This window comes from Adiantum capillus-veneris, chromosome 17, assembly GCF_014529385.1.
Source record: "Adiantum capillus-veneris isolate H3 chromosome 17, ASM1452938v2, whole genome shotgun sequence".
Lineage (NCBI taxonomy): Eukaryota > Viridiplantae > Streptophyta > Polypodiopsida > Polypodiales > Pteridaceae > Adiantum > Adiantum capillus-veneris.
The window spans coordinates 85547259-85691437 of NC_140947.1; the positions used below are offsets into that span (position 1 = coordinate 85547259).

Below are 144179 nucleotides of genomic sequence, written 5' to 3' on the forward strand. Positions count from 1 at the left end.
CACCCTCACAATAATCACCCACTTTGTTGACAAGTACTCGCTCTGTATTTTGCTTAGTATATTTTGTTTTCTTGTTTTCATTTTCCATATTTTGAATGAAAATTTGATTCCCACTTTTTTTCAAGTTTTTGCCCGCTTCAAACCACACGTGCATTGACTTGGAGTAGACAACAACTCTTGCAAACTCCTTGAGTCGATGATTTGTGGCATTGCTTTTCACTGTGATGGTATGATTCTCACTTCTGATCTAACTTTGTGTTTTCGTGTATATCAAGGTAAAGTTTTCAATGTCTGCAGTTTGCTCTCTATGGAAACCACAGATCCAATTTCACCATGTAGTAACTAGAACTCCAAGTTTTGGTGCTCATGCTCTAGGGTTATCTCTGCAATGGGAGAAGATTCAAACGTTGCACTTCCTTCTTTCACAGTCCCAGTTGCTTTCCATAATTCATTTGACCATGGCCCTTCTAGCGTTAGGATAGGTGCCATAAAATGTGATTTTGAATCATCTATGGTGTTAGCAACTCCTCACTCACCTAGTCGAATGTCTGGTCTGAGTCTAGTCTAAGGAGATGTTTCAAAAGTCTTTTGCCTAAGTGATTTAGGAGGCGGGATGGATGATATAGGTTCAATCATCCATCCCACCTCCCAAGTGCTTTAGGAGGCATGATGAATGATATAGGTTCAATCAAACTTACGGTCTATCTCAATTAAATTTGTACACATTTCTAATCTTTGTCATTCTACTTCAAGATGGATGGGTAAACCATCTTTGCTCCCATGTTCGGTTAGATTTTAGCTTGACTTTGTAGGATTTCAATAAAGCATCTAATGATTCTAGGAATTTGTCAATCAACATGGATCCTCATGAAATGATCATAGAGGGTCTGTTTTGCTCCATTATTGAAGCTTTTTTCCTTGTGTTGTTTAAGGTGTGGTTGAGCCCCTGCGACTTGAACCCACCACCTACCCCACCGGAGACCAAGGCTCTTCCATTAAGCTATCGCGCGTTACTTGAAATGGAGGTGAGAACATTCGGTCATATAACAAAAATGACGAGGTGAGGATCACATGGTGTTTACTAAGAGATCACTTTGGGATGCTTGAGGTCACACCATGATCACTTTGAAATAAGTGGGTTCACAAGGTGATCACATCTTGATTGGGATTCACACTGGGATCACTTAGCGGTCACTTGATGTTCACATCAAGATTGCGTAAAGTTTACATGAAGTTCACTTTAATTGTGATCACTTGGGGATTAATCCGACATTAGACGGTGCAAAACCAATCCCGACGCCCACAATCAATAGGGACCGTAGATCCCACCTGACAGAGGGGGTGTCAAATAATCACGAAGGTATCTCACCCTCTGATGTAACATTGCTTTGTCCAATCAAATTTCTAAGTGGTGGTGGTTGATTCATGGGTTATGGATTATATGGTCACTCTCTGACATAGTTACGATCGTTAACATTTATTTGTCTCATGGTTTGTCTATTTTTGTTTGATTGCACATCATTGCAACTTTTGTGACTCATTTACAACTAGTAATTCGAATTGCAATTTCATTGATAGTGGGACATGCATCATTTGTTGAAGCATCTATTTCCTCTGAGATCTCACCGTTGGCTTTGTAATTGTCCACAAGGTACAAAGATTCCTTTTACTCCTTTTAGGGATGTAAAACCCTTCGAATGAAAAACTTCTATAGATTTTTCATTTTGTACATCTTCAATGACAAGCACTATCAATTGGTCTTGCTACAATACTTCTTTGGATGGGAATCTCTCAAGGTATTGTTTGACACTTGTGAAGGTTTCTTCACCTTTTTATTGCCATTTTGTTTGAACATATAAATCTCTAACTAAATGTTATGCTTTATTCTTCGTTTAGAAAATTCTTCTACAAACTTTGTTAAGAGATTTCCAATTTTAGTAAAGTTTCTTGATTTAGTGGTCGAAACCAAGTCAAAGCTACTCCTTCCAAGGTCAAGCCAAATCCTTCATACGAACTATGGAAATCATGCACTTGCTCTGTTTTGAAAACTTGCTTAAATAGATATACATGTGCATGAGGATCTCCAAATCCACCATACTTTTTTCTTACACATTTTGCTATGTATGATTGTTTTATTCGTCGTGATTTAGCAACATATCTTATCATTCTTGGGTCTCTTGCAAAATCTTCTCTTTATATTTTTGGAAGAAATATTGGAGAAAACCTCTTTGGTAAATGTTATGGAATTACATCTGGAATTATCTCCAAAAAATAATTCTCTTGACCCCATTAAGCTTGTAGTGCATGAATAAGAAGCAAACTCAAAAAACAAAATATTACAACAAATTTTTCGACTCATAAAGACGAGGTGTATCCATAAATGTCTGAAGAACCATAAATGTCTGAAGAACCACAATCTTTTTCTAAACCACATACACATTCAAATTGATTAGAAAGAGAGAAAATTATACCAGCCCATGGATATGATAGGGACGAGATAGAAGCCGCTACCATAATCAGAGCTTAGTTACAAATCAAGACCATAAACAAGGAGGAACCACAATCTTTGGATGTATCAGGGTTTGCTTATAGTAATAAATGGTCAGCAATTGAGACAAAAGTTCAATAAATGCACACTTCATAAACAACACAGTATCTAGGCAGTTGCTTGACCTCTCTGCATTAGTCACTCATCAGAGAATAATCTATCCATTTTCAGTTTGGTGCTGCTCCCTGAACTCACATTCCCTAGAAGCAAGGCTAACAAGAGAAGAAAAATTACCACATGAAAACAATAATTATCATGTAGGTCCAATTTGTCCCTTTGTAAACACGAGAGCAGCTGGGAGTCGAACCCGGGTAAATGCACACATCCATGCACTCTTATATGGCACCAAGATGGGACTCCACTAGCTCATTCAGCATGTCTCTGAAAAGTGAGGATGCAGAAATGCTATGTGCACAATTATCTGGGCTTGACTGTTGAAGATTGTGGATTCATCCCCAACTCCTGGGCACTATGAGCATAGTGTGATGATCTATGTATATGCTACGGTGATTGCTGTTTTAGATCCTCACAAAGCACATTACAATCTTGTAACAACCTGCTGCAGCTTCCTTTTCACAAAGAAATCATGACGACCTATCGCATTTGACTCCATGAGCACAGCCTTGCCATATCTGGTCTTGCTCTCATCCCTCTCCTCATGCTCTGCCTCCCTGCACAAATTATCACAAGCTTACTTCACAAAACAGAAGATCATGAGCTTGACAATGAAGTGTGACTCAAACCTTCTATTGACAAGATCCCACCTGCACACCGATATGTGAAGGGGGAGACTTAACATCGCATATTTTCTCTTTCATTCATGTTTTATGAAGTTACCCAGCAACACACCATAACAACCACAAACTCATCGACACAAAGAGTCTCATACAATGTAAAGAATACGAACACACAATGGACGACAGAATCTTTCTGAGCAAACAGCAATTAACGAATATGGAGGATCAAAATTTTTGACTATTGTAGTGATAACGATAGATAACAAAAGCTTCCCAGCCGTGTGCTTCTCAAAAAGTAGAGAGTGATGGTTGTATGCATGCAAGAATTGTAGAGACTCAAGCACACAGTGTAGAACTTGAGTAAATAGCCCGAAAAGCACCCCGCTAAGTAGGGCCCCACGTTGATGCTATTTAAACAAATTGTCAAAAATACCATTCAAATGACTCCCAAAACATCCATAGAATCCCCTGCCGAAACAAGGTCTCTTTTTACAGCCCATGTGCAATGAATGAGTTGCACATGCATGTAGCCAAGTTGGCATATGCTTTTGGATAAAGAGCTTTTGGGAGCAAAACTTTTCAGTTTGTAGCTTTTGGGGGCGCCTGTTTTAGGGGCCCCAATAGTGTGCCAGGGCCTATCTCTTTGGCAGATTAGCTTGGGAGTATTGCAAAGAGAGGACCCTCGGACATTGTACCTTGTGAAGCATCAATAAGAAAGAAATAGCGAAAGAGGCGCCAGGCCAGTGCATCTAGGAACAGACCTCCGCCCTTTCGTGTCGACCCTCTCTCTCTCTCTCAAACAAGAATAAGTCTTTCAAGTTCAAACAAGTTAAAACTCTCTTCTCCTGGGGTGTGTGTGTGCGTGTGTGCGCGCTAATAAAAAGAGGAAAATGGTATAACCTTTCTATCACCCAAGTGTGGTAGATTGGTTATGACATTTCCCTCTTGAATAACAGGTCTTGAGTTCAACTCCTCATCGGCTAGATCTTTAAGGTCTCTTGGGATAGTTTCCTACGACATTAAAACTCTCTTCTTCTCGGGTGTGTGTGTGCGCGCTAATAAAAAGAGGGAAATGGTATAACCTTTCTATCACTGAAGTGTGGTAGATTGGTTATGCCATTTCCCTCTTGAATAACAGGTCTTAGTTCAACTCCTCATCGGCTAGATCTTTAAGATCTCTGGGGATAGTTTCCTACGACCTTAAAACTCTCCTCTCTCTCTCTCTCTCTCTCTCTCTCTCTCTCTCTCTCTCTGTAAAGGGCAGCACGAGCACGCTGAAGTGATTACAGGGCCGGAAGCTCGCGAGCAAGCTGGCAGCGGGTAGGAGCAGCAGGTTTCTCCACATGCAGCCAGACAATACCATCTGGGTCAGATCCCTAACCTTCGCCCCCATAGCCGCTCTCTCTATCGATCTCAGCTCCACGCGATAGAAGACATTTTTGCTAAGTCTTCTATCACAATAATGTTTTATATCGCGTTTACACCCTCTCTTTCAAGTAAGTCTTCTATCCCATAGACTATCTTCTATAGGGGACACAGCATGTTAGTATGGGCAGATAACATCATGGTTTCAGTCACATGGCTTCAGCATGGATAGACTGCCTCCATTCCAGTTCTCCTTGGATGCACCCTCCCTTTCTCTCACACGGACAAAGACCCCTAGACTTATACGTCAAGATTTGATTCAACTAGATACCAAAAGCACATGGATACAGCCTGTCCAAGAGTTGGGCACGAAGATGGCTTTCTATAGAGAGCATCTCCCCCAGTTAACAGAGGATGGATATGTAATCAGACCGGCCTATATGGACATTCATTTATCCTATGGGATACGATGTGCTATTGGTCAGATGCGCACATCATTGCTCAGCTAGAGATTGAGAAAGGGGGGTGTGGAGGCTCACATGTGCAGGGATGGTGCAGACGTGTTGAGTATAGACTCTCTACTGTAGACGACGACGTTGGACTATATATGAAGAAGATGATCAGTATGACCCAACAGCTACTACTCATATGTACAACCATAAAGAGCCACCAATGGCTCATAAATGTCAACCATCTAAGTCTATCTCCAAACTGAGTGGTGGTGGTGACCAGGCCACGATGTCCACTAGACCACCGTCAGTATCCCTGCCACGTGTATCTGCCCAGCCTAGAGAGTTCGTCTAGTGTGAACCAGACCAGACCAACTATACTAACTGTGAGTCCTGTGAAAGTGACACTGTAGCCTGCTACAGGTTGCTCGCCACAAGACCGCTCACCGTCTCGGTGAGAGGAATACTGAAAAACTATGAAGAAAACCACTAAGTACTGCATCTGTACAATGGTGAGCTCTTGATTCTGTCATCCAAGAGATAGAGTTGTGGCCACTGCTGCACCCGAAGTATCAGACTCTGGAGGTGGAGCCATCAGATCGATGGGAAAACTCTAGACTCTATGAGTGCTCTCCACAAACCGACTCTCAACGAAAGGAGCAGCCACCTGTTGCTCCGCGGATGGGAGTACCTGGCCTGAAATGTACTGAGGCCACCAACTCACACACCCATGTCGATGTGCGCCTGCGAAGCCGTCACAAGGAGCCGTCTGTGAGGATGACATGTGTGGTAAGGAGCCAAAGGTGCCAGGCTGTTGAAATCCCTGAGGGTAGTAATCAAACTGCTGCTGTGATGGAGCACTTCCCCAAAACTGTCGATGATTGTGCTCTCCATATCCAATGGGCATCTGTACTGATCTAGTGGGACGAGCCCACCCATATCCCATGGTAGCCTGAGGCTGCTCTGAAACCCCATGTCCACCTGGAGGGTCCTGGACTAGCATGTCCCGAAATCCTTGCATTTGAGCTTTGAGGTCATCAATTATCTGGGATTTTACATGCAAAGCCTGACGCAAGGCGAAAATGGTAGCATCTCTATGAGCAATGGCACTCTCTGCAATTCGCAAGCAGCCTTCCATGGCCGCATATGTGGCCGAGTGCTTTTGGTGGGTAGCTGCTAATTTCTCGGCACCAAGTTCAATCATTGCAATAGCAATTCTTGACTCCTACAGGTTCTCTTCAGAGATTCTGAACAACGAGATAAGAGTCTGTTCCACTGGAAGAAGCAACAGTAGAACCTGTAGGTGTAGAGTGCCCAAGAGGCACTACAATGGATGTCGGGGTGACAGTAGGATTTACTTTTTTACTTTTTACTTTTTACTTTTTTGGGCTAGAGCCGGCAAGCCAGCAAGGAACTGCCTTTGCTTCGCGTGCACACAAACGAGTCATAGACAAATTACCTTGCGGACTTGCCGACAAAGGGAAAAGCGCTTCCATGCCATATCGTGGCATGTCAACGAGGAATGGAAGCAAGTTTCCCCCTCGAGGGAGTAAAAAGTCTTTTCATGCCATGTTAGTCAGTCCATGTTCCCTTGTTAGTCACGCCACCCGAGGGTAACGTCGGGAAATCACCAAACGAATTCAGTGATGCATTTAAGGACCAAGGCTGAGAGAGAGGGACAAACCCTTGTAACTCACAGACCGTACTGAATCTTGCCCAGGTGATAGTAGGAGTAGGGTGCCCAAGAGGCACTATAGTGGATGTCGGGGTGACAGTGGTAGCAGGTTCAGTGGGTGAGCTGGAGATCGGAGAGAATGACGAGGGTACCACAAGTGGTGAGAATGGTGTGGTAACAGTGGCAAGAGTATAGACGTAGAGAGAGGTACCTAGGAGAGAGACCACCTCAGTAACAGGATTGGGCGTACCAAGAACAGCGGAGCTCTCGACAGCCTCTAGCACTGTAGAGACGAGGACGGAGGTAGAAGAAGGAAGTTGTGGAGGATGCGTCGCCCGAGTCTGGCTCTCTGAAAATGGCAGAGGTCGTAGTGTCTCTGCCGTATTTTTTACCACTTTGACTCTTTTCTTTTGTTTCCTCTTTTGATCATCTGTGCCAAGAGACTTTCTTTTTGCTTGCGATGGCAAGACTGCATCCTCATCCAATTCAAGAGGGTTGATGTGGATGTTTATCACCCAAGCCAATAGTGGCGCGGCAAAACATTGGAAGCTAGATTGAGGTGACTGCACTTGTGCTCTAAACCTTTTCACCCTGGTCTGCAATGATGTAAAGAGGACCTGATGAAACCCACAAGGTATATTCTTGATTAAACAGTAAAGACCATCACATTGTGGGAATGTGGTAGGTACTTCGCATTTCCCCTTCGGTCCTTGAGCATCCCTCACTAAAAAATAATATCTGAAAACTACTAAGAGAGCTTTGTGATGCTACAGATTCGGATGATCTGGTTCGAACAATGCCTTGCATGCCTGTATGGTAGCAGCTTTAGAGAGCTTTGAATATTTCCTAGTACTCGGCTGCAAGGAGGGAAAGTTGGTCATCCCCATTGCATGTCCTAGACGCGCCGGTGTCGAAGTGAGTCCTCTGACTTTGGGAAAAAATTTCAGCTTTTCAGGAATCATGCTGATAGGTATGTCATCAGGAAGGACAGCTTCAGCTAGCGATGTTACACCCAAGTTGTCCAATTGGTCATGTGAGAGAACATCTGTAAGAGATGGCTTGGACTGCTGCATGTGAAAATTCAGGGAAAATTTTGTTATGTGTTTTGTTTTATTAGGCCTGGCAATTTTATGACTAATCAGGTGACTCATTACTTTCCTTTTCCCTTTTGGATCCTTCTCCTATGCACTTGAGCTACCACTGTTTGAGCCTGAGCTGGAATATGCATTTGATGCCGAGACCTTGTAACTTTCGTCAGATGGAGCATTGGACGTCATATCCGTGACCCCATGGCTACTAGGATCTGATTCCACTTCAGTTTCATAATTGGCCTGCCTATGTGATTGAGGCCTTTTCCTCAGCGACGGTTTTTTGCCTCCTGCCATAGCCACCTGATTGACGACTATCTGCAAACACTGTAGCAGTATTTTTTCAAAACCCCAAAAGCTTATAGCAGTGAGCTCACTGCACACTAGATGTTGTTAGGCCCACAAGAGCATACATAAAAAACATCCCCAGGATCATACATACATTAGTACATCACTGTATGCCCCATGCAGCAATCGCAATTCTGTATACAGCATAATCCCGATTTCTGTGCTACTGAAAGCTGAAAGCTGGTATCTTGAAAATCTGACTAAGAGCAGGTGAATTTCGATAGCGAGTACGCAGCGCAGTATGGACGGATTGTGTGCAGAGAGGTGGAGAGAGCCGAGTTGATCGTGCCAAGCCTTGCGAGCAAGGCCGAGGATGTAGAGTAATGTGCAGGTAGACTCGTTTAAGGTTTGGTCGAGGGGTGATGGTTGGATAGGACAAGAGGGGAGAGGCGAAGGTGGGTAGGGGCCGAAGGGAGGGGCGAGAGTAGATAGGGGCGAGGGTGAGGCCGAGGGCTGGGTATAGGGGACGAGGGCCAGAGGCAGATAGGGGCGGGCAGGGGGGAGGGCTGGTGAGGGGGGGCAAGGGGTAGATAAGGGGCGAGGGGGAGGGACTAGGGGCGAGGGCTGGTTAGTGGGGGGCGAGGGGTGGGTAGGAGGGAGGGGTAGGTAGGGAGGAGGGGTTTAGCACCTGCTGGCAAGTCTATCTCTTTTAAGGGGGAGAGGAGAGAGCGAATCCCGAGAGGGGGAGTTCAGTTGTGAATCGGATCAAAAGGTTATGAGGGAAAGGGTGGCACCTGCTATCTACCTCATGAGGAGCCTCAACCTAGCTAGGAGGAGGAGGAGGAGAAGGACGAAGGGAAAGGGGGCACAGGGGGATGGCCGCAGAATAGAGCCAGTAGTAGAGTGTAGTGTAGGAGTGTGGCCTGGAAGAAGGATGAATCGAAGAAGGGCCAACAAGTCACTGCTCTGAGCTCTCTCCTCTTCTTGAGTAGGCTAGGGGTGTCTGTCTCCGTGTGTGAGTGAGGCAATAGAGACAGAGACACAGAGATAGAGATACATAGAGATATAGATAGAGACACAGAGACAGAAACAGGAGGATGACAATCCAATCTATGAGTGAATTCAAATAATTAAAAAGAACAAGCTGGATCATAGTAGGATACCAAAAACCAAATTATATCAATGAGATAAGAGCAAAATGGAAGCTGGAGAGAGCTAAGGAGGGGACAGTCATATGGTTGTCGGTGGGAGGGATAACATCACCAGATTTCTAAAGAGTCAAGGCGAGTGATAGCACTTGATTCTGGATCCATTTACCAGCAGCAAGGAAACACCTTCCAAAGTGACTAACGGGACAGCCCCCTGTGGCAAAATCTCTTGTACCATGAATGGCCTTGCAAGCTAGGACCAACTTCTTAGCTTTTTTCAGATATTTAGCTTGATAGAGCAGCACCAGTATCCCTTGCGTTATTTTCGCTTTTTGAGATGGCGATCATGCCACGCGTTGCGACGAAGTTGCTCGGCTTGCAGAGCATGCGAAGCTAACATCCTGCTTTCTTCGAGAGAGACGAAAGAGATTTGGATGCAATCCCCACTGTGACGCAAACGCTTCCCACTCTTGCTGAGCCTGAGTTAAACTCGTATGGTGCAAGTGCTTCTAGACCGAATGCTAGCTGGAATGGGGTGTGGTTAGTGGTTGCTTTGAAGGAGGTGCGATAAGCCCAGACTGTGCCGAGGATAGCTTGAGCCGTAGAAGTTGGATGCAGGTGACAAGCTTTCCTGAGAAGTGTGATTAGCACTTTGTTAGTGCTCTCGGCTTGCCCATTTGCTCTGGGATAGTAAGAACAAGATTTGCGATGAAAAATCTTGTAGTTCGTGAGGAGTGTGGAGATCAGGTCGTTAACGAAATGACTACCTCGATCACTGGTGATTTCCAGAGGGCATCCAAACCTTCCAAAAATATTTTCATACAAAAATTTTGCGACAGTGGCTGCTATACAGTCGATGGTAGCCACTACCTCGGCCCACTTTGTTGCATAACCCGTCGCTACTAGGAGATACTTATAATTGCCGGGTTGAGCAGGTGGAGCCATTGGACCAACAAAGTCCAAGCACCATTGCTTCGCCATAGATACCTGCAGAGGGCGATTGGATTGCTTGCTAGACTTGGGCGCACATCGTTGACAGACATCACAAATCTTGACATGAGCAATAGCATCTCTGAATAGATAGGGCCACCACAAGCCTATCTGTAAGATTTTTTGCGCCGTAATGTGACCAGGGTAATGGCCACCTGTAGGACCACTGTGTACATCTTCCAGAATGTGGTCCACTTCATGAGGGGAGACTGAAACCGGCCCGTGGGGCGATAGGCTACCCGAGACGAGAATTAACACTTATGCACACACGTCTCAAAAGCTAGAATGTTCCGAGCAGACGCCGACAACCTGCAGGCCCCAAAATCGGTGCCCCTTTCGGTATTTCTCTATACTTTTGAGAGGGTAAATTACAAAGTAGAGTCCTGGGAATCCTTTACCTGTATCCCACTAGATACCACTTGTTTTGGCCAAATTTCGACAACATAACCCCAAAACTTGCACGAAACCAATTCCCCTATTGAAACTGTCACGTGACACATCCCAACCCTATGTGTCCGTGGACAAGCTACACCATAGGAGGGTTTCCGTCAAGTCCAGTCAAGTTAGATTAGAAGTGATCTGGCACTTTTGTGAGTCTATTCGTAGACCGTGCATGCCCAGTCACTCAGTGTAGATGCATATCCTCTGGTTGCACCTTGCATAAGCATAAGCATTTTCATCAGATTCAATCAGAGTCAGTTTGGGGATTTTTCAAATGACTTTATCTCATTTTTCCCTATTTTTGACAGTTTTCACTTATTTATTAAGTGACTTTTGTTGGATACTCAGTAGGGCACATTGGGTAAGTTAATTTATAAGCAAACCCAAGTTAGCACAAATTGGCAGATGAGCCAAGGCGCACAGCAGGCTACCAAGCAACAGGTGTTCCCTCCCTCTCTCAGCAAGACCCTCTCCAAGCCGACTTGGTGAGGCCCCTTCCACCCGCAGCCATCAACGTTTTTGCTTCTTGCATACCTGGTGTATCCACCCCCAACCACCATCGCCATCATCCTCATGCTCCTAGCGTTTCCCTAGCACCAACATCAGCAACCTCAGCCCATTACTAACGCTAGCAGGACAGAACATCCAGCCTTTTTGGATCATCATTGGGACAGCTTTTTCAGCATTATATGACTTGCTGGGACAGCGTTTTTCAGCCTGAGACCTCCTGCTGTGGCAGCGTTTTCAGCCAAGTTGTCAACACCAAAAACGCAGCCTAAAGGAGTAGGTTTTTTCACAGCGTTTTTCCCTCAGAATTTCAGCCGACAAAGCAGTCAATTTCAGCCATATACAGCAGAGGAAAACCAGTCAAGTCAGCCCCGAAAGTGGCACAGGTTTTCAGCTTTTGCCCCTTTGCGGACAGCAAATAAAGAAGCATCTATTTCAGCCCTAAAATCTTCATCGTCTTCACCAACATAGTTCCCGTTTGCATCAGTCCATTGCATTTGCATTGTACGCATTTGTGCAATCAAGTAAACCACTCTCGCTGACGAGAGTGGGGCCTTCGGAGGAGGGTTTTACAACCTCTCGGTGTCGTATCTCTTCTCTCTCCTTCTCTCAGTCTCATTCACTTGCACGCACAATATCCACTCACTTTGTTCGTGATCATAGCACTCTCCATAAGATGGAAAGCTTTCTCTTTCCTTAAGAACTAAAAGGAACCTTGAGCAATAAAGATCACTAATCTTGAGAAAATACAACATTCATTCCGCTGCACCTTACAAAAACTCTCTTCCACTGGCATAAACCCTCTGATTCCTGCCCAAAAACAATCAATTCAGCACGCTGTATTTACTGGTTTTTGCCATTGTTTCATCCGCAAACAGTCCCCTAACTGTCCTTTGCCAGTGGGGCACTATTTCCAATGGTTCTGGCATCCGTATGGCTGAAAAAAAGTCAATTTACAGCGCATACACAGCATTGAAAACGCACCTGTACAGTGAGGTTATGACCCTCACCGGTGCCTGCTTTGGAGTAGCAGTTAGCTACCCCTGTTCCTACTCAAGGAGGCTCTTGCCTCAACACAAAAGCATGAACCTACACAGCTGTACATCAGTCAAATGAAGAGCCCGCTTGTGAGGCATCACATAACTGCACGTAAGGGAGAGAGAGAACAGTGTGTAGTGTGTAGGGCATCACTCCTAGCACCACACTATACATGAGAGGGAAAGAAAGCACTCCATAGCTGTCAACCTCTGACAAGTTCTCAATGAAGCATCCCCCCAACATAAATCGAACGCCCCCTCTTCTGCGCTTGACCTGTAATGCATTTGTGAACAAATAGATGCAAAAGGGGAAGATTTCCATGGCTGCCAAAACCTGTGTATCGCTGAAAACGCAGCAAGACAGCCCTGTAAACACGCATCTGATGCCTTCCAATGCTGAAAATGAGCTCCTTGGTCCTAGGTAAAGTCATAGGAAGCTCAAAAATGGAGAGAAATGGCTAAAAATCAGAGTTATCAGCCTCCAAAACTGCTCCAAAAAAGTCAGTTACCAGTTCTGTTCTCCCAGACTTGATAAATTGGCCGAAAAGTGCCACTTGGCACTCATGCATGCAATTTCCCCGCATTGGGCTTCCCGCTTAAAAATCTCTTAACTGGTGCATCAATTAACTTTGCAGCAGAGTAATAAAATGTTCCCCTTGTCATTCTGAAGCTAATGATACGAACAGATTTCATGGCCCAAAATAGCAGTTCCCTAAATTTTAGGGGATGCTTCCGTTGGACTCCCATTGGTCATCTGACCATCAATGCCCACTAGGACCGCATCCAAAACTGCAATCTAGTCAAGCTGTCGGGTACTTTCCTTTGGTGACCCCACCTTGACATTATGCCTTTATTGAGTTCACTTCCTCGTATCCACCAACTTGCTAAGTGCGACGGGGAGACCTACATGACCTTGCACTGAGCCGACAAACTTCCCGTTTGCGGGTGAAACTACCGTTCACATTGGCCATACAATGTCCGACCATTTGCAACTTCAAAAAGAGGGTCTCAAAAATAAAACAAAAATCATTGGAAAAAAACCAACAACTAAGGTTAGCAATTGCCACGTCCTCCTGACAGACGCACCTACGTAGCACACCATCTGGTCCAAATTTGTAGAGTTGTCCGCCAATCAAAGAGAAGAGTCTAGACTTCAGCAAGAATCTTCTATTTTGCAAGGGAGAAGCATTCTCAGGATATAGGCCAGTAGAGAGCAGATGTAACACATCTCCATACAATTCCGGGGTCATGTCGACCTTCAAGAGATGACTATCCAGAAAGTCATCATCAACCCCAGTATCTGGCTCACATGTGTGTATGCGAGAGAGGTGGTCGGCCATGACGTGCCGCTTGCCTGGACGGAGAACTACGTCGAAATCAAATTCCTAGAATATCAATAGCCACCTCCAGACTCTTCCTGCAACTTGGGCTTTATTCAGAAGATAGCACAGCGCATGATGATCCGTGGCAAACCCTAAATCTGCCAAAAACCCTAATTTCCAGAAACCCTAACCCTAACTGCTAGCGCTCATGCCACGTGGCAGCAGGCACAGATTTCCGGAGATTGCAGGCACATGATGACGTGGCACTGTACGGTCATGTCCGCTTTTTGCAGCGTGAAATACGACAGCCATGAATGTTTTTTCTCCTACGCAATTTGAGCTATAGAGATGGAGAGAGCTCCATTGCTTTATTTTAAAAAGCCCTATAGAGGGTTTGAGAGAAAGAAGTTTTTAGCTTTTGATTTAGAAGCTTTTGGGGCTCTGCTTTTGCGCATCCCTTGTAACTTTAAATAAGTGGTTTGGGAATTCACTTCTCAGAGCATCTGGACGCAGAGTCTGAGAGTGAAACACGAACTACTCTCTTGAACTGATTACTACAAAAAGAAATACCGAAAGGGGCGCCAGTCTTTGGGGCCAATATCTCTAGGCACGGAACTCCGCCGGGCCAGTGCAAATCTATTGTGATCTGTGAATTGTTTGAAGTGGTTATTTGGTGCTGTCACGGTTGATTGTTGACTTGGAGTGTCCAAGTCTGTTATAGTCCGAATTGCGCCGGGAGACGTCTACAAGACAGCCTTTCGGACTACTTTTGGGTTATTTGAGTTTTTGGTGATGCCTTTTGGCTTAACCAATGCTCCTGCGACATTTAACCGGATGATGGACAGGATTTTTCGAGAGTACAGACTATTTGTTGGCACTTTCTTTGACGACATCATTGTTTTCTCCAAGAATGAGGTAGAACACAGAGATCATCTGCTTCAGGTCTTTCAGGCATTACGAGATCACAAGTTAGTGATTAATGCAAAGAAAAGTGAATTTTTCCTACCAAAGATACACTTTTTGGGACACATTGTCTCAGCAACTAGAGTGCAAATGGACCCGGCCAAGATAGAGACTATCCGTGATTGGCCCCCGATTTGAAGAATGTCCATGAAGTTAGAAGCTTCTTAGGACTGTGCTCGTACTACACGCAGTTCATACGAAAGTTTGCAGAGGTGCTTCCCCTTTGCATATCTTGACACAGAAAGGAGTCCCTTTCTCGTGGGGATCCACAGAGGTGACTGCCTTTCGGACCTTGAAAGAGAAATTGACTACGGGACCAGTTTTGACTTTGCCGGACTTGCAGAAGTTATTTGAAGTATATTGTGATGCTTGTGGTCGTAGTCTGGGTGCGGTCTTGATGCAAGAAGGCCATGTCATTGCTTACGAGAGCCGATTGTTCTCTAGGCCAGAGATGATAGCACAGATATATGAGAAAGAGCTTTTGGCGGTTATCCATGCTCTTACTCAGTGGCGGCATTACCTACTCGGAGCGGATTTTACTGTCTTTACAGACCATCAGAGTTTGCGCTACTTCTTGTCACAGAAGCAGCTTTCAGAAAAGCAGATGCGGTGGGCGAACATCTTGTCACAGTTCCACTTCCAGATTGTCCATGTTCAGGGACAGAAGAATGTGGTGGCAGATGCTTTGTCTAGGAAGCCGTTGGTTCTGGCTATTTCCGCGATATATCATAGGAGCTTCGAGGATATGGTCGATCAGTATGCCACAAATACAGATTTTGCAGATATTTTCACACGGATACGGGATGGGGAGACAGTAGCTGGATACTCCCTTCGGGAAGGCTACTTGATGAAAAAGACTATGTTGTGCGTTACACAGCCGTTGAGGGAAAAGGTTATGACTGAATGCCACTGTCCACCTTTTAAGGGTCACCGCGGCATTGCTACCACCATGAAGGGGGTAGAGAGATACTTCTTTTGGCCGAGACTCAAAAAGGATGTGGAAGAGTTTGTGCGCAGTTGCCTAGTATGCCAGAAGGTCAATTTTGACAGGCATAAGGCACAAGGATTGTTACAACCTTTACCCATACCCACCCGCCCCTGGGAAAGTATTGTGATGGATTTCATTTTTGATCTCCCGAGAACACAGAGTGGTCACGATGGTATCTGGACTGTTATTGACAGATTTAGCAAACAGGCTCATTTCATTCCAATGAAGAAAACAGTCAAGCCTGATCACTTAGCGAGACTGTTTGTGGCCCAGATCTTCAGATTACATGGCATGCCTGAGACGATTGTCTCCGACAGAGGCCCCAGATTCACGAGTTTGTTTTGGAAGGCAATTTGGGAGAACATTGGCATGCGGTTGCAGTTCTCGTCATCGTTCGACCCGCAAACTGATGGGCAATCTGAGATTGCAAATTCAATGGTTCTAGATTTATTGAAGTCTTATATCTCTGATCAAAAGACTCAATGGGAAAAGTACTCACCTTTGGTGGAATTTGCCTACAATAACACGATACACTCTTCGACGGGGAAGGAGCCATTTGAGATCGTTGAAGGTGCTGCGAAGGTTCCACCCTTCCTAAGCACGAAAGATAAGATCTTTGAAGCGGATGAATATACGCGAGATTTGGATACGGCTTTTGCCAAGGTTCGCGAGACTTTGCAGAAGTCTCAAGAACGACAGAAAAAGGCAGCGGATTGCCATCATCGCGACATGAAATTGAAGGAGGATGATTGGGTGCTCTTACGTTTTGAGAAGGCACGCCCACGAAAGAAAAAGGGAAAGGAGAGGCTTTTTCCAAAGCTTAGTATGCGATACTACGGACCTTTCCAGATCATTGAAAAGATAAATGATGTCTCCTTCCGATTGAAACTGCCAAATACTTGGAGAATTCACAATGCATTCCATGTGAGTCTCTTGAAACCTTTTAAAGGTGATGTGCCTGATGATGGGGAGCCTGATGAGTTACCCGAAGTGGAAGAAAACGAGGAGATCCTTGTTCCTGAACAGATCTTGGCACATAAGGATACGAAGAATTAAGGTAAAGTCCGAAGGCGGTAAGGTAAAGTCCGAAGGCGGTTCTTGGTTAAGTTCAAGAGCTATCCTGCATTGGATGAGAAGTGGATGGAGGAGGAGGACCTAGCAGATACTCCTCAGATTGTGAAACTTTACCTCGATGCTTTTGGTTTAGCATAGTCTACTCCAAATGAAACCCAGAATTCAGCTTGGCCGAAGATCTGGTGCAGTGGGATGCACAAGAGGGGAGTCGCTCCGCTCCTTTGTCAACAGATGCCTTGATTTAGATACTAGAGTCACTGATGTCTCTTTGAGCTTCAAGGATATTGAAATCTGACAGCATTCTGCTGTATGACTTTAATAAAATGGAATTCCTGATTATTATACTGATTTGTTCTTGACTTCTCTTAAGTGCAAGAACTGATAAACGAAATGACTGCAGCATTTTGGTCTAATTGATCTCGAATAGACATGGTTGCAATAGGGGTTAGTCAATCGGACATCGATGAGCTCCCGATTGGACCTAGATGTGATTGCTAGCTACATTGTCGATAAATCATGCTCTAAGATCCGAATGAATGTTGAATGTCATGTGATGTCCTGTGATGTCTAGTGATGTCGTGTGATGTGACTGTCGATTTGGCGTAATCTCGGTCGATTACAATGCTTTCAAGAGGGGGGTATGTCACAAAGTGATGACGTGGCTACGGACAGCAAAAACCCTAATTCCTGCAAACCCTGAAATCTGCCAAAACCCCTAATTTTCAGAAACCCTAACCCTAACTGCTGGCGCTCATGCCACGTGGCAACACATACAGATTTCCAGAGATTGCGGGCACATGATGACATGGCACTGTACGGTCATTTCTGCTTTTTGCGGCGTGAAATACGACAGCCATGAATGTTTTTTCTCCTACGCAATTTGAGCTAGAGAGATAAAGAGAGTTCCATTGCTTTATTTTAAAAAGCCCTATAGAGGGTTTGAGAGAGAGAAGTTTTTAGCTTTTCATTTAGAAGCTTTTGGGGCTCTGCTTTTGGGCATCCCTTGTAACTTCTTTTTTTTTCGACACACCATAGGGCCCACAGGGGGAGGTGCTTATCCCTTCCAAATATTAGCCATGTTACATGGTCGGGCAAGGGCCGCGTACCATCGGGCAAGAGCCACGCGTAGGCATCACCATGGCCACCTAATTGATGCACCACATGCTGGGAACGACGGAGAGAACTCGTAGCAACCAGCTAGGAACCTCCTCCTCGGGTGACCCACCCCAAGAGGAGGATGCACTCGAGTGTCCAAGGGCAAGAGCCCTAGCAACGTGAACACCAGGTGAGCACAAGGTGTCCCTCTAGAGTGTGACCCAATGGGGGATTTGAACCCACAACCCATAGGTTGAGAGGCCAAAGCCTTACAGTTAGACCAACTCTTTGGGGACGCATCCCTTGTAACTTTAAATAAGTGGTTTGGGCATTCACTTCTCAGAGCATCTGGACGCAGAGTCTAAGAGTGAAACCCGAACCACTCTTTTGAACTGATTAATACAAAAAGAAATACCGAAAGGGGCACCAGTCTTTGGGGCAAATATCTCTAGGCACGGAACTCCGCCGGGCCAGTGCAAATCTATTGTGATCTATGAATTGCTTGAAGTGGTTATTTGGTGTTGTCGCGGTTGATTCTTGACTTGGAGTGTCCAAGTCTGTTACAGTTTCTCCACTCTTGATCATATTCTGACACTCAGAGCCATCATTGAGGAGGGCAGGTCACATGGGTGACGGATTTATTGTAGCTTTGTGGATTTCCGCAAAGCATTTGACATGGTACCGACAGCTCGATTGATGCACAGATTGCAAGAGATGGGGGATTATGGCTCTATACAGATCAGGGATGGGACATGTACGCACTTCGGAGGGGATATCTGGTTTAGTTCACTCCACCATTCGGGTGAAACAGGGTTGCCCATTGTCTCCTACTCTATTTGGTATGTATGTTGATGAGGCATCTGATTACATTGACAAAGAGGGTGATAGAGGTGCTTAGCTGGCAGGGACATGGATCCCATTGTTGTTATATGCTGATGATATTGTGTTGATCTCTGACTCACCAGAGGGTATGCAGCAACAATTGGATGTATTACACAAATTTGCAGAGGATAGTGGATTGTCTGTAAACCTTGGTAAAACCAAGGCTATGGTGTTCAACACCACACCACAGTGGATCAGGAGATCAACACCGACTTTCACATAGGGTCAAGAGATTGTAGAGTATACAGATGCATACACTTACCTTGGGGTTGTCTTCCCTGGGCCGAGGTTTTCTTTGGGGAGAGCAACAGAGACTAGACTAACTAGAGCTTTTGCGGCCTTAGGAGGCTTGGAGAGGATGTTTTCGCAGGTTCAGTTCCAGGAACCTCGGACAAAGTTATGGCTCTTTGATACTTTAGTAGCCTCAGATATGTTGTATGGGGTGTAGACATGGGGACCTTCTGTAGGCCAGGATGGTTGGAGACGTATGGAGAGGCCCTTGGTATCTATGATCCCTCGACTGTTCAAAGCCAAGGCCTCCGTACCCCACTCTATGGAGATTGAGGCACTTACCAGATCAGTCTCCTTTGTGCACAGCATGTGGGATACTACTAGAGACAGATATGCTAGACTAGCCCTTGAGTCTTCCAGACAGTTAGCTCTTCAGGGGGACACTTCATGCTAGAATGCACAAATGACATCATGGTTTCAGACGCATGGTTTCACCATGGACGGGCTGCCCCCTTTCCAGTACTCTCTTCAGGCACCCTCGATGTCTCTTACATGGGTGGAGATTACTAGACTCATTCGTCAGGACCTGATCCAGTTGGATACCAGGAGAACATGGATAGAGCCGCCACAAGAGTTGGGCACGAAGATGGCTTTCTATAGAGAGCATCTTCTCCACCTCACTTTGTGATTCGACCCAGCTACATGGACACACATATGTCTCATGGTTTGCGGTGTGCCATTGGTCAGATACGTACATCCTCACATCAGCTGGAGATTGAGACTGGTAGATTTAGAGGGATACCAACAGACAGCAGGATATGCCGCTTATGCCAATTAGAGCCAAAGACAGAGCTACATTACATATGTCATTTGACAGTGTACTATGAGATACGGGTTTCCACTGCTTATTCAAAGAGGGCTTCGGTCCTTTCTCTAGGGTCATGAGTTATGAGGATCAGAGTTGTCTTAGGCTATATCTACTTGAGTTACACAGATATAGAGACACTTTACTGGGGAGAGATAGAGAGAGACAATCCCAGAGACAGATTAAAGATTTCTTTTCACTAGATATGGGACAGCCAGAGGAGCAGTCATCATTGTAGAGCTCGGCCCACACTCATTCGACCACTACCAGCACTCTCATCGGCCGAGCACTGGAGCTACAAAGATATAGACAGCCACGATTGAGGGGAGGGGCTACACAACATCGACGGAGACTACAGCAAAGGATTCGAGCCATACTCTCTCGATATCCAGAGTACAGATGAGGATTGATTCGCCAGATAGTATCTAGTTCTTTTGTATCCAAACAGTATTAGATTCACCATTTTGTAAGATTGGTCTCATAGGTCATTTTGGCCTTTTGAAGACGTTAATATAACATTTCATCTCTCTCTCTCTCTCTCTCTCTCTCTCTCTCTCTCTCTCTCTCTCTCTCTCTCTTCTAGTTCTTTTCTAGTTCTTTTGTACCCAGACATGGTATTAGATTCACTATTTTGTAACTGATTGGTCTCATAGGTCATTTTGGCCTTTTGAAGACGTTAATATAACATTTCATTTCATTTCTCTCTCTCTCTCTCTCTCTCTCTCTCTCTCTCTCTCTCTCTCTCTCTCTCTCTCTCTCTCTCTCTCTCTCTCTCTCTCTCTCTCTCTCTCTCTCTCTCTCTCTCTCTCTCTCTCTCTCAGACTTAGGCTTAGGCTTGTACCTACTGGAAATACATCGGCACAGGGATAATCTAATGAGAAGACAAAGAGCACTACAGCCTCAGAGGCAGATCACAGATTTCTTCGGATCGAGAGAAGCAGGAGGGGAAGGAGAAGCAAGAGACCAACAGCCAGCACAAAGGAGTACCCACATCCATACCAAAGGCACCCTCATTGACAGGGCGATTGAGCTTAGGAAATCGAGACGACCACGTTCGAGATGCAGAAGCACACTTCACCGGAGGAGACTACAACAAAGGATAAGAAGCATTCTAGCCAGACACCCAGAATGCTCCTAAGAAGTTTATTTAATACTTTGTATTTAGTTTTTCACATTTATTTTCACACTTTCACATTTTTTGCACTTAGTACTTCAGTACTAAGGTACCCAGACTTTGTAACAGATTCACCACTTTTGTATCAGTTTGGTCTCATAGGTCATTCTGGCCTTTTTGAAGACGTTAATATAACATTTCATTTCATTTCATTTCTCTCTCTCTCGCGCACGCGCAAGCAGGTCTGCAAGAGGAAAATGGCGGGCTGCTGAGCGTGCAACTCTCTGTCTTAGCGCGAGCAGGCCTATGGAGGGGACGACCTGCTGCTGCTGAGGTGACGAGTTGCACGCTGTGGAGGTGACGACCTGCTGCTGCTGTTGGGGATGAGTTGCGCGCTGTGGAGGTGACGACCTGCAATGGAGAGCAGCGTGCAGGGCCCGTGGGGCAGCAAGGTACAGCAAACCCCCCCCCCCCCCCCCCCCCTCTCTCTCTCTCTCTCTCTCTCTCTCTCTCTCTCTCTCTCTCTCTCTCTCTCTCTCTCTCTCTCTCTCTCTCTATATATATATATATATATATATATATATATATATATAGCGCGAGCAGGTCTGCAAGAGGAAAATGGCGAGCTGTTGAGCGTGCAGCTCTCTCTGTCTTAGCGCGAGCAAGCCTGCAGGAGAAAAATGGCTGGCTGCTGAGCGCGCAGGTGGGCAGAAACGCAAGGGGAGCAAGTCGCGCAGGGCTGGAAACGCAAGGGGAGCAGGTACACAGGGGAAGCAGGGCTAGAAACACAGGTCGCGCACAGGTGCACCCTCTCTCTGTAGCGTGAGTAGGCCTAGATGGCGCAGATGAGCAGCAGCTGCAGCTCTGCGGTGAGCCTACAGTGCCAAAGGGACCAGCAGGTCACGCTCACAATCTGCAGCAAGTGGTGCCCGCCAGTGAACAGAGGGCAGGTTTGCACGGCGCTTGGGAGCAGGTTTGCATGCTGGCAGGTTTACGTTGCAGGCTGAGTTCAGTCCTTTGCAAGAAGTTAATGTGCGTTGGAACAACAGCCTGAACTACAACAAAGCAGCTCTCACCACCAGGTTCAAATAGGGTGCGTCAATCAGCAGCAGACCAGCGACTGTGCAGCACGCCCTCACGGTAAAAGCAAAGGAAGGGGGACTCCCGTAGATTTAAGGCTTGTAGGAATAGAAAACAGGGGCCGTTATGATGGAGGTCATGAGCGCTTCACCAGTCTGCAAGTCCCGTACGAAGGCAACCTTCATGCTTACAAACAAGCAGATAACACAAGTGGAAAGGGAGATGAAGGAGTGGAAAGCAGAGATGGAAGGATGGTGGAAGGAGAAGGCAAACCTTCTTCAAATGTTCCTCAACGAAGACACGCAATGGAAGAAGGAGAAAGAGGACCTACACGTAGAGATACAAGCACTTAAGGTGGATTCACAAGCACTCAAAGAAGAGGTCTCAACCCTCAAGCGAGAACTTGTTGATAGAGCAAGCAATGGACTAGAGGAAGGTGAATTCCAGCCCTCGGTGATAGAGGAAATCAAGGTCAAGGAACAAGTACGGATGATCAAAGAGGAAGAGAAACAGAATGGGGCAAAGACATCCTCGTGGGTGGATGTAATCACGAAGACACAGAAGAAGGCGGATGAGGCCGAGAAATGGATAGAAGTCGCTAAGAAAGGGAAAGGGAAAGAAACCACATCTAATGACTTTAGAAGAAGAGCAACGAAGGAAGACTAGAGCTTTGCACATACGAATAAACCGTCTAAAAGACCGAGATGATTTGGAAACGGAAGCCAAAGAACTTCTCCGCATGATGGGTAGTGAGGCTACTCATACAAAGGCATGGAGGGTAGGGAAGAAGACACAAGGAAATGGGGAGACTTCAAAAGAAAGAGCTCTAATCATGCGCTTCCCATCCATGGAGGCAAAGAACGACTTCATGAAGAAGCGTCCTATACTAAAGAAAACGGGCATATTCCTTGGAGATGACCTCACACTCACACAGCTTGCTCATAAGAAAGAAGTTATGCCCGAGATAATGACAGCTCGAAAGAAGGGGAAAGTGGCCTTCTACAGGGATGGACGAGTGGTTATTCTGGAGAAGCATCCCGCATGACAGTGCGAGACCTATGGGACCACACTCAAAGTGGCTACATGGAATTGTAATGGATCTTTGCGCCTTGATGTAGGGGCCTTTGAGGATAGTTTCACAGGGAGAGACATCATTTTCTACCCTGAGACGCATCAGGCCCCGTGGCAGTCCATGCCCCATGTGAGCGGATACAGATGGGAGAGAACTTGTAGACAGGAGACTCAATCAGAGCACAGAGGACGAGGTTCAGGAGGAGTGGCAGTCTTATTCAGGGAGGAGCTTCAGTCTCTGTAACATATAGCTCGTAGGGATGAACATGCTAGGTACATGTGGGTGAGACTGAAGGCAAAGACAGGCAGATATCTCTACATCGCTATTTGCTATTTCCCTCCCATTACGTCAGTTTATGCATCAACTAGAGGACAATCCCCCTTCTCTATTTTAGATGATAATATATGGGAGTTTTCCAGAGATGGCGAAATTATTATGTTGGGGGATTTCAATGCTAGGACTGCCCATCACCAGATAGTATTCTATGATACCTCAAAGGAGTTGATGCGCGAGCTCGATATTACAGAAATGGGCCTGTCTAGATTATCACAAGATGAGGAGCACACTGAGTATGGCAGATACTGATTGATATGGGGATTGCACATGGATTGGCCATTTTGAATGGCTTACAGAGATTCCCTGCAACTGGTGGTTTTGCATGCTTTCCACAGCGACATGGCACTAGTACAGTGGATTATGTTATGGCTAGGACTCATTCCTTCCTTTCAGGATTTCGTGGTGGAAACTAGGCCGGTTGGGATAGCAGTCGATCATGCTATCTTGTTTTTTTGTTTTGTTTTGTTTTGTTTTAGGAGTCGGGTAGGGCACGCCCGGAAGCTCTCCTCATACACCAGAAAAGTGCACAAGAAGAACGACCAGGACTATGCACCCAGAATCCTAAGGCAGACGCTTTTGTCACTAGTTTCCTATGGACTATGAGAGGCCAAAATTATCCACACTCTTAGGGCCATGACTATTCCCTTGAGAGACCCATTTCGCCAACTTGATTTGGGTGTGACAGCGACCAAGTACCTCTGTTCAGAGGCCCAGGTACTGCGTGACTTGCTTCGGTCTTCCCTTTGGAGTTGCCTCCTCCAAGTAACTTATCGCTCACCTCACTAAACTGCCTTTGTAACCGGACGGTTTTCCCCTAGGAAATGCCATACCCACTTGGAAGGGCATCGACTCACAGGTGGCGTCCACTAAGGTTGGTGGTGTCTCCCTTTTGCACCTCCCAACCCCTTTTAGGTGAAGTTGACCCCTCCGGGGGGGAATGGCACTTGGGCGCTCTTGTAGCTCATCTGGCTTCGCTTGGGGAGAATTACGTCATTTCCCTCGGAAGGGATCGGATTCAAAATAACAGCATAGGAAGGGGAGCGTTATCTCCCCATCCGCCTATGCAGAGCACCCAAGTACCGGGGTACAACTTCATCGAGGAACTTCGCCACAGGCACGTGCCCAGCGGTTCCGTCCCTCGAGTGCGGATCACGACGTACCCAGAAGGGCATCCGCTTCCCGCGAGCCTCCCCACCAAGGAGGATAACGGTCATTTCTTCAGGGTCCAACGAAGGGTCACTATCGTTGAAGGTGGAGTTGAATCGGTTTAGCCAGCACCCCTTAGATTCATCAACCGCGGAACAGTCGTCAACAAATGCGAAAGCGAACGATCCTCTAACTGGGAGCACAGCGTGCAAATGCTGTGTCTGCGCATATAACTATCCGCCAGTTTGAGCCCACCTACTCTCACGAGAGCCAGCATTCTCTCCTCCTTCCTATTCACTATAGTGCTCCTATTGAGCTGCAGCAGGTAGCCACGAGTTTGTTCAAAGCCAGACGCCTTATAGGGCTCCAACGCAAGGCACGAATGCCTCTCGTGCCACTTGTCCCATGCGTGGTAGCGAAATGAGCTAAAGTCAGTCGCTGGGATATACTTATTCATCCAATTCTGGGTTCTTGTCGTCCAAGTCCACATCTTGAACGGTTGGTTCTTAGGCTTCTTGTTTACCAAGGAGCCTATCCAAGTAGATGAAACCGAGTTGTACTTGTCAAAAGCCCTTGCTCGTTGTCCCCCACAAAAGGCAGGTACGGGTGGTATGTTAAACTCGTGATGGAGAGTTGCCGTCCCTATAGAGGTTGACCTTGCTCCCTTTCCGAGTAACATTCGCATACGAGATGGCTCGGTTTGCCAGTAGGTGTTGACATGCAAATAGGCTTTTCCTCCCCTTGTTCTCTCGCTCCTTGACGATGCTTTCAATGGAGAAGGTCGAGTCTACATAGATGCCAAGGTACTTGTACATTTCACCTACTGCAACCATCTCACCACCCAGAATAAAGATTCTCATATAGAGATCCTGCAGGTCTCCGTGGAACACCGTGACCATGCATTTATCAATTCCAAAGGTCATGCCCCAGGTCTTTGCCCATTCACTTACCTTGTCAAGGCTCGTTTGTAGGCTTTCAGGAGAGTCAACAAGTAGAACCAGGTCGTCAGCAAAAAGGATCCTTTAATTCTCTTGAGGAGGTTAGGTACTTCCAGGCCTCATGTTTCCCCATCTGCATCTAAAATATCGTTAATGTATATATTGAATAGACAGGGCGATCCCGGGCATCCTTGGCGGACTCCCCGCTGCACCGGAATCGGATCCGACAGTTGCTCCATGTGTCGGACTTTAACAGAGGTGGACCTGTAGAGCGCTTGGAAAAATCTAAGTGCTCGACCTTGCAGGCCAGCCGCAACGAGCTTTAGGAACAACGCCTCGTGCTGTACTGTGTCGTACGCCTTCTTGAAATCAATGTAGGCCACATAGGTTGGTTTCCCATCCTTATGACGGAGTTTCACGATCTCCTTCAGACATGCAACTTGCCCTATGCATTCCTCATTAGTATGGAATCGTGCTTGGCCGGGACTGAAGAAGTTCCTCTTTTCAAGTATATTAGTGATCCGCCTAATCACGACCGTAGTGAGGATTTTTATGGCAATAGAGATTAACGTGATCCCGCGATAGTTATCAGTGTTGGTCAAATCGCCCTTCTTGGGGATTGACACAATCACTGCGTCGCTAGCGCCGGCCGGGATGTCTCCGGTGTCATAAATACCATCAATCATGTACAAGTATGCCTTGCCCATCTCCGATCGTGGTTTACGCGGATCCGATCTAAGCCCCTTATCCTTCACAAGCAGCTTAAAGAATTCGGGTGGTAAACCATCGCCACCCGTTGCCTTGTGCCTCTTCAATCGTCGACAGGCCTCCCGTACTTCATACCAGTTCAACAGGTCACATATCTCAGGCATACCAGGCCAGATGCGCACGTGTTTGTCATACCAAGCAAGCGGATTCTTGTTGGTACCGTCCGTATCGGCAAGTACCTTGGAGTAGTAACCCTCCCATACTTGTAATTGCCTCTCTGGTTCCGTTACTAACTCCCTATTTGCGTTCGAAGGTTGATTGGCAATAGTTCCTTGCCCCTTCCCAACTATTTTCTTGAGGTGGGTAAAGAATTTCTTCATTTGACTCTCCCTCAGGAGCTCATTCCCTTTTCCCACGAAGCGCTCGAAGGATCTTTTGTTACTGTCACGGACAACGGCCTTCGCACGAAGTGCTATTGCCTTGTACTCCCTAACCGCTTGCCGGCCAGCCCTAGTGTTCGCAGCTTTGTTCCTCACCTTATTCCAAGCTTTCCGGCGCGCATTAATGAGTCTTCGAGTCCGAGGTTCGAGTCGACAACCTGACCTTGGCCTTGACGGGGGCTTCGTGGCAAGAGCTCCAACCTCCTTGGCTATTGATGTAGCAACGGAAACAAACTTGTCATAGCATTGTTGGGTCGCACGCCTGTTCTCATGCTCGAGGTGCAACAGAGTGTTCCATCGATTGTCATCGAGGAACAACCTACAATTCACATCTATCTTACATGCATCCAATTTGGGTACGGATGGCATAGTAGCTTTGGCTGCTACTCCCGACTCCACAGAGTGTAGGTGGCACACTAGTGGCCAATGATCTGACAAGTCTATCCCCCTATGTACTGTATTGTTGAGAGAGGTTGTCTCGTATCTTGTCTTTCACTCTATCGTTCCAATTCAACACAACTTCATTGGGAGAGGCCTCCACACATACTCGGTATACCTTCACGAGGGAGACGGATCACGTGTACACTAATGAGATATACAGGCAGCTATGCACTCAGGAGCCAGGACGATCACTAGATGAGCTCACCCAGATTCTAACAGAGACGCTACATGATGCAACCTCAGAGGCATATCCCCACAGCCAACCTACACGCAGACAATCTGGGAGCTGGGAGCATGCCTCAGAACAGTTGGTATGATGAGGAGTGTAGAGAGATGAGGATCAGATTACAGCGAGAGGTGCTCATGGGTACAACTACACATAGATAGTCAATGATTATCTTCCGCCGCCTAGTGAGATGAAAGAAGAGGGCTTACCTATCTCAATTAGAGCGTGATTTGTACCAGCTGTTTATCAGTCAGGACTCTAGTGAAGCATGGAGGCTTTTCAATGAGTACTCTCCACCGCCAGCCATCACTTCCACAGACATGGGGGAAATATGCTACATCTCTCTACACAGCATCAAGGCAGCCACCTTTTCCTGACCCTCCAAAGGCATGCCCAGAAACATGTACTTTCTTTATTGCTGAGAGGGTAAGGAAAGCCATTGACAAGATGAAGACAGAAAGAGCACAAGATCATGATGGTCTGGTAGCAGAGCGCTTTATCCATGCCAGATATATGCTTGCAGAGCCTCTTGCTATGATGTTTGATAGAGCCATGTATGAGGGTTTCCCTAAGACTTGGAGTATGTCCACTATCGTGCCTATCTTCAAGTCGGGAGATCCTATGCTTCTTGGGAATTACCAAACCATCATGGTTGGTCACACTCTGGCTAGGCTACATGCATCAATTCTTGAGCATGAGTTGAGTGGATGGGCAGAGAGAGAGGGCATACGGGCAACAGGACAGGCAAGGTTCGGGAGAGGTTTCTCCACTCTTGACCAGATTTTGACACTCAGAGCCATTATTGAGGAGGATAGACACCATGGCAGGAGGATATATTATAGCTTTGTGGATTTCCGCAAAGCCTTTGATACAGTGCCACGAGCCAGACTCATACGCAGATTGCAGGACATGGGGGTGCCCACAGAGCTAATCTGGGGGATCTTAGCTTTATACAGCACAGTGGTAGGACAGGTACGCACTACTCAGGGCATGTCCGACATGGTTCACTCCACCATTGGGGTGAAGCAGGGTTGTCCCCTATCTCCGACTCTCTTTGGGATATATGTAGATGAGTTTTCAGATTATGTACATACAGAGGGTGATAGAGGTGCCCAGCTTGCAGGGACATGGATTCCGTTGCTATTATATGCTGATGATATTGTGCTGATCTCCGATTCTCCAGAGGGGATGCAGTGTCATTTGGATGCATTGCATGGATTTGCACGGGACAGTGGATTGTCTTTGAACCTTGGTAAGACCAAGGTAATTGTGTTTAACACCACGGCACAGTGGGTAAGGAGGTCCGCCGCGACTTTTACATATGGTCGAGAGACTGTGGAGTATGCAAATACATACACTTATCTTGGGGCGGTTTTTAGTGGTCCAGTATTTTCCCTGAGGCGTTCAGCAGATACGTGCGTGACCAGAGCCGATGCAGCATTGGGGAGACTTGAGAGGATATGTTCGCAGGTTCAGTTCCACGAACCTCGGACAAAGCTTTGGCTCTTTGACACTTTGGTCACTTCGGCCATGCTGTACGGAGTGGAGATATGGGGCCCCTCAGTTGATCACCATAGCAAAGCTGGCAGTACTGATGGATGGAGATGTATGGAGAAGCCCTTGGTGTCTATGATTTTTCAGATGATTAGGGCCAAGGCCTCAGTACCACATGACATTGTTAGGACGGAGCTCGCTGCTCCTCCATTGGTAGTGGAGGCACTCACTCGATCAGTTTCATTTATGCATAGCACTTGGGCTCTCCCTAGAGACAGATATGCTCGATTAGCACTAGAATCTTCGTGACAGCTGGCATTGCAGGGAGATAGATCATGTTGGTATGCAGAGATGGCATCTTGGTTTCAGTTACATGGCTTTAGTGATGGGCAACTATTAAGACTGAAGAGCACGGAGAGGACAGTGCTGATGAATACCACAGCTTTCATACATTTTACTCTACTCTTAAACCCTTCTGTTTCAGCATTCACCACAGAGCTAAACCACGGCGAGGAGCAAATACTCTCGGTGCTGATGAATACCACAGCTTGCATACATTCCAACCTACCCTTAAACCCTTCTATTTCATCATTCACCACAGAGCAAAACCACAAGGGATATGCCAGTATAGACTTTCCGACTGTCAAACCCTCTGTCTGCACCCGGAGTGAGAGACACTTAGCGTTCGTCGTATAGATGCGTGGCAGTAAGTATCTCTAGATACCTGATACCTGCAAGTGGCACCAGGGATGGGTGGCGGTGAGAGGACATGGTAAACACCTCTCTAGAGAAGGGACATTGGATAAGGCCATTGCCATCTCTAAAGCGAGATGCCCACAACCACAAGGACCACACTTACAGCATCCTCACCATCAGCAGATACGAACCATCATCGCCACCATTGAAGGAGCAAAGCATGCAGGCTCAGTGGTCTCTCACTCTCGAGACACCCACTGATGGAGATACTATGTTTATCCGAGATTGTACTTACGTATATTTGGCTTCAATAATATAGATAGCGATACATAAGCCATTGCAACTTAATTCTTTCCTTTATTTGGTTATTTGCACGCGGATTTTTTTGCTATTGCAAGATATGAATACCATGACTCGTAATAAATCTCCTTACCAGTGAACTTCAATTCCATCCTTGGCAATGATGGATTTGCATGTTTCCCAGCTAAACCGAACCAGTGTCGGAAACCCAAAGATGTTATTTCGATGCTTTTGCATCCATTCTTTTGTTACAGGATCTATAAAAACACAAAGCAAGATCAGAAATGATCATAAAGAAGATAACACATTATGGTTGCAAAGCCATAGTCGCAATGAAGAAATACCTCCCGGATAGCCCGAACCAAACTCCCTAGATACCTCTGAACCCGTCTCTTCAATGATCCAGTCCTTCAATGCCTTATCTCTTGTTACCTGTGACAAATTAAAATGGGTCTATTCAAAACTCATCTAAATGAGCATCATGTGCATGCATTGAATCATTAACCACCTTGGCGACAATACTTGCTGCACTAACAATTGGAAAGAGACTGTCTGCCTTCTTGGAAACTTTGAATGTGACTCCAGGGAACCTCTTTGTGAGTTCTGCCTCATATTTCTCAGCATCACCAACAGTGTCCACAAACACCTGAATTAAGAAACGTTTGATGTTAACATAATCTGAACTCATCATATGACAATAAAATAACCTTTCTAGACCATAAAGGGCTTTAATGTGAAGCTAAGCTTGCTTCAAGGCGAGGAATGTGGAGCACGGCAGAAAGATGCTTCCATATCAAATGTCAACATGGGCCGCAATTCATTTTAATATTGTGTGATCATGAACGTAAAGGCAAGGTCCCCACCATACGAAGATGAGTACTGATTTCACATGTAAAAGTGCTTTTGAAGGATGAAACAAATTAACGCCTCAAGAGGAAAAGTGAACAACACAGCATAAACAGAAGATCAACTATCTTTGCCCCTCAATTCACAGCTTTACACTTTCAGTGCAAGTAAAGCCCGTATCACTCCAAAGACAGTGGTTCTGAAAAGAGTCATTGGGTTCAGCAATGACCACATTTCACTGTCTGTTTGCCTTCTGCCCCAACATTGGCAGAAAAAATCCCGTGAAGGGCCTTCACACTTAGGGGGTCAATAAAACTTGCATGGCAAACTCAACCCGTCCTTAATGGAATGGCATCCTATTGATGCTCTCTATTGAACTCCTTAAATATGAAGCATGATGGAATCTGTTTTGCTTTTGCCTGGTTTTAGGCATAAGGAAACATGTCAACCACCAAAATAAATTTATAAAGAACAGAGCATTTTTATCATAAATGCGCATTCAAAAGCGAAAAAGATGACACCAGAGATACGGACAAAGAAAAGAGTCCATATTGTCATTTATTGGAGGCCAAATGGACCTGTGGGATGGAACAATGTACAAGATGTCCACGTCTCTGTATATCATGGATAAAAAGATAAAGAGTCCTTAGCATCTCAAGGATAAGCAAAAAAGCCAGACTTTCCCGATCTCCAAATGCAGGATAAAATACACCAGTGGCAAAGGGATGGCTGCAATCTCCACAGTTGCTAATGAGAAGTGTCAAACCTTCTGCCTTCTCTCCTGGTATCTAGCTCTAATGGCATTACTCTTATCTTTCAAGTCAATAATGTTTTCTATGCCAGCTCAAACCCTAATGGCTCTGAGCCACCTTGCATTCAGCTGTTGTAGCCCATCCATAGTAAGTTTCATCATGGGGACTGCAAACAAGGCTACATGGCACAATTGATTGAGGGCCTCCTTGAAGTATACAAGATGCACATGGTATTTACAACATCAAGTGTTGTGGTCCTTCAACTTGCATATGAATTATGGCTTTGAACCCTCAAAACACCTGAGGGAAATGCTTATGTACGAATGAGCTTCCCAAGACCACATATAGAAGTCTATCTCTATGAAACAAAAGAGACATTTAGAAACACTATCAAGCATTATAAATAACTTTAAGGCAATCTATAACATTGTTAAGAATCATGATGCACTTAGAAGCACTAAAGCACTAAGAATCATTTAGAACCACTTGCGGTTGGCTCTTCCACCATACTCACATGGTGCCCCTTCGCCTTCCCTTAATGGCACAATCTCTCAGAAGCACCAGAGGTGATAAGAGCTAGCCAGGGTTGGAAAAAGCAAACCTAGGCTAGAACAACCCAAAAGTGATGGTTTGCAAGAGAGAGAGTATGGCACAGACTTAACCTGTGAGGCATTCCTAGGGTTGCCTCCTATAACTACCCAAATTTAGCTGCCAAAGAAGACCGATGAGGGGAGTCCAGCTTCAAAGAGCACAACCCGTCGCATGTTCTACACTCCTTCAGGAGTGTCCTTCCTAGACATCCTTGGTCTACGCACTCTATCACTCTTCTGCTTGGATAAATCCTTTCGTTAAGAGGACACTATTTTTCCCTAACTTCATGACATGCAGATCATCATAAACGAAGGGATCTCTCTCTGCTGGTATAACCTGCAAATGTGACTTGCAGGGTAGGCTTGCTGCGCTACTTCATTACATGCCCATCATCTATAAATGAACGTTCCTCTGACTCTCTCCTGCTGGCATAATCTGCAGAATTGACTTGTGTGGTGAGCTTCCTTCCCTCCTAAACTCATTCTCCAGTCTATGCACTGAGACCCCAATTTATCCTCATAATGTGTGGTAGATACAGCTTGCTGCATAAGATAACACACTATAATGGAGAAAATTTTCAGATACATCGGAAGAGAATAGACAAGATCTAGCAATCACACAATCTCAACCCTTGTTCCTCTGCGTTAGTGTGGTTGTTTTGCGTTACCGATGATCCCTTACCCAAATGGAGAGATGTATGGATACTGCCTATATCTACATACTCAGATTCCATTTCTACAATAGTAGTTGCTTTCCATTGCATTAAAGGAATGCACGACAGGTTCAATGCATGATGTGACTCCAATCACTGGGGAGATTACTGCCATGGAAACTCTTCGAATGAAGCAGCTCCAGGCTGATTTGATGAAGAGACCTGATCCATTTCAATGTGGGCTGCTCATGGCCAGCAAAAGGGCGATAGGGCTGTTTTGCACAGGAGTGTGATATGATATATGGATGAATGCTGGCTGCAAAACTCAGATTTGCCAGCAAGAGAATGGCTGAGAATTGCAGATGGCAGAAAATGGGGCGGCAGAGGACATCTCTACAAGCCTGAGAGATAAAGTAAATTAGAGGGCGCAATGATTTCAAGAACATCCTATTCTCCTTGGCAGTGTTGTCGGAAGCCCACCGAACTGCACACTTGTCACACACCTTATACAAACCATTTAAATAGAGAAGATTCCAAACTGACAAAACCTATTATAATGGACTCGTCCCTACATGCAAGTCCTACGAGCACGCTCACAAAATTGCCGATAAAACAATGCGTAGGCACTGGCTCTAAAGAAGAAGTAGTGGCATGCCCATGTGGCACATAGCCATGTGCACATGACATCTTGTTATAGGCTTGGACACTCCAAGCGAGAAATTAATAGCAACACACGAACAAAACTGCAAAACCATTGAACTTGACTACAGAGAGAGAGGAGTTGACACGGCATGGCAAAGTTTCGAGCCTAGACGCACTCGCCCCAAAGTCTAGCGTCCCTTCTAGTATTTCTTTATTACTATGCTCACAAAGTACAACTCTCGAGGGTCCAACATTGGTCTCTTTCCTAGACTTTGCGTCCAGATGCTCTGCGGAAGAGTGGCCCAAAGGACTCTTTGAAACTTACAAGGGATGCCCAAAAGCAGAGCCCCCAAAGAATCAGATCAAAAGCACCATCACACAAAAGCATTTTCTCTCAAAAGCTCCACATAAAGCACGTCTTTCGAAAATCCGTACAGCTTGCCACATCAGCTTTGTCAACGCAAATCACAGAATTCCGTATGGCTTGCCACATCAGCAAGCTTTTCATCGATGTCTTAATCTACTAGATCTTGTTACTATCAGATTCGTATCCTTTCTTTTCACATATCAATCAAGCAAACCATTCAAGACAGTACATCCACATAGCATGCAATTCACAAAATCACACACTTAGTTCACACTGAACACTTGTGCTTCCATCATTCAATCTAGCCATCTCATTCCGTCAAGAACTCTTGATGCACCTAGATCACTGTGAAACCATCTCATCCTTCCGGAACTCTTGAGACGCTCACACTAGTATCCAATCAGATAGACATCTTGATGCTAGAATCTCGTTCACTCTCATTCACTTAGCCATGATCCATCACATCCATATCTCACTGATCTCTAACAAGTGTCTAGATGCACTCAATTCGTATCATTCATCAGACAAAATGTTGCAGACCTTTCATCTTTCTCTACATGTCTCTAACAATACACACATGAAAGAGCGCGTGTCTTCAATTCAATGAAGGAAATTTCCAATTCAATGTACATACATTCATAAAGTCACTTTGCAAAATATTGTCAGCCCGTCAATATCCCTAAAATCTCAAAGAGAAATTAGTGACTTTATTCAATCTAAGCAATCTATGACAAAGGAGTGGAGTGGCTCTCCCTCTTGTGCAGCCCACTACAGCACACCAGATTCAACCTGTTGATTCATCGGGTAGCTTTTGGCATAGACACAGCTAATATTCCAAAGCTTCAAGGTACAGCTCTCAATGAAGAGAATTTGCCATATTCTCCTCCTTCGTCCACTTTGCATAGCGGGTCAAAAAGTACCCTTGACCACATTATCCAGTGGACCTAGCTTACCTTTCTATTCTTTTCTTTCTTGTGTCCTGTGACCTATAGGTTGCCTTGCTAGCCTCCCCAATTCACTGGCACCTCAATCTGAATCGTCAAAATTCTCTGATGAACCATCAGTAAATTCCCTTGCTTCGATGGAATCCTCCGATGCACTATCATCTGGTTCCCTTTCTTGTCCGGAATCCTCTGATGAACTTGCATTGGGTTCCCTTGGTTCATCAGAACCCTCGGATGCACTATCATCCGATGCCCTTACTTCTCCACAATCCTCTGATAAACTTTCATCCGGTTCCCCTGGTTCTTTCTCTTCACTGGAAGACTCTTGCCCTGTTGAGGTGGACGCTAGCTTGTTTGTAGGATAAGCCAATGAGCTGACATGCATTCCAAAACCTTTCTTGGCATGTCCCATAAGTCTCTCCCTTACTTCTCCAAAATCCTCTGATAAACTTTCATCCGGTTCCCCTTGTTCTTTCTCTGCCATGTTGAGGTGGACGCTAGCTTGTCCGTAGGATAAGCCAATGAGCCGACATGCATTCCAAAACCTTGCTTGGCATGTCCCATAAGTCTATCCCTTACTTCTCCAGAATCCTCTGATAAACTTTCATCCGGTTCCCCTTATTCTTTCTGCCCTGTTGAGGTGGACGCTAGCCAATCAGCCGACATGCATTCCAAAACCTTGCTTGGCATGTCCCATAAGTCTCTCAATAGAGTCAGATTTCTCTTGCAGACAAATACCGTCGAATCTCTTCTAGCAAAAAACAGCAAAACTGCTCAATCTAGTTCTCAAAGTGACCCTCCAAAACAAGGACACTACAAAACAGGTATCCCAAAACCTCCGGCAATAGTCATACAACGTGTCTTTCTTAGTCATTCTCAGGTGATGCCAAGCCGTGATGCAATCTTCTTCATACTCTTCCGTTATCCACCATGTCTGTGCATTCCCTTTCAAGTAAGATACTGCCCTTTGCACCTTGGGGCGTTCCAAGAACCGACCTCCTAAGAAGCTGACGTGAAATTGCTCTATGAATTCAAGGGCTCGACGGGTGTCCTAGTAGCTTGAAAACGTGTCAAACCTCACTACTTGACCCTCATCCTTGACCTCCTTAGTCTTCTTGTCGTTTGTTCAATGTCACAAGATGACAAGCTCTCCTCCTCTGAACCGCTAGATGGCCTCCCACTCCTTCTAGACTTTTTTTAAAAATCTGTTTTTCTTGCTTTTCTGGCTTCTTTTGCCTTTTCTCATCCTCCTTGGAACTAGAGGACAACAAATTGTCGGAACTCTCTGAAAACGAAGAAAAATCTAGGTCATTGTTGAAACGAACACGCTTCTTGGATATGCTTACCACCTCGAAAGTCTACTTCCAGCCCAAATAACCGAGGAAATCCGTTGATTTCCTCTTCTTCCAGCAATGCTTTAAGCCTTTCATTGACTGGTTCATCTCCTTTTCAAGAGCTTTGTCAAACTCTTACTGCAAGTACACTTTCCGCTTTTCTGCACTTGGCTTTGCTTTCTTTTTCATTACCATCTTGAGAGGAGAATCAACGGCCTCTCGCCATCTAGAGTGAATCTCATCAAGCAGGTAACTCTTAAGATGGTTCACATATTTCGGATCTTTGGAATACTTGATTGATCGATTCACACACGTGTCAACATGCAATTGATATTTGTACTCTGCTCTGTCAAGATTTCCCGCCAAAAATTTGTCAAAATGAGTTTCATCTTTTTTTCGTCTCCTTTTCAAGAGCTTTATCAACTCTTTTTGCGAGTACAGTTCTGCTTTTCTGCACTCGGCTATGCTTTCTTTTTCATTACCATCTTGAGAGCAAAATCAACGACCTCTCACCATCTAGAGTGTATCTTATCAAGCGGGTATTTCTTAAGATGGTTCACTTATTTCGGATCTTTGGAGTACTTGATCAATCGATTCACACACGTGGCAATTGATATTTCTACCCGCTCTGTCAAATTCCGCGCCAAAAATTTGCCAAAATCTTCGTTGGTTTCATCGGTTCCGCTTGGGTTTCGTCTTTTCTTCATCTCCCCTATGACCCACAGTTATAGGGGTGTTCTCTCCGTCAAATTCTCCACGAGAACCCATGTGTGTTGCAGAAGGGATCAAATCCTCCAAAGAAGAAGACATTCTAAGCTTTGATACCGTTGTTACAAGCTTGGACACTCCAAGCAAGAAATCAATAGTAACACACGAACAGAGACTGCAAAATCACTGAACTTGACGAGAGAGAGAGAGAGAGAGAGAGAGAGAGAGAGAGAGAGGAGTCAATACGGCACGCAAAGTTCTAAGTCTAGATGCATTGGCCCCAAAGATTGGCGCCCCTTTCGGTATTTCTTTATTATTATGCTCACAAAGAAGGTTGGCTAGATGGGTTCTCCTGATGCAGAAATTTGATTACTCAGTAGTCCACAAACCAGGTCAAGAACAGGTTATAGCTGACTATTTGAGCAAGTTAGCTAAAAAGGAATCTCTTATTCAGAAGAAAGGTTGGATCAGTCCGTACGTGCTGATCCAACTTGTACAGCACATCTGTACTGATCCGTATTGTACATAGACTGATCGTACTGTACATTTTTTTTTTCTTTTTGCGGCCTCATGGCAGAAACCAAGGTCTAGACATTTTCATATATTTCAGTATGGTGTTTTTATTTAGGTATGCTCTATTAGGAGCTATTTTGGCTTGACATTTGTCACGATTGTGGGTCACTCCTTTTTAGGAGTTGTGGGCTACTTGAAGCAATGTTATGTTCACACTTCTGACTCTTTATTATGTAGTATGTACACTTTCATTGTTCATTGTTAGCAAGTACTTTCATCGATGAATGCTTGAAGGTTTTTCATTGTTCTTTTGTCACCAAATACAAATGTTTAATGTATGTTTTACACGATCGTTACTTGTTACTTGGCTAGTGAATCTCCAGTTGATAATGTGTAGTAATGTGTCCCCAAGTAGTTTGCATGATATACATTTTCTTAATCTCTAATGAGGAATGGATTTTTTTGAAAAATGTTCTCTCATTTACTGGTTTTTTACAAAGGTACGTATTTTTACGTACATAAAAAATTTATCCATACGGAAGGATGTACAGTATGTACAGATACATACCGTACATTACGTATGGTACCACCTTGTTTAGGAGATTGATGAATTGCCTGATGCAGGACTGTTTCCAATACAATTGGTAAATAACAAAGATTCGTGGTATGAGGACATGCTCTATTTTAAGCTTGAAGGTGTTCTTCCAAAGCAAATGTCAATGGTTCAAAGAAGAAAGATGACATGGAGAAGTAGATCTTTCACAGTTAACATGGGAGTCCTCTACAAGAGGGGAATTGATCAGATATACCTTCATAAGTTCAGAATAGTCTGAACTCACGAATTATAAGAGGGAATAAAGCACTCATAAAACTATAAAAGCAAGGGACACACGAAAAGAAGAGAAAAACAAAAACAAACAAACAAACAAACTAAATCACTTTGTTTGCTTCGAAACAAAACATTATTAACTTAAAAATGTTTTTAGAAAAGGCATGTGTAAAATAAGTTGACGCAACTTACTTGGCTTAAAACAAGTACTCAACTTTAAGCAAAAAAAGGATAAGACATCTTAAAAACTTAATCCTAAAAATCAAACTTCACACAACAACTTATAACGGAACACATTCTTAAGTCCTCAGGTAAGCTAAATATGAAATCGAAAAATGAATACTACTACAAACCTACGAAGAGCAAAGAACCAAACTTAACAATATGTGATCTCAACTTCATTGCTTGTCCAAACATACTCAGCCATGATAAAGGCTAGCAATTGTCGAGCTATAGTGAAAATACTAGAAGCGCTAAAGATCAAAACAACAACATAAGGTGTTATTAAGTCAAACAATAGGTGGGCTTTTTAACTCCCCACTTCTATTGAATTTACTACTGATTATCTTGAACATTCCAAAGGAAGAAACACTAAAAATAAACTTACTACGATGCAAAAATGAATGAACTTTTTTCATGATTCTTTTGAATGAGTATCCTTTTTCAACTAGTAAAGAAATAAGATGGCAAGATTGAACAACAAAAGTAGATTTACTAGAACAAAGACGAGAAAATCTAAATAGTTGAGAGCAAATGACACCGTACTTAGCTAAAAGAGAAATGTTCGAAGAAATGTGAGGCATGCAGATGATTTTTAGATTGGCATATTCTGGTTCAAGGCCCTTATCATAGATATCTACTTCTAATCCCAAGGCAGTCTGAAAAATCTTAAGGTATAAAAAGGCACAACAATCACTATTTGTGGTACAGTTAAGTTCACAAAACTCCTTGGGATAAATTCCTCCGCCTACAGACATCGAATTCAAGTACATAAAATCTTGAAAAGAAGGAACGTCAGGGACAAAAAGATCATCTACAAAGCGTCTTACATTGCATAACTTGTGCAAAAATATTGGGCAAGTGTTAGCAAGGACAAGACGCTCCATAAAATCAAACTCATAAGTAAAAAGATAGAAATTAGCAAGAAAAACAGCACAATTGGTGCCCATAGGGATACCAATTGTTTGCTTGAAAGGAGAGTCGCCGATGGTTATATATAAATTGTCCAAAAGAAATCTAACCAAGATATGATGTCAATGTCATCTACAATCCTGGTGAATCTCTTTCTTCCTTTGTCTACATCTACATTCTTATTTTTCAGCCATAAGAAGTCAAAGTTCAAGGCTTACTTTTCTACTAGCAATGCCTTGTACCTATCCTTCTCAAGCTTGTACGCAAAAACTTTTGAAATAAGAGACTTGACTCTAAATTTAAGGTCCTCCAAATTTAGCTTCGTGTATAGCGTTGTAAAGTCAAAAGTTTGGAGACATAAAGGAGAAGATTTCTCCTTAAGGCTTCTTGAAGAGTTCAAAAACTTTAAAACAGGAATCACACCTACTAAATCATTTAAAATCCAACTTGAATCGGTAGGTACGTCTGCTTCCTTAAGCATATTATTCCACAATTCATTTACGCTAGGTAAAATGGCTTTGAAACAATAACTAAGCCATTTTGAAACCTCGGTCAAAGAGGTGTTACAAGAAGCAGCTATAAATCTAGGCTTTATAGGGTTCTTGTGGAACTTCCAAACGGTATATAAAAAAGGTAATTTAGGCTGGCACTTGAAACCAAAAGACTTACAAAAGTCTTGATGTTTCAAGATAACCTCTTGCATTAAAAGATCACAATCACTGTAAGTCTAAGAGTTTACTTCACCTAACAAGCATTCTAAATAGAACTTTTTGCACGTAACAACAAAGTTATTAGAGCACTTATCTACATAAGAGATTACAAAATCACGATGAAATTTCCTAAGAGCATCACGATCAGAAGAAGATAAGCTGTTCCTTCCTGAAGGAACGTTCCGAGAGCAAGATGCTAATTTCAAAGAAGCTTTCTTGAGGATTGCAGACTTCCAATGGGTAAAAATACCTTGAACTCCTAAAGACTCCTCAAACTTTACTACGAAACTAGAAATTCCTTTTTCTATGGCTTTGAGAAGACTTTTTTCCCTAAAGGTTTCAACTTGGAAGGAAAGTCTTCTTTACGTAAAAATAAGACAATTTACCATAAGAAACCTATGCTTTGGCGAAGGCATCCCAAACCCGAGTTAGTTCTCCCGTCAAGTCAGTTTAAAAGAACTTGGATTCCTAAAGGTTCTCGTTCAGATCCGCCTTCTATCCCTGAAATCAATCCAATTGTTTTGCACAACACTATTTCTAGTAGAGTACAAGGTCTCCCTAGGGCTTCAATCTCTAGAATTGAGAGTGATGACCCTTCTAACCATAGAATTTTTGCTTATAGAGATTTCAAACGGAGATTGATTTACCTATCTAGAGCCATGGATTTGGGTTCTTTTTCTTATAAAATATTTGAAAGGTATAATATAAGGATCCTATTTAACCTCTTGTATACCCTTGAGAACTACTCTTATGAAGATTTGGAGCTAAGAGAGTCTCATAGTACTCAACTTCGAGTACTGTTAGGCAAATTTCTGAAGTCCAAATGTCCTAGTCTGAAAAATCCCTTGGTTGGAAAGAAAGATTTGTTGATAACTATCTTTACCTCAAAAGATGTATTCAACATTTTGAACAGAAAGCAATATTGACTAAGGTCCATTCAAGGAGTGCAAGTGGTCACTTTTCAGGTGACATTACAGCAAAGAAAGTTCTTCAAACAGGTTTATGGTGGCCTTCAGTTTTTAAGGATGCTCATCAACATGTGAAGACTTGTTTGACTTGTCAGAGAGATGATAGACCACTAGATGTAGACAAGATGCCTTTACAACCAATTCTTCCACTTGAGCCTTTTCAAAAGGGGGATCTAGAGTTTGTGGGACCTGTCAAACCAATTGCAAAATTCACAAGAAACCAATACATTTTGCAATTGACTATTGCACTAGATAGGTGGAAGCACAAGCAATGAAGGATCATCACAGAGGGCTTCATAGTATCGAAGGAGGCTACATCAGAGGATCCGGATCACCCTAGCTCGAAATGCGAGACGCCCAGACAGAGTACTAACTATGGACGATATGACAAGATTCGTCACCGACCGATGAGGGATTTCCTCTTACCTCCCCCCCTCCCGATCCGCCTACCATTTTTATATCACCCATTGTACCATTGTATTAGCTCTCATTTCTTAAACCCCCCCCCCCCCCCTCCTTTTTTTTAAAGTTGTACTCGGACATTGTACTAGATTCACCACTTGTAACTTTTTTGGTCTCATAGGTCACTTTGGCCTTCTGTAGACGTTAATATATCATTTCATCTCTCTCTCTCTCTCTCTCTCTCTCTCTCTCTCTCTCTCTCTCTCTCTCTCTCTCTCTCTCTCTCTCTCTCTCTCTCTCTCTCAGGAGCAGTCATCATTGCAGAGCTCGGCCCACACTCATTCGACCACTACCGGCACTCTCATCGACCAAGCATTGGAGCTACGGAGATCCAAACGGCCACGATTGAGGAGAGGGGCTACACAGCATCGATGGAGACTACAGCAAAGGATTTAAGCCATACTCTTTCATCGTCGAGAGTGCACATGAAGATGGATCTCTACTCCCCTCCCATATTGTCTTCACATTGTATTGCTTAGTTTAGGATCATGCAGTATTTATATTTTGTTATCCTAGTTTAATTATTTTGTTAATCTGACTTTGTATCAGATACACCGCATTGTAACTTCCTAGTCTCATAGGTCACTTTGGCCTTTTGAAGACGCTAATATAACATTTCACTTCTCTCTCTCTCTCTCTCTCTCTCTCTCTCTCTCTCTCTCTCTCTCTCTCTCTCTGGGCAAAGAGACAGGGCACTCTCTCTTCCTCTCTCTCTCTCTCTGGGCAAAGAGACAAGGAATACGGGCTTTAGGACAGGCTGGCTTCAGGAAGGGACTCTCTACTCTTGATCATATACTGACGCTCAGAGCTATCATTGAGGAGGGTAGAGCGCACAGCAGGAGGATCTACTGTAGCTTTGTGGATTTCCGCAAAGCCTTTGACACGGTCCCTAGATCCAGGTTGATGCACAGATTACATGAGCTGGGTGTGCCCACAGAGCTGATTTGGGGGATTATGGCCCTGTACAAGACAGTAGTGGGACAGGTACGCACTCCAGAGGGTATGTCTGATCTAGTTCACTCCACCATTGGGGTGAAACAAGGATGCTCACTCTCCTCTACTCTCTTTGGGATGTACATTGATGAGGCTTCAGACTACATAGAGAGGGACGGTGGAAACGGAGCACAGTTGGCGGGCACATGGATTTCCTTGCTGTTATATGCGGATGATATTGTCTTGATCTCTGATTCTCCAGAGGAGATGCAGCGTCATCTGGATGCTTCACATAATTTTGCTCACAATAGTGGTATGTCTATAAACCTTAGCAAGACTAAGGTTATGGTGTTTAACACCACACCACAGTGGGTCAGACGGTCAGCTCCTGCATTTACTTATGGCCATCAGCCAGTGGAGTATACAGATGCATACACATACCTGGGGGTGGTCTTTAGCGGCCCAGGGTTTTCTTTGAGGAGAGCAGCAAAGATGAGACTGACAAGAGCACATACAGCTTTGGGGAGATTAGAGAGGATGTGTTCAAAGATCCAATTTCAAGAACCTCGTACAAAGTTTTGGCTCTTCGATACCTTAGTGACCTCAGCCATGCTATATGGAGTTCAGATATGGGGCCCTTCTGTGGCTCATAGCAGTCGCCCTAGTAGTACTGATGGGTGGAGATGCATGGAGAGGCCTCTGGTTTCCATGATTTCGCGGATGATTAGAGCCAAAGCCTCAGTACCACATGAGATTATCCTGGTGGTAGAGGCACTAACTAGATCAGTCTCCTTTTTACATAGCATCTGGGAGCTCCCCAGAGACAGGTATGCACGTTTAGCACTAGAGTCTTCTCGGGAACTAGCTTCACAGGGAGATACAGCATGTTGGTATGCATAGATGACCTCTTGGTTCCAGATTCATGGTTTTAGCATAGACAGGCTACCACCCTTCCAGTATTCGCTGGATGCACCCTCCTTGTCCCTTACTCGGACAGAGGTTAGCAGACTCATCAGACAGGATGTGACTCAGCTGGATACCAGGAGGACTTGGATAGAGCCGACCCATGAGCTAGGCACGAAGATGTCTTTCTACACGGAGCATCTTCTCCAGCTCACAGAGGACGGTTTTGTGACTAGACCTAGCTACATGGACACACACCTGTCATATGGCTTACGATGTGCCATTGGTCAGATACGCACATCTTCTCATCAGCTGGAGATTGAGGTGGGTAGATTTAGCAGAGTACCAACAGAGGCCAAGATATGTCAGTTATGCCATTTGGAGCCAGAGACAGAGCTGCACTATATATGCCATTGCCCAGTTTACTATGAGATACGAGGCAGTTTTAATTGCCTCTTTAGGGATGGTTTTGGGCCACTATCTCAAGTTATGAGGTACCAGGATCAGAGATGCCTTGGGCTATTCTTGCTAGAGCTGCGCAGACACAGAGAGAGCCTCTTGAGGAGATCAGATAGGGGGAGACAGTCCCAGAGGGAGATCACTGATTTCTTTCGTGTGGAGACGCGCCAGTCAGAGGAGCAGAATCCAGGGCAGCCTCCAGGACCTACCTGCACTAGAGGTATACTGATTGACAAGGCCATGGAGCTTGGGAGATCTAGACGCCCGCGATTGCGAGGATCATCACTGCATCGACGAAGGATTCATCAGAGGATAAGGATCATTCTAGCACGATATGGGAGACTCCCAGCCAGAGTGCTTACTATGGAGGACATTGATGAGATTCGCCAACGGCCGATGCTGGACATCTTGGGACCTTGATGTGCAGATGCTCCCTCACCCTCAGTTTCTCCATGTGCATGAGTTTGTATCATTGGATTATTGTACTGGCTAGAGAGTCTCTAGTCAATGCCCCCCCCCCCCCCCCCCCCCCCCCCCCCCCCCCCCCCCCAGCTTGTCACTACAGCTTTCAGTCTAGTTTTTCTTTCATAGTTTTTCCATCTTTTCAGTTCTACAGACAGTGTATCAGATACACCATTTTGTAACCGCGACGGTCTCATAGGTCATTTTGGCCTTTTGTAGACGTAAATATATCATTTCATTTCTCTCTCTCTCTCTCTCTCTCTCTCTCTCTCTCTCTCTCTCTCTCTCTCTCTCTCTCTCTCTCTCTCTCTCTCTCTCTCTCTCTCTCTCTCACACATACACACACACACGGATACATACCCACACACACACTACACACATACACGCATACACACACGTACTCCCTCTCTTCCCCTTCTCCCCTCTTCTTCACAATATGAAGAGAGGGTAGTTACGAAGACAACCATGTCTTCCCCCATCATCAAGACGCCGACATCGACAATGAAGACAACCTTCATGCTCACGAACAAGAGGCTTGCACAATTGGAGAAGGACATGAAAGAATGGTGGATGGAGAGAGAGATATGGAGGGAGGAGAAAGCCACCTTCATCAAGCTATGGAACGAAGAGAAGGAGGACATGAGAGCGGAAATCCAAAATCTCAAAGAGGAGAAGGAGAGAAGGGAGCGGGAGAACGAGAAGGAGAGGGAGAGATGGAGGAAAGAGCAAGAAGAGATGAAGGCACAAATCGATCTCCTTCATGCTTCCATCACATCCCTCACCCCCGAGGAAGGAGAGATTAAAGAGGAGGCTAAGGAAGCCCTCAAGGAGGAGATCACCAAAGCCCTCACCGCAAGCATTGAGGACAAATTAGAGGCCACCAAAGAAGGATGGGTCGAAGTGGTCAAAAAGAATATCAAGAAGGTAGCAAGAGAGGAAGCCCAAAAAGATGAGGTACTCATCGTACACACAACCATCGAGGAGGAGAAGATGCGACAAGCTCGCCGTCTCAATGTGCGAGTGACCGGCATCAAAGAAGAAGAAGGGTCTACACCCGAGAGCGATGGGAAAGCTTTATGCAAGAAAGTGGGATACAAGGAAGAAGAGATCCCTTTCTCCAAAGTTTGGAGAGCCGGCAAAGATCCAAAGAAGAGAGCTCTCATCCTCCAATTCGCCTCCGAGGAGTCTCGAACTTCTTTCCTCCGAAAGAGGGTCATCTTGAGAGGGCTAGAAGGCCCCCCGATTTATCTTGATGATGACCTCACAAAGATGCAACAAGATCACCGTCGCGCGTGCATGCCTAGAGTCCACCAAGCCCGCAAAGAAGGGAAGAAGGCAGTATATCGAGATGGTAGGGTTATCATTGATGGCAAGACCATCGCATAGGGACTCGCGGCCTGTGGGACACACGAGAAGATTCATGTCACGGTTTGGAATTGCAATGGAGACCTATGGACAAACCCAGAGAGACTTGAGGAGGTGATGAGAGGTCGAGACATCATTCTACTTACAGAGACACACGAGAGCCCAGAGAGAGGGTTACCACGGATACATGGATTCCAGTGGGAGTCTCTACATCGGGGATGTATGCGCCAGCACACCACTCGCGGCTCAGGAGGAGTGGCCATACTCTTTAGACAGGGGCTTCACAGCAGACTACAGATTGTTGCCCGGGACCCACAGGCCCGCTACATGTGGATTCGCCTCGAGCTCTCACGAGACAGGATCGTCTACATTGCCCTTTGCTACTTTGCTCCCACAGGCTCCAGATTCGCCCCTATTGAGCAGGAGTCACCGTACGCATGCCTCACGGAGGAGATTATGGAGTACTCCACACTGGGTGAAGTCTTCCTTATGGGAGACTTCAATGCTCGTACGCGCAGTGAGCAGTGTGAGGCATATGACCACGAGGACCCAGAGGCACTACACACTCTAGATGAGGAGGCTACTATGAGAGATACAGCAGACAGAGCTCCAGTCACAACCTACGGACGACATCTACTTCGACTTGGCTCCCAACACCGTCTCGTTATTTATAACGGGATGGTCCAGTGGCCCACCTCAGAGGGCCTGACTTGTATGCCACATGGAGTTGCAGAGGGAGGGGGGAGTACAGTCGACTATATTCTGGGACCCAGGGAGGCTACACACCTTATCACATCCTTCACCATTCCACCCATACCCATCGGAGCCGACCACACATACCTCTCTTTCTCCATCACCGGAGATACCATCCCACACAGCTCCACAGCACACACTCCACACACCACCATCCATTTCACACATGAGCTAGCCTCTCTTTACTCGGCCGAGGTCGAGCATGGCCTATGCCTCCTCCACCCATCCACACCACTCTCAGTTCTCACATCACATATCTCTTCCGTTCTCCACACTTCAGCTATTAGCTCTTTTCCACACACCACTCACACAGGACGCACTCCCCCCCCCCCGGGACTATGCCTCAGAACCGCTGGTATGATGATGAGTGCAAAGAGCTACACCGACGCCTCCGTGCACGGCGAGCCTTAGGAGAGATCACAGAGAGAGAGGCCAGACGGCATATGAAGACGCTGACACGCCAAAAGCGGCGAGCATTCGAAGAGGCACAGGAGCTTGAGCTATACCGCCTATTCATGAGCATGGATAGCGCGACGGCATGGCGCACCCTGCGCGAGCCACGTCCGACTACAGCTATTGAGGATCCACAGATATGGCATGATTATGCAGAGCGACTTTATGAGGTGCCAGGGCAGCCTCCTATCCCATAGCCACACGAGCCACGCCCCACGTGCTCCTCCTTCTTTACAGCAGAGATGGTAGAGAGGGCCATACGCCGCATGCAGCACAGACGATCAGCTGACCATACTGGATTACAGAGTGAGCACATCATTTATGCGGCCTCCACTATAGCCCCGTTGATTGCACATGTCTTCAACCGAGCTATAGGGGAGGGCTTCCCAGAGGAGTGGACACAGCACACCATAGTGCCTATCCACAAATCTGGCGACACCTTGGACCCAGGGAACTACAAGACTATCATGATTGGCCACACGATGGCCAAGCTATATGGAGCAGTACTTGAGGCACAGCTCAGCTGCTACGCAGAGATCGAGGGTTTACGAGCTCCAGGCCAGGCAGGTTTCAGACGAGCTTTCTCCACCACTGATCACATCTTCGTTCTGCGCTCCCTCATTGATGGGGCAAAGGCGCGGAAGAAGAGGCTTTACTGCTGCTTTGTGGATTTCCGCAAGGCCTTTGACACAGTCCCACGCGAGAGACTCTTCCAGCGCCTTCACAGCATTGGGGTACCAACAAAGATGATTTGGGCCATATATGCTCTCTACGAGAGGGTGACGGGTCGAGTTCGTTGCCCAGGCGGTTTTTCAGAGACCGTTGCTAGCACCATTGGTGTTAAGCAAGGATGCCCACTCTCCCCGACACTCTTTGGGCTCTACATCGACGAGATCTCCGACTACATACTGCGAGCAGGAGGAGAGGGGAGCGACTTGGCAGGTACTCCGGTCCACATCATGTTATATGCTGATGATATTGTGTTGATTTCAGAGTCACCCGAGGGCTTGCAACGCCATCTTGAGGCCTTGGACGAATTCAGCACACACAGGGGGCTGACTGTGAACCTTGGCAAAACCAAGGTTATGATCTTTCACACATCCAGTGCAATGAGGAGCGCTGCCACCTTCACAGCAGCAGGAGGACAGGTTGATGTAGTCACCTCCTATGTCTACCTTGGCATCACATTCACCAGCCTACCAGGACCCTTCACTATGAGGCAGGCTGCTGTTGACAGGCTCACCCGAGGATATGCAGCTCTGGCCATGCTAGAGCGGAGATGCCACCAGGCACACTTTCAGGAGCCCCGCACGAAGGGGTGGCTTTTCGACACCTTAGTCACCCCGGCCTTGATGTACTCAGCGGCAGTATGGGCACCAGAATTGACAGCTGACCAGTGGACACAGCTTGAGAGGCCACAGGTATGTATGATCTCACGCTTGCTCCGCAGCAAGAAGACAGTGCCACATGACATTATTAGAGCCGAGCTCGCCACACCACCTATGGTTGTAGAGGCACTATTCCAGACAGTGTGCTTCATCCAGAGGATGAGAGAGCTACCTCCTGACAGACTTACTCGTAGAGCATTTGAGGCAGCTATACAGCTATCAGAGAGTGGGCATGAGAGAGCATGGTACTCACAGGTCAAAGCATGGTTTGAGGGACACGGTCTTGACATGGAGAGCCTACCACCATTCCAGTACGACCCCCACTCACCATATGTTCACCTCTCTCGCAGTGAGAGGAACTTGGTATTGAAACAGGATCTGTGGCAGCTATACACTAGGAGAGTCTCGGAGTCACCTGGCTTGGGGACGAGGATGTCAGATTACAGAGACCAGTTTCTCACCATATTGTCTGGGGGGTTCATACAGAGACCACGCTACATGGACACATATATGCCACATAGCTCACGGGTGGTGATTGGTCAGCTGAGAGTGGCTTCACACAGGTTAGAGATTGAGATCGGGAGACATACTGGTGTTCCCAGGGAGGAGTGAGTCTGCAGAGCCTGCACAGAGGAGGAGGAGAGTGAGGAGCACTTTGTATGTAGATGCAGAGCATACACTGAGATCAGAGGCAGGTATGAGGCCTTATTCAGAGGACAGCCCACTCTCCGAGAGATCATGGACTCTCGAGATCAGAGACAGCTCGGACGTTTCTTACTAGAGATACGAGCCATCGGGACACACTACTACAGCCACACACAGCTACACAGACAGAGGGGAGACAGTCGCAGCTCACAGACTTCTTTCAGAGGATTGCCGCCCCTCCCTCACCAGACACTCAGAGGGGAGTGACACTCCCACAGGCGGAGGTGAGCCGAGCTAGACGACGACCACGAGTCACAGGCTACAGGGGCGCGAGCTCCCACCACCAACAGATCGAGGAGATCCGAGCCCGGGAGCGCCGTGCCACTGAGGAGCGAGTGGCTCAGATGAGGGCCGACCCGACAGCTTTCATCCGGGTAGCCTTGGCACCAGACCCGCCCATGTACCACATCTTACATCCCCCCATTAGTACGGGATGGAGCTAGATAGCTTGATGCATTCTCATGATTGTACTACCTTGAGCATATAGACATGCATATACCCCTAGAGATAGAGCTCCATCCCTCCTCAGATACTCCACTACCTACATTCAGTTCAGTTTTGTATCAGTTTTGTTTCATTTGTCTTTCCGATAGACGGATGACATACACACCATGTACATTTGATTTGTCTCATAGGCCGATTTCAGCCTGACATAGACGTTAAAAATCTCTCTCTCTCTCTCTCTCTCTCTCTCTCTCTCTCTCTCTCTCTCTCTCTCTCTCTCTCTCTCTCTCTCTCTCTCTCTCTCTCTCTCTCTCTCTCTCTCTCTCTCTCTCTCTCTCTCTCTCTCTCTCTCTCTCTCTCTCTCTGGTAAAACCAAAGTTATGGTGTTTAACACCACACCGCAGTGGGTCAGGAGATCGGCACCTACATTTGCATATGGCCAAGATACAGTAGAGTACACAGATGCATACACATACCTTGGGGTGGTATTTGCAGGACCGAAGTTTACTCTTAAGAAAGCAGCGGATGCTAGATTATCCAGAGCCTCTGCGGCCTTGGGAGGGTTGGAGAGGATGTGTTCACAAGTGCAGTTTCAGGAACCACGAACAAAACTTTGGCTCTTTGATACTGTGGTGGCTTCGGCTATGCTTTATGGGGTCCAGATTTGGGGACCATCTGTGGATCAGGATAATTGGAAGTCAATGGAGAGACCTTTGGTATCTATGATTTCCCGAATGATTAGAGCCAAGGCCTCCGTACCACACGCGATTACCCGAGCGGAACTAGCGGCCCCTCCGATAGAAATTGAAGCTCTTACCCGATTAGTGTCCTTTATACATGGTTTGTGGGATACAAATAATTGCCGATATACTAGACTGGCCCTCGAATCCTCTCAACAATTAGCAATGAAAGGGGATACATCATGCTGGTATACGCAACTGTCCTCGTGGTTTCGGAGACACGGGTTCAGTATGGAAAGATTACCCCCCTTCCAATACTCTCTTGAGGCCCCATCACTGGCAATTACACGAATGGAGATTAATAAAATCATCCGACAGGATCTTATACAGTTGGATACTAAGAGGACATGGGTAGACCCTACATAAGAATTGGGCACGAAGATGGCTGACTACAAAGAAAACTTCCTACAACTATCTGAAGATGGATTTGTGATTCGCCCGAGTTACATGGATACCCACCTGTCTCATGGTTTGAGATGTGCTATTGGTCAGATTCGTACATCCTCACACGAGTTGGAAATTGAATTTGGCAGATTTAGGGGAATCCCACCTGAGAGCAGAATTTGCAAGTTATGCGGAATGGAGCCGGAGACAGAATTACACTATATATGCCACTGCACAGTATACTATGAGATACGGGGGCGTTTTCATTGCCTCTTTAAAGAAGGCTTTGGACCTCTAGATAGAATCATGCAATACCAAGATCAAAGATGCTTAGGCTTGTACCTGCTGGAACTACATTGGCACAGGGATAATCTAATGAGAAGACAAAGAGCACTACAGCCTCAGAGGCTGATCACAGATTTCTTCGGATCGAGAGAAGCAGGAGTGGAAGGAGAAGCAAGAGGCCAACAGCCAACACAAAGGAGTACCCACAGTCATACCAAAGGCACGCTAATTGACAGAGCGACTGAGCTTAGGAAATCGAGACGACCACGATCAAGATGCAGAAGCACACTTCACCGGAGGAGACTACAACGAAGGATTAGAAGCATTCTAGCCAGACACCTAGAATGCTCCTAAGAAGTTTATTTAATACTTTGTATTTAGTTTTTCACATTTATTTTCACACTTTCACACTTTTCACACTTAGTACTTTAGTACTAAGGTACCCAGACATTGTAACAGATTCACCACTTTTGTATCAATTTGGTCTCATAGGTCATTCTGGCCTTTTGAAGACGTTAACATTTCATTTCTCTCTCTCTCTCTCTCTCTCTCTCTCTCTCTCTCTCTCTCTCTCTCTCTCTCTCTCTCTCTCTCTCTCTCTCTCTCTCTCTCTCTCTCTCTCTCTCTCTCTCTCTCTCTCTCTCAGGAGCAGTCATCATTGCAGAGCTCGGCCCACACTCATTCGACCACTACCGGCACTCTCATCGACCGAGCATTGGAGCTACGGAGATCCAAACGGCCACGATTGAGGAGAGGGGCTACACAGCATCGACGGAGACTACAACAGAGGATTTGAGCCATACTCTGTCGATATCAAGAGTGCAGATGAGGATGGATTCTAGTAGTAGTATCTAGTTCTTTTGTACCCAGACATGGTATTAGATTCACCATTTTGTAACAGATTGGTCTCATAGGTCATTTTGGCCTTTTGAAGACGATAATATAAACATTTCATTTCATTTCTCTCTCTCTCTCTCTCTCAACACTTTCACTCACAGTTTTCATTCTCTTTCTCGCTCTAGTCTATTGCACAATTCGTGAAGTTAAAAGGGGGGCTCTCTCTCCCCTTCGATAAAAGGAACCTTGAGTACGCACTGAGCACTCATCCTAAGCAAACACCATCAATCACTTCCGTTGCACATAACATTTTAGGCCCCTCGGATGGTGCCCCATAAGTTGGGTAGGGTTAGGTTTATTTAGAAACCCTAACCCTTTCAGCTTACGCCCCTCAGCCACATTTTCTGGTTCAATTCTTCAAGTCTCGGCTCCTCTTGTCGACTCGGCCATTTTGGGCACGCCACATCATCACTTTGTGACACATCTACTTAAGGTGAGGCCTTGGTGCCGAACTCCAACATACAGCTCAAGATGGTCTTGAATGAATGGCCTCCTCGATATGTCTCTACAAACCGCCAAGTAACTCCTCACAGATTGAGCTCCTCTTGGGGCTCTACTGGACTGCAAGTGATGGAAACTCTGGATGAATTTGTGGCTACAAAGGCAGGCTCGTGATCCTTGCGACTCTTGCGATAGTGATCTCGTACTTGAATTGGTTGGCTCCGATCTGGTGACTCCCCATTGCAATGAGGATGTAAATAGTTGGTCTTTGATGTGCTGCCAAATATGTACACAAATTGGTGATGGTCCAAGGTCCTAATTGGCAGCACTGACTCACATCATCAATCACCGACTCATGTCAGATTGGTGATTGGCACTTGCTAAAGTGATAATGATAAAACGAGGCAAAAAGAAGAAATTACATGCCTTCAAGAATTTCAATGATCTAAATCGACAAATAAACAGTTGTAATCTTTGGTAGATCTTTCCGCATAGTGCCTACATCTATAACACCTACAACCATTCAAAACCGCCCCTTTAGTTATCTTTGTAGCCAATTTCCGTATTTAGTGTCAATAAGCAACTTAGTATCACATTGTTGAAAGTTGAAATGTTTAGCCACACGAACAGTTCATTGCACTTCCTTTACATAGGTTGATAGCAACATCCTACAAAGAGTGGGCATGAACATGAGAGCTATCCCAAAGAACTAGTCACTTTACCAACTTCTGTTGTGGGCTCAATCATGCTTCTCTAGAAGAGTTTTATTAATGTATGATTACTTGACCAAGCGTTATTGAGTTCAACAATACAGTGTCCTTGCAACATAATGTCGAACCTTTTAAACAATAACAATACTTATCATTCTCTACTTCCCAAACTCGACGATGTCATACAACCATTGAAAGAGGTCAAGCTTGCAAAAACTATGACAATTCTTATCATTCTCTACTTTCCAAGTCCATGATTGGATGTACAGGTCAAGGTTATGAAAAGAATCTCAGGCAGTTAAATGACTAACAATAGCCCACATGAATCTAGAACATCAAGATACCTCCGTAACAAAAATGCCTGAATTGAGTGCCTTTGTGATGAGTCCCATTGCCGAATTGTGAGATATAAGGTTCAGGTTTGTCTTCTCCCTGTTACCAAACGGAAAGAATTTTATTCGTTCCGTCCATAGAGAAAAGCCAAATCAATTCCTCAAGAGTAAATTCACAAACTTTGCAAGCATCAGTGACGACAAAACTCTTGGGTCAATTACATCTACAGCCCAGCCCATAGAGTTGTCAACCTTGATACATTCAAATAGTTCTTCCCTTTTGGACTCCTTCAATGTTTTGGAATCTGCAAGAACGATAAAGAAGGTGTTGTAGTCTTGACAGCAAAAACAAAGACACCTCAAAATGGTTAAATTAGGTTTACTTAAGGTTTACAAAATTAAGTACATGTCATGGAGCATGGTGTCTACATGATTTATCATTTTGCTAATCCTACCAAAAGAAATTTATGGCATACCACCAACATTCACACGGCAAACAGCAAGTATGCACTCACACGAGACAGACTTTTGTATAGTTTTTCTGATACGTTGCTTGGGAACAAGAGCAGGAATGACGATGGTGGAAGCTGAACTAGGTGGAACAATCACCAGCATAATTTCCATCTAAACCCCCTCTGAATGTGCAATGAATATGTCGTCCAGCACAACATTCAAGTCACCATTGTGGGCATTGTAGTCAAATGATAAACCAGGACACTAACTAAATTAGCATAACACCCAACTAAGGGCATCTTCTTCGATTTTAATCTAACCTTTTCCACCTTTGTTTGAATGCCCAAAGGTCTGACATCCAATGTCACGAGTCATTATACTACTATAACTACTTCTCATACAATATCTAAGCCTGTTAAAGTTTAGGCATCTCAAGTGAATTGCCCAATGTGATCCCATTACTTAGTTTGGCTTTTAGGTATCTATTTTACTTATTCGTCAAAGTCTTGGGTAGGGCAATTTACTAGGCTTGCTATATAAGCAACCCCTTGTCTCCATTGTATACACATTCAGTTAATCATTGCCAAGGTTGATTGGTTCAAGAGACTCTCTCTCTCTCTCTCTCTCTCTCTCTCTCTCTCTCTCTCTCTCTCTCTCTCTCTCATTTGTCATTTGTATTTGTCTTTCCGATAGACGGATGACATACACACCATGTACATTTGATTTGTCTCATAGGCCGATTTCGGCCTGACATAGACGTTAAAAATCTTTCTTTCTTTCTTTCTTTTCTCTCTCTCGTGCTCTCTCCCCTTGGTCTCTACGCTTCCGCATCATCGACTTTGACATGGTATCAGCAGAGCAAGGTCGTGCTTGAAGCCCTTGGCGTGGAGGAGCAGACTTGAAGAGTAGAAGAAGAGCAAGTCTTCTCGCTGGTGTCCTCTCCCCCCCAATCAGCGTTCTAAAACACTGCACGATAGCGTCGCCCAAAACCCTCCTCGCGCTGGCATTTTAACGCCGACAATTAGTGCCCTGCCCCCTCCCCCCCCCCCCCCCCCGCGCGTTTTGAAGCGATGACGCTTGCAGGCGTTTCCCACCCTGTCGACGTCGCCACTGTCCCCCCAGGTTTGTTTTAAAACGTTGTCTGCAACCTCTCCCCTTGGCATCGAGGTCTCCCCCACTCAGTCCCTGCACGTTTTGAAACGCAGACTGGCGGCCCATCCTCCCCTCCCTTCACTCATTGTCCACCGCCTTCTCCTTGGTGAGGCAGCGTTTCAAAACACTGTCCCCTAGGAGTCTCTTGGGGCTTTTGAGCAGCACGGACAATTCAAACGATTGCTCTCCTGGACGACTGGAGCGAGGAGATTGGAGCCCAGAGAGGGGTCAAACCGAGCCTTAGGAGCAACTTGGAAGAGGCTTGGAGATCGAATTGGACAGGGAGTCCTAGGCTTTGAGTGGCCAATTGGTGGGAGTTTCGAGTGGTTTCGAGTTCCAGAGAGGGATAGCACAAGGTGTGGAGCAGTTTGGCATAATGCCGTGGAGCGGATTGACATCGGCTAGGATGGAATTCTTAGCCATTGCTATGCACCGTTTATTGTGGAGCTTTGGATTTGTTCAAGGCCTACCACAGGGCAAACGTGTGGAGTGGATATCGGCGATAGAGTTTCGGTTTTAGAGAAGGATAGCAGATTGTGCGAAGCCCATTGCGTGTGGAGCTTCCTTTGCAGTGGAGTTGAAGCGGCTTGGATCTTTTTCGGCTTGGTTTGTACGGTCATTTTTTGGAGTGCAAAAAGGTACCCGATTACCAAATCTTGCAACTTCAATATGTCCCTACCTTGCTCGAGACGCGACGACATCGACCAAAACCTACCAAAAGTTATGGATAACGGATTGTCAAGCATCCATTTAGCGGCCTGTACACCTGCACAGGTCTCAAGGAACCTGGCAATTTGGTTGGCTCGAATTTGTGAAGTCAAAAGCAAATGGAGAAGTTCGCTAGAGGACAACAACAAAGGTCAATTGGACAAGGATGACAGTACCAGTACTCACTTAGCTGCCTTGGTACCTGTGAGGTACGACCACAGTCATGATTGTGATTCGACGCTTTGTTTGGCTCGAGAGTTGGAAGCCAAAGGCAAAAGCAGGAACTCACAGGAAGACAAGGATAAAGGCAAGCTGGACAGAGATTACGGTAATAAAGATTTGACAGAGGAGATCGGCATGGCACTTGTGGCGGTGGCCACAGTGGCCTCATCAGATTTCTAGTCAAATGACAAGTGTCACCACTAGCTTCAGCCAGAGAGGCTTGTGAGTGGTAGAGAGGGGCAAGCAATGCTTCCTATAATTAATTTGGACCCTTGTGTTGAAGTTTGAGTTATTGGTGTTTGGACCAGTAGGTCGGAGTTCAATGCACATGCATCTGGCAAGGAACCAATCAAACGTCTAAAACACTATGGATGGGCTAGCCAAATCATTGTTGTTGGTTAGATTATGGAAGGATGTATTTCAACAATTCATTATCTTGGAGTTTTATATTTTAGACGTGATATATTCACAATTCACGAATGGGGATTATTGGACGTAGTATGGTCTACAATTCAAAGTTTCTACAAAGGCAACCGATGCTCAATATGGCATTACTTTCAGGTACAAAGTTGAGGAGAGCAACACCGAGGTGTATCCAGTAGTCCAAGGCCTTCTATTGGGGTGTCCATGGTAGCTTCTTCATCGACTTGGTCTCACTATTGATGTCCACTATGAGCTGCAGAGAGGGTGTTAAAGTTTAGGCGTCTCAAGTGAACTGCCCAATGTGATCCCATTATTTAGTTTGGCTTTTAGATATTTATTTCACTTATTTGTCAAAGTCTTGAGTAGGGCAATTTACTAGGCTTGCTATATAAGCAACCCCTTGCCTCCATTGTATACACATTCAGTTATTCATTGTCAAGGTTGATTGGTTCAAGAGACTCTCTCTCTCTCTCTCTCTCTCTCTCTCTCTCTCTCTCTCTCTCTCTCTCTCTCTCTCTCTCCTTGGTCTCTACGCTTCCGCATCGTCGACTTTGACAAAGCCTTCTTCATAGAAGAAACTCCTACTTCTTTCCTACGTACTAATAAAGAGAAGCCCAAGTTTAAGAAGGATAACCGCAAGTATGTGTGTCTTGATCCCATTCGTCCTCCTGACGCCATTGGATGCCACTTGACGCACCTGCTTACCTCATGGAGTGATCCCACTGATAACTTCCTCGAGAAGTTTTACGCTCTATCAACTCCTCATTATTATATAAAAACACATTGATACTGGTGACGATGAAAATCGATGTACTATGTACACGCTGTCCTACCTGTATACATGTGAGCCCCACGTAACCACCTGGCTCTGGAAAATGGACAATCCTTTATTCGATGCACCATGCATGTGTATGTACATATGCGCAATCACTTCTTCCAAAAAACTCCTAACATAATTTGCCCATCCCCTAGCTTGCTAGATCATTCATGATCAACAGTAGCAAAAAGAGATTTGAGACTCGCCGCGTCACAAGTCTCCTCATCCCTCACAGACATTACTTGTTCTGCAGACAGCTCATCTTGCTCCACCATCATTAATCTGGCATGATATAATTTAAGACGCAATCCATTTACCCTTGACTTATTTAGAATCCTATCCAGGTTAGCCAACTCATATGTACCATTCGAAAAACACTCCACTACCTTGAAATGGCTTTCCCACTTAATTTGAAACTTCTTTTGAAATGTCTTGTCCAGCTTACTGATGTAGCGCAAAACCAAGTCATGTTTCTTGATACTCTTACTTTGGACCTTTTCATTTATCTTTGCTAAAGCCTTATCTTGCATCTGTTCATAATGTTCCAATGCGCTCATTCTATCCAGCTGAACCTCTTGTAAGAGCCTCTCTTTGAAAGCATCACAGGACAGCCCAAGCAACTTCTCTAACATTGACCGCAGGCAACTCTACTTCCACAGGCAATAGTGCTTCCTTTCCATATACCAACTGAAATGGAGTAAACCTTGTACCTGTTTTCACCGAAGTACGGTAAGCCCATAATGCACTAGGCAATTCCAAATCCCAATTCTTTCCTTGGTGCTCTCACTTTTGGAAGAATTTGTACCAACTCACCATTAAATCTTTCATTTAAGCCATTACATTGTGGATAATAAGGAGTGGTATATTGACGCATAATCTTCATCTTCGCGCATAAAAAGTCTAATAGTTTAGCTCTAAATCCTGGCCCCTTATCCGAAAGTAGCTCCAGTGGCACCCCAAACTTGCAACATATTTCATCATACACAAATTTTGCCACATCCTTTGCAGTGATTTGTTTTACTGTTGTAGCCTCTGCCCATCTAGAGAGATGGGAGATGGGGCTCAAATGGATTTTTAGTGTAAAAAAGAGGGTGGATGGCAAGTGGGGACGGGAAGCCCGAAAAAGGGCATCCCTTGTGACTATGGTTTAGGCTAGAGTTACCGGGGAACGCCAATTTGGGGGCTTGGAACGTCGGAACGACGTTCTGGCCAGTCAAAATTTTTTGGAATGAACGGAACGGACTGCTGTTCTGACAATCAGGCAGTCACCGGAACGGACCGGCTAGAACGGGCTGGAACGGGCCGGAACGGCCTCAACGGGCAAAAACGGGCAGATTTGAACATTTAAAAAATTAGCTGTTTGGGAACTTTGGGCAGCCAATGGCCATTTACAGCCCTATATAAATCTCCCCCTCTTCCCCCATTCCCATTCTTCACCAAAGCATCAAGGAGCTTTGAACTTTGAAAGTTTGAAGGCCCTCTCTCCCTTGCTCTCAACTCTCAAGCCATAGGGACCTAGCCTCTAGCTCTCAAGTTTCAACCTCTCTCTTTCACAGATAATCCATGGCTTCTTCTCGTACAACCCCCTCCGTTCATGCGGGCAACACTCAAAAGGCGAAAGAATGGTCGTGGTGGGATGAAGTGACCTCGGAGGGCACCTTGTCGGCGGCAGGAGGTTCTCGTGCATGGGCATGCAAGCTATGCTCTTACACGCGGAAAGGGGGGCATGACAAAGTGAGGGCACACTTTCTTCGAGTGCCGGGACATGAGGTAAGATTTTGCACCAACGTAACCATCGAGAAGAGGAAGGAGCTCGAGGAAAAGGATCGGCAATTCAACCATAAAGCCAAGCCCATACGCAAAGGTATCGATCCAAAGACCCTCATTTTCCCTTCTTCCTCTCTACCCGGTTTAGGTGCCGGTGGATCTTCATCGGGGCCGATTCGTCGCCAAAGGACCCTTGCCACCTCTTGGGACCCAAAGAAGAAGGAAGAGGTTGATGCAGCCGTGGCCCGATTCTTCTATCACGACCATATCCCATTTGTCGCGGCGAAGTATGTTTTATTGATTTATCAATCTTCTCTCTCATTTCTTCCATTATCATCGTTTCTGCCCTTTTGATACTAACCTCTTCTATGTTTGATCGAAGTATTGGAAAGTCATGGTGCAACGGATAGGAGAGTATGGCACCGACTATGTGCCGCCATCTTCAGAGGCTCTCCGAACTACTGCTCGATCGAGAGAAGGCTATCGTGGAGCAAGCAACCCTCAATATTCAGCGTCTTTGGGCAAAACATGGCGTTTCCCTCATTGCCGACGGGTGGAGCGATACAAGGACGAGATCTATTCATCTTCTCGTCGCATACTCGAGTGGAGAGATGTACTTTGTGCACTCTCATGATGCCACCGAGAGTGGCAAGTCCGCCGATGTCCTCTCTGCAGAGTGGACAACGGCCATAGAAACAATCGGTGAGCAACACGTAGTGGCCTTTGTCACAGATGGGGAGGCATCAAACAGGGCAGCAGCAGCTATTATAGAGGACCACTATCCGCATGTGACAATGTGCATTTGCATGGCACACTGCTTGAACAACCTTCTAAAAGACATCGGCAAGCTAGACTGGATTGCTCCAGTCATTGCTGATGCAGTGAAGATTGTTACTTTCATCAACAATCACAACTTGGTTCGGAGAGAGTATCTCAAGAGGTCGGGCGGCAAAGTGCTTCTAAAGTATTCAGACACCCGCTTCGCATTCAACTTTCTTCTTGTGCGCAGGTTATCTGAATGTCAAAATGCGGTTCGACAAGTCTTCATCAGTGATGAGTTCACCACCTCCCCCTATGCAAAGACAGTTGCAGGGATTTTGTGCAAGGATAAGGCAGAGGATCTTGAGTTCTGGAAGGAGCTCAAGAGTCTAGATGCACAGGTAAAACCGGTGGTTCATTTGCTTCGAGTTCTGGATGGCATGGATCCTTGCATTGGCAAGATTTATGAGGCAATGGACCGCATGATCGAGCAACTTGCACAACTTGAGCCGAAAGTAGAGCGATATGAGGAGATCCATGCGCTTTGCAGCTCGAGGTGGAATTCATATGCCTCTCCTTTACACGGGGCAGCCTACATGGTGGATCCAGAGTTCCAAGGTGCAGGGCAAGAGACAAATAGTGAAGTCATAAACCAATTTACAAAGATCTTAAACAAGATGGTTCTAGACAAAGATCGGCGACGCATTGTCAGAGATCAATTGAGACAGTACAAAGAGATGCGGGGGTCATTTGGCAATCTAGATGCTCAGATTGATGGCAGGAAGATAGGTTCAGTGCTATGGTGGGAGGACTATGGCTATGATGGCCCTGAGCTTCAAAGATTGGCGATCCGTATTCTCAGCCAATCAGTTAGTACCTCATGCTTGGAGCAATTGTGGAGTACCTTTAGCCACATTGCTTCCAAGAAGAGGAATCGGCTTGGAGTGGAGAAGGCTATTGATCTTGTCTTTGTCAACGCAAATTTGAAAATGCTTTGCAAGAGTACAGACAAACAGACAGATCCTTTTACATAGTGGGAGATGGAGCAAGAGGCTCCTCAGGCAGGTGGAGATTCACATCCACCAACACCAGGTACTTCATCCGTGGCTGAGATCGAGTTGGGCCTAGAGCTCGATAATGAGGAATGGGAGGATGTGCATGATTTACAGCCGGCTACTACGGATTGGGAGGCCTCTCAGGCTAGTGGCTCTTGAGTCTTGAGTCTTGAGGCTCGAGAGTTGCGAGTCGCGACTTTAGGACTTCCATTATGATTTATCCTTACCTTTTTGTATGGCTGCTTGAGCCTTGCCCTCTTCTACATTTGTAGCTACTAGCATCTTTATGGTATTTGTCACCTTCAGTCTTTTGGTATTGTGGTCACTGGTTTGCCCCCCTTGTAGTCTCGACTCTCATTATGGTATATCATCTGTATTTTTGTAGCACCTTGGCGGCCCTTGTTAGCCATAATTAAGCATTGTGTTTGCTCAATGTTGTGTATGTGCTATGTACTCTGGGCACCGCACATCCCAATCAAGTCATAATAAGGTTGAATGGTCTTCGAATCGTGTTTTTTTGTGGGTATTAGAGTCAAAGGACTCCAGTACTACTTGTATTCAAACATAACGCTAAAAAAAACAATATTTGGGTGTTTTTTTAGCCTCCCGTTTCGCGTCGTTCCCGTTCCGGCCCCTTTCCTGTTCCCCCGTTCCGCAGGGAGGCCCGTCGCCGTTCACGTTCCGCGTTCCGAGTAACTCTGGTTTAGGCTCCTTGGCCGGGATCTGCAGGACGGCTCAAGTCTGTCAGTGGCTTGACACGTCAATAGTTTGAGACACTCTTGCATAAATGGTTTGTACACATGCTTTGATAGATGTTATTACACTTTGGTGGGCATCTGACATGACAAGCATTTAGGTCTAGGTTAGAGAAACGTGTCAGTCTAATCTGTTCGCCAAATGGGTCATAAAACAATGAGTTATCGCTCGAAAACTCCCATGTACACACATTTACACATGTTCCAGACCTGGCACTAAAAAACCAATGTAAATGAACCATAAGTCCTAGCATTTTTTTCATCGGATCAGCCAACACCAGCAGCTCAATCAACGGTTAAGCAACCCTTGGCATTTTGGCTCTTCACCGCGAGCATCCGTATCGGATTAGCCCAACAGCCCCAAAGTTTTCGATTTTCAGCCCCTTTTTCCTCGCCAGAAGTGCGTTGGTGATCTGCTAACGCAAATCTCCCTGCTACCAAACCTTCAATGACCCGTTACGCCTCTTCTTGGCCATTCCCTCACCGCATCAAGTCCTCCCATCTCTATCCGTCATTTGCTCGATCATCGTCTGCATTTTCAACCCTACTTTGCGCAATAATCGACTGCGTTTTGCCAGCCATATCTGCGTTTTTGCAACCAATTTCCAGCCCTTCATTCCTCTCACATCGGGAGCGCAAACAACACTAGATCTACCCCTTGGTGGCCATCAACAACCCCTCATCGAGACGGATGCAAAGGTGCATTAAATCAGCCCCGGAGGTGCTTCGTGTTGAAGAATTACCGCAGGGACATTCCCCATTCAAGTCAATAGAGTCTGCACTTGAGGTTTTGCATGTGTGTACATTCCATTTACGCAATTGAAAGCAAATACCACATCGGCAACGGTGTGGGGGGCCCTTGAGAGGGTTGGTTGGGACGCCATCGGGTGTCTCTCTCTCTCTCTCTCTCTCTCTCTCTCTCTATATATATATATATATATATATATATAAATCGTGCTAAGTAGCACACATTTACGCAAGGAAAGAAGTACAAATTTGTGGAGGTGTGAAGTCTAGATCTTGTCACCATTTCAATTCCGCTGCACCTAACACTAAGTACACATTGCACTTACTAGATGGTAGTTGGCTCCGAAACTTGAATTCACTATTTTCTTGTAAAAAGACCCCTATGCTCATGAGCTTCGACACAAGATATGATCACACTCTCCCTAGCGCTTTTGTAGCCTGTTGCCCAGCCATCCATTGGCGTTTTCTAGACAAATCACCCTCTTATAATAGAGTTTCGGAGGTAATTTCCTGGGTTTTCCATCTAGATCTTGTGAGTGAGGTTTCTTTGTGGTTGTGCCCAACCTTGTGAGGCTTTTCTAGAGTCTCAACATCATGGGGGATAATAGATTATGTCAAGTGTGCCACTTGTGGCCTTTCTTTGGGAACCCTTTTTTTTACATTTTTGACTCTTCACATTTCCATTGAGTTATTAAGATGTAGGCCACTCCCTCTAGCGAGGCTAAGGACCGAGCCTGCATCTATTGATGTTGTTCCAACTGCTCATACCGTCCTTTGAAGGTTGACTGCATCATTTCCACAAGTTGTACCGACTGTTAATTGAGAGGAAAGGCGTACTTGCATTGGTGCCACTGTTGTCAGATGTTTCCTTCCATCTTCAGCTGCCACTTCTAACACTATTGACTCTTATGAGTTCACAACTCTTCCCCATTCACCCTATGCATGTTCAAAGAGCCATCAAGAAATAGGCTGCCTAGAAAATAGACAATCAGGAGTGTATTCAACAATTCAGCAAGAACCCGAAGGGCCCCCACAAGTTTTTGACGATAGCAAATTCAACTTGCCTCTTCTGCAATTTACTCCACAAAAAACGTGCTAAAAAGGCTGTTGCATTTATCACGATCCTATGTTTTGCATACGTTCGTGTTCCTTACACAGTTGGCTGCATCTGCGCATGTCATTACTCAAACAAGATACGTGCTGATTTTCCAGAAACAAACAAGGAGACTAAAATTACGTAGTTTGATTGCCAATGTATCTACTCTAGGGTAGACGAGGGGAGCACAAATACCTGCATATTCCAACGTAGCAAGCGTTTTCTGATAGGAAATTGGACAATACGCACACGCATAAACCATGGGACCTGAAAAGAGTACGTAAGCTGATAAACTCCAAAAAGTTAAAAAAGATACAATCATTGCTACGAGGCAGGGTACTATTCAAAGCTAGAGATCCCGTCTGTGTGTGTGGGGGGGGGGGGGGGGGGGGGGGGGGGGGGGGGGGGGGGGGGGGGGGTTGGATCACCTAAAACAGGTCCTCGCCCAGCTTCGTCAATGCCCATGAGGCAAGGCTCTGACGCCCACGATGGAAGCTGCGCCATGGAGGTACGTCTAGAAAAATCGTAGTAGCTGTAGGGCAGCAATATTTCCCGCCAAGATACGTTTGCGAAGGGAAGAGGGCTGATTTGGGTGGTGGTTAGTTGAATGTTTTTTTTTCTCCCTTTTTTTTTTTTTTGGGGTGATAGAGGGGGGGGGGGGGGGGGGGGGGGGGGGGAGGGGTGTTGTTGTCCATTTGTAACATGGCAATTCAAAAGTGAGATCAAGATGTCCCCACAAGATTGGTCTAGCGGTAAGGCTTGGGCCTCTCAACCTACAAATCCCCCATTGGGTCACCTCTGGAGGGACACCTGGTGTTCACGTTGCTAAAGCTCTTGCCCTGGACACTCGAGTGCACCCTCCTCCTGGGGTGGGTCACCCGAGGAGGAGGTTCCTAGATTTACACAAGAAGACCTCAAATCACATCACAAGCCAAGGCTATGCGCCGGATACAAAGTTAGGAAACTCGGGCCAGAATAGCTTCAATCGAGAATTTAAGCAAGAATGTGCAAAGAACAAGGCTTTATAGGTGGTTTATCAAATTGGACTTTGGTAGTTGCTACTTCATTCCGAGGGCTTCATCCAAAAATCCGTTGGGCCAGAAGGGATCAAATTGAGAATTTAAGCAAGAATGTGCAAAGAGCAAGGCTCTATAGGTGGTTTGTCAAATTGATCTTAGTAGGTGCTACTATTGCGATCACTTCAAAATCCATCCGAAATTCGGTCTCAAGAGAGTATTTGCTTCCATGCAACATTCAATTATGGATTGACAAATGGGCAAGTGATTATCTCACTTCTTGAACATGGGACATGACAATCGTTTAAATAAATATTGATTTCATTACTTCCATCTGCAGTCACCACTTGTGTTTTGAATAGACAAATACGTTTCTTTGATGTCCTTATTCTCTTCATATCTCCCTTTCTTTGAGGTGCACCACCCCGATGACATATATAATTGGCCACAATTATGGATGTACCACACTTTTTGAAAGATGTGCCATCACTAGCCTTATCTTGTGCTTGATCATGATGGTCTTTAAATATATCTCTACATACTTATTCAAGGCAATCACATTTGAAGGCTCCTTATTAAGGTCCACTTTTTTGATGCCATGCCATGACAATGAATGAGAAGCTTTATTTGAATAGATGTAACCAGAAGCATTTAGGTACTCTTTGATATATGTTGGGGATATGCTATACTTCAAACTTCAATGCACTATTTTGACTTGATTGAATAGAGTGTTTTACTGAGCCCATGGTGTTTTAATCGTTCAATAAAATGGCTAGCTTTAACATTATCTTTTTGATCTTCAATGCATGGAATTCTCACGCTTGCCAAAGATAAACAAAGCTCTCCATTCTCATTATAGCCATAATGAAGCTCATCCTTCATTTTGTGCCACTTCTTCAAATCCAACATACCTATAAAGTCATAGGTTTCAAGTGTCTCCAATGTTAGGTTTCAAGTGTCTCCAATGTTGTGGGCATGCCACTTTGAAGCACTCTTACCATGAAGCTATGTACCTGCCTCTCAAAGGGAGAATATGCATGGGAAATATCGAGTTATGGATTATAAAATATTTTAACCACCCTGGAGGTGCCGCCTTTGGCAGCAACACCTCTCTCTCTCTCTCTCTCTCTCTCTCTCTCTCTCTCTCTCTCTCTCTCTCTCTCTCCGTGTGTGTTTGTGTGTGTGCGCGCGCGCATCTCTCATACCGTCTCATCGTCTCTGTAGTGGAAATTGGTAAATAGTTATTTATTGCAACTGATAGGTGGCAAAAGCACAAGCGAACTATGAACTATGTGATAGGATAGCACGTTTATGGACATTTCATTATTGAAGTGCTCTTTATGAGCTATGCTCATTATTATGTCCAAGCGGATGGTATGTATTCATTTTTTAGCATCCAAGAAATCTATAAATAAATACGTGCAAGAGGAAAATGGGAGATTGCACCCAGTGCCCTGTGTTCATCTTCTCTTCCCTCACGTCTACTTTCCTCGTGCATGTGTAGCACTCTGCTATAGGAGGTGCACGTGCATGTGCTCTTGCTCTTACTACAAGACGTGCTTAAGGCTTGTGACGGCCTTAGCGACAAAAATACACGGGGATATTTTTATCCCTGACATCTCTAAAATCGTTGCTATGAGTGTCAGAACAAAATCGTTGCTATGGACGTCACTATGGGCATCGCTATAAGCGACTCTATAAGCGTCGCTATATAGCGATGCCTATAGTAATGACCATAGCAACTATTCAGGTTCCCGATATAGCGACGTTGTAGATGCCTATCATAGCGACATTCGATGATTTTTTTTATTTAATGGTGATAGGCACACAATACCCTGCCAATCAATCAACCATATTGAACATAATACATCAAAAAATGAGATGCAAAATTGACAAAAGTGATCAAAAGTAAATTGACAAAAGCATAGCGTAATGAACAAATCATGGGGAAAAAAAACTTGAACACATTGATTGATTGTTAAGTTGGATCAAAATATAAGAGAGTTACAATACAATTGTCATTATGGAAAACTATAGAATTAAATTACATTGTTGTGAATCATCTACAAAATTGACATATACACGTCATCTCCTAATACATTTTATATAGAAGTATGACTAGTGCTAGCTAAGGCTAGTCTGACATCGGCTAATCTGATGTCTCCTCGCGTGCCAATGGCATAACTGTCCGATTCTACCAAAAAAAAACTATAAGAATTTTTATAAGTATAAACATACAAATATAAAATAATATAACAGCTTATCATTAAGATACAATAAATTTCAAAGCGTAAAGTTAAGTAATTACCAAGCCGGGTCGAGAGCTCATAATATCCATAAAGGCGTTCAAATACTTTCAACCCGCATGCTCTTGCTCATACAGTGTGGGGTCATGTCTAGTCATGGACCACTATTCAGGACATACAAAGAAAACTTAATGTTAAAATTTAAGATTACAAATACCCAAAACTACTAAACCTAGAGAGCAATGTAATAACACTTACAAAGTCGGTAATGATTCCCATCCGCCGCTCACAAGTGGTACATGCTCCTTGCCTCTACTCGCACTCTGGCCGCCTCCCTTTGTTGCTTTGACTTGTCGAGATTCTCGTGCGCTTCTCACTTTGGAATCTTCCAGTCTTCTTTAGTTAGCCAAGTTGGCATGCTCCACCCATGCTTTATTTCTTGATGCACTTCGGAGCGCTTGTGCTTGCAGTACTCCCGCATCGGCACCCTCATCAAGTCTTCATTGAAGCGCTCTTCCCGGTTTGCCACGGGAAACTCGTCATGCAATATACTGACGACTTTGTCTTTCAGTTTATTGGGCACTTCAATCTAGATATTTAATATGTAGTGCCAAAAAACCTGAGAGCATAGGCCGCGCATGCGCGCAATCACCTTTTTGCCATCCTCATCCAAGATCATGTTGCCACTGATGTCGATCGAGTATGGCAAGCCCTCTCACCTGTTGCGGTTGAACCTAGGTGTCATTGCAGGCGTCTCAACAGGGGTTTCGGGTGGCATCTCGATAGGGGTCACAACTACAGGCGTCTCCACAGGGAGTTTGGGCTTTGAAGAGAGGAGTGAGTGGGGTGGGACCTGGAGGAGTAGCGAGTGGTGTGTAGCCAAGAGTGGCTGATAGTCGCATAAAAATCGGAGTAGAGGGCAACACGATGACCAATGTGGGGGCGGTCAAAGAAGGGGGAGGTAAGGAGCCTCGACAACTACGAAGCAATGTGGAAGCGTCAAAGGTGGGAGCGACATGTGTCTTGGGAGGGGGCAGGGGGGGGGGGAGCGGAAATCCCTCTCCCTTTTATAATAGTATAGATTATTGTTGTCCCTCAAATAGTACTAAAACAAATTCATGAATTAATTCCAAGAAGTGTAGAATTGTGTTTCTTGCCTTAGGGTACATATATCTTAAAAATCCCTTGTGGAGAGTATCAAGCCTCGTATGGATGGATATGCATGTAGTTTAGTATGAGAGAAGGGTTGCTAAGAATAATTTTGTCCTCCTTGTACGATAAGCAACATTTGGGGTTGCAAATTAACTCATCAAGTGGCAATGCCTACTTTTAGGGGATGAATTAATTGTTTGGCATCGCAGGTGTTCTAGATTGGAGTCGAGGTGTTCACTGGATCATGAACCAATTCTTGTCTTCATTGCATCTTCGACTGCCACCTTTGACAATTTAATTTCCTGATTAAAAGCGTAAATGATATCCATGTAATAGCTGGTCTCAATCATCGTCTATGGTCATCCTGAAAAATATACAATCATGTTGTTGACGATGCTTGCACCTTGGACGGCTCACCTGAAAGATATGTGCTTATCGAAGCGGTTGAACCAAAAGACATTTTGAAATTGTGAAAAAGAGAAGAATTTACAAAGGGATTTTACAAACTTAGTTTAAAAATCACTAATTTGATATGAGAAGATCATGTTTACAAGATAAATGTACAAAATATTGTGTGGAATAACTCACAAAAAGGAATCACGTCAAGTGGCTTTACTCTAGGGAAAATAAACAATGTGAAGGTCAATGCATCCTTGTAAACACGTGGAGAACAAATGTGTGTGGAAGATGCTTTCAAGTGTGCTACTCAACATCTTCAAACGTGAAAAAGCAGGAAGTATGTTGTACAAAAGGTGAGAATACATTAGAACTAGCATTATCTTGGGTGGTAAAGCAAGGGCACAAGAATAGACGATAAAAGAAGACATATTTTAGCATCTTGCTTGGTGTGTGTGCACTGATGCACTTGCATATGTGTGTCGATCGACTGGCAAGGTAGGATTGTGTTTTTTTCGTTGGGGCAGTCGATGCATTGTCATAGTTTTGAATGGCTCTTATTAGCTAGAAGACATGGAAAGATGACAAACAATTCAAGAAACATCTAAAAATAGTGTAGGTGTTGTTTAAAAATTGTCATTTTTACTGGAGAACCTTGGCAAGAAAGAAAGAAATCTTCCAAGCTAACAAGAAACCACACAGACGTCGATAAACCCAAATGCCATTCATTCTACAAAACCCCGATTTGGCTACAAGGGTGTGCAACTCAATTTGAACCCACGACAACGGTGTGATTCGAATGTGTAGGAGCGGGGTCGCAATATGTCTCTAGGGTTTATGAGTTTGCTTGATGTGTTTTTTTTTTAAAGGGGGTTAGGGAAGGGCATTAAGAGGGGGAGGGGTTTAGCGTGGGAAGAACGCGCCTGCCTCGTAAGTTTGAATCTTCATAAAATGCTTTCTATAAATGTGCGCCAATTGCGGGAGGCTTAAGCCTTATGGAAGCGTAGAGAGAGAGAGAGAGAGAATATGGTGCGGCTTGGGTTGCTGCTCGGCCTCTTCCTCCTGCTGGTCGTCTTTCACGAGAATGCGTCTCACTGTAAGCTACCCTCGCTCTCCATCAACCAATACTCTGCGCGTCTCTCTCTCTCTCTCTCTCTCTCTCTCTCTCTCTCTCTACGTGGTCTCCGCATGTAATGCATGCTCTCTCTCTTCCTCCTGCTGCTAAGAATGCCTCTTATTGTAAGCTACCCTCGCTCTCTCTCTCTCTCTCTCTCTGTGTGTGTGTGTGTGTGTGTGTTTTGATTGCATGCAATCGTCTCTCTTTGATCGAAAGTCTCTTGGGACGACGTTAAAATCTTCTCCCCCCCCCTCTCTTCCCACGTCTATATTTTGAGTTTAAAACATTCCATAAAATCTAATTTTGCCCATAGCTTTAGTATTATGGCCTTTTATTTAAAATGTTTTACATGTATAATTGTATTATGGCCTTGTGTTTTAACTGTATAATTGTGCTTACATGAATGCTTCATATACATTAACTTCTCTTTGTGTGTGTAATTTTTGTAGGCCTTGCCTTCACTCCACTAGTTCAGACATGTCGATGTGGACATGGTCCCCAACTCTGCTCTATCAAGGACATTGTCAGCATTACACGACCGGACCCAACTTGGAGACAAAAGAGATACTTTGTGACTGTCTTGAACAATTGTTTGCAATGCCAAGCATCATGGGTGGCAGTGAGGTCTAGTATTCCTGGGTACCCCACCCTCCTCAAGGGTGGAGCTGCTCTCAATCCATGGGAGATGGTGGAAGTTGGCCCTAACCCAGGTCCTCCAATTCCCCACCCCCCCACCCAAGTAAACTTTACTTGTATACGTCATCCTTGAATGCCTATACTTTAGTTTCTTTACTTCCCAAATTTTTTATAAATTATTTGTGGAATATTAAACATGAAGTTGAAGTATATTATCATAGATATAGCTCCTCTAGTCTCACAAATAGATATTTGTAAGTGGGCAAGCATTAAAAGGAGGAATTACAATCATCTAGGGCCAATTTTGGTAGGAAAAACCTACATGGTATTAAGAAGGTGTTACAAAAGAATCCTTATGACAACTTTTGACTCAAATGACTTTGCAATTGCTGTACTTGGAAGATTATGCAATTGTTTTTGGATTTAAAACGTGATAAAATCTATAGCCAATAAATTTTTCGATGTGATTTCAAAATTTCTTATTGTGCATTAGCATGATATTAAGGGTGTGCAGACCAACTTAGGCTTGTCAAACAATATTTCTCAAGCTAAGAACAAACTTACTATTACAAAACAAACATTAATCAACATGACTTGGTGCAACCACAAGGTTATCCATTTCAAAGAAAAGAAAAAAGGCAATTTCCTTAAGGAAAACAAGGTCTAAATGTTGTGGACTTGGGCTAAGGGATCAACATTAAGGAAGGTAGAAGCATGCACGGAGATGAGTAGAGTGAGACAGAAGAGATTGATATGTATGAAGCTCTGAATGGTGTAGCAATCGCTGCAGCTCCCAATTTTTCAAGATGATGTCAACTGATGGCTAGTAGTTGCCAACCATATTGATTTTTATACCCAGCAACCTCCCACTAACAACGCAACATGAATTTAAGTTATGGCTATATATACAACGTGTGCAAAGTCTATGTCTCTATGCAATGCCCTTGATATTGTGCAAACTTTTTGGAAGTGGAGGAAAGATTTATGAGAAGTATTTGTCGAGCTAAGAACAAACTCACACCTACAATCACAATTTGGTGCAAGCATAACGTTATCCATGAACCAAAAAATGAAATTTTATAAAATGAGGTCTAAGTGCTATAATTCTTAGGCTCATGGATCACCTCATTACAATTCACAAACATGAAGGAAAGCATAGAGGTGTATGGAAATGTGGAGAGAGAGACCTATATGGGGTTCATCTCTTGGTGCAACACTCCCTAAAGCTCCCATTTTTTTGTGTCATTAGTTAAAAGAATGGTATATCTAGTTAATAGTTGCCACTCATGGTTTTATACTCAACAACCTCCTACTTAAAGGCCTATGTGGATTTATGCAAGCTTAACTTATGTATACAAAGTGTGTAAATTCTTTGTCTCTACCCAATGCCCATAAACACTCTACAATGTGCCAAATTCTCGAAAGTTAGGCCTTTCCTAACAAGGTAATGCAGGATCACTCATATGTGTGAATCTTGACTATCTCAATGCACTTTTGTGAGGCTCTAGCCCTTTAATACTACAGGAGGGTAGGTGTTGATTGGTATCCACCCTTACTTTATAGTTAAAGGAACTAGTGGACATTGCCTTAGCTAGTCAAGAGCCACAGGCATGCGCCACTAGGAAGGACTTGCCCTAGCCTACTATTGCAAGTGCACGCAATCCATAGCCCTAAATTAGCTAGCATCAACCTACCATGATTGTTTTGGAACTTTTAAAAGACCTCGTCACCTTCAGTGATCGTAACCTATAACCTTTTTTTTGTCTGCATACTTTTTGTAATGATCGGATACCAAACGTTTTGATACCAAACATTTTGGTGAGCGGTATGTATGAAAAAGAGAGAGCTAATCTGTGGAATTGACTAAGAACATCTACAACAATGTTATATCGACCATGATGATACCGTAGTCTTGCATCATACTCTTGAAAAATATTAGTCCACTTCGCCTTTCAATCCTTCAAATCTGTTTGATTTGTGAACCATTTTATGTTTTCATGGTCAAACACATTAAGTTATGTACAAATAATTGCTCCACCTTTTCAAGCATACACTATAACATAGAGTTTTCTTTTGTAGGCATACTAATTCTATTGTACGCTTTTAAGTTTTTTACTCTCAAAATCCACGAGTCTTCCATCTTGAACTAAAATTTCACAGAGAGATGTGCAACTAGCATCTATTTATGAAACAAATAGTTTAAGTGGATCAACTATAGCAAGTATGGAAACTTATACTAAAACTACCTTGAGATAGTCAAAATTGTGTTGTTGACACCAGAAGAAAGCCTTGCCTTTGCCTTTCTATTGGTCTACCATCATAGGCACAATAAGTTTCACACAATCTTTTAACAAACTCATGGTGAACATTTGTCGATCATAGGAAAATTTGAAGTTCTTCAAATCGGTAGAATGATGCGAGTTTAGGATAGTATCTAGTTTGAAAAGAACCATTGCTACATTGTTTGCTGGAAAAAAGTGTGACCAAGGTAGTGCACACTTAATCTCCTTGGTAGAAAGTTAATGTTGACATAATAAAGAAACACTTTTTGAAGATGTTTTGAATGTTCCTCTTTAGTAGCACCATAAGCAAGGATGTCATTGAGGAAGACAATGACATACTTTCCCAAGTATCATTCTCAAACACTATCCACTGTATCTTTAGATGAGAGATACCCCTCCCTAGGGGTCTATGTAAGAATTATACAATCTACACTTTTCCATCGATATAACAATTTTAGTTTACATCAGAGTGAAAAAAGAGTAAATATAAGGATAAGTGATGTAGGTGATCCTAATCTTGTATCGACATTGGTATGAGAAACATAACACATGAGTCCAACCATATCATATCATCTTGTATATACACAAACAAACCTTTCCAAGGCAGGCTGTACAAGGTCTCTACCCTTACAGGTCTGACATAATCAATCAAAACCATTTCATAATCCGATCCAAAATCATAAACCATAATCCAAATCCTCATCACATGGGTGAGCACTCCATTCTACTCTAGGTGATGCATATACATCCTTCAAAACCACTTTAGCACATAATATGGCTGCAATAAATTTCAACAAAACATCTGTGAAAAAAAAAGGAGCCACAAAAGCTTCCACAACCAAAAATCACAATTATATTCAATAAGGAATCTTCATCCGTTGGCCATAAACCATATTCATCATTGAAACCAGTCATTGAAACCAACTCCCACACGAGTTTTTGACTGTACTCAGTGTAGTCAACTAAGCCGATACACATGGCCCTTGAAGATCAAATTTTATCCATGAAAAATGATTCAATCAGTGAATACACATAATCTCAAATCATCAATTTAGAAGCATCTAAATGATGTACCATAATTTCACACCACCCCCCTTGTACATAGAGGTAGTTTTGACCTTGAAGGGTAGAAAGCAATACACACATGCACATGAGACATCCACATATTTCTTCCAAGGTTCCACGCATATACAACATCAGATAACTCCAATCGTGATGCCAAATATCCCCATCACTTTGATCAATCATCTGCCATACCTTCACATGTAAGTGTAAAACAACTTTTCCTTATTCTTAAATGTATAGACATACAAGAGAGTGTTTAACCTCATACCAATGCATCAAGATCAGATCTATAACATAGACTTGTTGGGGATAAAGGCCTTTAGGCCAATACTATCACAAACTTACCTCTCACTAATCCTAGTCGCATTCTTTGCTATTAATAATATAGAACAATAAGGAGCTCACATGTAGTGTGGTATATTGGTTATACCATTTCCCACTTGAATAACAAGTCTTAAGTTCAACTCCTCGTCAGCTCGCTCTTTAAGGTCTCTTGGGATAGTTTCCTTCCTACGACATTAAAATTGTCTTCTTCTTCTTCTTCTTCTCTCTCTCTCTCTCTCTCTCTCTCTCTCTCTCTCTCTCTCTCTCTCTCTCTCTCTAAACCCTAATCTTCCTCATTGCATACTCATCAACAATTAGTATCAGTCGGAGTGAAGACCTTGCATTATTGCAATGTCGTGGTAGAGAATGCGATGAAGCTGCAAAATTTCTAGCTCTCTGTTGCAACAAAAATATGACTAAGTAAATAGGTGATTTTGAGCTTGGTTCCCAAGTTGTAGTCTACAAATGTCCAGTTCAATGTTTTTTCAAATTCCACACCGATTTGGTTGTACATTTCATAGACTGCCTTTTGACGATAAAACAGCTTGTTTCATGCCCATTCCTATGATGCTTGACTGTTTTTTCATGCTCTACAACTTTATTGAAGGAATTTTTTGCAAATTCTATACGGTTTGAGAGATATTGGCTGACACGTTGAAGGGTGTTCTAGAAGTTGTAGATGCTTTTGTAAAGAGTTGTTGAAAGTGGGATGCTTATTGCATACTTCATTTGTTCAATGCGTGGCTGATTTTCTCAAGAATTTTGAGCATACATAACATATATGTGCTTGCGTATGCACATTCTTGATTACATTGATGCATGCTCTTGTGGATATTGCTTATGTACGCATTAGTGGAGCCATCCTGGCCAGTATGGCAGTCTCGACCATTTATGAGACTTGGTCCAAAAGATAGTCATTTCTTAGACTTGATTATAGTCGTGTCTTTGCTTAGCCTTTTGTGAGGGTCATGCGTGAGGTTTTTTGAAGCCAAAAATTGGGGGCTGGATTACCCAATGCAAGATGGATTAGGTTGTTGGAGTTTCCCTTATTTTGGCCTCGCCATAGGACATGTATGGTAGTGGGCAGGTGCTCAACATATGTGTGCATGATCTCGATGCATTGAGAGATGCTGTGATTGTTGACTATTCTTAGTAAGATACTGCTTATTTTGGTGATTTATGACATTTTGGATTTGAGATTTTGTTCTTCGTACGAGGAAATTTTACCAAATTTTATTAGTCAATTACATGGCTATGATTTCTTGAGCATCTCTTCATCTTGCCATTCATTCTCTTGGTGGTTTGTTGATTAAGATTTTACTTAATTCCTAAGTCTATCATTCAATTATCATTATCTAAATCTGTGTACTATAGTGTGGTAGATGTTGAAGGAGGTGCTTATGCATTATGGTAGTGTTTGTGCAATCTCAATGATCAGACTAGTGCTACAACGCAAGTGTATTGGCTAAAGAATCTTGTTGATTGTCGCATGAAAGAACAAAATTCCATGCCAGATCACTTGAACAAGTTCAATGCAAGTTTTAGCCAGTTGATTGCACTGAAGGTTCTTCTTAATGATAGCCTAAAAGCTATGTTTCATTGACTAGATTGCCAAAATATTGGGATACTTTTGTACGGTAAACTAGTAACAGTCTTATAGCGAATGAACTTGCCATAAAGAAGGTTGCTACTTCTTTGTTGACTAAAGAGATGATCATGTACAAATGATAGTGGGAAATATTCAATTGTAGTCAAGAAAGGAATTTGTAGAAAGAGGAGAATCAAGAAGAAAATCTTGTTCTTGTCATGGCATAAGTGTTACCATTGTGATAAGATTGGTCATATACAAAAGGATTGTTTTAGATGGAAGAGAGAGCAAAGAAAAGATAAATGTAAGCAAGTTCAAGACAAAGGTGAACTGAAAGCTTCATGTGTGAAAACTGAAGAAGGAAACACAATGGAATCACATGGAGATGTGTTGTTCTTATCATATCTTGACTATGATGTTTTAGTTGCAAGTTTTGCTACTAACTTTCAAAAGTGGATCATTGATTCTAGTACATCATTTCATCTTACTCCATGTAGAGAATCGTTTTCCACTTATGATGCATTAAGAAAAGGTGTGGTCCAACTTGGAAACAATTATGTGTGTGACATAATGGGCACTGGTGATTTGCGATTGTGGTTTGCTAATGGATGTAACTTCACTTTGAAGAATGTGTCTGATCCTCCGTCGATGTTAGCCTCTCTCTCTCTCTCTCTCTCTCTCTCTCTCTCTCTCTCTCTCTCTCTCTCTCTGGTTTTTTCCCTTGGCAAACACACCTTGATCAAACATTGTCGTCACCATCACTTTTACTCCTTTTTTCTCTGTCCTGATCCTCCGTTGGCCTCGGCCTCTCTCTCTCTCTCTCTCTCTCTCTCTCTCTCTCTCTCTCTCTCTCTCTCTCTCTCTCGGATAGAAATATAGAGGAAGAGAGAGAAGACGAACATCCATTACTGATAAATAACATTATATTTATGCTGCTTGGAGTACATACAACAACACTTTATATGGTGCAGCCACATTCATTTTTTGGAGGCCTCGGGCTTTGTAGGAGTATTGGCCTCTATAGGCAAGAGATGATTCACCACGCGCCTTACTTGTGCCTTACATCTCTCCTCATCCTCCTCTGTGATGATTCCAACTCTTTTCCAGTAGGAGAATGCAAATTTCCCCTTCTCGTCCAAGTTCAGCAACGAGCACAAGTTGAGTTTTGTGCGGCACTTATAAAGACAATACACCTCTAATGTTGCCTTATGAGCCTCCCAAACCATTCAGCTCCATGTGTTGACCCTCCATTGGGGATGGCCTCCATGGCATCCCAAGAAGACTTGATGATATTCTCAAGATCGTCAGACATTAAAGCGAGGTAAAGAAGCTCTCAAGGATAGTTGTTGAATACTTACACAATTTTTTTGAAGGCACTATCAATTTTAAAGCATTTGGGAGACGTCTAATTTATTATTCATTACTTTCGTACTGATGTACACCTCAACAGCCTCATACCCTATTGCACAATCCCTCTTTCTCTCTCTCTCTATGTCACACACAAGGAGAAGTATACACCTAAATCATTTTACTTCAAGATTAATGCTAACAAAACGAGAGACATAATGATTTATGAACCAAGATAATCCAAAGTATCTTTGCCAAAGGTCCAATACCTACCCAATCCATCTCAACTTTGACAGTTTCAATACATGGCAAAAAATGTGTCACAAAATTATCCAATCATGGGACTTTAAGGTTGGATATGTGTGCACGGCTAAGAGCATTATAGACTTCTACTTTGCTTAGCATAGCTTGATGTATGAACATGTTTTCTTTTTGGATCAATCTAAGCACTCTCAAGAAAATGAAGTACAAGTGCTTGTAAGCCAAATAAGAATTTTTCTTGACCTCCATGTTGGTGAAATCAGGGCATGTACAGTAGGGCTCATCCTTGATAAGCTCATACACCCCACATGTTCGTCTATTGTGTGAGACTCAACCTTGAAAACTTCATGTGATTTGTCTAGAATGAATTTCTCTTCAATCACCTTATCTTTTAAACAAAGAGCCAAACCAAAAAAAAATGCTGCCTCCTCTGAAATGGAATTACAAAATTTGACTCTTGTGCCATTTCTGAGTATCGAACCACTACTTCTTGCTTTTGTTGAAGTGGAAGAGGAATAACCTCCACCCCTAGGAGGAGTCCGCATTGTGGTTGCACTCATTTTTTCTTTTCCAACTGTCTCCACTTGAAATCCTCCTTCAAGCAGTCTCTCAACTTCTTCATTGGTGATATTTGTTCCTAGATCAACCGACCAAATTGTTCGAGGAGGAATTTGGTCGAGGAGGAGCTGGTCTTGGTTCTATGTTGTGATCCACCACATAGCAATGAATAACATGTCTGGGACAAAACCAAAACCACAGCATGAGTAGCCCATTTGGATGTTTTCTATACCCCTCAAAGGATGGTGAAAGAGTTCCTTTACTATATGCCGCTATATTTTGTCCACATCTTTTTCCACCACCGAGGGAGCCACTACATGTTACACGACTGCCGAGAGGGGTTCTTCTAATTTCCCACATACCTTCATTGACCTTTCATTCCAAAAACATAGAACTTTGTCTTCTCTTTGGAATTCTCACTCCCATCTACTACCCCTGAATCTTCCATGAAAATGATCTTCCTTGGCCTTATGTGTGTTGTGTGATTACGTGTTTTTGCATTGTACTTCCCCATCAACACTTCTCTCTACTGTTGTCATGATACTCCCCCAATGTGCAATACGCACCTCCCACCAACTCAACCAAGATTCCATTGCATGGATGTTTCTATATATGCGGTTTCCATTACGCCACCATTGTCAAAGGAGACAAGACTCTGTTGCAGTTGCCTCTCTAGAGCAGGCTAAACCCCACTTTTTGCACATGTCTTTGTGAGTTTCTTGAGATGAAGAGAAAATGTACTTTGTTGTGTGCACCATTATGCTTTGTTTCCAATGAAAAAGTAAAGATTGCTCTCGATGTTGTAGTAGAACATTGTCTTCCCCACCATTGAACACGATAAACTGCATTTGAGTTGGCTTGAGCTTTGTCTACCATGAAACTGTGGAATCCGCTCGCTCACATCCATGCCCCTCATAACTTCATTTACGCACTGCTTGAAAAGAGTTTGTGCTTCCATGTCTTCCTCTTTTATCTCACAAGTTGCAATCGTGAGGAGATCATGCATGCTACAATGTAAGACATTCATATTAGTGTACATATTATTGGTTGTTTCTAAAGATACGTCAAACTTGAGAAATATGGTCCTAAAATGAACCTTGGATCGTAAACATGGCATGCCATGGTCACCCAATCTGCCACTCAATGAGTGTGATCAAATTGCACCCAAGCATGTCGAAGATCTCTAGGTCCACTTTGTCGCATTTGATTGACCAACAAATCCAATCCAGATGCAAGACCAACCGTAGACATCTTGAACACAAAGCACCACTCCCTGTCTGCTTCTTGCTTGAGAAACCTGCTTCTTTGAAAAAATCATATGTGCAATCCCTTTTTAGCCGTAGTAAGGAGTCCACATCAAAGTTCTCCTTTGTTGGCCTATTTCTTGTTTCTGCCACAGACTTTGGAAACCTGTGTTACAAAGTTAAGTTACTTTGAAATATTATACACAAACAAGAGAAACAAGTAATCATCCTCATCAATTATCCTCCACTAAGGGACCCATTGCTTTAACAACATTTAGAAATTCTTGCTCGCCAAGTACATGGCTAGAGCCCCCCTCTTCAATCAAAGTTGTTGTCACAATTTCCTTTTCCACACACATTTGTACATTTCGTGTGCTTGCATGTCTATCTACACTGAGAACTTGTACAACCATTTCTTTGGTTTTATCGGTGAGTCCTTTCAATGTACCATCCCTCATGTCATGTTGGTGAATTCCTTGATATACCATCAATCTCCTCGTGCTTTCATCCCTTGGCATGACATAATAGAGTGAAAGTGTTTAATTATGTTTAAAAGAGTTAAGGGCATATTATATTAATCCTAGTAGTTATTAGTATTATTTAATAACCAAATTAAATTAAAATTTTACAAATTGCATTCCCTTTCCTCCTCCAAATAGCCACCTCCTACCCCCTCTGTCTCTCTGCACCCCCCGGCCCCCGTTACTCTCTCTCTCTCTCTCTCTCTCTCTCTCTCAAACTTTCTTACAAACTTTCTCCAAGTTAAGACACAAACACCAAATAGGCTCCTACTTCTTGAGTCGAGATCTCTTCCAATTGAGGTTATGGGCACAATGCCCATGTATTACGGCTTGGGAGAAATCCGGTGGGTCACGCTTCATACATTACACCACCCATATTGCCCCCAACTCCCAAACCATGTTATTCGCTGAAAGAGGAAACCGTACTCACACTTGCATGCTTGAGCCTATCCCCTTGCCGGTGATACACACTATTGCAGCTCCCATTTCCTTCGATGTGAGACAGGGCGTTGGGGCAATGGAGAAGAGTCAAATCGACTGTGCACATTATGCTCATTGCAAGTTCAAGAGTCTGAGTGCCACACACTACTAGAGTGCTCAGATTTTGGTCACATCCGAACTTGGTTCTCTCACATTTTCAGCCAGGACTTAGGCCTACCCACTTTCCTCTCCACAGCCACAGTGTAGGCTCTCCATTGCGATTCTCATCACCACAATTTTGGAGCATCGAGAGTCACTCATAAGCCATACACATACTACATCACATGTAACTTTGGTCCCATAGGTCATATTTGATCTTCGAGGATGATAATAAAATCTCTCTCTCTCTCTCTCTCTCTCTCTCTCTCTCTCTCTCTCTCTCTCTCTCTCTCTCTCTCTTCCCGCCCCTCCCCACGTGGGAATCGCCCCCTCCCTCTCTCTCATCTCCCCCTCCTACGGTGCCCCACAATAGACCATGGCCACATGGATTGCTAATCACCTGTAATCACCCGTAGTCCATGCAGACTGCCCTAGAGTTCGTGGTTGTTCACGTGGCAAGCCAAGTAGATTGCGGGAGACCCGCAATCCACGTGCCGCACCACATGGCCTCAGAGTCTCGTGGGGCCATGGTGATGCTCCTGTGAACTGCAAGCGCCCCGTAGTCCACGTGCATCCCGCCCTCCTTCCTTTGCCTATAAAAAGGGTTCCCTCTTGCCTTTGTTTTTTTCTCACTCCCACTCTCTTCCTTCTCTTCAGGCATTAGTGAACTCTAAAAAAGCACATCTTTCTCATTTCATTACCCTCTCTTTATCGCTTTTCTTAACCCTTTTCTCCTCCTTTCCATTCTTTTTGGCCTGCCCAAAGGGCAAAGGCTATGGAGATGCCTTCTCTTTTTGCTGACTAAAATTGAAAAAAAGTTGAGTTGTATTTTCAAGCATTTTTCCATAGGTAAAAAATGCTGGTTAGCTGCAATAAGATAGTGGGCACTCGGCACTCATTTAAATGAAGAGAGTGTAAATTTAATGATGGACATGTCTTGAGACAAGCAGAGATGATACTCGATAATCACCCATAGAAAAGAGATGCTCTAAAAGCTTTGATTGAAAATTTGATCATGAATAAATTAAGATATTGAAACTTGTTTTTGAAAAAAAAGAAAAGCTACGGTGAGTTTCTTGGAAGGCGTTATAGTCATCATGAATAGAGGTTGCAAATTGACTCTTTGCAGATTTTTTGCTGGCTCTCTCGGAGTCTATCTTTGGAGCCCAAGACAGAAGTCATTGCTACGATTGCTCTCTCTCTCTCTCTCTCTCTCTCTCTCTCTCTCTCTCTCTCTCTCTCTCTCTCTCTCTCTCTCTCTCTCTCTCTCATTGGGCATCGTGGAACATGGAAGAAGAGGCGCGAGACAGGGCTGTTTCTGAGGCAAGGGTAGGGGGTCGCACCTGAAGAGGAGTTGCAGTTGCTGAGGCGGGAGTAGACGAGGGAGACCTACGAGGTGCCAAGCTGTCACAAGGGAGGAAACGAGCACGAGACACAGCCGAGAGGGGCGGTAGATGAAGCGTGGCTCTTGGTGAATGTCGTCTCTCTCTCTCTCTCTCTCTCTCTCTCTCTCTCTCTCTCTCTCTCTCTCTCTCTCTCTCTCTCTCTCTCTCTCTCTCTCTCTCTCTCTCTCTCTCCCTCCCCCCCCCCCCGCGCCCCCGGAGAAGCAGAATCGCCTCTCTCTGGCTTATTTCTTTCTTATTGCTGCAGTTGCGCCTCACGCACATAGTCTGAGAGAGGGAGTATGGGCTTGCAAAGGGATATTGTTGTGTGTGTCTATATGTTTTTCTATCATGCGGGCCTACAGATACTCACAGGCGCAGGCGGCAGATACGACACGGGAGGAGGGTGGCAGGACCTGCGTGAGAGATGAGGGGCTGAGAAGGGACATTGTTTTTTAATTGTGTGGGTTCGCTAGTCCGAGGAGCAGCCACTCGCACTAGCTTGGCTCAGAGCGATGGCTCAGAGCGAATACCCCATTGGGGTCGACCTCAACCGTGACTGGATAAATCGTTTGGAATCGCAGTAGATTCCATGTAACGTAATGAAAGGGGACCGAGTAGCATTCTGTGTGCTGCAGACATGTTCAATGTAGGGTGTGTGCGCTGAAGAACCTGAAGTGTGCGCCAGAGCCAGGGCGGAAACCGGGCGGGTCCCCATGAGAGAGAGAGAGAGAGAGAGAGAGAGAGAGAGAGAGAGAGAGAGAGAGAGAGAGAGAGAGAGAGAGAGAGAGAGAGAGAGAGAGAGAGAGAGAGAGAGAGAGAGAGAGAGAGAGAGAGAGAGGGAGGGTTGTCTGTGCGTTCACCTGGTGTGTGTGTGTGTGTGTAGAACTTTGCCAAGAAGTACCGGCTGCCGTACACACTGCTGAGTGACGCTCTGCTGCAAGGTTGGATTCTTTAATGGAGGTTCTATCTAGGGGTTCTGTGGGTCCTGACATGCAAGAAGCAATGGCAATACCTGCAGTCAAAGAAAGAGAAGCTGAACCATTAATTACAGAGTTGTTGACCCCGTCTGCATCACAGGAAAATATGGAAATGTTCAACAAGAAGCAACAGATGTAGCCACACATAAGCAGGAAAATCGGAAGTCTGAATTTGAATTTGAAAAGTCTAAGGAGCTCAAATGGATAACATCACTCGGATAGCTTGGCAGTCCCACCCTCGACTGTGCGCAGGCAAGGTGGAAACACATGAACTGAGATCGTCCTCTGTTCGTCATGACTCATGTGTATGCAAAATCCCTCAGGGGTGACGAGCAGATTAGAGAGGAGGAGGAGCTGAGAAGAGCCGACAAGCGGCGTAAGAGATACCGAGCGAGTGTTGACGAGCAAGAAGTGTTGGTTACTGAGCTGCAGAAGCAACCACTCGCACTGGCTTGGCTCACAGCGAATACCCCATTGGGGTCGACCTCAACCGTTGCTCAAGTGATTTATCATTGGATAAATCGCTTGGAATCAAAGAACCTGAAGTGTGTGCGCACGTTGCAGTGCTTGACAGAAAACGGCAGGCGGAGATAGGAACAATGGTAGTGTGTGTGTGAGAAGAATGAGGATAGAGAGGGGAAGGTGCAGACATAGGGGGAGTATATGTGGTTGTATGTTGCTCGAGATGGACAAGGTGAGCGAGTATATTGACGAGGCCAAGGTAGGCATCGAGGGCAATGGACACGGAAAGGGGTCTTGTGAAGTACGATGCTGCTGATAGGCCCCAAGGTGGGTGTGAAGCAAGGCGCAAGCAAGGCATAGCATGATAGGAAGGAGACGACGACTGGTGCACAAGAGTGGCGCTACTCGGAGGAGCATGCAAACGGAGATGGAGATGAGTGTGCACGACAATGCTATTGGGAGCTAAATGTGGAGAGGAATCGATTCCTCCTAATGAAAGCAAAAGCGAGTGATGGGCTTCAGACAGTCTCTCTCTCTCTCTCTCTCTCTCTCTCGTAGGTGAATTGGGCAGTTCGTGGATGTATGATGCTAGGCAGGTAGTGATTGAGTGAAGGCAGGCATGCAAGGAGCAAGGACGACGAGGCCAGTGGGAGCACCCTGCAGTTGAAGGGGGATGGGGTTCTGTGAGGGCTTGTCTGCATCTTGCATCGGAAAAAACAAGGCATGCGATGAGGGCTTCTTTCCATTGCATGCGGTCAAAGCAAAGGAGGGTGCAAACATGATGCGGTGTTGTTTTGTGTGTAACCGTGACGAGGGGGTTGGGAGCACCCTGCAGGTGAAGGGGATGTACTGCAGGCAGAGCCTTGAGGAGGTGGTGTGAGTGTGACGAGGGCTGTGGGAACATCTGCAGACTTAAGTGTTGAGGCTTGCCAAAGGGATGGAATATGATCACAAGCTCCCTTCAAAGCAATGTAGGACATATCTTCATGTTGATGTTAGCTGTGCCACTATTCTCTACTCTACTAATCAAACTCTCTAAACTCTGATGCTAACCATGTCTATCCACTTCTCCTCTCTATTCACTCCTACCTACCTTTGTCTCCTCCAGTGGAGACAACGCATTTGTATTGACGTCCACCTTCAACGCAGCACGGTCTCACACACCACTGCATCCCCACCGAAGCCTGCGTGTATGCTCGTTATGCTTTCGGCTCTCATGCCCAATGCTATCACCTCTTTGCCTTCTCTTTTCCAGCACTTTCCTGTGTGAATTTGAGTGCACACTCTCTACAAATGCAGGACTTGCAGCTGGCCTATATTCATCGCAAAGCCTTCCCGACTTGTACCGCACTCCATATGCATTCACGCATTGCATAGCGTCTTTGGCCCCATCGGTCCTGCCCTCCATTGTGGTGTCTTCTGTGTAGCACAATGAAGACGCTTCCTTGCTGGGGTAGCATCCTCCACCTTGGTTTTCTTAGGCTTGGGGTTGAAGCGTTTGGTAGAAGGACTCTTTGCCTTACTGAAGGAGGAGTTTTTCACTTTCATGGCAGAATTCTTCATTCTCTGATTGCTATGTATGCGAACAAAGTTCATCTTCGACATCGCCGTCATCATCGAAGTTGTAGTATGTGTTGTACATATTGGACTCAGATGTATTCCAGAAACAAACAGCAGTGCCGCAGCGTTTGCTATGCCCACGACCAGGAACAGGGGACATGTCAGGGCTGAAGCTGAAGAATGTGCAATGCTTTCCTCTTGAAAAAGTGTTGCTTTCTAGCACACAAACAGGGCTTGTGGTTCGAAAAGACTTGTCGCTGCTCCGGCGGAGGTGTTCGCCCTTGTCATCACCACCTAAGCTGCCATGAGTCCCCCAGCCAAGGCAAGCAGGAGCATCACCAGAGGAGAAGGACTCCTTTACAAAATTGGAGAATTCAAGCTCTACCACATCATCACACTGGACAAAAACCAATAGGAGACAGCCAAGTTAGTATTGCCCAAATATTGCAAACTGAATTTCCAAGGACAATCAAACCATAAGCTTAAAAATCATTGCCAAAATTTGCATTAAATTTTATTAAGAAAACTTTCTTTTCAGCTTTTGTAATTAGTGCAAATTAAATGGTGATTGTCAGAAAAACTTTGTTAGAGAAGGGAGTAGACAGGCACACAGAGCATGGTTGAGACAGCTTTCTATCAACGACATATAAGAGAAGTGGCTCAATGTTAAGCTCACAGGAGGTGGCATTTCTAAGGCAGGGCTCAATGGAGCCACCTACGTCCTCATTTGAAAAATCCAAGAGGTCGTCGATCGCAAAGAAATTGGAGTGCTCGTTATCTGCTGCTATTTGCGCCGCATTGGACTTTCCGGTGGGCTTACCAAGTGGGGGCGCATAACCACCATGAGCGGGTGGCAGAGAACAATGTCCATTTCCAGGCCAAACCAAGAAGAGGAAGGATGAGAGAGGGGGCTATGGAAGAGATGGTGTGATTGATAGCCTTCGTGTGTGTGTGTGTGTGTGTGTGTGTGAGAGAGAGAGAGAGAGAGAGAGAGAGAGAGAGAGAGAGAGAGAGAGAGAGAGAGAGAGAGAGAGAGAAGCTATTGGCAAACGAATTCAACACAAAGAATGGCTTCTATTGACTCCTATCAATGGGGAAGTTGCTTATTGATGAATTGGATGAGAGAGAGAGAGAGAGAGAGAGAGAGAGAGAGAGAGAGAGAGAGAGAGAGAGGGAGAGAGAGAGTAGACACGGTGCAACATGGATATATTTAAAGTAAGATTGTATATTTAAATCTTAGAGGTAGTTAATGGATTAACTAAGTACTTCAAAAATCATGAAAAGAGACATGCTCTGTTATAAACATGGATATAAGTATGAACTTGATGATTATCCATTCTAGTTTAATTATAATGCTTCTTATTTACATAGAAGTTTGAATATAGTGTTTGTATCTTAGATAATTTGAAGAAATTATGACGACATGGTTTTTTATTATTAAATACACTTTTTCTTTCCATTATATATCTACTTGAAAGCGCAGGCCTTGTGATTTTATCGCTTGTTTCTCTCAAATTTTCACTCTCTTTTCTCTCAAACCTCCTTCTCCCTCCCTCAAACTTTCCATTATCTCTTCTCTCACTTTCACTCTCCACCTTTCTCCTCATAGCCACAAGCACATTTATTACAAAGAAAATGCCAATTCTAACAAGAAAGTAGTCTAAAGGAGTGGACCACCAAGACATCCAACGTTTGATTCTCTCACACTCAGGCAAAATGGAGTCTGATCAATGGCTTACAAGGGTGTGGCTTGCGTGGGCAGACCTTCCCACACATTGCAAACTTGAAGCCGACATTGGTGGCATACCGCAATGGAATGTATTCTTTACTGAGCTCGTTGCCAGTGTGTTCATCCTAGTAGCATAGTTTTTACAACACCAATGTATTACACCTTGGGAGAAATCCGGTGGGTCACGCTTCATACATTACACCACCCATATTGCCCCCAACTACAAATCCATGTTTCGCTGAAAGAGGAAACCGTTGTGAGCGGGATGGAAACACACAGAACCCCTCTATAACGACCCGACACACACACTATGGGGCACCACTCGGCTTACACAACCCACCTAGCCGAGACAGGGAACACACTGATGGAGTGAGAGGAGAGAGACTACCCATTTGCCCACTCCACACAGAGAGACACACACACACACACACCTAAAAAACTCAGCTCAAAAGAGGAGAACTTCTGATGTTTAGGTACAATAGAGCTTGGGCCAACACCAATGGGGCAAATAGCTCACACAATATAGGTAAAACTTGCCAGATACAATCACAAATTGGAGCAGAAGCTTCGCTCATAGGAGAAACTTACATAGCAAAAACAATAGAAAAAGAGTGAGGAATTTGGAAAAATGGACAGTGCCATCACGTCCGGAACGGCCCAAAACCCCAGTCTACAATGTCAAAGTGCTCAATCCGACCTCGGATGAGCAGTTTACAGCCAAAACAGGCTCCAAAAACCCCAAAAACACACCTGCGGCTGTTCCTCCTCTTCTCTCCATGTTTTTTCTGTTCTTCTCTCCGTTTTTTCAGTTCCCACACTTAACTTTATTACTTGGGCATCCTTGGCCTTTTAGATGACCTCAAACGGACCCCAAACATGCCAAAAACTGACCTTGCAGTGCATGTTGTCACCTTTTTGCATCATCCGCACACCTGGCACTCAACATTTTTCAATAATGCGTCTCGTAACCACGTGAAGTGGCCCCAAAAAATGGTCCTCATGATGACCTTTTTGCACAATTATCACAAGGAAACGCCCACATCGTGTCCGTACTTCTCCACGTGCAAGTATTGACCCCATTCGGCCTCTTGACGCCACTAGATGCCATCTGACGCACCTGCTTACCTCATGTCGTCGGCCCACGAATAGCTTCCTCGAGAAGTTTTACGCACTACCAACTCCTCATTATTGTAGAAAAAACACATTGGTACTGGTAATAGTGAAAATCGATGCACTATGTACATGCTGTCCTACCTGTACACATGTGGGCCCCACGCAACCACTTGGCTTTGGAAAATGGGCAATCCTTTATTTGATGCACCATGCATGGGTATGAACATATGCGCAATCCCTTGCTCCAAAAAACTCCTGACATAATTTGCCCACCCCCTAGCCTTCTAGAGCATTCATGCTCAGCAGCAGCACTAGTAGATGCTCATTCCACCTGGATCAAAAGGCCAAAGGCATATCGCTTGATTCACAAGAAGCATCATAACACCACACCTACATTTGTCAACAATCAACCAAAATGCACCATAGGCATATCCAACTAACACATCCGCCCTGTCTGGAGTTCCAAAAGCATAAATATTGCATGCCACATTCAACCCAACCGATAAAGACAACTCAAGTGACTCATCACCTGGCATCTTGGCTTCACCAGCCATAGCAACAACCTGCAAATCATGCACCCAAGTAGCTAAAAGCATTGTGTGAAGGTAAAGTTGTTGATATCCAAAGCACAAAAGTATCCCCGCGGCACACATATCCCTAGCATAGGCATCCACATAGCTGAGATTGGACTCATATATGCCAAACCCCTTCTCATCATCATAAGCATACTCATCATCACACATAACTTTATCCACATCATAATCATGGCTAGCACCACTATCCATAGCTTCTAGCATGGGTTCATCAGTCTCCAAGAATACAGATCCCTGCTCTAAACCACAATCATGCTCATAAATCGGTTCAATCACTGCACATACATCAAAATATGGCTTCAAAACAGGCTCCACATCCAACAAATCCACAAAATGGCTCTCAACCTTGCCCTCTTCCCTAATTTCCAAGGAACTAGTATCCAAAGATACGTGCTCATCATCAATAACCTCAACCTCACACTCACACGCATAATCACAAGGTACACAAGTAGCCAATGCATCCTCTTCAAGACTTTTCAATCCTGTATCCAAAGCATTACTCACCTCTTTAGGCTCTTTCATAAACCTGTCAACCTGCAAGACCTCTTTACGCTTCACAATAGACCTTGGGAAGAAACGAGAAACATCATAGGATAGGCTACTTTTCACTTGCTTATGCTTAACTTCATCTTCCATGTCAAATCCATCTTGCACATGCATACTTGTACTGATACCATGTTCCTCAAGACGCTTAAACTTCCATTCCTTGTGCTTTGCAATGCATACCGCATCTTCAAAAGACTCGGGCGTCTTCAACTCAACCTCAAACCGCAACCAAGGTGACAAACCATCAACAAAAGAACTTTTCTGCAATGAACAAGGGGGGGTCTCATCCTTAAGAGCAACACACCAACGAGTCCATAAATCTATAAAACCTTGTACATAGGCATCAACACCTTGACAAGAACCTTGCTTAAGAGCATTGAGCTCATTCCATACTGCATTTGCATCTTCAAAAACTTGGAAACGCTCTAAAATAGCTTCTATAAACTTGTCAAGACTCAAACCATAAGAAGAAGCCACTGCTTCTTTAGCTTCCAAATCCATGAACCAAACACGGGCCTCATCTTTCAAAAGCAATCCAAATAGCCTCAAAATCTTCTCCTCATCACACATATTGTTGCTTATGCATGCCACCTCGACTTGCTCCAGAAAGTCTTCCGCATCTTCACCACTTCTTCCATGAAATTCCAGATAAGAGAAAGCCATGGCTACCCAAGTTTAATGCTTTAAGAACCTCTTCCAACACACGTGCAAGAACCCAAAACTTTTCACTACTCAACCTCTAGAAACTTCAATGGAGCTTGACTTTAGATAAGGACAAACACATGCACATCAAATGAGTTTTCATAGTTAATCATCGGAATTACAATAGGCAATGGACATTCCAGGATCTCTCTTAATCTTCTTGGCCCGAACATAAAGACTATGCGCTGCTGGAAAAAAATCTTCCTAGACACATGAACATTTATCTGGATTCTTTGAGTTAAATGAAATGGAGTGAATTGAGGGCCATTTTGATCATCCATTAAAGCCAACCATGTAGCTCCCAAGAAGGCACACCTGTCTTATCCTCTGATTTTGCCAAAATTTCAGCAGCATAACAGCATAAATGGCTCAAAAGACCAAAAAACTAGCCATCATATTTTGGAAAATTTTTGGCAGAGTTTCCCCAGAAGTAGAGCAGTAGGAACCCAAAATATAGACTATATATGTATGCATAAACTGCCAACAATAGAACCCGAGCATCAAACATGAATCACTAGTACATAGCCTATGGTGAGGTCACGAAAAGGGTGCTCCAGCTACCTGTATCACCGAAAGAATCTCCACATTTGAGAATCCCCCAGCTCAATAAAACCTCACGCTATAGACCCTCAACGAAGGCTAATGCGAATCGCGTATAGTCAAGTCTCAAAAATGACTATCTTCTAGACCAAGTCTCAGAAATGGCTGGGACTGCCAAATAAAACCAAATATGTCTGCACAAAGGCGTACATTGACAGTTTCCACAAGTAACGTACAATCCAACAGACAATGCGCTCAAACAGGCGCCAAATGATGCATACCCACAACAACTGCAAGTGACACCACTGGTAGTATATCACTGTACTCCAGCTACCTGTGCGTGTGTGAATCACCTGTACCTGTACCTGTCCCTGTAACCTGTAATCTGCAACCTGCAACCTGTAATCCTGAATCTCAAAGCTTGAAGCTCCAAGCAGAAGGTACTCGAAGAAGATCCTCCGTGGGGGCGCCAAAAGAATATGAGCGGGATGGAAACACACAGAACCCCGCTATAACGACCCGACACACACTCTTGGGAAGATACACACACACACACACACACACACACACACACACACTATGGGGCACCACTCGGCTTACACAACCCACCTGGCCGAGACAGGGAACACTCTGATGGAGTGAGAGGAGAGAGACTAACCATTTGTCCACTCCACACAGAGAGACACACACACAAAAACCCCCAAAAAAAATCAGCTCAAAAGAGGAGAATTTTTTATGTTTAGGTACAATAGAGCTTGGGCCAACACCAATGGGGCAAATAGCTCACACAATATAGGTAAAACTTGCCAGATACAATCACAAATTGGAGCAGAAGCTTCGCTCATAGGAGAAACTTACACAGCAAAAATAGCAGAAAAAGAGTGAGAAATTTGAAAAAATGGACAGCGCCATCGCGTCCGGAACGGCCCAAAACCCCAGTCTACAATGTCAAAGTGCTCAAATCCGACCTCGGATGAGCAGTTTACAGCCAAAACAGGCTCCAAAAACCCCAAAAACACACCTGCAGCTGTTCCTCCTCTACTCTCCACGTTTTTTCTGTTCTTCTCTCCGTTTTTTCAGTTCCCACACTTCACTTTATTACTTGGGCACCCTTGGCCTTTTAGATGACCTCAAACGGACCCCGAACATGCCAAAAACTGACCTTGCAGTGCATAGTTGTCACCTGTTTGCATCATCCGCACACCTGGCACTCAACATTTTTCAATAATGCGTCTCGCAACCACGTGAAGTGGCCCCAAAAAATGGTCCTCATGATGACCTTTTTGCACAATTATCACAAGGAAACGCCCACATCGTGTCCGTACTTCTCCACGTGCAAGTATTGACCCCATTCGGCCTCTTGACGCCACTAGATGCCATCTGACGCACCTGCTTACCTCATGTCGTCGGCCCGTGAATAGCTTCCTCGAGAAGTTTTACGCGCTACCAACTCCTCATTATTGTAGAAAAAACACATTGGTATTGGTAATAGTGAAAATCGATGCACTATGTACATGCTGTCCTACGTGTACACATGTGGGCCCCACGCAACCACTTGGCTTTGGAAAATGGGCAATCCTTTATTTGATGCACCATGCATGGGTATGAACATATGCGCAATCCCTTGCTCCAAAAAAATCCTGACACCGTATTCACACTTGCATGCTTGAGCCTATCTCCTTGTCGATGATACGCACTATTGCTCCCATTTCCTTCGATGCGAGATAGGTCGTTAGGACAATGGAGAAGAGTCAAATCGATTGTGCACATTATACTCACTGCAAGTTTGAGAGTCTGAGGACCACACACTACTAGAGTGCTCAGCTTTTGGTCACATCTGAACTTGGTTCTCTCACATTTTCAGCCATGACTTAGACCTACCCACTTTCCTCTCCCAGCCACAGTGTGGGTTCTCCATTGTGATTCTCATCACCACAATTTTGGAGCATCGAGAGTCACTCATCAGCCATACACATACTACATCACATGTAACTTTGGTCCCATAGGTCATATTTGACCTTCGAGGATGATAATAAAATCTCTCTCTCTCTCTCTCTCTCTCTCTCTCTCTCTCTCTCTTCCCGCCCCTCTCCACGTGGGAACCGCCCCCTCTCTCTGTCATAAAATCTAATATCTAACTTTAACAAATGATTTTCTCATATTAAACTGATCATTTAATGTGGAGAGATAAAAGGGGACCAAGAGTTAGAATATAGATAAGTGCTTTTACACCTATCTCTACCAAGGGCCTACATGAGAGATGATGGCATCTCTACTATGGCTAAAAGAGGGATGGTCTATCCAAGAGCTAGGTACAAGAAGTGCTTTAGGTTCATCTCACGACGGGACCAAAAGAGAGATAGTTTTATCTCATTACAGGTCCATATGGGAGATGGCCTATAAAAGGGCAAGTACACTTAATGAGCATTAAGACCCTAGGGTTTGCTTCATTAAAGCCTCCAAGGGTTAGTGTTAAATGCCTTTATACCTAGGACATTAAGTTGCATTTGTTAATTTTCCAAGGTGGGAACCTATGCTAAGCAGCTGGTGACTAAGCAGCTTGAGGTGCTTATTGACTAAGCACTATGACTAAGGTGCTTGAGGTGCTTGAGTCAAAAAGGGGGCCTACAAAGGAGGGGGCGAGCCCTAAAGGTAGGGGATGAGGGAGAATAATATCTCTCTCTCTCTCTCTCTCTCTCTCTCTCTAGGCCATGCCCCTTATGGGCCAAAGGACACATGTCAGCACCCTAGGCCTCCTGCTCCCATAAGGTGCTAAAAGGCTATTGGCTAGCCACCTTAAAGGTCCAATGAGCATTTAAATAATTGATTTAAGAATATATTTTATTAGGAAAGGCAATTTCATTTTCTAGTTAATGCTAAATGATGCTAAAATCCTATTGGGTAGCCTACCAAATGGACCAATGAGAATTAAGCTACATTATCTTTATTCCTATTGGCCAGTTGACTGAGCGGCCCAATGAGGATTTAATAAAGTATTTTTTATTGCCAAAGCTTGTGATAATAGGGGTATCAAGGACACTTGTCACAAGGCTACCCCTGTTGCCTTGGATGATCGAGGCCAACCATTGGCCAGCCCGGAAAGCATCCAATGAGAGAGTAGGTAGTGTAAGAAGCCCAAATTCAAATTTCCTTCTCTCTCTCATGAATCCCACGCCCCATTCTTGGTGGAGGAGTTTTTGAAGCTCACAAGTCTTCTCTCTCTCACATGCAAGGTGAAGGGAGGTGCCTACACCAACACCTCTTGGCTATGGATGCAAATCCAACCAAGATCCCAGCTTAAAGCATGCTAACATCTTCTTAATCTCTATGTAAGCTAAGCTATGCTACTTATGAGTGATTATATGTAAGGGGATGAAAGCTTTCTTGTAGAAATACTCCTCCTTCTCTATTCTTCCTCGATCCCTGCCAGCTCTCCTCACCATTTATGGTGTTTGAGGTCTTGGGATAGAGGCTTGGGATATTTCAAGTTCTTGTTTTGTTAATAAGTATGCTAATGGTGGTGCATGAAGCTTCCATCTTCATGGCACCCAAATGATTGAACGAACACAATGATTAATGAGTTCACAAGTTCTTGTTAATGATTTTAAGCATGCTAATGGTTGTTTTGCAGCAAAGTCTTGGTACATGAAGCTTTACATCTTCATGCTATCAAAGAGGTCTTAAAGAACACAAAAGATTGTATTGTACCAAGCTCCTCTTATGAGGAAATCTATAATACAAAAGCCTTCTGGAGGGGGGACCGGCTCCAAGTAAATCCGGTCCTCAACTGTTGTCAAATTCTCTATCTCTCTCTCCTTTACAAGTTATTGGTCATGCCATGTTAATTAGGAAGTGTGTTTATTGTTTCTCTCTCCATCCAAACACTCTCTCCACCCACATGAAGGAATCTCCTTAATAAAATGCTCACAAAGTTATTCTCCTTCCGCTACAATTTAAGTTAATAGGCCAATTCCATTACACCCTCTCTCTCATCCCCCCTCCTGCGGCGCCCTGCAATACGTCGTGGCCACGTGGACTGGTAATCACCCGTAGTCCATGCAGACTGCCCTGGAGTTTGCGGTTGTTCACGTGATGAGCCACACGGATTGCGGGTCACCCGCAATCCACATGCCACACCACGTGGCCTCGGAGTCCCGCAGGTCATGGTGGTGCTCGCGTGAACTGCGAGTCCCCCACCGCTTCCTTTGCCTATAAAAGGGTTCCCTCTTGCCTTTGTTTTTCTCACTCCCACTCTCTTCCTTCTCTTAAGCGTTAGTGAACTTTAAAAAAGCACATCTTTCTCATTTCATTACCCTCTCTTTATCCCTTTGCTTAAACCTTTGCCCTTCCTTTCCATTAGTTTTTTCTCTTAAATTTTGACTCTCTTTTCTCTCAAACCTCCTTCTCCCGCCCTCAAACTTTCCATGCTCTCTTCTCTCACTCTCACTCTCACTCTCCACCTTTCTCCTCATAGCCACGAGCACACTTATTACAAAGAAAATGCCAATTCTAACAAGAAAGCAGTCTAAAGGAGTGGACCACCAAGACATCCAAAGTTTGATTGGGTCTCTCTCTCACTTGGGCAAAATGGAGTCTTATCAGCGGCTTGCAAGGGTGTGGCTTGCGTGGGCAGACCTTCCCACACATTGCAAACTTGAAGCCGACATTGGTGGCATACCCCAATGGAATGTATTCTTTACTGAGCTCGATGCCCGTGTGTTCATCCTAGTAGCAGAGTTTTTACTATTGGATGGCATAGTAGTCATGGCATGCTAAACAGACCACTTGGCACTCATTACTGAGGAGGCCCGCTTGTGTGATTTTTGCCATCTTTGCACCATCTTTCTCTGAATGGTGTCACGCACATACGTTGTGATTGACGACTTCACGGATCCAGTAATTTCTTATCCATTTCTCCATGAATTTCATGGTAGATATTGGTGTGTTTTTGTGTTAAATATTGACCATATTGCAAGTTGAGACCCTGTTGCTGGGCATGTTCACACTTAAAATTGAAGGGCTTCCAGTGATTCCATTATTTAATCGTCAAGAAGGAGATATGGTACCAAACAACGATGGGTTCAAATTTGATAGTGACATGATGCGAGAGCCACTATGGGACCTGCCATGGATGCTAGATGCCCTCAGAGCACCATTTCGGCATGGAGTGGAGAAGAGCGAGTTCTTTGCTCGGTAAGTCAAGGAGGGTACTTCTATGCTTGGTTTTTACCATTACAATGATTGCTAATGTTTGTGCTATCGTAAACAGGTGTCTATTGGGTACCTTCACAAAGGTTGGAAATGCAGTTTTGGATTGTCTTGCATGAAGTGGTGGCTTGGTAAAAGAGTGTGAGCATGTACAACCACATTGCATCAGCATTGATACAGATTGAAAATTATTTTTGCCACGTGTTTAGACACGTGTTCAACTGTAGCAATGACTTCCTAGTGGTCTAGGATCGACTCTTCATGTGGGTGAGGTATCACATTCAACATAGTCACAACCACCTCTATCGTCTTTACGACATCACCAGAAGTCGATTGTGCCGTCTCCTCCTCCTCTGAGTAGACCTCCCCAGCTATAGTTCCATGTTAGCCAAGCCATGGTCAATTGCTCTATCGGCCACTAGTTTCCACACTACCCATGGGGCCCCCACCTACATACGCCCCAATAGCGCAACCGCCACAAGAATTGCAGCCACCATGAACCTAAATCCCAATTTGTATTGATTACTTCATATGAACTTATTCTCTGTGAATTGGCACATCAAAACTTACTTGTTGTTCGTTCTATGTTTTATTTTCTGATGAGTATTGTATACCATGTGCTTGCCACTATGTTTTCATTTTTGTAACTATATTTTGTTGAAGATGATGAAATAGGAAACAAAAGGAAGATAGCAACTCAGAGTAGGAAGAAGATGGAGAAGGAGAAGACATAGAGCTTGCGTATGAGATCTCTGTAGTCTATCTCTCTGTATTAGAATAATAGACTATTTACAAACTCATAGCTACAAAGTTTATATGAGACCCTAAGAGATAAGGTGTCCTTTCACACCAGATGTCCAGGGGGAAAAACCCAGTGGGAGAAAAGTGCCCCTGGTGAAGCGCGTATACACACTAACACTACTACATGTCTACAAATCCCCCTGTAGTGATAGTGTGAATCCGTATAAGGTAGCAGATCATCATGTGTATGAGAGTAAGCCCAAATCTTTTTGGAAAGCTTCAAAATTTTCTCGTGATAACGCCTTCGTAAATAGATCTGCAATGTTATCCTGTGTAGGACAGTAAGTTAGTGTGATCTCCCTGCATGTAGCCTTTCCCTGACATAGTGGTAGTGAACCTCTATGTGTTTTGTTCTTGCATGAAATACTAGATTCCTTGCAAATGCCATAGCACTCTGACTGTCAGTGAAAATGGTAGTGGGTGCCTGTTGACACTTACAAAGATCTGCCAATAACCTGCATATCCATACACAATCAACTGTTGCCGTGAAAGCTGCCCTGTACTCAGCTTCACAAGTTGATGTAGCCACTGTGGGTTGCTTCTTGCTTAGCCAAGATATACATGCATTTCCAAGAAAAAACAATCCCACTAGTGGAATGTCGTGTGTCAAAATCACCAGCCCAATCTGAATCGTTGTAACCAAGAAGCTGCAGAGAACTGTGCTTTCCATACATATCCCCCATTGGAAAGAACATGGCTAGAGGTACCTGAAAGGTAACGAAGTATGTGCTTCACAGCCTGCCAATGATGCATACCTAAGCTGTGCATAAATCTGCTTGCTTGTGAAACCCCAAATTGAATGTCTGGACGAGTGTTGCCTGCCAAATATATCAAGCAACCAACCGCTGCTGCATAAGTATGTACATCAAAAGGTTCTCCAGCATCGTGCATGCTCAACTTTGATCCAGTTTCTACGGGTGTAGAGATTGGTTTACAATTTTGCATACCAAACTTGTCAAAAATTTTATGCAAATATTTGGCCTGCAACATGTAAATGGCATCCTCTGATTGCACAAACTGAATACCCAAGTAATAATGTAGCAAACCAAGATCAAACATCTCAAAGGTTTTTCTCAAAGCATCTTTAAACGCTTCAATTTTCATCTGCAGTATTGCCTGTAAGAAGCATATCATCCACATGAAGTGTTAGCATAATGAGAACTCTATCTCTCTTTTTGACATACAAAGTACTTTCTGTTGGACTATTCTGAAATCCCTGGCCAATCAAATAAGTATGTATCTTCTCATACCATGCTCTTGGAGCCTGTTTGAGACCATACAAAGCTTTACACAATCTACATACCTTTTGCTCTTGACCTTTTACAACAAAACCACTTGGTTGACTTACATAAACTTCTTCCTGCGAATCACCATTCAAAAAAGCAGTTTTGATATGCAACTGATGCACTTTCCAACCATGATGAGCAGCAATTGCAACTAGTGATCTAACTGTGGATGCACGAGAAATAGGAGCAAAGGTTTCATCATAATCTATGCCTTTCTGTTGCGCATAGCCTTTTGCCACAAGCCTTGCTTTGTACCTGTCAACAGTACCATCTTGTTTCCTTTTTACCTTAAAAACCCACTTTGTACCAATAGGATTTTTACCTGTAGGCAAGTCCACTAGATCCCATGTATAATTCTTATGAGATAGAATCAATTTCTTGCTGCATAGCATCTTTCCACTGAACACACTCTAAAGCTTGTTCAAATGAATCAGACTCATCTGCATCACAAAGAGTGCTAAAGCAAGCCAAATCTACTTGCTCTCTGCCAAAAGTAGTACCAACACGTGTTTTTCGTGGCAACGGTGCATCCAACTTGCTATCCTGCAAAGTTTTTTGAACCCATTTAGGCAAGGTTCTTTCTTCCCTGAGAACTTCTTGCTCTTCACGCACAATTTCCTCTACATCATGAGGTGTCACATGCTGATCAAAAGATTGATCAAGATTATCAACCTGTTGTGATTCTTGATTCTCCACAAAAGAAGGAAGCAAACCTTCAAATACATCATGCGTCTGCATATGAGGTACATCAAAAGCAACCATAGGTTGAGCAGTAGTTTCTGCAAAAATTACATCACGACTTTCAAAAATCTTGTTTGTAGCATGATTGTAAAGTCTATAACCTTTACTTCACTACTGTACCCCACAAATATACATTTGATTGCCTTATCATCAAGCATCCCACGTAACTGCTGAGGGATGTGAGCATAAGCAAGACAACCAAAAACACGAAGATAACTGACTGAAGGTTTTCTGTCATACCAAGCTTCATATGGAGTAATGGTCTTCAAGGCACGAGTAGGACACCTGTTCAAAACATGTGCTGCACAAGCAACTGCCTCCATCCATAGCTTATGAGGCAAACTCTTAGCCTTGAGCATACATCTAGCCGTCTCCATTAAAGACCTGTTCTTCCTTTCTGCAACACCATTCTGTTGTGGTGTGTATGGCATAGTGCATTGGTGTTTAATGTCTTTCTTTCCCAAAAAATCCTTAAGTGCACCTGACATGTATTCACCTCCTCGATCGGTACGAAGAGTCTGTACTTTGCAACCTGTTTCATTTTCAACCATGGCGACATAATGTTGAAAAATTGCAAACGCATCTGACTTTGCTTTGAGTGGATACACCCAACAAAACCTGGAAAAGTCATCAATGAAGGTCACAAAATAAAGCCTGTTTCCCATAGATGTGTGTCCTCATAGTACCACATACATCATTGTGTACAAGCTGCAACTTTCGTGTCCTCTAACTGAACTATCCTGCGAAAATGCAAATCTGTGCATCTTTCCAAGAACGCAACCTTCACATACATGTCTTGGTGGCATCTCCAATAAAGACAAATCATGCACCATATTATGACGTTGTAAAGTCATCAAACTGCCATAACCAACATGTCCAAATAAGGCATGCCACAACTCAGCATCCTGCATGGCCCGAGTCTTTGTTTCTGCAATACATACCTGAATCTGCTTTTCATAACGATCTAGCACAAATAGTCCATTTTCCAGCGTACCTGTAGTGATAAGAGAATAACCATTCTCTCGATCTCGTACAACACATCTGTCATCCTCAAAAATGACCTGAAGACCATTTTTTGCAAGAGAGGATACAGACAAAAAATTCTTCTTGATCCCTGGAACATATAAGACATCTGGAAAGCATAAAACTGAACCATCTGAAATGGTAATCAAAATCTTACCAATGCCTTTGATTGGATAAGAAGCATTATTTGCACATGTCACCTTCTTTCCTGCTGGAGCTGCTCCAATGAACAAAACAAATCCTTCCTTGAAGTAATATGCGGGGATGCACCACTATCAAAGTACCGAATCATTTGTGTCTCATCAACACTGTAAGCAGAAAAATCTGAACATACTAAGAAAGCATAAGAATCCTGCACAAAGTTTGCAGACTCTTTTTTAGCTGTAGAAGAATCACCAGAAGCTGAAACAACCAAACTTGACTCTTTCTTCTTTTCTTTAGCAATTCGCATTTTACACTCACTAATGTAGTGACCAGGTTTCTTGCAGTAGTGACATTTACCTTTCTTCTTAGACTTGTTGGAATCACCTTTAGACTTCTCTGAAGACTGTCCTGTACCAGACTTGGAGTGATGAGCACTCTCTTTACCCTTGTTTTTGTTATGTACAACAAGAGCATGATCTATACCATCCACCTGTAAAGACTTGTTCTTACGTGATTGATCCTCCTGCAATAGCAAAGCCACTAACTCTTCAAACGAAGAGGTTCAGGATTAGCTCGCAAAGACAGAGTCAAAGAAGTCTGAAAAGTCAAATAAGATTTGGTAGTGAATTGAGCGTTTGGAAAACCAATCCTTCTCTGGAATCACTTCATCAATGCTAAGCAATTGCTCTTTAAGATCCCTGATTTTTGTAAGACGCTCGACGATAATCGTCACTTCGTCCCATCTGTATTTTGTCAAAGTTGTTTCTTCAAAAACTCATTCTGGCAGCGTTTCTTCCTCCAAACATAGCTTGCAGAGTGTCCCAAGCATTCTCAAAAGTTTTGCAAGATCTGATATGTGGTGTGATTGTCCTCTTTATGGTTAAGGCAATCACAGCCATAGCTTGTGCATCTTTAGTATCCCATTTCTTTTGCTCTGGAGTGACTTGTGAGGGTCCTGCACCAACAGCTGTACCACGACCAGGAGTGGCAGGTGCAATGCTACCTGGACGAACTTCATCTCTATATACATAATCCCATAATCCTTTACCAACCAAAACATTTTTGGCCATAAAAGACCAAAGAGAATAGTTGGTACCATCCAATTTGTCTTCAGATGTAAACGCACCAAAAATCTCTTTCTCCGTAGATTGAGCCATACTGTGGATGCACACAAGAGAGCAAAAGAACCTCCAAGAGATTCACAAATCTCCTCTCCAATGCATGCAAAACTCTACACAAAATCTCAGCACAAAGCTAAGATAAGTTGCTTCCCAAAAGAACTGTTTACTTGAAGAAAATCTGTCAAAAAGCACACCCTCTTGATCTAAACGCCTCCGAAAAGTAACTTCTGCTACGCTTCTCAGAACAAAATTTTGAGGGCTCGAACGGCTTCAAAAGGGGGGTAAAGCTGCAGATCACCTGCTGAGAATACTCCCGGAACGTCGAGGATGCTCCCACGAGCAAATTTTCCGAAAACTGCTTGAAAACTGCGATTGCGCGCGCGAACGCGAAAACGCAAGTAGAGGCTCTGGAAATCACCTTGCTCTGATACGAATTGTTGAAGATGATGAAACAGGAAACAGAAGGAAGATAGCAACTCAGAGTAGGAAGAAGATGGAGAAGGAGAAGACACAGAGCTTGCGTACGAGATCTCTGTAGTCTATCTCTCTGTATTAGAATAATAGAGTATTTACAAACTCAGAGCTACAAAGCTTATATGAGACCCTAAGAGATAAGGTGTCCTTTCACACCAGATGTCTAGGGGGAAAAATCCAGTGGGAGAAAAGTGCCCCTGGTGAAGCGCGTATACACACTAACACTACTACATGTCTACATATTTTAATTTTTCAAGACAAGTCAATCAAAGGTGGTTAATCTTTTAGCGAGATTTTTTTTTCACTTTATTTTAATTGAAAATCTTCGGAGGACATGGTGTTGTCATTGTTGAAGATACACACTGTCTGGTGTCTAGTCCCATTGTATGGTTCAATAGATTGTGAAATCAAAGTATTATTAGTTAATCAATCTTAAACACACACATACTTGTTTCTAGCTAGCCTTTGGTCAGGTTAGCACCATACAATGGGCCTAGACCAACTATAATTTTTAACTTGACCCACCTAATCCAAGAGGATGGGTTGGAGCCACGGCTCCTAATCTGGTCAAGCACATATAGTATATAGTCCTTTTACCTTAGACTGGAAGTTTCTCAAAGTCTGTTGCTAGTTCAGAAAGACAAACTTGGCCTTTAGGTCTACAAATCAATAGTTTGTATATCCTATTGATGTAGAGCTTGACCTTCTCAACTGTACTTGATATACATATAAAAAATTGTAAAACTATATGAATATCTTGTAGCGGTCTTTTGTCGTTGATTACCTATGAAGATATGAACCTAATATGTAGTATTTTTTAATGGTGTTGGACGATTCCATACAGAAACAGTGGAAATTAATTTCTTGAGCATAGATCAATTCAGCTATGGTGAACAAAGGTAAGAGATTCTCTCTTACTCAGTACTTGAGAAATTATACTTTATTAGATTGCTTTTCTATCAATGTGATGCTTATATATAAGCCCTATTGGCACCACTTTACCAAAATGGTGCCTTTCTACATATGATATTTACCTCTTTGAACACTTCATACTGCTTACTTTGATATTTTTGTCACTCAATTGTTCACACTTGGTTGGGGGTAGGGTCCCACATGGTGGGCCCTACCTTCCATCATGTGGACCTGCTCCTAGGGTTGGGGGAGGGACACACACACATCTAGATAACGAACAATGGCCATATTTTCATATAAATTAGTGACCCTCTAAATACAGAGTGCCTTGAACTCCGTCTCAAAGTCTACTAATAGACACTTATATAATGTTACCATATACATGTGGTAGTGATGTGTGTGAACACACTAGGACCGCCGAGGCATTTTTTCCCTCTTTCGGAGGTTTTTTCCCTCGTGCATTGTATATACGCCCATCACTCTAGGGCTATCTATCTTTCCATTACACACTAAGTAACACACTCTCTATTGTGTGCCTTGAGCTTCCTTCGTCTTCTCCAAGATGTGTGTGTTTCTCTACAACCCTAATTCCAACAATTGGTATCAGAGCAGGTCACGTCCTCCCGGGCTTAGTCGTCAGCTGCTCCAGCACACGCCTGCTCACTTTCTCCGATTTCAGTGAGATTTGGCGAGCGTTCATAGGTTTGCTTAGAATTTTGATTTGGGCTCATTTCGGCCTCCGTTTCCACTACAGACAGTACTGCACAATCAATTTCGTCATTTTGTACAGAATTTCTGTCAGTGCCGTTTTTTGCATAAAAGGTGACTTATAGTCTTCTACGGTTTGTGCTATATAGCACAGGTTGTTCCCGCTCCGTTTCTCCTATTTTCGGCAGTTTTCACATCAGGTGCAGCATTTACCATGGCTGACAACAACAACACAAATGTGTTCAAGATGTTTGCTGCTGAGGACAGGTTGGATGGGGACACCTACCCTATGTGGGCTTATATGATGCAACATGTTCTTGTGTCAAAGGGTGTCTGGAACATTGTGCAGGGCATTGATGTATGTCCTGGTTCTGAGGATGTAGGCGATGTTGAGGATGTTGCAGGTCTTGCTGCAAGGATTGCAGCTGTTAGAGTTGTTTTGCCTACGACAGAACAAGCTTGTTGGGATGTTAAGGATGCGCAGGCTCATGCATTGATTGCGTTGTCTGTGAAGTGCACCATTGTTCCTCACATCCGTTCAGCAAAATCTGCGAAACATGCTTGGGATATTCTAGTAGGTCTTTATGCAAGCCGCAATGAGGCTAAAATTGCTTTGCTGCGTAAAGAGCTGGAGTCGAAGATTATGCATGAGGAAGATGATATGGACACTTTCCTTGCTAGTGTCAAGGATATCAATGAGCAGCTTATTTCTGCAGGTGAAGTCATTTCAGACAGTTCCCTTGTGCAGACTGTTCTTGATGCCTTACCAGATTCCTACCAGACTTTTGCTAGTACTTGGAGACTGATGACCCAAGGAAATCCTGAAGTTGTCAAGTTTGATGCATTATGCACATTGCTGTTGCAAGAGTCACTTTCCAGAAAAAACAGGACTAGACAGCGTGCAGTTGAACAGGCTTTTATTGCTTCTCAAAGAAAGGGTGGTAACAGCAATGCAGCCACTTCTTATGGTTCTGCTGCGAGTGGCAAAAATCCTGTTCCTAATGCTTCTGCTAGCAGCAATTCGTCTGGAAATTCTGGTGATAAGGGCAAAAAAAAGATGCGTTGCCATTATTGTAAAGCCAATGATCACTTGATCAAGTCGTGTCCTAAGTTGAAGGCCAAAGAGGCTAAGAAGAAAGAGGGTGGTTCCACTGCAAATGCTGGTTCCACTACAAATGCAGCCATTGTTGAGTCTTCTGTGAAAGGAGACTGTGTTGCTGATGTTGATGCAGAATGGGCTTTTAGAGCAAAGTGCACTTACAATCCTGCTGTCCATGATGCATGCTTGTCAGTTGCTGCAGATTCACATGTGTGGTATTTCGACAGTGGTGCTACAAAACACATTACCTCACATCGTGAATTGTTTACCTCTCTCGAGTCTGTCCCTCATGGGAATTCAGTCACTTGTGCCAACAACGCCTCTTATCCAGTTCAGGGAGTTGGAAAGATTGTTCTTACTGCTGCTGATGGCAGTTCTTTCACACTTGTTGATGCACTTTATGTACCTGGGATCAAGAAGAATCTCTTGTCTGTATCCGCACTTGCTAGACTTGGACTTGTAGTCAAATTTGTGGATGACAGATGTACAGTTCATGATCTCAGTTTTGGTGATGAAATTGTTGCATCTGGCCTTTTGTGCCGTGGGCTGTATAAGCTCACTTTGTATGACAAGTGTGGACAAAATTTTGCAAATGATGTTGCAGATTCAAGGGCTATTTCAGATGCAAAACTTTGGCATGCACGTTTTGGTCATCTAAATTTTGCCATTTTGCTGCGTTTGCAGAAATCTGATATGGTTGCTTCTTTGCCGCCTCTTGAAGCACCTGTCAAACATGTTTGTGAAGGCTGTATTTTGGATAAGATGCAGCGTTCTAAATTTCCAAAGGATGGTTCAGTTCGGGCCACATGCAAGTTGCAGCTTGTGCATAGTGATGTTTGTGGGCCCATGCAAACTCCGTCCTTGGGCAATTACCTGTACTTTGTGACTTTCATTGATGATTACTCCAGGCATGCATGGGTATTTCCGCTTAAAGCGAAGTCCGAAGTTTTTATGTGCTTCAAACAATTTCTGGCTATGGTTGAAAATGTCTCGAAATGTACTATGGGCACCCTTCGTTCCGATCGAGGGGGGGAGTATATGTCTCATGAATTTAATGCATTTCTGGCTAGTCGTGGGATAAAACACCAATGTACAGTGCCTTATACACCTCAGCAAAATGGTGTTGCTGAGAGGAAAAACAGGTCACTGACGGAAATGGCACGATGTATGATCAAAAGTCAAGCTTTACCGCATTCTTTTTGGCTTGAGGCCATCATGTGTGCCACTTATGTACTTAACAGGTGTCCTACGAAAGCTTTGCAGTCTATTACTCCATATGAAGCATGGCATGATAGAAAAACTTCTATTGACCACATGCGTGTTTTTGGATGTTTGGCATATGCTTTGGTGCCACAAGTGCAGCGCAGAAAATTGGATGATAAGGCTGTCAAATGTATTTTTGTTGGTAATAGTGTTGAAAGCAAAGGTTACAGGTTGTATCATCCGCAAACAAAACGTATTCTGGTTTCTCGGGATGTAGTGTTTGTGGAAGATTCTGTTCAGCCCTTGTTGTCATGTACTAGAGACAGTAATGTAAGCTCACAAGACATTTATGACACTTTGTTGCCTCTTTTCAGTGGTGGAAATACGAATGTAAGTTCCAATGAGGAAAATGTACAGCCTATGGGGGTTTCTGAAAATGTTTTAGATCAGCCTATTACTGATGCAAATGTACATGATGTACTTGATGAGGAAAGGGTTGAAAATGAGCAGGCTAGAGGTATGCCAAAATGGCTTGTGCACACTTTGCGTGACAGTAAATTGGATGCACCTTTTGTCTAGTCGTACTTGTTCAAGCTCTCGCCATGCATCTTATGCATCAGATTGTTATGCTTTGCCTGTGTCTAGCTTACATGATATTGAGGAGCCTGTGACTTTTGACGAAACACAAAATTTAGAAAACTGGATGGCTACCATGCAATCAGAATATGATGCACTTATAGAAAATGACACATGGACTGTATGTGATTTGCCTCCTCGCAAAAAGGCCATTGGTACAAAGTGGGTTTACAAGTTGAAATGCAAGCCAGATGGTGAGATCGATCGCCATAAGGCTCGACTTGTTGCAAAGGGTTATGCACAACAAAAGATTATGAAGAGACTTTTGCTCCCACTTGTCGTATGACTACTATGCGTTTTCTATGTGCATTGGCAGCTCATTTTGGTTGGGATGTACATCAATCAGACATTGTTACTGCTTTCTTGAATGGTGACATATTTGAGGAAGTTTATGTAACGGAGCCTCGCGGTTTTGTCATAAAAGGACAAGAGGACAAAGTGTGCAAATGTAACAAGGCTTTGTCTGGGTTGAAGCAATCTCCTCATGCTTGGTATGAGAAAGCTGACACTCATTTGGTCAAACAAGGCTTTCGTAACAGTCCAACAGAAAGCACATTGTATGTAAAGCGTGAGAATGATGTATTTCTCATTGTGGTTCTTTATGTTGATGATTTGCTGATCACTGGACCAAATGAGAGACATATTGCTGAATTTAAGGCTGATTTGAATGCTACTTTCAAGATGAAAGATTTGGGAATGTTGCATCATTACTTGGGTATACAGTTTAAGCAGTGTGATGGTGGTATTGCCTTGTGTCAGAAAAGTTACATAGAGACATTGCTATGTAAGTTTGGACTTGAGGATTGCAAACCTACTGCCACTCCCATGGAAACAAGTTTGAAGTTGAGTCTACATGATGCTGGCGATCCTGCTGATGTCACTCTTTACCAAAGTGCTGTTGGCTGCCTCATTTATGTATGCAACACGAGGCCAGATATTCAGTTTGCAGTCTCACAGGTCAACAGATTTATGCATAGCCCAGGGTCTAAGCATTGGCAGGTTGTCAAGAGGATTTTCCACTACCTTAGTGGCACTTTACATCTTGGCTTGCTTTATCCCAAGGGGGGACCATTGCCGCCAGACTTACATGCTTTTTCGGACTCAGATTGGGCTGGTTGTTTTGAAACACGAGTGTCCACAAGTGGTTTTTGTTTCATGCTTGGCAGTTCATGTATATCATGGTTGAGCAAGAAGCAACCTACTGTGGCCACTTCGAGTTGTGAGGCTGAGTACAAGGCAGTCTTCACAACTACGGTTGAGTGTGTATGGCTCAGACGCCTTATGGCTGATTTGGGTGTTGGACAGGACACTGCCAACACTATCTACACTGACAGTCAGAGCGCATTGGCAGTTGCGAGGAACCCAGTTTTTCATGCTCGCACAAAGCACATTGAGGTGCATTACCACTATGTCAAGGAGAGGCTCTCAGTAGGAGAGATCAGCTTGGCTTATGTGCCAACACAGGACAACCTTGCAGATCTTTTCACAAAGGCATTGTCTCGTGAGAAGCTTGAAGCTTTCTGCAAAGCTTTGGGCTTACTCCCCTTTGTGGACTGATCCTGTCCTCAGGGCATGGCACTTCCCTTTACTCATGTGCCAGCTCTCGTTCACCGCATCACTCCAAGGGGGATTTGTTACCATATATATGTGGTAGTGATGTGTGTGAACACACTAGGACCGCCGGGGCATTTTTTCCCTCTTTAGGAGGTTTTTTCCCCCGTGCATTGTATATACGCCCATCACTCTAGGGCTATCTATCTTTCCATTGCACACTAAGTAACACACTCTCTATTGTGTGCCTTGAGCTTCCTTCGTCTTCTCCAAGTTGTGTGTGTTTCTCTGCAACCCTAATTCCAACATATAAATAAGAGACCGTTGGTTCCCGTTGCCCTTAGTCAACTACCCCACCCTTCTGCATGTAGGCACTTTGGACTACCTGATATCAATGTAGGCTTATTCACCTTAACTTTAGACTATCTTCAACATGCCAACCACAACAATAAAATTTGCTTTTTTCTCGAGTTTGAAAATCCTAAACTTGCTAGGCTCGGCATTGGATACTGTCTCTCCTCTTGCGTAACTCGCTCTTGCTCTCTCTTATTGGGAAGAAACTATATATAGATAAGCCTCTCAAGTTGGTGGTACCTTGAAATTAGGGCCCACACTTAGAAGGTTGGTAGCTGGCCTTGTGCTGTATCCACTCCTACTTTTTTTGAGCACCAGTTCAACATTAAAATCTTCTCTTTATGCACAGTTGGTCACACACACACACATACACACACAATGGTACTTACCTATAAGATTCTTTAGCTCCCGCCTTGCTTCACTCTCACCACCTCACACTCACCTTGTTGCATAAACTTCACACTATGAAATGTGTGTAGAAATGGCCTCCTTTTATAGGCCAAAAGGGCTGCCCTCTCTCATGAGAGGCAGCCATGTGTAGTCGCCCTTGTGTAGATAAGTCCAAATCGAACCCTTCAATCCGTCCATGTGTGGCTGTCCTTGAGAAGACAAGTCCGCTTTTGAATCCAGCCACCGGCCATTGAATTTGGCCACCGGCCATTGACTACCGGCCACCAGCCAACGACTGGTTGTTTTCCGACCACTTTCCGGCCGCCGTCCGACCATAATATTCTGGCAAAAAGGAATATTCCGACGAGGGAAAAAAAAGTCTCAGGGGCTTCAACCCCCGAGGCCCCTAAAGTTACCCCTGAATTTTGGCCGTGAAAATTTTTATTTTCGACGAGTGATTTTCCTTCACGCACGATGGCTTCTCCTTCGTTTTTACCACAAAAAATTACAAGGGTAAATCAGGCTCCATACTTAACATCTCTTCCATAATGTACTTCTCGACTGGATACAACCTAAAGCACTATTTTGTGAGTGCTTTGACCTACTTTTTGGCAGTCATAAATTACTTGACAATGTACTTATTGGTTGGATGTATCAACAATCCATTAAAAACTTGGTCTACAGTAATGATATCCGTCAGCATGAATCGGTTCCTGAATGTATATATAGTCTGCTTATCACATTTTGCAAAAACTTTGATACGTTGTGAGCGGGATGGAAACACACAGAACGCCTCTATAACGACCCGACACACACTCTTGGGAAGATACACACACACACTATGGGGCACCACTCGGCTCACACAACACACCTGGCGGAGACAGGGAACACACCTCTGGAGTGAGAGGAGAGAGACTATCCACTTGCCCACTCCACACAGACACACACACACACACACACACACACCCAAAAAAATCAGCTCAAAAGAGGGTAATTTCTGATGTTGAGATACAATTCAGCTTGGGCCAACACCAATGGGGCAAATAGCTTACACAATATGGGTAAAAGATACCAGATACAATCACAAATTGGAGCAGAAGCTTCGCTCATAGGAAAAACTTACACAGCCAAAACAATAGAAAAAGAATGAGGAATTTGGCAAAATGGACAGCGCCATCGCGTCCGGAACGGCCCAAAACCCCAGTCTACAATGTCAAAGTGCTAAAATCCGACATCGGATGAGCAGTTTACGACCAAAACAGGCTCCAAAAACCCAAAAAACACACCTGCGGCTGTTCCTCCTCTCTTCTCCACGTTTTTTCCGGTCTTCTCTCAGTTTCTTCAGTTCCCACACTTAGCTTTATTACTTGGGCACCCTTGGCCTTTTAGTTGACCTCAAATGGACCCCGAACAGGCCAAAAGCTGACCCCGCAGTGCATAGTTGTCACCCTGCTGCATCCATCCGCACACCTGGCACTCAACTTTTTCAATAATGCATCCCGCCACCATGTGAATTGGACCTAAAAAATGTTCCTCATGATGACCTCTCTGCATAATTATCACAAAAAAATATCCACGTTGTGTCCGTACTCATCCACGTGCAAGTATTGACCCCATTCGCCCTCCTGACGCCACTAGATGCCATTTGATGCACCTGCTTACCTCATGTCGTCGGCCCACGGATAGCTTCCTCGAGAAGTTTTACGTGCAACCAACTCCTCATTATTGTAGAAAAAACACACTGGTACTGGTAATAGTGAAAATCGATGCACTATGTACATGGTGTCCTACTTGTACCATGTGGGCCCCAAGTAACCACCTGGCTCTGGAAAATGAGGAATCCTTTATTTGATGCACCATGCATGGATATGTACATATGTACAATCTCTTACTCCAAAAAACTCCTGACATAATTTGCCCATCCCCTAGCCTGCTAGATCATTCATGATCAGCAGCAACAAAAAGAGATATGAGGCTCGCCTCATCACATGTCTCCTCATCCCTCACAGACATCACTTGCTCCACAGACAGCTCATCCTGCTCCACCATCATCAATCTAGCATGATACAATTTAAGACGCAATCCATTTACCCTTGAATTATGTAGAACCCCATCCAGGTTAGCCAACTGATATGTACCATTCGAGAAACACTCCACTACCTTGAAAGGGCCTTCCCACTTAATTTGAAACTTCTTTTGGAAGGTGTTCTCCAGCTTACTGTTGTAGCGCAAAACCAAGTCATGCTTCTTGATACCCTTACTTTTGACCTTTTCATTTATCTTTGCCAAAGCCTTATCCTGCATCTGCCCATAATACTCCAATGCGCTCGTCCTATCCAACTGAACCTCTTGTAACTGCAAGAGCCTCTCTTTGAATGCATCACTAGGCCGCCCAAGCAACTTCTCTAGCATCTTGACTGCAGGCAACTCTACTTCCACAGGCAATAGTGCTTCCTTTCCATACACCAAATGAAATGGAGTAAACCCTGTACCTGTCTTCACCGAAGTACAGTAAGCCCATAATGCACTAGGCAATTCCAAATCCCAATTCTTTCCTTGGTGCTTTATCACTTTCGAAAGAATTTGTACCAACTCACCATTGAATCTTTCATTTAAGCCATTACACTGCGGGTAATAAGGAGTGGTATGCTGATGCCTAATCTTCATCTTTGCACATAAAAAGTATAGCAGTTTAGCTCTAAATCCTGGCCCTTATCTGAAAGTAGCTCCAATGGCACCCCAAACTTGCAACATATTTCATCATACACAAATTTTGCCACATCCTTTGCAGTGATCTGTTTTACTGCTATAGCCTCTGCCCATCTGGAGAGATAGTCCACCGTAGTCAAAATATAGCTTTTGCCCCTGCTTGTGATAGGTAACGGACCTATTGCATCAATCCCCCACTTTTCAAACACATCAAACGCCATAATGGTTTTTCGTAGCTCCGGCTTCAACACTCTCCTCCCAAATGCTTGACACCTATTGCAAGACCTACACCAATGGTAAACATCCTTGTGCAAACTAGGCCATACATACCCTTCTTGCAAGATCTTATGCAAGGTGATCTTTAGAGCAAAATGGCCGCCACATGTGCCTTCATGATTCTCTTCCAACACTCTATACAGCTCCTCCCGCCAAGGTACACGTCTCAACACGAGATCAGCCCCTTTCATGTATAAGACATCACCAATCAATTTGTACCTGTATGCTCTACGCACAAAACCATGCTTCTTAGACTTATGAATCTCCTTTGGAATGATTCCTGTTAGCAAAAACTCCTCTTCTTGAGCCAAACTTTGCCGGCCATAATAAAGAGGTAAAGTGGTCCTCAACACAAATAGCTCCCCAATCATGCTTTGAGCTGCTTCATGTGCTTCCCCATTTAGGGCACGTTCAATGTGTCTGATGCTCCATGCTTCAAATTTTTTTAACAGGCCTTTAATTCTGAAGCACATTTCCTTCAATGAGGTGTTCTTGCTCTTCCACACACCCAGCACTTGCTTCACAACTAACAAGGCATCACCTTTTATGCTCAACCTTCTAATCCCATGCTTCAAACAAATGTGTAATCCAACTTCCTAAGTAGCATATTCAGCCTCATTGTTACTATGCGCATCCAATTTGAACCCTCTCTTGCATACTAGCTTCCCCTCTGGATCATAAAGTGCTATACCCCCTGAAGCTGCATAATGGCTCTTCCTATATGAGCCATCAAAGAACAAAAGATGTGCATTGCTGATCTGTGGCACTTCTTCAACTACCTTTCTCACCACCTCTTCCTTAACAAGAAGGGGATTCTCCTTGTAAGTCAACAAATCGGCTAGGGTAGCCCTTGTACTGTCTTCCACTAAAAAAGAGAACTCAAACTCTTGCAGCTCAATTACCCATTTCTTCACCACATTTGACATGTTAGTGCCATTAATTAACTCTGGCAAAAAGGCATAACTCGTTAAGAAAACAAAAGGTCGTGGTAGCAAGTAATGACGAAATCGTCGACAAGCAAATATTACACTGGCCATCACTAGCTCTACTTTCGAGAATTTTCTCTCTGCTACCAGCTTCACACGGCTTGCACAATACACTGGCCTCATATAATGGCTGCCCTTCCCCTTTTGCAATAGCATGGCTCCAATGGCATCATCCCCTACTGATGGATTTACATAAAACACTTGCTCCCAATCAGGAGCCTGCATGGCTGACAACCCCCCTAACACCTCTTTCACCTCTTGAAACACTTCTTCACACTTGTCATCCCATTGCAATGGATCATGCTTTGCCACTTGTTGTAATGGATAAAGGAGCCGCGAAGACAATGGAATAAACCGTGCCATGTACTTCACTTTGTGTATAAAGGTTGCCAATTACTTTGTACTCGTAGGTGATGGAAGAAGAATAATAGACTTAACCTTGTCTGGATCAGCCTCAATGCCATTTTCTGACACCATGTGACCCAATAACTTCACTCTTGGCTGTACTAGATGACATTTCTTTGGATTTAGTTGTCCTCCACATTCATCATATCGAGCCAATACCATCTGCAACTTCTCATGATGCTCAACCCTACTGCTATAGACACAGAAGTCGTCCATAAAAGCTTTAACACAATTGCCAATGAATGGTTCCAATACCCAATTTGCTCTCTCTTGATAGAAAGATGGTCCATTTGACAACCCAAACGGAAATACTGTGTAGCAATAGCAGCCCCATGGTGTAATGAAAGTTGTCTTTGTGCGGTCGATGAATGGAAGAGGATATGGGTTCTTCTTAGTGGCTGGATTTAAGGGTTTAAAATCTACAAAAATTCTCCACTTCCCATCCTTCTTTGGACTGACTACAACTGGACTCACCCATTCTGTGGTCTCCACAGGGACTATGAACCCTGCCTTCAATAACTTGTCCACCTCTTCTCTCAAGGCTTCCATTTGCTCTTGACCCATCCTTCTTATCCTTTGCCGCACTGGTTTAGCACCTTCTTTCAGCTCTATATGCATCTCTTCACCCTTGAACCCTCTGATCTCTTCATATGAAGTAATGAACAAATCAGGAAAACTAGCCAGCATGTGAAAATATATCTCCTTCTCCATAGCTGAGAGGTCTCTGCTGATCATTTGTGTCATCAATTCCTGCTTCTTTGACAACTCAACTTTGGTTTGCATCAGCCCTTCAATCACTTCATAAGGCCCTTCACTTTCATCCTCAACTTCATTTGCAAATGCGATTAAACCAGACTCCTGGATTTCTTTATCCATCAAAATAAATGCAACATCAGCATCCTCATCACTGCTGGTAGTGCTATCACTGTCCTCCTCTGTCACCGTGGAAGAGTCTTCATCACTAGACCCATCCTTATCTTCATAAAGCTCCTCTAATTGTTTCCTTGTGTCCATATTGTATAGCTTCTTGGCACCTGTCTTTCCATAGAGGCTAATCGTACCATGTCGCCAATCTTGAACAGCTCCCACTGCACGTAACCATGGTCTGCCCAGTATAATAGGATATGCTCCCAACCCTGCTGGCATCACATGAAAATCAACCACTGCCTTTGCATCATATGCCTCCACTTCTAAGCTCTTTACAACACTCAAGCATTTTACTTTTTGATGGTTTGCCAATCTGATCCAAAACCCTGACACCCCAGTCACTGTAAGACCCATCTTCTCAACGCATGAGTGTGTTATCACACATATTTGGGCCCCGCCATCAACATATCCTTGTCCTAAATTTTTCCTTTTGTGCCACACATCTACTATTGGACAGATATTTGGTAGCTCGTCCATTGCCAACACCTTCACTGAACCTCTCTCTGGCTCCTTCTCCATTGGGTTAACCATCCTCTTCCACTGTCGCTTTAGCTTAGGCACCATCTCTATAAGTTGCCCAAAAGTAACATCTGCCTTCCTGCTTGTCAGATCCTCCTTCAAGTGATAGCTTAATTGCCCATCCCCTAGTGGAAAATCTGACACATGAAACTTTCGACAAGCTCTCCTTTTCCTCTTGGCCTTGACATCCTCACCTTCATGACTCTTTCCCTTCTTCTTACTAGGACCTGGGGCACTTCTTCCTTCCTTGTCCTCTGTCGTCCTCTTCCCAATAGGCATCACTAATGTATCCTCTAGCTTTGATGCCTTCTCTAAGGTAACCACACTTAACACTTTTGTCTTCCCTTTTCCTCCTGGGTTAATCCACTGGTTCCTTCATCTCCCTTAATTTCGATGCCATAATCATTTGACCTAGATAGCACCTGTCTTGGCAATGGATACATGTCTCCTCCCATCCTTGGTGGCTTATCACATTGCGGGCTGATGTGGCCCAACTCTCCACAATTATAACATGTGGGCGTCTGCCTCCAGAACCTACCATTACTTTGTCCAACACCATTCCTAGGTCTTTCTTCACCTCTTGGCTGATTTGCAAACCTCCCTCGACCTCGATTATTTCCCACCTGACCTAGCATGTTTAGGCTGAGATTCTTCATTAAATCTACCACTTGCCTCATGTATTGCCTTAGCCCATCATCTTGCAGTGCTGTAGTGACCACTGTTGGCATAACTTGAGGAGTAACAACAACCACTGGTTCATGATAAACCCCTGGCATGCGACCTTGTAAAGAGTCAATAGGCTGAAATTCAGACCTCATGGGCAAAGACTCCACCCCTAACTGACTCATTTTCCTCAGCTTCCACTCTTTGTTCCTGGCCACCTCTAGTGCATCTTCATATGTCCTAGGCTTCTTTAGCTCCACTCTCCAACGTATATTCTCGCAAAGACCAGCCAAAAACCTGTCCTTCTTCATCATGTCAGACGGGGGTACTTGTGGTGCTAAGGCCTTGCACATTCGCTCCCATGCCAATGAAAACTTTCGTATGTACGCATCTACTGGCTCACCTTCCTTTTGCACTAAAGCCTGTACTTCTTGCCACACTTTGTCAGGATCTTCTGTCTTCACAAACTCCACTTCCAATCCATGCCTTAGATTGTCCCAACTCAATCTTACAGGTGGATCAGCCACATGCAACTCCTCTTCAAATGCTTTGGACCAAACTCGTGCATCACTCTTCAAACAAATTTGGAGAAGGCATAACATCTGCGCCGGGTCATGAATTTGGTTGCTAATGCAGGCAACCTCCATATTTTCTAAAAATTCTTCCACGTCTTCATCACTTCTTCCATGAAACTTTGGATAAGAGAAAGCCATGGCTACCCAAGTTACTATGCTTTGAGAACCCCTTCGAACACACGTGCAAGAATCCAAAACTTTTCACTGACTCAACCTCTAGAAACTTCAATGGAGCTTGACTTTAGATAAGGACAAACACATGCACATCAAATGAGTTTTCATAGTTGATCATCGGAATTACAACAGGCAAAGGGAATTCCATGATCTCTCTTAATCTTGTTGGCCCGAACATAAAGACAACGCGCTGCTGGAAAAAAATCTTCCTAGACACATGAACATTTATTTGGATTCTCCGAGTTAAATGAAAAGGAGTGAATTGAGGGCCATTTTGATCATCCATTAAAGTCAACCATGCAGTTTCCAAGATAGCACACCTGTCTTATCCTCTGATTTTGCCAAAATTTCATCAGCATAATAGAATAAATGGCTCAAAAGACCAAAAAACCAGCCATCATATCTTGGAAAATTTTTGGCAGAGTTTCCCCAGAAGTAGAGCAGTGTGAACCCAAAATGTAGACTGTATATGTATGCATAAACTGCCAACAATAGAACTCGAGCATCAAATAGGAATCACTAGTACATAGCCTATGGCGAGGTCACAAAAAGGGTGCTCCAGCTACCTGTATCACCGAAAGGATCTCCACATTTGAGAATCCCCCAGCTCAATAAAACCTCACGCTATCGACCCTCACACGAAAGCTAATGCAAATCGCGTATAGTCAAGTCTCAGAAATGACTATCTTCTAGACCAAGTCTCAGGAATGGCTGGGACTGCCAAATAAAACCAAATATGGCTCCACAAATGCGTACAATGGCAGTTTCCACAAGTAACGTACAATACCAACAAACAATGCGCTCAAACAGGCGCCAAATGATGCATACCCACAACAACTGCAAGTGACACCACTGGTAGTATATCACTGTACTCCAGCTACCTGTGCCTGTGTGAATCACCTGTACCTGTACCTGTCCCTGTCCCTGTCCCTGTAGCCTGTAGCCTGTAATCTACAACCTGCAACCTGTAATCCCGAATCTCGAAGCTTGAAGCTCTAAGCAGAAGGTACTCGAAGAAGATCCTCCGTGGGGGCGCCAAAAGAATGTGAGCGGGATGGAAACACACAGAACACCTTTATAACGACCCGACACACACTCTTGGGAAGATACACACACACACACACACACACACACACACACACACACACACACACACTATGGAGCACCACTCGGCTCACACAACACACCTGGCCGAGACAGGGAACACACCTCTGGAGTGAGAGGAGAGAGACTATCCACTTGCCCACTCCACACAGACACACACACACACACACACACACACACACACCCCCCCCAAAAAACTCAGCTCAAAAGAGGAGAATTTTTGATGTTGAGATACAATTCAGCTTGGGCCAACACCAATGGGGCAAATAGCTCACACAATATGGGTAAAAGATACTAGATACAATCACAAATTGGAGCAGAAGCTTCGCTCATAGGAAAAACTTACACAGCCAAAAAAACAGAAAAAGAATGAGGAATTTGGAAAAATGGACAACGCCATTGCGTCCGGAACAGCCCAAAACCCCACTCTACAATGTCAAAGTGCTAAAATCCGACATCGGATGAGCAGTTTACGGCCAAAACAGGCTCCAAAAACCCCAAAAACACACATGTGGCTGTTCCTCCTCTCTTCTCCACATTTTTTCTGGTCTTCTCTCATTTTTTTCAGTTCCCACACTTAGCTTTATTACTTGGGCACCCTTGGCCTTTTAGTTGACCTCAAACGGACCCCGAACAGGCCAAAAACTGACCCCGCAGTGCATGGTTGTCACCCTGCTGCATCCATCCGCACACCTGGCACTCAACTTTTTCCAATAATGCATCCCGCCACCATGTGAAGTGGCCCTAAGAAATGGTCCTCATGATGACCTCTCTGCATAATTATCACAAAAAAACATCCACGTTGTGTCCGTACTCATCCACGTGCAAGTATTGACCCCATTCGCCCTCCTGACGCCACTAGATGCCATCTGACGCACCTGCTTACCTCATGTCGTCTGCCCACGGATAGCTTCCTCGAGAATTTTTACGCGCTACCAACTCCTCATTATTGTAGAAAAAACACACTGGTACTAGTAATAGTGAAAATCGATGCACTATGTACATGGTGTCCTACCTGTACACATGTGGGCCCCACGTAACCACCTAGCTCTGGAAAATGAGCAATCCTTTATTTGATGCACCATGCATGGATATGTACATATGCACAATCTCTTATTTCAAAAAACTCCTGACAACGTATGGTATGCATGTTTGTACTTGTGATCTTAACATCATTGAAAATATCAAAATACAAAGAATCTTGGGCAATGGGCTCAATCACATACCTAACTTTCCCAAAAACCCATATCTCACTCTATCAGCTTTACTTAGCTGCTTAATTGACCTTTTCAGTTCTCTCCAACTGGAGATGAAAATCCTACTCAACTTAACAAATCTGTGAAAGAATGTTTTCTTTAAAAAATCTCACAAACACCTAGAAAATGGTTATCTACTGATAACCCCTAGTTAACACCACAACTTGCTCATGATTTTCAAAAATTGGCTAAGAATTGGTTCATAGTTGGACTACATAAAAGCTCTAATTGTCCCACTCTTATATGCAAAAACCTAGCTTAGAAAGCTGCTCAGTTTCGGGTATCTGGGAAAGAATTCACTAGAATTAACGCATCCCTACAAACAATTACCAATAATATCTCGAGACACTTAGAAAATTTAGGCTATATTCTACAGGACACTAAACTACCAGTATTTTTCCCCACCTATAAAATACATAAACATAAATTTAGATGGATATTAGATGCTTCTAATGGTATCTTTACAGATATCATGAAGGATATCACTCTGTGTCTTGACCTGATATTAGCTGAGATTGAACTTATTTGTGCCTCTAAACAAAAGATCTACCACGACCTTCTACAAATACAATACTACCCCTTTTGGATAACAAAAAACTCTACTGAGGTTTCTTTAACCTCCCTAAACAAATCTACCATATTTGTACAGCAAATATTACTTAGTATTATGAAAAAATTCCCTTAGAAGGTGATCTTGGCCTTAAAAATGTACTAGCAAAGATTATCAAAATTGCTTTTTTCCAATGCTAGAAAGATGAGTCTTTTCTATATATCCCTTTCCAAAAAACCTAGATGGATACAAAAGACTTACTCATTACACCTCACTTCAATGAAGAGAAGCTATGTGTTTACATATCATGGTTACCTGATAATTGTACTATCCTCTCTGGAGGACAATGTTTTAACCAAAGCCTGGGCATCCCCATGGGATTCTCCTGCTCTCCACTTATGTGTAATATATACCTTGCCTTCTTCGAATAAAATGGTTTCTCAGAGCCATGGAAGGTAAAAATAACAAACTTTCAATGTTTGGACACACTTACGAATATATGGATGACTTACTAAGCATCAACAATAAGGCCTTCTTAGACGAAATCTGCCATATATATCCTAATTGCCTGAAAATTGAACCAACTTCTCTCCAAGAGTTCGTAACACCTAATGGAGTTTTCTGCACTTCAGTACAATTCCTTAACTTTTCTATTTCCCTTCATGTACCCTGTGTAGGTGGATATGACCGAAAATCTGTATGGAAAAGAGATCTTCTTAAACTGCCACCTTTTGAATTCATTAAGAGGAATAGTAATAGGCCTCACAAAGCAGCTCTTAGCACCTGTATTAGTGTAATGGAATTAGCCTATTCAACTTGAGAGTAGCGGAAATTAATGAGAATACTTTCGAGAAATAACTTTGTGAGCATAGCGGGTAGACATAATTGAAGATAGCAACATAATCATAGCAATTAGTTAACTTGGCATGAACAATACTTTTTGCAAGAGAGATAATTTAGAGAACATGACAACAGTTGAGGACCGGATTTATGTGGAGCCGGTCCCCCCTCCAATAGGCAATTGTATTATGATTTCTCCCATTAAGAGAGACTTGTTACAATACATTCTTTGTGTTCCTTGTGACCTAGGTGATGCAATGAAGATGGAAATCTTCATGCATCACAAACATAACATAAACTTGAAGAAAGCTTTAACTATCCCAAGCCTCAGTCCCAAGACCTCAAACACCTTCGAAGGTGGAGAGAGCTAGCAGGGAATGAGGGTAGGGAAGAGGAAGAAGAAACATTTCATAGGAGAAAGAACTAGTTCCTCACTTATCATAACTCTTGTGCTAGCATACATAATAGCATAGTAATGAAGAAGAAGGAGATGGCAAGCTTAAGCATTGAAGCATGGCTCTTGGTTGGATTTGCACTCCATAGCCAAGAGTGTTGGTGTAGGCTCTCAACCTCTACTTGCTTGGAGAAGGAGAGGGAGCTCTTGCACTTTGCATAGTACACAATGAGAGTGTTTGTGTGTGTGTGTGTGTGTGTGTGTGTGTGTGTGTGTGTGTGTGTGTGGGTGAGTATACCCCTCAAGCAAGCCCCCTCCTTGCTAGGTCGACCCCTCCTTCTAGCTCATAATTGAAGCTCATTGGCTCTTGCCAAGACTAGCCAATCACAAGCTTGGGCCATTTCTAGCATTAGGTGTAGGCTTGGGACAAGTGTCCCCCTTTCCCCTTTGAGAGAGAGGACTTGATAAATGCAAAAACAATTAGGTAATTCAAGTAATTTATCATTGGACCCCTTTGAAGCTTATCCAATAGGCTTCAAGCAACACATGAAGGTAACATGGGTAGGGACCTGACATGTGTCCTTGCTGTCTCTTCAAGTTGGGGCTTCCCTTGTGTGTGTCAATGTGTGTTCTCTATCTAATCCCTAGGAAAAGGGCTCGCCCCCCCTCTTGTAGGGATGCTTTTGACTTTAGGTGTTCAAGCACCTTACTCACCAAGCATGACAAAGCACTTGAACTAGGGGGTATTCCCACAAGCATCTCAGGCAAGCATGTCAAGGAACCTCAAGCACCTTAATCAAGCGGCAAGTCAAGCACCTCAAGCATGACAAGCACCTTAAGCACGACAAGCACCTCAAGCTTGGGCCGGGTTCCCACCTCAAGCTCCAGCCCTAGCTTACCTAAGGTCAAAGGACTTTTACACACATTATTGGAGGTCTTCAATGAAGCTAACCCTAAGGTCTTATGCTCCATTGGTTAGCCTTGCTCTTTGATAGAACATCTCCCATTTGGGCCCCTTTACTATTGGCCTCGTGTTGAGATAGATCTATAAGCACATATCTATATCTTAACACTTGTTCCTGTTTATTCTCCCACATTAAGTGATCAATTTAATATGAGAAAATCATTTGGGTTGGTTAGATATTAGATTTTATGACATTACCTCTCTCTTGAAATCATAGTCGTCCTCGACTATGAGGTAGAAGAGATAAAGCCTTAGTCATTAGTCAATCGTACTTAGCAGGTAGAGGATCCCTTTTTACCCTACGACATCTTTCCAAGATGGATGACTAATCCATTTGGTGCTTGGGAGTCATAGCTGCCGCAAGCATGTCTGCTCTTTAGTCCATTTCATTCTCCCAAAGTAGAGTGACAAATTCTACTTGGTGTTTGAGAGACGTCATCATCACAAACATGATTCTAAGGATGCATACTAGTTAAATTTGTGCACAATTACAAAGAGGACTAGTCTTATAAGACAAAAACATGAGTCATTTAAAAGAAATTTGTACATTTGCTTACTCTAATGTAGCATTGTAAGCATTGACAAGGTTCATACTATCCTTAAGCTGTACTCCTTGCATCCATCTAGCATCTTCAAAAGGATAATTTTTAAACTTAATAAGATACCGTCGGATAATCTTACCATGTCGTAGTACCTTATCTTCATGCCAAAGGACAACTTCGGGTTGTAGCACCTCTTCTTGGTCTTCAACTTCGGGAGGGTCTTCAATAATTGGTTCAGTTGGTGGCTCTCCTTTGTAGGGCTTACGTAGGCCTACATGAAAGACATTGTGTATGAGCCAATGGTTGGGCAACTTGAGTTGATAAGCCGTCTCATTGATGGGCTTCAAGATTTGGAAAGGACCATAGTATCTTTTTGCTACTTTAGCATAATACTTTTGATGGCCCGTAGGATTTTTGCCCGTCGTTTGCCTTAATCGAGCCTTAGGAAACTTGAGTAAGACCCAATCATTTTCTTTGAACATTAAGGCTCTTCTGTGCTTATCAGCAGCAGCTTTTTGCCTTTGTTGAGAGATGGATATAGCCTCCCTAATCTTTTGAAAAGATTCTTGTAGGTCACGGCTATACTCATCGGCGGCGAAGATCTTCCCATGTACTTTGAGTAGTAAGGGACTTTTAGGTCTTCCCTCAATGATCTCGAAAGGTGCTTTTTTCGTAGAAGTATGTACAGTATTATTGTAGGCATACTCCACAAGAGGTAAGTACTTTTCCCATTGTGAGCGTTGATCTACTTCGGTAACATAAGTCTTGAGTAGATCAAGTATCGTAAGATTGGCTATCTCACTTTGGCCATCTGTTTGTGGGTGATAGGCCGAAGAGAAATTCAATCTTGTTCCTAGATTTTCAAAGAGACCTTTCCAGAAATTACTGGTCATTCTAGGATCTCTATCTTACACGATGGATGTGGGTAATCCATGGTGCTTGAAAATGTGAGATATGAAGAGAGTTGCCATTTGATGTGCCTTAATAGTCTTTTTGACAGGAATAAAATGTGCTTGTTTGCTAAACCTGTCGACTATCGTCCATATTCCTGTATTCCCATGGATAGACTTGGGTAATCCAAAGATGAAATCCATGGATATACTCTCCCATGGTGAATTTGGAATAGGCAATGGCTGGAGTAATCCAGGTTGCTTCCCTCTATCACACTTGGTCTTTTGGCATACTACAAATTTTGATACATACTCTTGTATGTCCACTTTCATGGTAGACCAATAGAAGTACGTCTCTACTCCTCGGAGAGTAGGTTGAATACCTCTATGCCCCGCATATGGAGGAGCATGGGATTCATACATAACTTTCTCACGAAGAGAATGGGTAACACATAGCCTATTGCCGTGGAGAAGATAACCATCCTACAAGGTGAATGGTTCCTCTTTCTTCCCCAAAGCAAGTGCTGACATTATGTCTGTAAAGTCAGGGTCAGTAGCATACTCATCTATAATAGAGGATAGATCATTGTGAGTAGCTATAGACACCGCATTAACTTTTGGTCGTGGTGAAAGTGCATCGGCAACTTGATTGTGCTTACCAGCTATGTGAGCAATATGGAAATTAAATTACGAAAGAAAATTTGCCCACCTCATTTGTTTGTCGGAAAGCTTGGTTTGCGTCATGAAATACTTGAGACTTTGGTGGTCGGTTCGTAGGATAAATGGAGTCCCCAATAGGTAGTGCTTCCATGTGTCTAGGGCATGTAGAACAGCTAAAAGCTCTTTCTCATAAATGCCCAAGACTCGTTCATCACCATTGAGCCTTCGGCTCTCATATGCTATGGCATGCCCTTCTTGAAGCAAAACCGCTCCAAGGCAATCACCACAAGCATCACATTGGACCTCAAATGGCTTTGAGAGATCCAGAAGCACGAGGACTGGTTGGGAAGTAAGCTTCTCTTTGAGGTTTTCAAAAGCATTTTGCTCCTTAGCAGTCCATACAAACTTAACGTTCTTCTTAGTTAAGTCGTGTAGTGGTCCTGCTACTTGAGAGAATTTTGCTATGAAGCGTGTATAGTATGCATACATACCAATAAAGATTCTTAGCTCATGTAGATTTCTTGGGTTAGGCCATGCTTTTATTATCTCTAACTTTGATGGATCCATTTGGATACCATCCTTAGAGATAATATTACCTAGGTATTGAATCTCTTGAAAGAAGAATTCGCTTTTCTTTTGGTTGAGATAAAGCTTGTTCTCCCTCAATGCTTGAAAAATCACTTGGAGATGTTGCTTATGTTCCTCCATAGATTTGGAGTAGATGATTATATCATCAAAGAACACTCCAGTGAATTTACGATATGGTCTAAAAATTTTCTCCATCAAATGATTGAACGTAGCTGGTGCATTAGTCAAGCCAAAAGGCATGACTAGATATTCATAAAGACCAAACGTTGTGCGAAACGGGGTCTTTAAGATATCTTCATCCACTATCCTTATTTGATGATAGACACTCTTAAGGTCAATCCTACTGAAGTAGGTAGAGCCTTATAGCTTATCAAACAGATCTTCTACCCGAGGTACGGAAAATCTGTTTTTGATAGTGATATGGTTTAGTGCTTGATAGTCCACACACATACGGTATGTACCATCTTTCTTTTGCACTAAAAGGACTGGAGAACAAAAGGGAGAGAAACTAGGCCTCACCATCCCTTTATCTACCACCTCTTGTACTTGCCTCATAATCTCCTCTTGTTGAGCTTGTGAGACTCGATAAGGAGGCTTGTTAGGTGGTGAGCTTCCAGGAAGGAGCTCAATGCGATGGTCATCATCCCCTCGTTTTGGAGGTAAGTCCATAGGGATATCATCGATGAACACATCTTGGAATCCTTTTAGAAAATTAGACAAGTCTAACTCTTCTTGATTCCTATCATTTACATTTGATGAAACATTAGTATCTTTTAGAGAGTCTTTGACAAAAATCATGTACGCAAAAACTGAGCTCTTCATTGACTTATCAAAAGCAAGAGGATTTACAAGTGGAATAGTGCGACCATGCTCACTAGCATCTATATACATGTTCTTTCCCCGGTAGGTGAAGTAACTTCTCCTTTCAGGGAACTTCATGTTGGCAGCCATGCGATCAAACCATGGTGCCCCTAGGATAACATCCTGATGTTGGAGAGGAGAGATGAAGAAATCTTCTTTGTCGACATAGCTTTGGACATGAAGCCTCAACTTCCCAATCAAGGGGTAACGGAGGCTTGTTGTCCCTTGAAAGCTGCATCAGCCACTACTATATCTCCCATCTCAAAAGCTTGAATGCCCAACTTGGTGGCCAACTCTATTGATATGAAGTTGAGAGTAGAGCCAGGGTCAAACAAGATGAAGGCATCATGCTCTCTTACCTTTCCCCAAGCATAGGAGACTGATGATCCTTTGCAATGAGCATCCTCTTTTGGAGCTTCGATGGTGGAAGCCCTAGGAGTCTCATTGCGAGTATTCTTCTTGGGGCAAGAACGATAGCCATGTCCTTGCTCCCCACACTTGAAACACTTATGGTCCTTGCGAAAAGCTTCAAGCTCTTCAGGAGAGAGTTTGTTTTTACCTTTGTAAACTCCCTTCTCCTTGGACCAATTGTTCTTGGAAGTGACCTGGGAATTGTTTTGAGCATTGATTTTCCCCTTTGCATCATTTTTATCTTTGTTTTCCATGGGCTTGACATTACGTCTAGCCCCTTGATGGAAATTGATGCGTGAAGCAACCAAGGTGTGGTGGATTACTTCGGTAATAGTACCGGGACGTTGAGAGTTGATGTATTCGGCCATCTCTTCAGGTAATCCCGCACAGAATTGCTGTCTTTGCTCGGCAAAGTCTATCTTTTGAAAGACAGTAGCTTTGAGATGTAAATCCCAAAATTTGTCTACATACTTGTTGATAGACTCAGGAGAGAGAAGCTTCAAGCCGCGCCATTCGGTAAGAACTTTATCTTTAGTATCGCTTGGAAGAAATTGCTTCATGATGGAAACTCGTAGAGTTTTCCATGTCTTTGGGGCTTCTCCATTGCCACGAAGGCTAGCCCACCATTGACGAGCTGATTTTTGGAACTGCATAGCTACATGGCGTAGCTTGGAGGACTCTGTGAAGCCCTCGTCCCCAAAGGCCGCATCAAATTGCTAGATGAAGGCCAACACTTTGTCGGTAGCACCAAAGGTGCCACCGTAGGTGAGAAAAGAGATACTCTTTCCTTCCTCCTTGAACTTCTTTAGCTTTTGTGACCTTCGCCATGCAGGAAATGATTTGTGATGTCCTCCCCTCTTGTATTCTCTAGGAGAATAGCCATAACTTTCATCGGAAGAGGAGGAAGGTGAAGAAGAAGGAGAAGAGGGTGAACTCTTCCTAGCCCTTTTCTTCCTTTGTTTCCTCTCTTTCCTTTCAGAGTGATGAGGAGAAGGACTATGGGTTGCTCTTTTCCTCTTGGGAGGAGTAGGCGATCGTCTAGACCGCCGTCTTCGTGGAGCCACATCTTCAGAAGAACTTAGACTTTCATTGCTTTCTTTCTCTTTGGATTCCTCCTCTCGAATGGGAGAGAGTCTTCTTTTGGGGGTCTCTGCAAGAGGCCTCCTAAGCTCTCTCTCCTCTTGGAGAGGAAGGGAAATTCCATAGGCACGAAGTTGTTGAGTAACTTCGGCTTGCAAAGTAGGGTTGCCCATAGCTTGTTGCAACCTAGTCACGAGATAATTCACAAACATGGGAGCATCATCATTAGCACCTTCATGTGGAAAATCAAAGCTATCAATGTTCATTCTACTCTCTTGATTATTGTCAGCCATGTTAACAAAATTTATGTATATACTTAGTGTATGCTTTGGCAATTCAAAACCTTAGTTGCCACTCCTCTTAGCCTTTGAAAATCGGCTCTTAAGTATCTACACCCACGGCTCAAAGTGGTTAACTATAGAGAGTAGAGGAGTAGGTCTAACATAGCAGAGTTGCCAAGGGCTAGCTCCTTTCGGACTTCTTATGGCTCAATAATGGTAAAGCCGTAGGCAAGTCTAAAAAGACTCCATTATTAAGTCCAAAGCTCCCGAGGTGTGCACCATCCCCCACATAGTGGGCTTAACAAAACCGATATTAGATCCTAGTTCCACTTACCCTATTATAATTAACAACATCAACCATTTATAGGCTACTTAAGGACCTCTCTTCTTAAGCAAGAAAAGAGAAACCAAATGCTCTGATACCAATGTAATGGAATTAGCCTATTCAACTTGAGAGTAGCGGAAATTAATGAGAATACTTTCGAGAAATAACTTTGTGAGCATAGCGGGTAGACATAATTGAAGATAGCAACATAATTATAGCAATTAGTTAACTTGGCATGAACAATACTTTTTGCAAGAGAGAGAATTTAGAGAACATGACAACAGTTGAGGACCGGATTTATGTGGAGCCGGTCCCCCCTCCAATAGGCAATTGTATTATGATTTCTCCCATTAAGAGAGACTTGTTACAATACATTCTTTGTGTTCCTTGTGACCTAGGTGATGCAATGAAGATGGAAAGCTTCATGCATGACAAACATAACATAAACTTGAAGAAAGCTTTAACTATCCCAAGCCTCAGTCCCAAGACCTCAAACACCTTTGAAGGTGGAGAGAGCTAGCAGGGAATGAGGGTAGGGAAGAGGAAGAAGAAACATTTCATAGGAGAAAGAAATAGTTCCTCACTTATCATAACTCTTGTGCTAGCATACATAATAGCATAATAATGAAGAAGAAGGAGATGGCAAGCTTAAGCATTGAAGCATGGCTCTTGGTTGGATTTGCACTCCATAGCCAAGAGTGTTGGTGTAGGCTCTCAACCTCTACTTGCTTGGAGAAGGAGAGGGAGCTCTTGCACTTTGCATAGTACACAATGAGAGTGTTTGTGTGTGTGTGTGTGTGTGTGTGTGTGTGTGTGTGTGTGTGTGTGTGTGTGTGTGGGTGAGTATACCCCTCAAGCAAGCCCCCTCCTTGCTAGGTCGACCCCTCCTTCTAGCTCATAATTGAAGCTCATTGGCTCTTGCCAAGCCTAGCCAATCACAAGCTTGGGCCATTTCTAGCATTAGGTGTAGGCTTGGGACAAGTGTCCCCCTTTCCCCTTTGAGAGAGAGGACTTGATAAATGCAAAAACAATTAGGTAATTCAAGTAATTTATCATTGGACCCCTTTGAAGCTTAGCCAATAGGCTTCAAGCAATACATGAAGGTAACATGGGTAGGGACCTGACATGTGTCCTTGCTGTCTCTTCAAGTTGGGGCTTTCCTTGTGTGTGTCAGTGTGTGTTCTCTATCTAATCCCTAGGAAAAGGGCTCGCCCCCCCTCTTGTAGGGATGCTTTTGACTTTAGGTGTTCAAGCACCTTACTCACCAAGCATGACAAAGCACTTGAACTAGGGGGTATTCCCACAAGCATCTCAGGCAAGCATGTCAAGGCACCTCAAGCACCTTAATCAAGCGGCAAGTCAAGCTCCTCAAGCATGGAGCAAGTCAAGCACCTCAAGCACGACAAGCACCTCGAGCTTGGGCCGGGTTCCCACCTCAAGCTCCAGCCCTAGCTTACCTAAGGTCAAAGGACTTTTACACACATTATTGGAGGTCTTCAATGAAGCTAACCCTAAGGTCTTATGCTCCATTGGTTAGCCTTGCTCTTTGATAGAACATCTCCCATTTGGGCCCCTTTACTATTGGCCCCGTGTTGAGATAGATCTATAAGCACATATCTATATCTTAACACTTGTTCCCGTTTATTCTCCCACATTAAGTGATCAATTTAATATGAGAAAATCATTTGGGTTGGTTAGATATTAGATTTTATGACAATTAGCCTGCTTTACTTGATTATCTACTCTTCCTCCAATTACCTCCTTGCTTGGGAGGAGATTAAGGTACTAAATAAAAAGTATTGCCTTAATGGCTTTAATAGAAACGACGTAATCAATAAAATTCTACAATGTCTTACCCAACATAACTGGCTTGGGTTACAGTTTAATCATAAAATTCTCATTTCTCTAATAAGGTAGTAGGCCCATTCACAATGGGCCTACTATCGACTCATTGTGTTTGGTGCCTGGGACAGGGCGGGTACACACACACACACACAAAATGGTACTTACCTATAAGATTCTTTAGCATAATTGACATCCTGGATTCTGCTAAACACGCTTCCTAGTTTCACTATATAGGGTATCCACAGTTGGATAGTGCCCTTATAAATCGTAAGTGGTACTAAAAACTTAATAAAGTGGTATACTGCCTTTTGTAAACCTGGCCATGAAGGCGCTATGCTGGTTTTTGCCCTGGCAAACCGCGTCATAGGAAACCTCGGATTCGTGGATCCTCAGGAGGGGCTCACTCCACTCAACACTCTCTGCATGCTACACAGTGACGACGGCCTTCCTCCTTCTTCTATTTAAGAGAGGGCACACTCTGCCCATCACTTAGCCTTGTGTGAGTTTGTGCTTGCATAAATTACTACGTGTCTATTCTCTATTGCACTGAAATATGGAGCTTGCAACACAATCAACATAGGTTGGCTACTTTGCTTGTTATCATGAGTTTCGCTGCAATCTTATTTTTAGGGCAATGTAACTGTTATGGTGTTGCTCTATCAATTAAATGGTATGGCCCATTGTGTGGGTTGACTCAGCTTAACAGAACTTGTTAAAAGATGGATGGTTGGTAAGTACCACAGTGTGGGGTAGCATTGCGTTAACAGTTGGGCTTTCCTCACTGCCTATAACTAGTTGAGCCCAATATACTGGCTATGCGTGAAATTGCACGGTTAATAATATTGAGGTGTAAACATGCTTTGGGCATGGCTTGTATCGTACTACTGGTTTTTTTGGCTGCGATGTGTAGATCGTTCACATTAGCTAAAAAAATTGGGCTACTGTGCAATGGTTTTTGTTGGCAAAGCTTTGACCCCGCTACTGGGTTTTGGTTTTCAGTAAGCTCTACGTAATACAGTTCTGTGGTTTTGATTAAACGTGATCCTTAAAATTTGGGGTATGGCATAATAGTTGTTGCCGCTCAACTCAGTAAAACTCTAATTCTTGGTAGCTCTACGTTAACTGTTCATTGGTTTCTTTTGAAAAAATTGGGGTTGTTGCCGCTTGGCTTGGCAATGCAGTACTCTATAGATAATGACCTGACAAATTGATGATGCATACTATTCATCGAAAAGAATTGGGATTGGTTTTTGACTTGGTATTGTTGCTTAAGTCTGGTATATTGATCACTGTCGCTTAATTCCTGGTAAGGCCCATTGTTTGGGTTGGCTAAGTGAATATTGTGTTTTTGCCCGACTGCGCACTGATGTTGGATGTTTTTTAATAATTGCTGGGGTTTGTGGGGGAGTATGCCCCGGTTGCATACCGATGCTGAACCTGTTCATTACTGGTTGTTTGGATGGGATAATGCAATACATTATTTGCATTCACATGGGCGGGTGTAGTTTCTTGTTGTTACAAAAACCCGTATAAGCATCTAGTCCTTTTTTTGGGTTTGACATTTGGAACTGGCTGGATACAACAAGGGTTCTCTGCCACTTGGTTTGCTAAGAGATTGTGACATACAAACTTGAGAAGGATTGGATTCCATATAAACATAAACTATATCTGTTCTAAATAAACAAAAACAAGTTTGAACTATTAAATGAATTTTTTAGGCTTCTTTTATGGCTTCATATGATGGAGCCTCATTAATCTGGCAGAAAAAACTCAAAAAGTTGTTTGATGGGGGGGATAAGACACTTGGATTAGAAATGGTTATGGCCTTCTAACCAAAATAATATTAAATTTCTACTAAAAATTGACTTTGGGATAATAAAACATTTTTAAAAATGGAACGCATAAATACTTTGGACTAAACTTGTAAGTTTAAAAAAAAGTTGTGAGATGGACATGGATAACAACTGGTATAGTCCATTGATACCTATAAAACATATCCAAGGCTAACATATCTATTGTTTTGTTTGGATCGATGCAGGTAAGGACTCTATCTTATCTTGGAAGGTTTTTTTTGGCTTTTAATAGTTGTCCAGTACAAGATTACACATACACTGGCTGCAAGGGAAGTACTTCTAATATTTGTATACTGCAATGAGATTTCATTCATACAAGCATTGTACAAAGATAATTCTAAGACTGAGTTGTTTTTGTACTTATCATTTCCCTTACTCTGGGAGCCAGCTATCTTTTGAATGTAAAAGTTCAAGTATGTCTTATTAATTATGATAAAACAGCTACACACACACACACACACACACACACACACACACACACACACACACACACACACACACACACACAGATATTTAAACATGACACTTTGGTTTTAACCTTAGTAGATAAGAGATTTCTGTCTCATTCCAAATTCGTGTTCGGAATCCCTATCATGGATTGTCATTATGACTACCCTTGACAAGGATCGACAGGCCATACCCTTTTTTGTTCTTGTTCCATGTTAAGACTTTCCGCCGGTGACGCTTATGACAAAGGTGACAAATGTCTCTCTCCTTATCTACTCCTTGCCACATTGTTGGACAATAAGGATCACATGCATTTTGTTTGTCCCAAACATGCTCATGCACCTCTTAAATTGTGTATAAAACATGATATACTTGTACAAATACACATGTTGTGAACATGTACTAAACTCATTGCATACACACACACACACACACACACACACACACACACACACACACACACACACACACACACACACACACATTCCATATAACAAATAGTAGCCAAATTATCATTTAGTGGCCACTATCTCTCACAACTATTTGATGACCATGCTCTCTCGTTAAGGTTTTAACCGTGTCCCCACTTGCTTGTTCATAATTACCTAAGGATCTACACACGCATGAATGCAGGCTTGTAATCCTTTATGAAGACTTGGTTAGTCGATGTCTACTTTATATCACCAAGATATCATACATTTCGGCAGTTGAGGAGTTTGATGAACCTCTTATGGGAGTTGATGAATCCGACTATCAGTAGGTAGACCTCATAGTTTCAAAGTTGGAAATTGCAATGTTGTATCACCTACCGTTACCCACTTTTAGAAGTTGGTTCTACCTACTCCCTCTGTCACCACTCTCTCCTACCAACGATATCATATGCTTTTTTGGATACTACTTATGCTCAACCTTAGTCGGGAGTTGATGGGTCCATCTATCATTAAGTAGACCTCATAGTTTCAAAGCTGGAACTTGCAATGTTGTAGCACCTACCATTACCCACTTTTAGAAGTTGGTTCTACCTACTCCTTGTGTCATCACTCTCTCCTACCAACGATATCATATGCTTTTTTGGATACTACTTATGCTCGACCTTTGGAACTTGCAATGCTGTAGCACCTACCGTTACCCACTTTTAGAAGTTGGTTCTACCTACTCCCTCTGTCACCACTCTCTCCTACCAACGATATCATATGCTTTTTTGGATACTACTTATGCTCAACCTTAGTTGGGATTTTGAGCAACCTACTTACCCATCATTTTAGCTTACTACATACAACATCCCTTTGTGCAGGTTCTATCCTCGCAAATTTTGACTTGCATCACGGCATATCGATCAACATGGGTCGCCCATCTCTGCTCGCCCATCTCTGCTCAACCCACCCATGGGTCTCTTGAACTAGCTTGCTATCTCCATTTTTCCTTGATCCTTGTCTCATACGATGCAGTTTTTGTATATATATCTCTCTCTCTATTGCATACGTACACACACACACACATACACACACTTACGATGGGGTATTTTGATCTCTCTCTCTCTCTCTCTCTCTCTCTCTCTCTCTCTCTATCGTGCGTATACACGCGTGCACACACACACACACACACACATTTCACCACTTGCTGGTAGTCTTTTTAAGCATCAAATTGAACTTTCCAAGTTTAGTTCACACTTGCTGGTACACACACACACACACACACACACACACACACACACACACACACACACACACACACACACACACACACACACACACACACACACATCACCACTTGCTTATAGCCTTTTTAAGCATCAAATTGAGGTGTATCATGCCATAGGTTGTCGACACTCTGGGTTCTATAAAAGGAGACCCACAACTTTTGTTGCTTGCAGTATTGGTGTGCATCTGCTGACCTGCCATTGTTGGCATTGCTGTCATCTTTATGCGTATGCGTTTGACTGTGTTCAGTTGGTGAGAGACACTCTTCTAGAGTTGGAGACATTGACAGTGACAGTTCTTTGAGATTCTATCTTGCCAGTTTAGCCACTTTGATCAACATTTCAGTCATTGTACACATTTGTTTTGGGTTCAAAAGTCTTTGCAGGGGAGACTCTGCAGAAATTTTTAAGGTTTTCTATCATCTTATTTAGTGGAGTGGATCTATCACTTTTGTTCCTTGTCGAGTGATGGCTTCATCATTGGAGAACTCTTTGTTCAACATTGAGAAGTTAGATGGCACTAACTTCCCACTTTGGAAGGAACAAATTTATAATGTCTTAGTACGAAAGAAGCAGATCCGACCGGTAAAGATGAAGGGGATAAAGGCTGAGGATATCGATGAGTATGATTGGCAGGAGTTGGATGAGCTTGCCAGGTCCACCATCATGCTGACTTTGTCAAAGAATGTGTACTTCAATGTGAATATGGAAAAGACTAGTTATGAGATGTGGAAGAAGTTATGTGACCTGTATAAGAAGCAAAGTGCAACATCACATGTTTATTGGCTGAAAAAGTTAGTTGATTTGAAGAAGGATGAGGGCACACCCATGTGCAACCATCTCAATGAGCTCAACACAATTTTCAGTCAGCTTTCTGCACACGGAGTCAATTTTGACAATTCGGTCAAAGCAATGTTCTTGCTAGTTACGTTGCTAGAAAGTTGGGATACTTTTTGCACAGCCATAAGTAACTCAACACCTCCTGATGGTTTAACATGTGTTGATGTTGAGGGAAATTTGCTTACTGAAGAGGTTAGCAGGAAGAGTCTTGATACTTCTCGTGGTACTATCAATGCTCTCGTTGTTCGTGGTCAATCCAAGAAAAGGGCAAGCAGAATCAGAGAGGAAAATATCGTAGCAAATCACGTGGCCGAAAAGATATTGAGTGCTATCATTGTCACAAAAAGGGTCATATGAAGAAAGACTGTCGAAAGTGGAAACAAGAGAAAGGTAAAGACAAGAAGCAGGAAGAAGGCAAGACTAAAGAAGGCAGTATAAAGATTGAAGAGATCAACAATGTTTTTGTTGAGGATTTTGATGGAGACATTTATCTCACATTTGCCATGGATTCAACATTTTTGGTTGCCACTGATGGCTATGCTTTACAAGAGGGGTTATTGACTTAGGTGCATGGTTTCATGTGACTCCTCACAGAGAGTGGTTTAGTACATATGATGCATCCCGTAAAGTTCGTGTTCGTCTTGGCAATGATTTTGCTTGCGACATAGTTGGTGTCGGCGATGTGCAGCTGAAATTTTAGAATGGTTCTTCATTCATGCTCAAGAATGTGAGACATGTGCTGAAGCTTACCAAAAGCTTGATTAGTACAGGACAATTGGATGAAGCAGGATATTACTGCACATTTGGTGATAGTTCGTGGAAGATTACCAAAGGTTCTTTAGTGGTAGCACATGGTTCAAAGTCTCGGACTTTGTACATGCTACATGTATCCAATGTTAAAAACCATGTAATTTGTGTAACCGAGCAACCAAGTGTTTCTTTGTGGCATCGCTAGTTAGGACATATGTCTCAAAAGGGAATGAAAATCTTGTTTCATTTTGGTTATGTGCCTGGCTTCAATTTCTCAAACTTTTTAGTTTGTGAGCATTGTCTTTGTGGTAAACAAACACAATCACCACACAAAAGGGGAAGCACTCAAAAAAGTGATCCATTAGAGTTAGTGCATAGTGATGTGTGTGGAACTATGCCTAACATATCCATGGGAGCTTCATTGTACTTTGTTACATTAATTGATGACTTCTCAAGGAAAGTGTGGGTATATCCTCTCAGGAAGAAGGAAGAAGGAAGAAGTTCAAAATTTCAAAATTTTGTGGCATTAGTGGAGAATCAGTCTGGCAAGAAAGTCAAGCGCCTAAGGTCAGACAATGGTGGTGAGTATGTTACTAAAGCCTTTCAAAATTTTTGTGATTCCAAAGGCATCAAAAGAGAGTTGACAGCTCCATATAACCCTCCACAAAATGGTGTTGCTGAGAGGATGAATCGTACCATACAAGAGAAGTTACGTAGCATGTTGTCTAATGCAGAGTTGCCTAATGGATTTTGGGCGGAAGCATTAGCAATTGCTGTCCATCTTATTAATAGATCTCCTAACAAGGCTTTAGATGAGAAGGTACCTGAAGAGCTTTGGTCTGGGAAGCCACCTTTTTACAAGCATCTTAGAGTCTTTGGTTGTGAAGTGTATTGCTATGTTCCAAAGGAGTTTCGAAGCAAGTTGGCTCCTAAGTCAAAGAAATGCATATTTCTACGTATGGAAATCCTGGCGAGATGGGATTTCGGTTATGGGATCCTGAAGCTAAAAAGATATTTCGCAATAATGACGTATACTTCAATGAAGAAAAGATGCATAAAAAGCCTCTACATACAGTGGAGGGAAGGAGAGTTATCTTCCAAGAAGATGGAATTATCCACAATAGGGCTGAAGTGCCTAATGTCAGAAAACAAGTATAGAATCCTCTTGTAGTACACGATGTTGCTGAGGGACAACCGGCTCAAGCAATTATTAGAAAGTCTACAAGAGTTTCAAGGCCTCCTGATAGATTTACTCCCTCACTGGACTACATTATGTTGACAAATTGTGGAGAGCCTTCTTGCTATAAGGAAGCCATGTCAATGCATGACAAGGCGAAGTGGGAGAAAGCTATGCAATCAGAAATGGACTAGTTTCATAAGAATCAAACTTGGAAGTTGGTTTGATTGCCGAAAGGTAAAAAAGCGTTGCCATGCAAATGGGTGTATAAGCAAAAAATTACACCTCATGATAATAAACCCAAGTACAAGGCACGACTTGTTGCTAAAGGATTTAAGCAACAGGGTATTGACTTTGATGAGATCTTTTCTCCGGTTGTCAAGATGACTACTCTACGGTGTGTACTTGTGTTGGTTGCTAAAGACGACATGGAACTTGACTAGATGGATGTCAAGACGACATTCTTGCATGGTGATCTTCAAGAAGAAGTTTATATGCAGCAGCCACAAGGTTTTGTTGAGAAGGGCAATGAAGACTTGGTGTGTCAGTTAGAAAAGACTCTTTACGGTCTAAAACAGTCATCAAGGGAGTGGTATCGTAAATTCTACTCGTTCATGCTCTATCAAGGCTACAAACATAGCGATATGGACTATTGCCTCTACACTAAGCGAGCTAAAGATGGTAGTTTGCTGATTTTGGTTGAAAGGGCATAGGTAGACTGGCATGTGGTTCTCCTCCCAACCTCCCTACTTATAGCCCTTGGCCCTTGCAAGTAGGTCCCCTTAACGCATGCCTGGCCCTCGGCTCCTAGCCGTACCGAGCCATTCAGTCCCTGGCCCTTGGCGTGTTGCCCGGTCCTACCATTGTCCTGACATTACTCCCCCATTGGAGAAGCGTTTTCATCTGCAAAAACAAAAGTGATGGTATCTTCATAAGAACACTAATGTCTTCCACCGTGACATCCCTCATGGATCCTTTGAGTGAAACCCGGTTCAGTAGGAGGTTCAATGAAACCAAGAGTAACATCTTGATTTTCTACATTGTTGTCTATTTGCAACCATCTGAGGGTACCGGTTCCTATCCAAACATAGAGTGTAGACTCCATTTAGAACGCTCATGAGCATGGTAAACGAGTTTATCACAACAAAGATGTACCAAAAAGAGTACCTCTTGTCACTTTCCATGAAAGTAATTTGCTGACATAACTCATTGGCCAAGTTTAAGTCCTTGACTTGTTCTCAATTTTCATCATCAGTAAACAACTCCACCCTAACGAGTGTTCAAGGTTGAGAACCTGACTTATACATGAAGAGACTAAACCTAGTCGCAAACATGCATTAACTGATAGTAAGTAAACTCCAAGTAGAGCAATAAATGCTTATCAATTGGAGTGCTTGGTGCTAATGTACGCACTTTGCATATCCTTTAGCCCAAGATTACACTTTGTGATCTGCCTATCCCCTTGGATAACTGACAGTACTGAGGTGTGTTTCCCACATGATTTACAGACAGTTTTCTCAGATGATTGGTAAACAGGGATCACAATATCGTACAACATTCCACAAGCACCCAAACTGAGCCATGACCTCTGTTGGTGATTAGTAGACCAAAAAAATAACGTCATACAGATACTCCACACAGAGTGCAAAATGCTTCATAAGCAACAAATTGATGAATACGCATGCCGTCCCAAGTCAATCTTTGCTAAACACTAGGGCCCATAATACCTAGTGTGCATACATCTAGCAAAAAATAGATTTGAACCTGTATATCCATGATTAGATTTGCCAATACTTATGGTGAATGTGATGCTCATAGGACACATTAAAGAGGAATGTAAATAGTTCCAAAAAGAATCTAAATACTGTCTGCTGCAATCATTTGCAAGCCTTGCTAAAACGTTTGAACCATAATAGAAGGTGAAACATTAATCACTTCTAGGGACAAACAATGAAACTTTTTTATTAACAACTTAGAGCCTTGCTATATGTATAAACAACCATTTGTAATGTTGTTTAGCAATACTTGTACCTCAACAAGTCATTCTAAGTATTCGACAATTTTTGGCCACCAAAATTGCTCATAATACATCGTGCTGAAAATGGTCTAGAAAACAGATGTGACCAGCACCTAGGGACTTTGTCGTGACACATATTTGAAATAGTGGGTGCCAGTGTCAGTCCCAGAGACTCATATTTGCCACATGTGCAGTATGTCTCAACTAAGGATGTCTGAAAAAGAACATCCTACAAGTACAAGATGTACTTGTGTGTGGAGGTAACTCTAAACACTCTGCGACAAGAGTGAGAGGGACCCTCATTCATTGCTCCACACTGGCTAAACCGAACTCCTTGAGTTCCTAGACCATGTTGTATCCCATGTGACAACATGTGCCAAATCAAATCCAACAAGTGGATGCATTACAACATAATGTACATTGGACACTACGGCCCAAAATACTTGTTCCGACCTGCCCTTGGCATGGCCCTTGGGATTGAACTAAAAGTTCAGTTACCCGTATGCAAATGCATAGGAGTACGTCTCCCACTTGTGAAAAACCAAGCAACATTGCACTAGAAACCCTGGGTGTTGCCTTCGCAATCCAAACCCGTTGGGTAGAATCTACGTAGTCAACCCCTTGGTAAGACCCTTTGTAGAAACGACTCAACTAGCAGGTAATGGTAACCAGCATAGTCAACCGTGTACAAAATGATGAGAATCAACTTGAAAAGTTAAAGTTGTCGTCTACCCCCTAGTAGATTGCAGACTTTTTTCCTTGAAAGTACAACGGGAATAGATCAAACTGTAATCCGCAATACCTATGGGGTGAGTTAGTAAGCACCCATGGGATCTTACCCCAAAACATTGCGTCCATAGACACTCGTAGTGCTATAGAGAGAGCAAGAGATCCACAAAAGTGTAAAGCCTAGCTCTTATGGACAGCCATGCCGTCGCAACGGGTTGTTGCACCCAACTGTACCCGAGATCTGACAATGACTCTTAGCCAGCGTGTGTGGCTCATAGCCCTTATGGCAATTAGTGCTCAATCGACGAAACGATGAAGACTAATGTAGAGGGTGTCTTGCCCAATTTCTAGCTGAGAGTTAGAGCACCTTGGTTCATGCTGACTCCCAAAAAAAACATGTATCAAAAGATTCTTAAAAAGTTTTCTTTATTCTTTGAGAATTAAGAAAGAGAGAGAGAATGCAAGAGCTGAGGAACTTTCCTTAAGTTACGACTTTGTATATGTCGTGCCCATGCTCGTTTGCAACTTATGCGTAGTGTGCAGCTTATCATATGAGCATGCCACAATTTTCTGCTATGACTCTCTCATCGAAAGAGGTAACAAAAAAATAGAAACAAGTCATAGACTGACCCACCTACCATGTATGTGATTGTGACGACAGTAGTGTGATCTAATGATAGAACTTTGCTTTTGAATTAGGTCCTTCATTTAGGTGATTTTTAGTGTCCTTGACAAGTGTTTGGTGTCGTAGCGAAAGCGTGTTTCAGGAGGCGGTAGAATTAAATTCACCTAGCTAGCATGCCATGCATACATAAACTTAAGCCCTTGGCAAAAATAATGGCCTCAAACGTGAGAGCAAAAACCATAAGTGCCTTGCACAGTTTAAACTGGTAGGGATTCTGTGAGCTGAGATTCCCTATTTTTCTGTTTTTCGAACTTGTGTGCCAATGCCCTTGATGCCAAGTCATTGGGCAGTACCTTAGCACAAGGAAGAAGCCTTGCTTCATGTAAAATTTTCAAAGCACATTGGTTTGCACAAAAGCAATAGTTTCCAATCAAAGATGTAAACATGGAAAAATAGGAAGATTGTAAAATTGGCTAACCTGGTCATTGTTGTAACCATTTGGCCAGATATTCCGTGGAAGAAAACTCGCTTAAAAATGGCGCATAGCCCTAGCCATATTTGTTGCACGAGTGGGAGCTGTCGTATGTACAAATACATCCCTTGTATCATATACGCCCGTCTCTCACGTAATGAAATAACCTGCAAGCATATTGTCAAGTCCGTCCCAAGTTTGTATGCTTATAGCATAGACCGAATGTGGGCAGGCGCAGTGCAAGATGCATAAATAGAAGCATTGCTTCACATAAGTTCATCGAATGGATGAGACAAGAATGTAACTTGAGTGCTCATAGCTAACAGATGCTCTTGGTGATACACACCTATCTGAGTAGGAAAAGTTTGACCTTGTCAAAATTTCATAGGGAAACGGCCTTGCCAAATTTTGCTACTGATTGAGAATTGTAACATTTCCCGATAGTGAGAAAGATATGGCTTGTTCAAAGCAACCTTTGCTTGACAAGTTGGCATTGTGAAAATTCATATGGTGGTCAACATTGCATTCAGCTCCTAGCTCTGGATGTCAATGTTTTTTCCACGATGCTTCATGTACCTATATTTCCTGCTCCCTAGCAAGGTGCAATAGCTTGGAAATGAGTATGCCTCCAATGCATGGAGCCGTGCTCCCAGAAATCATGCTTTCCTCTGTCTCGTGATAGCACAACGAGGAGAGATAAAAAATTAACAACCGACGTAAGGCACAAATCAGTTTATTGGAGTGTCGCTATAGGGAGCCTTGCTCCTGAAATGTTTTTGATAAATCAAAGACATATTCGGTAAGCAAAATTTATCACCCAATAAGTGTATGGAGCCGTGTCTCTTTTGGAAAATTGAATGAGAGAGAAAGAATCAATGCTTCACGGACAATGGACATGCCATGCATGTCAAAAATTGTGTCAAGAATCGGCAAAGAAGCAACCTGCGGTGCATCATCATTCACTGCCACCTTGATTGGACAAGAATAATTCTTGAATCAAGAATTAACTTGTGAAAATTTTTGGAATAGCTCTTGCAATGTAAATCATACATAAAGCGAGGAAACCTTAAAAGCATGAAACCTCAAACCTGTTGATTAGTCTGAATCCTTGTGCTCTGGTTGAACCTTGGTCAAGTCAAACCACGAGCACATCCCTTGGAGCATCTTGAGAACATGCTATTTGTCAAATTTTCCTTGAAAATTGGGCTAACACTTTGTGTTGCCAAGTGCATGTGTTACTAGGCCAGTTACGGCTTTCAGCAACCGCCCAAAACACACCTTGATTTGCATATCTATGTGACATTCGGATATTGTTGAAGGTTTGTATGCTATAAACTGGATGCTTTCCACTCTCGTTCTTGCACTTTGCATGCCTTGCATGTCTCAGCCCTTGCTGGTGGTGGCGAGGACTTAATTCCCTTGTTATCAACATCTACCATGTATGTTGGCTCGTAGCCTGGCCACAACGTACATGGAGACCTCGCCTAAGTCCTAAGCATGACACCGTAATGAAAGCATTGCTTTACCCTGTTTGATCACATCGTAGTAGACATCCTTGAACTCTCCTGGCTTCAAGATTCGCATCGGCGGCAGATCCGAACCTTTTGAAAATTGTTGGGGCATCCAAGTACTGCAACACTTGCCGGTTCATGGGACATAACCCTTAATTAGGGGTGCCCAAATTAGGGCACCCACCCTAAAATCTTGACAAAACGGTGATGTAGGTAGCAGTCAACGAGTCGAGGGATGCATGTGGGTCGCGGCATGGTGAGACGCTTTGACGAAGATGACACGATTGCTGCTAGGTGGACCCAATCCACATTGTCCGACTCAGTCATCCCAGGTAGTACATCCATATAAGGAGAATCTTCCCCAACATCAGTGTCCGCTTTACATGTGTAACAATACTGCCTGCAATGGGGCCGAGTGAACTGTGGTGTCAGATCTATGATCAATTATAAACCTGTTTCCTAGAGGATGTGCTCGACCAGTTACAAGATCCACTCGAATGACAGAATCTTGGAACTGCAAGTAGACATGGTTTTTAGACTAGTCATGCACCATTTTTGCTTCCCTCATGAAAGGACGTCCTAAGATCATCTCCGATGCCATAGTGTGTTTGGAGAAATCCATAACAATGAAGGTAATTCTTATTTTATGTCCAAAGACCTTGATCTTGAGATCTTCTAGCATCCCAATAGGTTTAACAATAGACCCATTGGCCATTTTCACTACTATGGTTGTGGTCGTAAGGTGAGGTCTTCCCATAGTTTCCCAGCAATTTTTAGTCACAATGCTAACCCCAACGCCACCATCAAGGATTCCCTTCACAGTTAATCCCTTAGTAGTGATTGGTATGGTCGCATTGGATTCATCACCCTCAAAGTATTGTCCCAACTTGTTAACAGGTATTTCTATAACAAGATTCTCATCTAGGTTGGGTTGTGGATCTAAGTGTTCCTCCTCTATTGGCATCTCCCCAGCTCCATCCATCTGTAAAAATTGTGGTAGCCCAAACTTCAGTTTTCCATTGAGGAAGGCTCAAAGAGCTGAGACTAGCTCAGGGTCTTTATATAGTTTGGACATGATGGTGGTTCTAACTTCTGAAGACATGAAATCCATCAATTTGGCAATGTTTAACGGCACCTTTTGGGCTTCAGTCCCTTGACGTGGGGAAGATAGGATCTCCATTTCTTTGATAGGATTACGTAGTCCCTCTAAAAACATTCTTTCCATCAAGAAGTGAGTACGCCCACTTTCCCATGACTTTAAGTCACTTTCTTCTTGGATGACACTAGGTATGGCTAAGGGTCTATGGACTTGGTGAGGTTGTTGTTGCGTAGGGAGCACGGTGTCTGTAATCTGGATCTGCCTAGGTGCTGGTTCTAGATCCCTTTGGGTATATTCTACCAAACTCCTTAATTTCTTGACTCGCTCAATCTCCTTTGTAGGGTTTGGATAAGTTCCTATCTTCTTCTTGGATCCTGGCTATTATGGCTCATGAAGATCTTCCTTGTTGGTTTCTATCTTAGTGGTCATTTTGGTCTCCATGGTTTCACCTGAATCAGAATCCGTTTCAGCATCGTTCATATATATGGGTCGTCACTAGTCCCTATGTTGGTCTTTGAATTGGGGTCTGACTTCGCTGTTTTTTGCGATCTCTTCCTTTGTGTTTTCTTCTTTTTTTGAGATTGGGCAATTGATGCCGTGTCTCTTTGCTCAAGAATATAATTTTGTTTTTGGAGCATCGATCGTGTGAGTACGTTTACTGGTACCACAGGTGTACTTTGTGATGGCTCCTCGGTAACCTCAATCAAGTTTAATGGCGTGATCTTTGGTGCATTTGGATTATTTGGACATTGGGCAATCAAATGATCTATGCCACATCGATTACACATGAGTATCGGCATTGTAGACGTGCTCGCTTGATTGGTTTGCATTAGTGTGGAGTTCTTTTGTAGCCTAACAGGACACTCAGCCACACGATGTGGACCTCCACACTCATAGCATTGAAGAGGTGGTATCTTAGCAGTGTAATTGATATTTTGGCCTCTTATAGCAAGAGCAGCTACTTGATAGACAGGTTTGACTTGTCCCCAATAGTCCTCCATGTAGTATTGTTGACTTTCTTCCAGCACATCCATCCCATAGGCAATATTAGGGTCTATATCTTCCTCACAGCCTTCCAAACAAGCAATAGATGACTCACAACCCACTTGATTCGCATAAGTGATTCTTGGATGTGGTGGTTGTGGTCCTAGCACTGGAGGTGGTAAGGGTGTTGTTTGAACAACATTTTGGGCCCTAGGGACCATGTGTTGTGTTGTTTGTTCAAGAGGTGGGGCCGACATCAATGCAGGCACTCGAGGTGTGTCTATCTATGCTAAGTTTGGTCTATTGGCGATCGTGCGCTTAAATACTATGCAATCCTTAGCTTGATGACCATAGCTTTCACATGCATTGCAATTTCCATTGAATTTTACTCTAAAAGTAGGGCATTCACTGGTACTATGTGGTCCATAGCATACTGAGCACCATTGTTGCTCCCTTCTTGGATACATATGATTGTTTTGCGGAGCACGATTGTCTCTAAGACTCTCTTGAATAGCCTTGGTGAGATCTGCTAAAGTCATCTCAGATATCTTTGGCTCCTTAGCAATAGGCTTTAGGGTCATTGACTGATGCCCTGATGCTTGCGAGCTAATAGATTTAGGCTCAATAGACACTCTTTCTCCTTGAATCATTAAATTATCCTCCAATTGGATTGCATTGGTGGTGATTGCTTTCCAAGTGGTGATACCTCTAATGACTAGGCCATTGTAGATATCCTCATGTCGTAATCCCCTAATGAATCTATCAAGCAATTGATTATTATTGAAGCGCTCATTTGGATTACAACGAGAATTCAAATGCTTCAAGCGACTAATAAAGCCTCTCACCGACTCTCCTTCCTCTTTGGGCTTTCTGGAGCCCTCTCGTATGTATTCTTTCAAGAACAATCTCCTAAGAGTACGGTAAATCGTTTTTTCTTCCACCCTTAGGGTTCTATACCAATCTCTTGCCTTTCCACTCAAGGTTAGGCTTAAAGCATTACTCTTATGCAGGTTATTGTGTTCTCCTAGAGAATCGCATATTTGTTCAAACACTTCGATACGCTTTCTCACATCCCTGTCTCCACTAAATTTTTGTGTGAGTTTGGCTATTTGTACTACCTTACTTCTAGGCTCTCTATCAGGCGTGTTACGCATATTCTCAGCAATAGATCGACCAATAGCTTGAGCAAATGTTGCCAAGTCACCTAAATGAGTAGGCACCGTGGGTGAAGGCGCTCGAGAGACTACATGTGGAGTAGGTATTGGCATTGGGCTTGGTGCATAGGAAGCCCTTGGGTTCCACATTGGGTACGATGTTGTGCCATGTGGTGGCCCAAGGTTCATATGGGTGTCCCTAGGCATAGTAGACATCGGATGTGACATGCTAATGCTAGCCGGTATCGTCCCATGGAAATAAGAACTTGGATGTTGTGGTTGTGGAGCATAGGTTGTTGAAACAATGGGAGGGGTAGGGACTACATGAGTATGAGGATCTATATACGATTGATACACACTTGTAGGTACTATTGCATGCATTGAGCTACCAGGTAGCGGTGCTTTACTAACAAATGAGGTCCATGGTGTGTTTCTCGGCATGCCCATCATTGGGGTAGGCATGGTAGCCGCGGTGTCATCAAGGGAAAGATGAGATAGACTTGGAAAGGTAAAGCTATGTTTTGTGGGCTCATATTGCACCGAGACCCCTGGCGAAACAACATATGGAGAATCCATTGGACTTACCGAGGGAGTCTCCATTTGCGATAAGGTCGGTTGTTTAGCCTTTCTTGTATCCAAGAATCTCATGAGACCCATTGAAGGCATGTGGATCCCCTTGTTCTGTCTCTCTAGCTCAATAACCCTATGGATTGAAGGAGTACGAGCGGAAGTGGGACGCGAGAGAGAGTGCGAGAAGAAGAGCACGACGATATGGTGAACTTGCTCTACTGTAATGTATAGAGCATAGTGAGTTCTTATTAGGTTTTAACAAAAGAATATGTGTACATACCTGGTGGCCCGCCCACTTACTTGGGCGACCACATTGGGCTTTATACCCCAACAACCTCCCACTTAAAGTCCAATGTGGTACTTTAAGTGTGACAGAAGCTACTATACAAGCTAATATACAAGAGATGTAGAGAAGTGATGTACTACCCTACACCTAACTGCTTGCGAAAATGCGCAAAGCTCTCTGAGGGAAGTCCTTTTGTAAGTAGATCAGCAGGATTTTCTGTGGTGTGAACTTTGACAAGCTGAAGTTGCTTATCCTCGAGCATTTTCCTGATGAAATGATACTTCACACCCACATGCTTTGTCTTTGAGTGATAAACTGGATTGGCGAGCCAATTGTATAGCACTTTGACTATCACAATATAACACAGGCATCTCTTCTTTGATTCCCAAATCTGTTACTAGTCGATTAAGCCAAATTGATTCTTTGCATGCCTCTGATGCTGCAACATATTCAGTCTCTGTAGTAGACCGAGTAACACAATCTTGTAATCTAGAGCGCCATGATACTGCTCCACCAGCCAATGTAAAGACATACCCTGACGTAGACCTTCGGTTGTCTAAGTCACCTGCATAATCTGAGTCTGTAAAATCCTTTACACTTAGCTCCTGACTCCCATAGCATGTACGCATACTCTTTGTAGCTTTCAGGTATCTCAATATTCCTTTCACTGCCTCCCAATGTTTCTTGCCTGGGTTTGACATGTATCGACTTACTACTCCCACTGCAAATGCAATGTCTGGGCGAGTAGCAATCATTGCATACATCAAACTACCCACTGCAGACGCATATGGAATCTTATCCATTTCAGCCTGTTCTTCCTTAGACATCTTGTTTGCTAAGTTTCACATATGGTGGCAATGGAACACTCAATGCCTTTCCTTTCTCCATATTGAAACGTTGCAAAACCTTGTCAATATACTCTGTTTGAGATAACCAAATCAACTTCTTTGATCTGTCTCTCTCAATGCGCATACCAAGTATATGACTTGCCTCACCCATGTCTTTCATGTCAAACGATTTTGCCATCTTTGACTTCAAAGCTGAAATTTCTTCCAAGTGTTTGCCAGCAATCAACATGTCATCCACATACAAAACAAGGATCAGCCAACTGCCATCCTTAGCTTTCTTTGTATATAGAAAGTGATCAAACTCACTACGTTTGTAGCCTTGAGAAAGCATAAACTTGTGGAACTTATGGTACCATGCCCTCGGTGATTGTTTTAAGCCATAAAGACTCTTTAACAACTCGCATACCAAATCTTCCTTGCCTTTCTCAACAAACCCTTCTGGCTGCTGCATGTAAATTTCCACATCTAAATCACCATGCAAGAACGCTGTCTTGACATCCATTTGGTGCAACACTAAATCTAATATGGCAACCAATGCAAGAAAGCATCTCAATGTAGTCATCTTGACCACCGGAGAGAAGACTTCATCAAAGTCAATGCCTTGTTCTTGCTTAACGTCGTAGGTGATGGGGTGTCCATGAGCCGTGAGGGTTAACATGCCCCCCTTCTTGATGTAGATTCCGTCCTCGGAAGCTATTGAGTTGAAGCTCTTTCGTCGAGGTGGAAGAGCATTTGAGATGAATGTCCTTAGCCTTCTTCAGTCACTGCAAAATCAAACAACATTGGCACAGTAATTGCATTCTCATAAGTGAGTAAAAAGCATATGCAGTTTTAGGTAGACAAATTGATTGGTAAAAGAATTTCAAACAATTTGTCAGCAATGAACATTAAATTGCAATGTAATCAAATGCATAGACAGATGTAAAGGTAAAAAATTAAACAAGTCTGGGGTCGCTAATTTG

At 43.7% G+C, this 144179-nt stretch overlaps 2 protein-coding genes and 1 pseudogene across 2 annotated transcripts; 1 reads left to right on the top strand and 2 right to left on the bottom strand.

Annotated features, from left to right (window-relative positions):
* Window positions 1-25483: 25483 nt before the first annotated feature.
* Window positions 25484-63344, bottom strand: LOC147437621 (Polynucleotidyl transferase, ribonuclease H-like superfamily protein). The gene is made up of 8 exons (XM_086485976.1): window positions 63170-63344; window positions 62937-63008; window positions 52969-53092; window positions 52800-52887; window positions 30193-30330; window positions 30029-30116; window positions 29818-29941; window positions 25484-26846 (listed from the first exon to the last, which is right to left on the bottom strand). The coding sequence occupies exons 1-8, from the start codon at window positions 63243-63245 to the stop codon at window positions 25499-25501; spliced, it is 2058 nt and encodes a 685-aa protein (XP_086342102.1). The 5' UTR covers window positions 63246-63344; the 3' UTR covers window positions 25484-25498.
* On the top strand, window positions 42088-43848 carry LOC147437622 (uncharacterized). Its single transcript, XM_086485900.1, has 2 exons — window positions 42088-42721; window positions 43142-43848. Exons 1-2 carry the CDS (start codon window positions 42088-42090, stop codon window positions 43846-43848), a joined length of 1341 nt encoding a protein of 446 aa, XP_086342026.1.
* Window positions 63345-82972: 19628 nt separating the features above from the next.
* LOC147437623 (GATA transcription factor 9-like) lies at window positions 82973-93152 on the bottom strand (annotated as a pseudogene).
* Window positions 93153-144179: the final 51027 nt, after the last annotated feature.

Excerpts from the sequence above, each read along its gene's own strand:
- LOC147437622 (XM_086485900.1), top strand. The coding sequence starts at position 42,088 with ATGGCCCTGTACAAGACAGTAGTGGGACAGGTACGCACTCCAGAGGGT. Across the intron at positions 42,722-43,141 it reads CCCTTCTGTGGCTCATAGCA|GCACGAAGATGTCTTTCTAC; the intron begins GTCGCCCTAGTA and ends CCCATGAGCTAG.
- LOC147437621 (XM_086485976.1), bottom strand. The coding sequence starts at position 63,245 with ATGGCGCAGCTTCCATCGTGGGCGTCAGAGCCTTGCCTCATGGGCATT. Across the intron at positions 29,942-30,028 it reads TGGTTCGGGCTATCCGGGAG|ATCCTGTAACAAAAGAATGG; the intron begins GTATTTCTTCAT and ends GTGTTTTTATAG. Across the intron at positions 26,847-29,817 it reads GATGGAATTGAAGTTCACTG|GTTGTTCCTCGATGACAATC; the intron begins GTAAGGAGATTT and ends TGTGAATTGTAG.